At 43.9% G+C, this 117,170-nt stretch overlaps 7 protein-coding genes across 13 annotated transcripts; 3 read left to right on the top strand and 4 right to left on the bottom strand.

Annotated features, from left to right (window-relative positions):
- Positions 1-6,475: 6,475 nt before the first annotated feature.
- On the bottom strand, positions 6,476-8,122 carry hoxa13a (homeobox A13a). The gene is made up of 2 exons (XM_084032133.1): positions 7,363-8,122; positions 6,476-6,831 (listed from the first exon to the last, which is right to left on the bottom strand). The coding sequence occupies exons 1-2, from the start codon at positions 8,018-8,020 to the stop codon at positions 6,584-6,586; spliced, it is 906 nt and encodes a 301-aa protein (XP_083888259.1). The 5' UTR covers positions 8,021-8,122; the 3' UTR covers positions 6,476-6,583.
- Positions 8,123-16,678: 8,556 nt separating this feature from the next.
- Positions 16,679-19,109, top strand: evx1 (even-skipped homeobox 1; the record flags this gene model as incomplete). Its single annotated transcript, XM_084031978.1, has 3 exons — positions 16,679-17,039; positions 17,946-18,181; positions 18,577-19,109. The coding sequence occupies 3 exons, from the start codon at positions 16,679-16,681 to the stop codon at positions 19,102-19,104; spliced, it is 1,125 nt and encodes a 374-aa protein (XP_083888104.1). The 3' UTR covers positions 19,105-19,109.
- Positions 19,110-38,476: 19,367 nt separating this feature from the next.
- hibadha (3-hydroxyisobutyrate dehydrogenase a) lies at positions 38,477-59,486 on the bottom strand. The gene is made up of 8 exons (XM_084032736.1): positions 59,365-59,486; positions 57,380-57,534; positions 56,965-57,074; positions 56,640-56,761; positions 46,288-46,421; positions 45,413-45,489; positions 40,624-40,780; positions 38,477-39,927 (listed from the first exon to the last, which is right to left on the bottom strand). The coding sequence occupies exons 1-8, from the start codon at positions 59,432-59,434 to the stop codon at positions 39,769-39,771; spliced, it is 984 nt and encodes a 327-aa protein (XP_083888862.1). The 5' UTR covers positions 59,435-59,486; the 3' UTR covers positions 38,477-39,768.
- A 440-nt stretch (positions 59,487-59,926) lies between these two features.
- Positions 59,927-78,782, top strand: tax1bp1a (Tax1 (human T-cell leukemia virus type I) binding protein 1a). Of its 2 annotated transcripts, none has more exons than XM_084031883.1 (17): positions 59,927-60,081; positions 61,478-61,692; positions 64,689-64,791; positions 65,465-65,655; positions 66,089-66,244; positions 69,157-69,305; positions 69,630-69,720; positions 69,818-70,003; positions 70,092-70,343; positions 70,460-70,651; positions 70,755-70,827; positions 71,608-72,122; positions 74,571-74,657; positions 75,640-75,826; positions 75,927-76,135; positions 76,841-76,923; positions 77,178-78,782. In XM_084031883.1, exons 2-17 carry the CDS (start codon positions 61,504-61,506, stop codon positions 77,380-77,382), a joined length of 2,868 nt encoding a protein of 955 aa, XP_083888009.1. In that variant the 5' UTR covers positions 59,927-60,081; positions 61,478-61,503; the 3' UTR covers positions 77,383-78,782. The 2 variants fall into 2 exon arrangements, with proteins under 2 accessions (XP_083888009.1, XP_083888008.1); XM_084031882.1 differs by having other exon boundaries at positions 77,175-78,782.
- A 1,590-nt stretch (positions 78,783-80,372) lies between these two features.
- LOC311027693 (juxtaposed with another zinc finger protein 1-like) lies at positions 80,373-92,679 on the bottom strand. The gene is made up of 5 exons (XM_084031827.1): positions 92,405-92,679; positions 85,157-85,229; positions 83,731-83,927; positions 82,333-82,502; positions 80,373-81,688 (listed from the first exon to the last, which is right to left on the bottom strand). The coding sequence occupies exons 1-5, from the start codon at positions 92,517-92,519 to the stop codon at positions 81,512-81,514; spliced, it is 732 nt and encodes a 243-aa protein (XP_083887953.1). The 5' UTR covers positions 92,520-92,679; the 3' UTR covers positions 80,373-81,511.
- Positions 92,680-96,942: 4,263 nt separating this feature from the next.
- On the top strand, positions 96,943-111,203 carry LOC311028013 (cyclic AMP-responsive element-binding protein 5-like). 6 transcript variants are annotated; one of them, XM_084032276.1, is made up of 11 exons: positions 96,943-96,992; positions 99,468-99,534; positions 99,806-100,050; positions 101,532-101,641; positions 102,099-102,331; positions 105,311-105,437; positions 105,727-105,798; positions 108,918-109,232; positions 109,341-109,604; positions 109,734-109,842; positions 111,002-111,203. In XM_084032276.1, the coding sequence occupies exons 3-11, from the start codon at positions 99,948-99,950 to the stop codon at positions 111,136-111,138; spliced, it is 1,470 nt and encodes a 489-aa protein (XP_083888402.1). In that variant the 5' UTR covers positions 96,943-96,992; positions 99,468-99,534; positions 99,806-99,947; the 3' UTR covers positions 111,139-111,203. The 6 variants fall into 6 exon arrangements, with proteins under 6 accessions (XP_083888402.1, XP_083888399.1, XP_083888404.1 ...); XM_084032273.1 differs by having other exon boundaries at positions 96,952-96,992; positions 99,957-100,050; XM_084032275.1 differs by having other exon boundaries at positions 96,965-96,988; positions 99,957-100,050.
- Positions 111,204-112,912: 1,709 nt separating this feature from the next.
- Positions 112,913-116,159, bottom strand: tril (TLR4 interactor with leucine-rich repeats). The gene has a single exon (XM_084032008.1). The coding sequence runs from the start codon at positions 115,912-115,914 to the stop codon at positions 113,416-113,418; it is 2,499 nt and encodes an 832-aa protein (XP_083888134.1). The 5' UTR covers positions 115,915-116,159; the 3' UTR covers positions 112,913-113,415.
- Positions 116,160-117,170: the final 1,011 nt, after the last annotated feature.

The raw sequence follows: 117,170 nt of genomic DNA, 5'->3' as shown, positions 1-117,170 counted from the left end.
GCTTTAGTACAGGCTGGTTTTTGTTTTCGTTTTATGGTGGAAAAAAAAAAGGCCACCACACCTGCGACTCAAAGCATCCATTCACTATATTCTTTATCTCAAAATGAGCACCGTGTTTAGCGCTGAGCAGGAGGCCGAAAGGATACACAGGCAGGTCTGACTATACATGAAGGAGACGGGGATCAACCGTGACCTTCTTGATGCGCACACTCTGATAAATACATTCAAAGATCACAAAATACAACGAGACGTGGCTGTTTAGAACGCGCGCACGCTGCAGTGAGCGCGCGTCCAAAGCTATAGCTCATTCATAAATGTACAAATTAAGACAAAACATCCATTAAAAATCTAAATTGGCGTGTTAACGTTGGTTCTTGTTTTTTTTTCCACATTATGAGATTGAAGTAAATTGAGAAAATCGTTTTTGAACTTGAATGGTGTCTTTGTTCGGCTATCATGAAGCGACATTGATACAAGTATGTCCATGCGGGGATTACACAATAATCGGATTAAAAATAAATAAATAACCGGAGCACTTCGTTGCGTACAAATGGACGAGCAGGGATGTGTGTGTATCGGTACATTTGAACCTGATTCGGGGAACAACTGTTGATTTATCTACAGGTGACAGAAATGGGGGCCGACAGCGATGGCAACGACATAGGGCCCAGGCGGACCACACAGGGGCCATGCAGGCAAACTGACCAACTCCACGGTCAACGGGAGCGGCTCTACTCACCAGTGGAGACTCAATGCTGGACTCGCCTGTAGAGGGTATCCTGGGAAACAGGGCGTCAGCAGGAACGGGCCTGTGTGGACAAAAGAACAGAAAATGCATTTCAGTGGGGGGGGGGGGGGGGGTCCATGCAATTTTACCAAAACAGAATAGGTAGAAATAAATAGAAAGACAGAAAGCTGAGTGGAGTGATAGGGTTTCAAGTTAATGTGGGAAAAGAAAGCCACAATTAAACAAACATTAGGCTATTTCTTCAGAAAACACTCGTCTCGTTTGCACATGAATCGATGGCAGAAATAAATATTTAGTCAAAGTTTCTGAAATCAATCTCCAGTCGAATCGTCTCCGCGTATTCAAAAGTAATTTAGGTTAAGTAAAGTAGGACCGTGATCTTCAAACCGAAGCCTAATGAAAAGTAGTCACTAATTTTATGCTTTGATTAAAAAAAATAATAATAAAAAAATAAATAAATACTAAAACAGTCCACAATAGATGACTAGAAGTTTGATTTTCACCTGTGAAATTCCAATATACCGTAATATGAAATATATTATAAAGTATTTAATAATAGCTAACGTGAGATTTTAAATATGTTTAAGTCAAACCAAGGCAATGCTTGCACTCTTTTTCCGTAGGGAATTTTTTTTTTAATTTAAATGATATTTTGGGGGTTTTAAGTAGTATTAATATTATTTATTCTAACTCATGGTAACCAAGGTTACGCAATTCAACGACAAACTAACGAAAACGTCGCCGCTGAATTGGATTTCAAGTTTCTGCTCTATATTTATTATGAACAGCAGAATAATTTTATAATCACTTTCGTTATTTCGTTTTCATTCATAGATCTGAACTGATCCAGGATCACCTGGGGTGTTCTCCAAATCGCCATACAATAACTTTTCTTACAAACTAAAAATATAATTATAGACCATTCATCTATTTTACTCAGAAAACAAACAAGCATGTGAAATGATTGACTTCAGCCCTTAAATCCATTTGCTTTGTGTTTAAAAAAGTAACTATTGTCGTTAAGAACACGAATGTGACGCATCTGCATCGTTTTAAAAACGTTTTCAAAAGACAAATCCGCTTCACAGAGTCGCTGTTTGCAAACACGCATCGATAGAGAATCAAATATTCAATAAAACATGCTCTCTGCTGCACAAAGAGGCCTTATTTTATCTTCTGCAAGTTTATATTTATTATTTGCCTCCACTGTAATCCACGCTGTGCACACACACACACACACACACACACACACACACACACACACACACACACACACACACACACACACACACACACACACACACGCCGTGTGCATCTTTCCCCTCAAACACATGCCTCGTCTGTACACCCTTCATAAACATACACAGTAAATTATTTGGCATTTATATTTGAAACCATGAGGAGGACAGGAAACCCCCCTCAGAGGAGGAACAAGGCGCCGACTCAGGCTTTCGACATAATCTCGGTCAAGTGCTTCTATTTGACCGCTGTCACGGTTTTTAGATGAATGCGTGTCTCATCGGGCCTTTGTGGTGTATTACGAGATTATCTTCCAAACTCGTGCTGTCAAGCTTGACCGGAGCGATATTGTTGAGTGGCTGAAGGTCGCGGGCAGAGCCACCATTACGCAGAGACAGACAGCGAAGGTCAATGTAAAGCGCAATGCTGGCCTTTGGTCTGCGTTCAACCAGGTGAGACACACCGGCCTGCTAATAAGACAGGTGCTCCATTTGACACATTCACTGATCCCAGAACAGCACCAGGTATCAACGTCTTCGAGAATAGAGCGTTTCTGCCCAGATTACCGTATATGCAGGCTGAGGGTGGCCGATACGTCCTTTCAATGTACTTCATAGAAACCGTGACCTGACTTATTCTTTATTATTATTATTATTATTATTATTATTATTATTATTATTATTATTATTATTATTATTTAAAGATGCCACTTTCGCCGTTATGTTGAACACGAGATTGAATAATAAAATATGCTTTAAAACGGGCCCGTTTGTGGTCTGAAAGCACGCCCAACACTCGACCCGCCGACTTCACTTACTTCTGTTTGAACAAATAGCACATGGAACTCAGTATATCGCCATTTTAAAGTAAATCATGACTTAATTGAATTCTTCTGAGAACCTGAAATTAACTGCAATTCACCCATTTTGCCTTAGTGTGGCAGCAGAACCCAAGTTTTGCGCAGGGATCCAGCCGCGCGTTTCCTGCCACAGCACCGGGGGGCTGTCCCGTGAGAGCCGCGAGGAGGAGGAGGGAGAGGAGGAAGGGGAGGAGTCATAGGCGGGACATCGTGCGAATGCGTCAGCGCGGAGGTGGGACATAGCCTTGTTTTGGTTCTCAGCAAGACGCCGAAAGGCTGCTGTTGCTTCCTCTCAGCCAATCAACTGCCTCGCCGTTTACGTCACTAAACTTCCGCTCTAAAGCTTCGGCTCTTCCGCTCTATTGTGTTCTGGGGACTACAGGACGCACCGAGCAGACGGTTCTCCCATCTCCGAGTTGGTTGTGCAACACGCGCGCGCCCCGCCGTGTTGACGTCAGAGGACGAGATAGCCCTCCGTGCCCGCGGACGTACGCGTCTGTCTCCCATTTCTGTGGCGTTTCTCTCGGCCAGCCAGCTCGCCATGAGCACCATCAGAAATGCAGCTATTAGGAAAAGGCCTTTAGACTACACCGTGTGGGCTAAATAATAATAATAATAATCAATGTTTGTTTCCTGAATGTAGAACCTGAATAGTGAATGCAACTCCCATATTAAGTACTATGTTATAAATGGGATTTGAACCGTTTTGAAAAACACCCATTATGATGAGATATAAGACGACACAGAAACGTGTACCCAATGGCTTCAACTAACATTATAAATCATCACTACAACCGCGACTAATACAATACCAACAATAGGCCACATAAAAAATAATAATAGACTATGAAATTAGCACCCAGTACCCAGATAAGTATTTATAGAAATTAAATAAATAAATGTATTTGAGTGAGAACGCAGACGTGTCTTCTGGGCTGGATCTTTTAGTAAAATATCCATTTAGATTAAGGGTTTGAGCAATACATATATATATATAAATGAAATACAATTATGAGACGTTTAGGGGGGGGGGTTAAGTTAAGTCTTATGTACGGAATATGTGCTTGAAAGAGCTATTCCATTTAGCAAAATGGGCTAAAACGGTTTTATTGCAAAGTAAATCAGCCTAACAGGTGTGAAAGCCGGCTAGAGGAGCTGCGGCTCTGAATAAGGAGGGATTTGGTTTCATGCCTGACATTTGACTGCCAGTAAGACTGAATCATATTCACTAATGGGGCCAAAACAAGCATGGTGGGAAGTTGCGTTTTTGGCTGCAGTTGCGTTACAACTGCACTTCGTCAATCAAGAGTGAAACATCTTTTCGAAGAAGCACTGCCCACTAGGTTATTTTCGACAGGGAAGGAGTGACGTGTGGACGTAGCAGCACAAATACGGTTGTTATAGGCTACAAGTAACATTTGGGGGTTTTTCAGCGCCACAAAAATGTAGAAAATTCAGATTAAATTATTTTAAATTAAATGCGCAATTCACCTCATTTTAATACGGAATCAATTTCCATGCATTTCCACGAATCAGCCAGAAAAGGCACCAAATTAATCAGAATGATCAGAATACATTTAAAATGCAAAAAAACATGGCTGTTACAATGTAATTATACGGCTGGTTAAATATATATTTGTTTTATTACGGGAGCATACGGGATTAATACAATAATCGTGGAAAATCTACTTAAATGTGAAAATAGATTACTTAAAATTATTCCTATATCTTCATCAATCCGACACGTGTTTAAGAAAGGAGACGAACACACAACGCGGTTGGACGCTCGAACAGAAATAGCAGGCTAATGTGTAGTTGTACAAAACGGATCGACACCCGGCCGCCTGCGCCGTTTGAAACCGGCCACCAACGGGTCGTTAAATGGACTCAAAATGCAGGGCTTCAAGCAGACATATCAATTTGTCTTTTTCCTTGATCAGTATTTAGATACAAACACAGCAACGCTCGACGTGAACGTGAAATAGCCTCATCTCAGAAAACGCAACATATTTAGACAAGGTATAGGCCTATACATCTGAGCGATTTATTATAAAAGGGACTGGTATCTGTTACCATTTAAACACCGGGACTGCATTGTTTTTATGTTTGTTTATTTTTTACCTTTACCGTGTCTTTAGGAATAAAACAAATTACTGAGAAATACATTTGGAGCGAAAAATACACAAGTTCACCTTCAAGATGAAGTCCTTCCAATCATTTAAATGTTCGTACGATTATTTATAATAGTCACATTTAGGATGAGTAAGGGAATATTTTGTGTCATTATAGGCCTATATGTTAATAATTAAAATAAAAGCTTTCCTGCAATTCTCACCGAGTCTGTTTATTACGACTGCTGCCTCAGACAAAGCCAAAACTATTTAGGTAATTACAAAATTAAATGAAATCGTTATTCTGACTATCATAATTTCTTATTTTGTATCATCGTGATTTAATGTATTGTTTCTATTATTATATTGTGTAAACTGATATACCCAAGTGGATTATCAGTGGTCAAATATCCCTACACAAAGTTGCCGCTAGATGGCAATGTCAGCCCATTTTTCAACAGACCAGCCTCAACTGACTTATTTCCCCTTTTCCCCCAGAGCCACATAGAACTCTACCACACATTGCAAATATTGGATTTTAAAAATAAAAATAAAATGCAGGAAGTATTTTCGGATTAAGAAAGCTGCTCCAAACCCAGCAGGGACGCGACAAGATGCCTTCAATGAAACCACGTTTGTCCCATTGAGTATGGACCTTAAAAGAGTAGCAATGGAAGAGATATTCCTTCCAAATAAATAAGTCAAACTATAAACCGAGCTATGATCATGCCATGCCATGAAAGGGAGCCAAGTTCAACATAACTAGATACAATTCAACCAAGTCCATATTTTATTGGGACGGACTTTAACACCGACATACTAGACTCACACACAAATAACCTGGATATCATGCCGGAATTTACTTTATGTACAACCACATGAATACGCACACATTATAAAATAAAATAAAAAAGCTATGATTGATATGAACACATATCCCGAACGATTATCTAAGCATTATAATAAGAATTGCACCATGGATTGGATATGAATGAGAGCACGGGTTCATATGATAAGACTAAACTTCATAAAAAGCTAAGTATGTGAGATAGGTTAAAAAAAAAAAAAAAAAAGAAGAAAAATAAGATAGTCAGGAGGGATTAATATTTAACATTCCCAAGGTCCAGATCCGTAAAACAAATCACTTCCTGTGACTCTTCGCATTTGTTATCGCCGTCGATAAAGTTGCAGATAAAGGCGTAGCGCGGTGGCGCACAACCTTTCTGAATGGGGTCACTTTTCCTGTGTGTGAGCAAGTCCAAAAAAGAAAAGAAAAAAGAGGGGGAAAAAATCACAAATACTGCAGCTATATAATTCTCTTTTTTTCCCACCCCAACTCGAGTCCTTACACAATACGCTGTTTAACAACAAGTGGCAGAAAACGGAGGGTCCAGCATTCAGAGGCCTCAGAAAATGTGATCCAGAAGCTCCGGGAAATCATTTGGCAACATACAAGTAAATCATTTTCAGTCAGGAATGAGTTGCGTTCTTCCAACCCAGGAGTCCAAACGTGTGTGTGTGTGTGTGTGTGTGTGTGTGTGTGTGTGTGTGTGTGTGTGTGTGTGTGTGTGTGTGTGTGTGTGTGTATTGTCCGTAATAAAAAAAAAAAAATAAGAAATTAAAAAACTAGCTTATGGGTTTCAATTTGTTGACAACTTTCTTCTCCTTCACGCGTCTGTTCTGAAACCATATCGTGACTTGTCTCTCGGACAGGTTGGTCTGGGCCGATATCCTCCTCCTTTTGTCCTTCGTGATAAATTTATTGGCGGCGTACTCGCGCTCGAGTTCCTTCAGTTGCACCTTGGTGTATGGCACGCGCTTCTTCCTTCCACGTCGATAAGAGCCGGACTCTCCTCCGCTGTGGGACACGGCGTCTGAGGCATGAAGACAAAAGAAGCTGTCATGAGTTGCTTCCCAACAAGTGGTCGAGTTTCACATTCAACTGGAAATACTTTCCTATCAATAAACGGAAATAGTTTCTATGCCAAACATTTACACTTTCAAATAAAATGAAATATTTCAACATTTGCTATGTTATATCCTCCAAACAAGGACATATAAGGTTGACTACTCGATGATAATGACAGATGATTAATTTATGTAAGTATTATTTAAGTACTAGTAGTAAAAAGTAATATTTTTTTTATGGATAGGAAAATTAAAATAAGTGAATAAATAATCTAAAAAGCGCATAGTGGTTATTGTAAGTAAACATTTCCCTCTCAGCATACATTATTTCAGTAATTTAGCTGTGGCCATACTATCTGCAGTTTGTTCTACAGGTTGACACAGCAACATTTCAAACACTCCATTCTATACAGTGTTCATGCTGATTGCTGTTAACAAACTCACGTGTCAAACAGCTCTATAGGTAAAAAGGCAGGAGCCCGAGGGATGTAGCCTACCTGGTATGGAGGATTTCCACATGTGTCCAGGCTGCGGCTGCTCCTTGGCGCAGTAAACCTGGCCGTTCCAGCCGTTGGCGGCGAGAGTCCACGGTTGGTAGCTCTCCATGGGCAGCAGGGACTCGTGCCTGGCCTCTGACTGACCGAGAGTTGGCACCACGGGGACGTCCAGGTAACTGGGGACAGGTTGGTATGGGCCTGAAGAGTAGGTCGGGTAAAACGCGAATTCCTTTGCGCGAGAGGTGAAGTCGTCGCCCGAGGCGGACGTGTCCATGTATTTCTCTCCATACGCGGAGGGGGGCTGCGCTCCGCATGACTTTATGCTGCTGTGATGCGACATTCTGCACGGGTAGTAGCCGCTGCCGAAGTACCCATAAGGCAAGGAAGCGCTGGAGGAATTCTGAGCTGCAGAGCACGGGCTGCACTGTTTCACAGGCTCGCCCATACCGGAGGTGGGTACATCGCCGGACGAGTAAGCCGTGCTGGGTGCCAGGGACGCGGGGTGCGCCATCAGATTCCTACACTGGGTCGCAGCAAAGTTGCCTCCAGCAAAACCCTCCATGTTCTTGGTCACCTCATCGGAACCGCCGCCGTTGTCGTAGAGGAACATCACCGAGGGGTCGACCCAGCGAGGACGGAGGAGCAGTGACGTTGTCATAGCACGGCATCCAACATTGAAGCTTCTGGCTCTTTTTTAAAAAGCCCAGAGACTGAGAAAAGGAGATACTCGTTCCCGGAGAGTAATGCCACTCTGACGCGCACAAGAGCGCAGAGGTTGCGCCGTCATTGGCCCAGGCGTGGTCACGTGAGCAGGCTATGCAAAGAGGACGGTAAACATCACCCAGTACAGATAATTAAATGGAGAAAAATGCGGCGAAGTAAGGTGACGGTACCTATGAGGGAATTCAGCTTTCGACGTGTCTGATTCCATTCAGATGGATGTCCCTTCTTTGTTCTTCAAAGTAAGATGTGCTTAAGAGGAGCACACTTTTTTTTTAATTCACACGAGGTTATATTTCAGGAGCAAAAAATATTAAATTGGGACACAAATGGCTTCTAATGGTTATTTTTGTATGTCTGACGTTCAAATAAGAGTCGATTATTGAAAAGAGGGCAATAATTAAAAAAACAGCTATGACGCATACGAGTATCCTTATGGCCTTAACGCACGTACACTGACCAGCCTTTGTCTGCGTCGCTACACGAAGTGAGCATCATCACTCAGCCATTTACCTGTATTTATCTTCAATTCATGGGGCACACGATCCGTATCGATCCATAAGGAATTAAACACGTTTTCCCCGCACTAAGGCATCAGACACGTAGTCTGTTGTCCGTCCGTACTGTGTACAATATAACAGTGCACTCAGTATGGGATATAGTAACGTTATAGACGCGTATGCACACGCATCGACATCGACATATGTCAAGCAATTAAATGTAATCACAATGCTTCTACAAACAGACAGACCTAGACACACATACCAATTTGAGGTTAAAAAAAAAAATCCGATTCAAGTCGTGTATGGTTTGAGGTGAATGTTTCTGAAACTAGACATGTTTACAATATGCAAAGGAGTGAAAACAGCCTTGTTGGCAGTGCGTGCGCGTTTTGACATAGGAGGTAGACGCGGCTGGAGGCCAAGGTCAAGTTGAAAGTTGCAGTCTAGCCATCCAGCCTGTCGGGCTATTCAGGCTTTGAAGGGACCGTCTGAGCCTTGAAAAGAGCGGAAGAGGGGTGAGAATTCCTGTCCCAATGAAAGCTATTGGAGGACATTAACTTTTACTATCATTTTGTTTTCTCCTCCATTTATTCTCACGAACTAGTCTGTACCCGCTTCACTTGGGTGGCGCGTACTTTTGTATCCCATGGTTGGGGATTTAAAAAGGAATGCTGCAGATGTTTTATTTGTAGATCTTTGGAGGCGTTATCGCCAGGTAGGTGTGAAAATGATCTTGATCTCTCTCCAAAAAAAAAAGAAGGGGAAAAAAAAAAGAAAGAAGGGGGACAGGATAGGGGGTGTTGTGTTCGCGCGTGCGTGCGTGCATGCGTTTGTGTGTGCGTGTGTGTCTGGTCTGCTGGTTTGTGTTTACGACCAGTCGCTCCAAGTCTATTCTGGAGGAAATGGACCTGGTGGAGTGGAGCCTTCACTGGATTCGTGCACGGTTTCAACATCCAGCATGCATTTTGGCCCATCTGTGCGTAAAACAGCGACGCAGACACTTTGATTCCAACCCAAAGAAGTTAAATCTTTAGATAAATTAATGAAACGCTTCTCTGGTTTCCTCTTCTACCTTTGATAAGTCAAAAGCTAAACGTTAACGCATTAGACATTTCAACAGAAACCCCCAAATAAAACAACTAATTTGTAATTATGCAGAAAGTGAACAAAATGTGTAAATGTACATTTTTTCATAATCTACACGAATCCAAAGCCCCGCAGTATTCACGGTTTGATTCAGGAATGTTCTGGAGCATTTAGGGTTTCGTGCTGTGGCCTCCTGGCACTGAAACAGCTCGACTAGTAAACTGTAGTGAAGCAGTGCTGAACAGAAGAAGCGATGATGAACTAAAATTGTGTTGCTCAGCAAGAACCAAGATCGGAAGGGGCGTGTTGTGGTGTTGAAATGTCGGCTACATAATGTTTTGTATGAGGAGGAGGTGCACGTAATAATATATTTTATATATATATTTTATTCATATTCTGTGGAACTTCAGTATTTGATTATTTTGGTATTTAAAGTAATTCACTTTAAGCATGCTGTGTTTGATTCAACAAATAGATAAAAAATAATACAAGTATATAGTATAACAGTCACTAAACACAGCCTTGTGCAGCTTATTAAACCCACTTTATTACAATATTTGAGAGTGTTAATCGTACAAAATCCATGATTGGAAAACACATACGAAACATGGTGCTTACTGCATCTGAACTCGTTCATAAAGCATTCTCTATTCAAGGTATTGAATACACGTACACGCGCCATTTCTCTAGTTTACAATCAATCATAGAACGTGTGGTTAAGTGCAGCAGGCTATTAATAAATTAAGTGGGACTATCTGGGTCGCCTTTCCTCGAGGAGAAACTCTTACAAAGTGTGATTCAAAGCGTGATTTCCAACACTGTCCTGGCGTTATCATACAAGAGAGCCTCGCGAAAGCATCCCGCAACAACAACGAGTCATTGAGGAGCTACACAAGGCCTCGCCTGTTGCTGCCCCGTTGCTCGTCCTCGATCTCGGCAAATCAAGCGCCAAATTAATCAATGTTGTGTTAATCATTAAGCGTCTCTTACTGATGGCGGTGGTCAAGTGATGTGTACCATCTCTCCGTAGCCATCGTGCCTGTTTATATATGTTGCAGGGAGGAGATTAAAAAAATAAATAAATGTGTATTATCCATGTATAGATCATTTCATTCTGTAAACAACAGGCCTACAGTCACCCTGCCATCGCCAAGGTGGCCGCCGGCGCGCACATGTGGTCAGTCCAACATGAGACATCCCGAAGCACAATGAACACAGACGCTTCACTGGAGCGGCGCGCTAAGCGGCGCCAAATCATTTCACCAGGAAGATGCACTTATTACAGACTCGCGCAGACACTTGTTGGTTTGTCATTATTGATAGTCAGGAATATGTGGAAGACACATGGCAACATGATGACAGTATTTTCGTGCCAGTGCAATGTCCAATGGTGATAACTAAATAATAATGGGTGGATATAATTCCTTATATGGTGTGTACACATCCCCTTATCTGAATGATGCCTGGAGGTTTAGGACTCCACTTTGGGTCTTGGCAACGCAGCCCGGAGGGTTTTCTCCGAGGTCATTTTCAAGGTTCAACCCCCCTGTTTGTACTGGCATCCAAATTACGCAGCGCGCGCGCAAGAGAGAGAGAGAGAGAGAGAAAGGCCACATTTATTCCGCGGCCTCAGCGCCTCAAGCCTGGGCAAATGGGGGGAAACGTCTATATAAAGTTATGCTCTGCCATAAATTTTTGTCATTAATAGCATAAATTATGTTATAAAAAAGGACTGCTTAGAAGACCTACGTGCAGTCAAAATTTCAGGCTCGTTGGCGACACGTGTTTAAAGCAGGGCTGTCAAAAAGTTGTCAAAACGTAACAACCAATATGTTTTTGTGGTCAGAGCAGTGAACCACAGGGCGGTCACACACTTGACTTTTCCATATTTTCTGGACGGTCGCCTGCAGTGCGATTATGAAGTATTGCATAAAAAAAAAATATGAAAAAAAAACTGACCCACTTCATTCTCGTACAACACGCGCACACACATCTAAAAAGGGCTACCGTTAACTGTAGCTTACGTTACCAAGGTGTTCTTGACGTGCTTTTGACTGACACGCGCGTATACGTTTCAATTCCTCCAGCAAAAGTCTTAAACGTTGCGTTAACTGCCTGCTAAAGCTATAGCAGCAGACCGCGAGCTGCATGTGAAATCATTTATTGGCATGCAGGAATCACGCCAGATAGGAAAAAGGTCTGCAGTGTGTTTCATTCGCCGCTGCGTGGATGGAGACTATGAGGGAGGTAATGAAATAGTAGCTACTATTTTTTTAAATGTCATCATTCTGGCAGCAGACTTTGCGCCATTCACGTCCTGCCTATGCGCACATTCATATACAGCCGACACATTTGTAATAGCCTCTTTTTTTTCTATGGAGAACGATGGAGGCACTTTAACTCGTTATTGTGATTATCATTATCTGTATTATATGCAGCCCATTATTATTCATCTCATCATAATCGGGGCTGCTGCCGCTTCCAGTTGGTAATTGTACCTTCATCATGATCAGGATACGATGCGATATGAGCATCTGCCATTTTGGCCTTTTACTTCGCGCAGTCAGCACAAAAGAGAACATTTGTGTGTGCAGATTTTTGCACCACAAATAGAAGCTGCAATTATGGTTTATTAAAAGGGAAATGTAAAAGCTCTATTGAAAAAGATAACGCCCTATCATCTATATTTCAGATCTTTTTGTTTTCTTATTGGGGGAAGAGACGCACGTACAGAAATGTCACGGCGCCGCTGTACATATGAAGACGCTCTAGTGAGTTTAATTTAGCTTTCTTTTGAGACCTTTTCAGAGAACCAGTCAAAACAAAACGAAAATACTCGCAAAAGTTAATTAGCAGCTGGCCTGCCTTCAGAGATCGGCCAATAAAAAAAGACAAATCAGTGTAAACTATTTCGCTGGAACATGTGTTATTATTTTTCAAATTGTCTGTTGACGATTTTCAAGGAGGAATATGACAATGCATCCATTTTAAATATTGCCTGAACGTCAAGGCGTTGTGTGACTTGTTTAATTGAATTAATGATGCGTCAAAACATGGGCCACTTTTCTGGAAATGTAGCTGATCGTTTTCATAAGTTCCAAATACATATGTTTCGTGATTGATAATTTTAATAAGAATGTTGATTATTGGATTAATTAAATAAACGTGTCCATTCATTGTGTAACTGATTACAAGCCACGAAGAAGTGCTCAAGATGGAAACTTAATCGTAGACTAGTCCAAAAATAGTGTTATTTTCTCGTCTCGATTCGTGGCATGAAAATTCTAGTCGATGTGAAGGATCGAAAAGCCATGATTGCGAACCACGGAGCTCAGTCTGGGCCATCTCTCTGCAACACTTCTAATCACATGCAAATCAGCTCGACGTCGCTCTAAATGCTCCACGGCACAAACACGTCTCATCGCAAAACGCCTGCAATTACACAAGAACGCACAGACATGTCTAAATCCGGCTCTGGACTATAAGATCCATTATTAGCCGCGAAAGATCAACACACCAAACACCGGTGCACACACATATTTCCAGAAGACAGCAGCGCTAAAAATAAAAACTAATTTGCAACCAGCCCGACTTGTAAATATCGCCTTTCCCCAAAGATGCCAAACGCGCACTCTTACGCGCACTCTCGTGAAACATCAGGGCTTTGCACCTGGTGCGTTGCCTTGCTACTGCTGAACTGATGGTAAGCCATGCCCATGATGTTTTCTCCTTTTTAATGGGGTAATAGAGGGCTGATCTCAGTGGCTCGCTAAGCCCCTACGTCTAATAGCTCGGGGTTTGCAGGATGGGGCAGGGAAGAGCGACGTGAGCGGCTCTCGCAGCGTAAAGATTTCCAGCTGTATAGTCATCAAGACGCGTTTTTCGCTCCAAGGTCAGGGAGTTAACGCGCTGCGAGCTGCGTCATCCCGTTTCAAGGCCAAGTTGAAGCAAACGGAGACGGGAGGGGCCGCGATAATGAAGGAGAGGGGAGATGGTAGTTTCTCTTCCAGGTTCTGACTCCTCGTGTGAAACGCGGGTGCGCACCTCCGCCAGAGGCGCACTGGACATCCAGCAAGCTCATTCTTGCGCTATTCTCTCACCCGCCGCAACACTTCGGTGCCGAGAAGCAAACATTCTGGCAGCTCTGCGGTGCCAGGGACATGGATTGGATTACATGCGTACTGCGCAGGCTCCATGGTCAAGTTCAAGTTGGGCTGGCTAGTAAAAGTGAGGGGGCGCATTCTGCTGTGTCTGCCGCATGGGGCGCTCCCCCTCTTTGATCTCCCCGTGCAGAAGTAGAGACGCTGAAGCAGAGCCATGAGTGCAGTCTGGTTCTCCGCTCTTCTGCCACCGAGAGTGTGCAGGATTTGGGTCATTTGGAAAGATAACGGAGCCCATTATACATTATACAGTGGCCAATCGTCTGTGTCAATAAAAGGGGGAAACTCTCCAAACCCAAGCGGTGTCCTTCACTATCTAAAACACACACAATATAAGTGACACTACTGTAAACCCGCAAGGTCGTTCATGTGTTGCGCAAAGCCCTTTCTAAGTGTTATCTCCGGATGATCACAAGATCCCATCTGCCCCTGCCATGACACATTGCATAACTCCTGGTAAGTAGCAACAACAATGAGACCTTTGCCATCCGTGCAGCGCTTCACTTGAAGACGGGCCTTCATCCTGATCCACCTTTATTATTTTGAAATATACACATGCACACACCGATGTGATCTGCATCCATTCAATATCCTGTTTCCACATACAAACAGCACCAAATCAAAGTTGCACACTTTGATATGGAAGAAAATGCCACAAATATAACCATATTGTTTCAATGCATGTACTTATTAATGCATGTACTCCAATTAAATGTGCATTTTTTCCTTCCTTCTGACTCATGCATATATTAACGTTTGGACTGAGAAGTTCCTCCAGTGCATTTCCATTAGTTTGTGGTTCTTCATTAACAACTTGCAGTAGATCTTTAACTACTGTGTAATGGTGCTCTTGGTTCCGTCTCCCAAAACCAATCGTATAACACCGGGGGACTTACTTACGTCACTAAAACACAATTACAATAAACAAGTAAAACGAGTACCAGATAACAGAGATACTGATAGAGGAGGGGACTTCCTAGAGTTGCAAAAGCAGACGCTGCTGTTTAGATTTCTCAAACGCACAAAGGCAGCGACATCGAATCGTCAGAGAGTGAGAGGAAGAGAGGGGTTTACTTTTTTCTCTGCTGGCCAGATGAAAGAGTCGGGGTAGAAAGCCAAAGGAATTTCCCTCGACTCCTCAGCGGGCGCGGTGGGGGAGGGGGAGGCCGCAGCCGCCGAGGTCTCTTCCCTCTTTCGGACAGGCGAGGGCGCACAAGGACAGCGGAGGCTGCTGGAGCTCCACAGTCCGTCTCCCCCTCTCTCTCTCTCTCTCCTCTCTTTGAGACCACATGACTCCACCTCGCTAGGCAACATCATGGCCGTGCAAGTCCACCGCCGAGCCCCGCATCTTCAGATGTCGAGCCCGTTCAAAACTCGGCAAAAAAGGGGCCGTCGAGTATGGATAGGATCTCATGTGATCATTTTCCATCACAACTTGAATCTGCTTAAAACACATTGCCTTTCTAAGGACGGACTCTACGGAGCATGTGTTGTTTATAAGGCATATGCTAAGGTAAGTTAACAGGTGCACTTCAAAATATTAAGTGGTGACGCATGCGGGATCAAAGCTGGAGTCACTTGAATATGCATCACGTGGTGCTTATTATCTTTAAAAGTCGGAGCAAAGAGAGGGGAGACTTGGTCACAGTCACATAAGTACAACCGTATTCAATTTACATCGGGCCTGGGGGAGTATGTATCTGTTCATCATCCCTGGCCAGCTCAAAGGAAACACGAGTACAGTAACTTCTTCTACTGAAATAATTCACGTTTTACGCGAAGACACTGAAATAATGCAGACATGTCATTCACCACTGTTCTTTGTCGCAGCAGATCACCACGGTGTTATCATATTAGTATGGTTTCACTATGTGTGGGTGAGTGACACATTTCTGATGTCTTGCAAATATTAATAGAACAAAAAAAAAATAGTCCCTACATTCAAACATATGGTAGTAATAGGCTTTAAAAATGATTTAAGAGGGGCATAACTGGGCTTTCTGCCTGGATGACGTTCTGGTCCTTGAATTAAGACTTCATTTCAAATAGCCTCTTATCTAAAGTCTGAGCACAGGACTTGACCTTTGAGGACTTTACTTGACCCCACTTTAGGTGGACTAAAGGAGAGAGAGAAGGGAGGGTGAGCTGGGGGTATAAATATATATGTGCGTGTGTATATATATATATATATATATATATATATATATATATATATATATATATATATATATATATATATATATATATATTTTTTTTTTTTTTTTTTAATATTTTTATATATATTTTTTTTAATTATTATTATTATTATTAGTAACAATAATGCCCTGCAATAGTTCACAGTGGGTAGAATGTAACGTTCATATAAAATTGTGAACCTGAAATATGCGGTTAGATAGATATGAAGACAAATAGAGGGTATAATAAGCAGCTATGAAGAATCTGTCTTACACCCCAACATCCCAGCTCAATTTCGATGCTGCCGTTGCTCCGTCTGTTTACCCATATCAAATCAATGCGTGTCGTCATCGAGGAGGGGGGGGGGGGGGGGGGGGGGGATCATGACGAGTGGCCTATTAAGAATGACAGCTCTGGAGAAAGAGAGAGAGAGGGTAAATGGTGATCCCTCCCAGAGCTCCCTCTGCGCACTCTGGAGCGCTCTTCTGTCAGGGTCAGACCGGATTGCATCCCCTCTTTTCCAGAAGCCTCTCCTTCTCCTCGGGACTCAACCCCCCCACCCCTGTTTGTCACCACACACACACCCCTCCAATCTGAAAACAGCATCGCCTTTGGTTTGGACGGCTTGCACACTCCCGCGAAGTCGAGGTTTTTGCAAGTCGCGCTTGTGTGATGGAAAGCAGAGAGGAGATGGTGATGCTGGCGGAGGGAGGTCAGCTTGGCAAGAGCGGCTCCAATTTGTCGGGAGGCATCGGGAGCCCCGCGCGAGAACCACAGGGGAAGCCGGGCCACAGGAGCTGCCTGAGCCCCGGCTCGGCGCCCTACTCCCGCAGAGCGGAGGTGGGGATGGAGGAGAGCGCGCCGAGGAATATATGCGCCGATATGAGGCCAGTCGGTACGTCGTCCTCCGGAGAGAGACGCCGGAGCGATCACCCCCACAAAGACGGCAGCAGCTCAGACACCGAGTCGGACTTCTACGAGGAAATTGATGTCAGCTGCACGCCGGAAAGCATGGACTACCCGACAGCGAAAGGTAGGCTGGGAGGTGCATGCATGCCACTGCGGGTTTTCTGTGTTGTGCTAATGAAGTTGATCGCATGCCAGTGAGGACTGTGTCAAAAAGATGTCCGTATACACTCAAGGGTTACGCGTGCATTCATCACAATAGCAGAATAAATAAACATGTTTTCTCGCTGAAATGCGCCGTAGCCTCAATACCAGCAGGACAACTGCAGTCGGTGCTGCACAGCTGTTCTGTCAAGTGACCAGTGTGGCTGGAAACACGCGGAGGTGACACCCACAATCTCACCAGGCATTTTCCCCCTCAGAGTTTAACAACGAGGCACTCGTTCAAAGCAAATCAGCCGATATGTATAATATGCATGTATACTTGGTGCATAATTAAGAATGCAGGATTTTGTGTACAAGCAAAAACGTGCAGGGGAGCCCAGTATAGAGATTTGTGGGGGTCTAGTTGGCATTTTCTGAGGTGCAAAGACTTACGACTATTTGCCGCAAATGTGTTGCATCCTGCATCGAATTTATTTGAAGACATATTCGTATTAATATATTGATATTTTAGGTTTTTTGCGTCAAACCAAACGGATGACAAGGTGACAAACGAATGACAAAAAATACAACCAGATTAATCGTCATTTTAATCTAATAAAATTATGGCTCAATATCAAAATACTCCGCAAAAAAATAATAATAAACACCGAGTTATGAGTCAGGAAGGCCCTTAATATAAGTATACAAGTCACACACAGTGCAGTTAAAACAACGACATTGGCATAATAGGCTACACAGAAAATTGTCTCATTAAATATGAAACGAAATAAACGTTGTAATGCGTTTTTCTCCCGTTTAAATCATTCTGCGTTTTAAATTCTATGCTAATTATATCTAATTCATTCTTTTTTTTTGCATCCTGATTCAGGTCGAAATGGGGATTCTCCGGGTCACCCGAGTGAGACGGGTGTTGACCCCGGTAACATTGTTCAGGGCCCGGGCTCTCTGTCCTACGCTGCGGATCAGATTCGCCGGTACCGGACCGCGTTCACGCGGGAGCAGATCGGCCGATTGGAGAAGGAATTTTACCGGGAGAACTACGTGTCCAGGCCGCGGAGATGCGAACTGGCGGCCGCCTTGAATCTACCTGAAACCACCATCAAGGTACGACTCCTTCGACTAATCAGTCTCTCGTTTGTGATGGTGTTTTGAGAAATATTAGCGTTCTGCAACATTACTATCGAAATAAATCATTCTCAGAAAGGAAGATAAATAGTTCGTAACAAAAGAAATACGAAAAGCCCGTCAGTTTACTGGAACAGAGGCCTGGAATTAAATCAATCCAAAGGTCTATATGATTTTCTACTGACAATACGATGACATGACATGTCATCAGAAAACTAGATGTTTTTTAGATTTTAAATCGCAGTAACTGAAATTCAAATCCGTGCGTAAAAGCGGAACTACTGCAGCAGCAGCGCGTCTGCTCGTGTTATTGTTGTTTGGTCTGGTTAGTGGGGGTGGTGGTTAATATTTGACTCTGCGCGTCTCTGTCCTAGGTGTGGTTTCAGAATCGCAGGATGAAAGACAAGCGCCAGCGTCTGGCTATGACTTGGCCTCACCCCGCTGACCCGGCCTTCTACACCTACATGATGAGCCACGCCGCGGCCACGGGGAACCTGCCCTACCCTTTCCCAAGCCACCTGCCGCTCCCCTACTACTCCCACCTGGGTGTCGGAGCCGGCTCAGCTCCGGCCGCCACCCCTTTCGCCAACCCCCTGCGCTCCCTCGACAGTTTCCGGATGCTGTCTCACCCCTACCAGAGGCCGGAGCTCCTGTGCGCCTTCAGACACCCGTCTCTGTACCCGGGCCCGCCCCACGGCCTCGGTCCCGGGGGGAGCCCCTGCTCCTGCCTGGCCTGTCACTCAAGTCAAACCAACGGCATCGCAACCAGGCCCTCCGGTTCGGACTTCGCTTGCTCCCCAACCAGCAGGACTGACGCCTTTGTCACATTCACGCCTTCAGTGCTCAGCAAATCCTCACCTGTGACATTAGACCAGAGGGAAGAAGTGCCTCTGACCAGATAAAACCAAAACAAGCCAGCTCTTATTCTATATAAGCCTTTACCATAAGCTTTTTAACCTAACATATTCTATGATCAGGACTGAAACAGCATGAAGAGGTGTAGCCTGTAAGCAGCGAAAGCCATCTTAAACTTGGGGCAAGATAATTAGCCAGATCTTCAGCTGACGCACAAGGAATCTCAACGTTAGCCTACTGAATAATAATAATCCCATTGCAGAGATAGATGAAATATCACGGCATGGACACGAGAGCATATTTGATTTTTAGAAGATTAATTTGATGTGTGGGAGTCTAGAGAAACGTTTAAATCTGCGTGATGGATTGCGTTCAGGTTTTTTAGGATTTACTTGTCGACTCTTTACGCGTCCTATACATCTATTGTTAGTTATGCGAGAATGATGCTTTCCATCTCTCTCCCTCTCTCTCTCTCTCGTTTTTAACAAGGGGATTTGTTAACAGACTGCGGCCGTCTCATTATAAAGCAGCTTCTCCACATCGGGGCCCTCCGCGGCGGCCCCGGACCGAAATGTGCAGATGCCAGTGAAATTAGTAAGTGATGTATATGTACGACCCGGTGAATTTTGAGTGTTGAATTAATGATAATACCAGGAAGGATCGTTACTGCCAAAAGGTAACAAGGCGCCGGGGGAACGGATTACAACAGACCGCCCGGTTTGACGAGGGGGGAAAGATGGAGAAGGACCCCAGAGGAAGATGGAGAGAGACGGAGAGAGGACAATCAGAAATTAAACTAAAGTAGACCTTTTAAGCCCAGCAAACACTTTCAAATCCCCCCTTCAACGACATAAGCCACTTCTTATATCTGATGAAAAATGTGATTAATATATGACTATAGGCCTCTTTTTTAAATATGTTTCTTGCCTTGCACTGCTACAGTGGCGCCAGTTTAGTGGCATTTTGTGGAGGAAGCGGACTAACAAGTGACTGATTATGTTTTTTGTTTTTTTTGTTTGTTTGAATGTTTTGTTTTTTGACTGGATTGTCCAAAACGTCTAATTTGCAATAAACACTGTCAAAGAATCAATAGCGCAAATTAATGATTGTCTTCTAAACGCCATTATGATTTATTTAAATAACAAAGAGCCTGAATGCAGAGCGAAGAAAATGAGAATATATATATATATATATATAAAAAAATCTTCATAAATGTTACTTTAATCCAAAACAACAGAATAAAATATGATTCAAACACAACGTCCTCATGCAGGTCATTTTATTTCGTTTGAGGCTTTTAAGGATTTTCTATAGTCACAATTGGTCGACCACCCCATCCAATAATAACACTAATTTTCTTCTCAAGTGGTCGGTGTCAAAACACCGGAGCGTGGCCCCCGTAGCTCCTGGTGGGACCGCGAGATTGAACGTGACAGTTAAGTGGTCCCCGGGCTCCGTTAAAGCCACTCATATTTCCTCTCCGAACACCTAATAGACACGACAGAATTACTTGTCTGAAGATATTGGAAATGTACAGAGATCGATGATTCGAGAGAGAGGCCCGCCACCGATCAGCGGGATCTTAATTGGCCGCGTTTGACCGGCGGGGCTCGGGGTGCGCAAATTAAAAGACTTAAGGGGATTGGCGAGGCGATGCAGAGAGAGAGAGATGGGAGAGATCGGGAGTTATTGCAGTAACGTTCGGTGAGATGGCTGGCATTTAACGCGGGCTTTAAAGTTCACCTGGCAATAATATTGGGAAGGTTGCGTATCGTAATTGTATAGCTAAAAAAAAAAAAATCATGATTAGATGACGCACGTCATCCAGCCTTTATACGAACAAATAAACCATCCTTCCCTCCACGAACACGGATTCTGCGACCATTATAAAGCAGATAGCGAACGTGTCGTACAAAGTCGCTTGATTTCCATCCTCCTCTGAGGTAAAAGGTTCATCCTAATCAGACAGCGCTGCACCCACGAGCGCCGCTCCGCCCCCCCCCCCCCCCCCCCAGCACGCGCGTTTGATTGATGGCCTTATTAACTGGAGTTCTTGTAAGTGTGACCGAGCTGATTAAAATGCATATGTTTGGAATAATACACCGTTTAAGGCGCGCGGGTCGGGGCGAAAACGCGAGGCAGATTTATGTAAACTATCAGCCGGTGTCTTTAAGCCTGATAGGGACACGGGTCGTGCAGGGAAATGGCTTTGGTTCGTGCATAATAAAACGGTGTCATAAAAGAAAGATGAACGGATCAGGGTGGCTGAATATTGGAAAAAAAAAAAGAAGAAAAAAGGGTGCAGTCTATCCAAACTTCAGGTTTCATATCAGGGTTGTTTTTGAAAGCTGGGAACTCATTTTTTATCCTGTTACACGGGAGCAGCAGCTCTATACGATCACCCTCTAAACCCGCGACGCGCTGTGCCAGAATGACGCATTAAAGTGAGGCAAATTACAACCACATTTACCCGGCCAGGCATATGGATCTCCATGTCTCCTCACTGCGTAAACTACGCGGCCGAATCCTCGGCGGCCTAATCCAGCATCAACATGCCATTTAATCGCTGAAAGATTGCGTGTGACTGCGCTTCGAGATATGATGGGCTCGCAGATTGCGCACAAAACACCATTTACATCAGCCGTATAAGATCCTATTAGGGAGAATTGGCTGAGGCCTCCCAGGCTCCCACATCTAGCACAAAGCATTTTGATAGGGGCGGTGCAGTGCAGCTGTCCACCGATAGCAAATTAAAAAAAAAAAAAGAAAAAAAAAAACACCAAATGGATCTGTGGCTGCTGCTACGCTGTTTAAATTGGATTACATCCTAATTTACAGGCCCTTGTCGTAACGGAAGGGGCTGGCAAGAGGCGTGGACGGACCAATCACACAGTAATGATGATGAATGGGAGATTAATGCGCATACAAGCAAGACAATTTAAGCCTTCATCTGTTTAAATAGGCTTCCAATATCATTTGGAAACAGGGGTCACGTTAAATCAATCGGGGGGACGCGTGAAAGTCGTTTTCGGCGGCGTCTTTATCAACCTTATTTACGGTGCACCGGAGACAGCCGTGCAGCTGGAAAATGGGCCGGCTGCTCCGCGCGTATGTATAGAGCAACAACAACAACAACAGCTGAATGGATTCATATAAACTATCCTCTGGTTTATTCGGGGGAAGCCGATGAGGTTTCTCGGCGATTCTGTGCACATTCGTGCTAAAATGCACCTCCTGGGATTCAAATATAGGCTACTTATTTAATCCAAACAAACTGAGAATGTCGGGTTACAAAACACATTCAAAAGCACATTCAAAATTATATGCATACGAGTCTCCAAATCCAGCAATTATGGGTAATTTGCTTGGGGGAATATAATAATTCATATTCATATAGGCCTACGTCACCAAAGTTCCTCCTGCACACACATTAGGCCTATAGGATTTGACATTACTTTAGCAAGTTAATTATCACAATTCACTGCCTCCCCAAAACCATAAACATCCATCACATAATCAGCTTAATGCACACTTTAAGACTAGGGCAAGTGATAGGCCTAGGCCTATGCGCAAAAACCTCACGCGCGCCATAACCACATTTTGGCGCGGATGAGCAATTAAACCTTACACAGGGCGAACTTTCCTCAATATGTCGGTGTGAAGTAGGAAAGAAAACAAAGAGGATTTTTAGAATCACATTGCTTACACATGCAGATGGCGTTGGATGGACCATATGTGACGTCGTCAACCGGTGGCATTTTTATTGTCGCATGTGACGTAGTATCAGTCGCAAACCGAGTGACAAAACTAGCTGTGTTTTATAGGTCCCCCCCTCTGCAGGTAAACCTGGGAAAAACCATGTGGGCGGGACTTAAACTCAAAGAGAATAATATATTTACCCCCCAAAACATCATGAAATATACTGTTTAAATTTAAATAAATGTTTGCATGAATGGTTAATCACAAAGGTGATGGAATAACATGTAGTAACCGATATAATAACGCAAATCGCGATGTCTCTGTAATAAACTCCCCTCCCTATTAACGTGGTCTGCTCCTGGAGCTTATAAGCAGGTGTGAAGGCTCCTTGGACGGCTTTTGCCTCTGCGCCTTTCTACAGTCATCACGGAAGAGGTGAGTATTATTTGGCGCGCGTTCCTCTCAATGGTTCCTGTTTTTCAGTTGTACACTTCATTTTCCGTTTTCAAATGAAAAATCACCAGCAGCAACCTCCCAAACAGTTACACAGCGAATGAAAAATGGTATGGTTAAAAAAAAAGAACGAACATGTGTGTACAGGTTATACTCTGTGCCTGCAATAAGCTAGGCTTGGCAATGCAATCAATTGGCTATCAATGATCAATCTAAGGTAATAGAGTCCACAGACTCCAGGATCAATAAATCCAGCCACATGGTATGCACTCATAGTTTATTTCATAGTAACGTGTACAATGGAGAATTTAATCTGCTGTTTCAATGAGGCCCACACAGCTACAGCCATTTACATCCATTTTAAGCTTAAGATACTGTAACAAACAATCTCTTGGCCTTTTGGCTTCAAATCATTTGTCTGCACGAGCAAGACATAACATTATTTCTCTTTCTACCATTTGCTCACAATTTATTTAGTGACTGAGTTATTTTACTTTACAAATGTAGTCTTGGGTTCTCACTAACGTGTGTATATTGATCATAACACCTTTTTAATAGTTACCGTTTCTAATTCAGGACAAGGCCGAGTCGTTTGGATTGAAGCCATGCACCTTGAATTCACACTGATTTTATGGATTTAAAAGTCTGCTTCTGCTTTTAAGCAGAAATAGAGCGTTGAGCGGTACATCCCAAAATTACTGTTAAGACTCGGAGCCCTACAGTAGTGTAATGAGTACAGGAATATATTCCTAATGCTGAGAAGTATCAAATAGATAAGGACAAGTAACACATAATATACTAACACGTTTGATTGTTCATTGATTCTATTGAAATGAAGGGGCTCGGGTAGAGTGTCACTGCTTGTAAAACAGCTGTTGGGATGATGTGTGGTGACCCAGAACCGTCTCCTGGGAGAATCTCATTTGGATCGAAGAGTCGATCCCTCCTCATTTTCTCATTCTGCCATCATTAGTTCTTGGACTAAGAGCCAGTTGAGACGTGTGGATACAAGGATTTGATCAGTGATTTTAAATGATGCACAAAGATCGTTGTTCTTCAGTTACAACAGAGAGGGGGAGAGAGAGAGAGAGAGAGAGAGAGAGAGAGAGAGAGAGAGAGAGAGAGAGAGAGAGAGAGAGAGAGAGAGAGAGAGAGAGAGAGAGAGAGAGCGCCTAATCTGAAAGGACTTCAGTGTACTTTTCTGTTCTGTGTGTTTTGACTCGCTGGTGTTTGGGAATCTCTGTTAGAAGAGGCACTACGCTCAACATTCCTGTGATTTTGCAGTCAAATTCATATTCATTTTGCAGTTAAATATATATATATATATAACCCTGCCTTCGCCCAATGACAGCTGGGTTCGGCTCCAGCCCCCCCCCCCCCCCCCGCGACCCTAAATACAGGATAAGCGGTAGAAAATGGATGGATGGATATATATATATATATATATATATATATATATATATATATATATATATATATATATATATAAATGACAATGGGGACATTTTTCCAAAATGTTGGAAAAGCTGGAGATTAGCTGGTTGTGGAGTACACATGACAGGATAATGACCTGAAGTAGCCTGCACCTCATTCGAAAACAGCGTTAGCATTGTACAGTAGCAAAGAGCATGCAGGTGTTTTGCATCCTGCTTTATAAATTAGGAGCCTTAAGCAAAACATTGATTTTCAGACTGGGTGTGAGCCAGCATTTGATTTTTTATACCCCAGTTTTGACAAATTGTTGATATCCGTAGTTCAGTATTCTCTCCTTGATTGATGGAGCGAGGATGCTCAGACCATTTGACACTGATGTGGTTTGTTACTCTGATCATTCACAATGAAATGCTCAGGTGAGGAATCCTCTCCTCATGTCTGGATACAAGAGGACACAATGACCAATGGTGGTGATTTCAGAATGATAATTCCAGCTGCATCCCAACCTAACGTCCTAATGTCATCTTACTTGCTGCCTCTGTTTGACCTTCATTTGTAATTGCGATCCATTCTTTTATGATAACAACCTCTCTAGGGAAGCAGCATGGAAGTAATCTGAAGATCAGCAGCTCTTATTCCTTTCTTGGTAGCGATTTGACTGCTTGTTTGAGTCGCTTGGTCCTGGGTCATTCACGTAACTAATACAACACATGATCTTTATCAAAACAAAGACCGTGGAATTGTTTGATATACTGTTGGTGGTCAGAAACATGATTTTCCTGTAATTCCATTGTGCAAGGTCAACTGCTGTTTTGTCATGTAAAGTAAAGTGCAACCCATGCTTTATTTCTTCCTGAGCGGCGTGACTCTACATCCTGTCATTAACTGTACCGATGCACAAATTCATACGGAGCCTCCTGTCAGAGTTACACTCCTTTGTCAGCCCTCCATGGCTGCAGAAATCTGTTCACTGCAGCACCCAGCAAGTGTGAAGCAGTGTGTGTGTGTGTGTGTGTGTGTGTGTGTGTGTGTGTGTGTGTGTGTGTGAGCACATGCCCACGAGTTCACCAGCCTAGTCATTATTTTGGGTTGAAATTCCCAAATTTCATATGCTGCTAGGCCTCCACACGTGTGTAGACATGCATGACCTTGTGCATTGTTGTGTATGTTGCCACCACCACACAGAGAACACTAACAGGGGGCTGCACTCCCCTGCTCCTCTGATGTCCAGTTGTCAGTTAAAGTCCAAGTAATGGCCACATAATGGCCAAGTGTCACTTTATTGATAGTGCTGGGATGATCTCAGTCACCGAGGCCTCCCAAAAGTCTTACTCAGCGTTTTGACGATGATCAACTTATTAAATTTCATTTGATTGTTCAGCTGCTTTCCCCATGAGATCTTTTTTTTTTTTTTGGTGCGTTGTTTGTGGAACGGCTCACGGAGCACACCGCATTGCGCGATATTGTTTAAAAATGATTTAATAAGCACTCTGTTTTACGACGGAGTGTTATTATTTTACGACCCCCGCCGCATGGCTTTGCAGATCGGTCCAATTCTCTCCACACCTCATTTTATTTTACTGCACGCTAGCCGCTTTACTGCTCAGCAATGGCGGTGGGTGAGGGCGACAGGGAAAGTTGTGCCCCTTCTTTCCCAGAGAATTATCAACTAGACTCCAGAGCAGAGTGTAAGGCGAAGCCTGTTCCCACAGTCACACTGAGCTGGCACCTTGACTTTTACAGTGGAAATTGGGCTGAGATTACGGCTCCTTTGACGTCCCCTGCCATGATCAGCAGTGTTTGAGGATAATTTGACGTCTGTGTGGGCCTTTGGTGATGCGGGTGCACAGTCGGAGTGTGCCTGCTTGTGTTTGCCGGCATGTGTGTGTGTGTTTGCCTGTGATAGAGCACCTCATTGCTGCAGTGATGCATCCTCATTATGCCCACGTCCCCATGACTGTCACACACAGCCTACTGGTCCTCTCTTGGGGGGATTGGGGTATCTGGGCTTTCCCTCTCTGTTCCTCCATCTCTCACCCCTCCCCAACCTGCACCCAGGGTGAAGTGCTGAGTCGTCCTGCTGACCTCTGACTGCTGCTTCTTGGTGAAATGAACGTGAAGAGCTTACATTTGGAAAGTACTGAACAGCTGAAGGACCAGGTACTGACTTCATAATAAAGATGATACTATATTTAAAGAGCTTGGATGTGGCCGATCTGCTGTAATTTACAATTTTGCAATGAGGCAGATTAAGTGAGTATCTGTACGTTCCCAATAACATTAAATATGCCTCGAGTCTGCAGTCCTCGGCTTCTGTGAGCTTCCCCTTCCGTGTTCAGGCCGATGTTCCGGTTGCCAGTCATGGAGGCTAAAAAAAGAGGTAAAGTCACGTAGTCATATCATTGGGGTACAACACATACGTAGCAAAATCTGGTCTGTGCTTGCCAAAAGACTCTAGTTGGTGCACAATCCTAGATCATGGGGATGATTGATTTGTTTCAATGAGGTGTCTGCGCGGGTAAAGTGTGAATAATAGCTTACTTTATGGGTGAAAATGCAATTCTGCGATGAAAGACCACAAACAAATACTTTGAAAACGTCCTATTGTAGGTTGGCTGCCATCCGTTCGAGAGCTGTCCACCTTCAACATCGCAGCGGTCCGGTTATTTTGCAAATGTGTGATACGCCATTATAGCTTCCATGCAGTCTAAGACTATGTCCCAGCCGTCATTTTATAGCCTTGCTCTCCGTGCTGTTGGCGTGCAGAAGCGGCAGACTCTCTGAGATTGCCGTTGAGTACAGCGATAATCCCGGCTGTTTCGCTATTTGATGGAGTTTAAGGACAGACGAGACTCTAATTGCACTGCGGTCTTGGTTTGTCTCATCTTGCCAGTCTTTAGTGTTTTTATTTATAGTTGGCTAGGGCTGCTTGAGCTAGCTGTTCTGCTCAGTTTGTTAGGTCAGCTGTTGATTAAGCTAGTTGCACCACTTAAATTCTTTCTTTTTAAAAAAAATACTCTTTACAATATTACTTCACAAAGTTGTTTTGCCCTGCAGGAACCCAACTGCATTGGGTTGGCTAACTGGCTGCATGCACCAACCATAACATGACAAACGTAGTCTCCTCGAAGCTTATGACAAACTACCAAACCCGAGAAGCTGCAGCAGCAAAACCTGGTTTTCCTCAGGCTTAAACCACGAGAAATGAGAAGTCATGGCTGCAGCGATGGAGACAAAGAACAAATATGAACGAGAAAGCAGCTGTGGTTGAGCCGCCCTTAAATCAGCTGAAGGCTACTGTATTTGAAAAGTCAATAAAGTTCAGTATGAGCAAAGCTGTCTGTTTCATTGTGCTTTATGCATGTCATAAATGTACGGTACAAATGCCAATTAGATGTTTATGTGATACACTGTTGGGCTAACGTTAGCAGCCCTGTCAGGGTCTTTATGGTACAATACAAGATAAATGCTTTATAATCGTAACCCAACTGGTCTTATCTCTAAATTGTGAGAAGAATGAATTTGAACATAAATGAACGTTCCAGACCATTACTGCCATTTCCAACTTGGATAGGTAAACCAACAATTTCCAAGAGATACACGTGTTATTAATCACAACTTCATTGTATGCATATTATTGAAAACATACATAAATGAGTCCAAATAAATAAGTTTGGGTTCCAGTAAACAGGCTCTTTTTCATCAGGATAACAAACAGAATGTACACTAGCATTTCATTTTAAATTTTATGTAATAATCAGCCAAAACGTATGAACAAAATATGAACATGCAGGCTTCCTCGTGTGGCCCAAAGGTGTACTGCTGTGGAAGAAATTCTGTAAATTGATTTGGCGACCCAAATTCTCAACCAACTGCAGAACGATAGCGATAGCTTGATAGTTAGCTAGCTACAGATAAATTCTGATTCTGATAAACATATTTATCAGCTGTATATATATGTATAAATGGAAAACCACACAAGTAAAAGTCTTAAGAAAAGGCTTGTTTTGTCTAGCTCTGTCTGGAATCAAGGACCCATTATTTAAAAAATAACTAAGAAGTTGTGCAGTAAATCTATGAAAGATGTGCATCTTGATACAAGGAAGTCTGTGTGTGTGTGTGTGTGTGTGTGTGTGTGTGTGTGTGTGTGTGTGTGTGTGTGTGTGTGTGTGTGTGTGTGTGTGTGTGAGAGAGAGAGAGAGAGAGAGAGAGAGAGAGAGAGAGAGAGAGATAACTTTGGGAGGTAAGGTTACACCATGGGAAAGGGATCAGAAGAGATAGTGGTACCAGATAGCGAGAGCATCTGAAGGGGAGCTAAGAGCCTGTGCTTAGTGCTTTAATGGATGATTTCAAAGAACACTCACACTGTTTGGCTGGGAGCTTACCTCCCCAAAACTATAAAACTGTTGTGATTGACAAGGTAGAGGGTCAGCAGTGTGTGTGTGTGTGTGTGTGTGTGTGTGTCTTTCTCAATTCAGTGTTCAAAATATCTCGACAAACAAGCTCGCCAGGATTGTTTCAGAAAAGATGATTCATCAGAAAAACATTTATCTGCAGGATTAAAGTATCTGTTAAAGGTAAATACTATGACATGCATGCAGGATTTGGGTTTAGATGGTGATCCTGATTCCTGATTATTCATCTTGATGGTCATATCCAACCGCAGCTGTTTAATGCTAGAACGTTATATGAATAGCAGCTCACTTGTCTGTCAATGACAGCAGATGGAACCCATTATATTCAGTGATGTTTTGGTAATTATGACTTGCCTCAAATTAAACTGTGAGATGGACTTTAAAGTTTTGCTTCTTGTTATTTTTAATATTTGCTTGTATTAATTTCTATCTGTGTGATGGTTTTGAGTTATTCCTGATCTTGTAAATATGTAATTTGTTCTCATGTCTCTTTCAAAAAGAGATTTTTGAATTAATGAGACCAAAAAATCTGGATCTGAAGTGTTAAAAGTAATACTAAAATGCGTTTTATATTTATATAAAAAAGCTGCACATTTAACTCACATTTAAGAATTACTGATTGATATAAAACCATTACGTCTCAGCTCATACCCTGTCCAGATCTCTCCTGGCAAATAGGAAGTGATGCATTTGTTTTCTGGCAGAGGCCACAATGCTGGAAATCAATCAAAGTAGAGCTGCTTCGTTGGCATATTGCAACAGTGGAAGCACTGAAAGTGCAAAAAAAAAAGAGTGGATTTACAGTCTATCAGTGCAGAGATGAGCAGAGCCAATGCTGAGCTCGTTACCAAAGATGGCAACACGATTAAAACAATGCAAATCTCCGATTACCAAATGTCTGCACACAGAAATGTTTCTTCAAAGCTGTCACATCAACCTGAAAGCAGTTAGTGGATATAGGAGTGGATGAATGGCTGGTTTAATAAGACAGACAGACTGACGCTGACAGACCCGTGGCGTCTTCAGGTTGTGACTCACAGACCAGGAACCCAGATTAAGAGGATGTAAGGAGGGAGTCCTGTTTTGGTCATATGGGTGGGTGGGGGTAGTCCTTGTTTTATAGATCTGTATTTGTGATTTGTCCTTGTCCACTAGAATAGAAAGGAAGAAATGAGTAAAATATAAAAAAAAAGGGAAAATGAGAGGCTGGATGAAGGAGAATAACACACACACACACAGAGACTGTGGGAGCGAGGGCTGTGAGATCAAGAGAAAGATGGAGGAAAGGAAGGAGAAGACGGTTTATGGTGATGCTCTGTTTGTGACGGCTGTCTGCTGGATGAAAACAGGGCCTCTTTAACTCCTCGTGGGTTAATGGAACTTTTATGAGTTTGTCCTGCAATCATGTAACCCCTGGCGTCGTCCTCCCTCTCCGTCCTTCTTACTCATTCCCTCACTGTCTTCTTCTTATTCCCTATCGCGGGGCAGATCAGAGGTGAGCCGCTTCTGTGTTTCTGTAAACACTGCTCTCTCTCTGCACCGGGTTTATGGGGGACATGGACCAGTTAGGAGGAGGCCGACGATGATGGCTGACTCACCGGTCTGGCTTGGTTTACATAAGGTAAAGACTTGTTTGGGCAGTGGTTAGTAGAGTCAGGTGGGGAGTATGGACAGCAGCAGTGTGACGCCTGCCCAGAAGTCTCTGCCAGTGTGAAAAATAATTAGTCCCAAGTTCCAGAGAGTAGCAATGGGTGTTTTAATTTAAAAATAAAATAGTGGCAGCTCATTTGGTTTATTACAACAACCACATTCGCAACGCTAGACACAAAGACTTCTGACACTCCTCGCCCAAACCCCACAAGTAAAAACTGTCCCGCCACTTGAATGAAAGCGGTTAGATATTTGACGACACAAAGGTGCATTAAGTCCAGGGGGAGGTGGGGGCCGTCTGTAGGTGTGGTGGATTGATGGAGATTGGCGCGGAAAGGCGACGGGGAAGCCAACCAGGTCTCCCCATCATAAAGCACGGCTGAGCGATGAGCGACTGCAGGCCCAGACGCAACTTTTAATGCTCGTCCATGACTCACGCTGACTGTCTGTAATGAGTTTTATTCACTTCCATCATTTGTGTGTCGATTGCGATCATGAGGCTATCTGAGAGGCATGATTGACGGGATGGAGTCGGGTAAAGCAGGAAAGAAGGGAGCTGGATCCTGATGCGGATGTGTTGGTGATGGGGTTGGGTTGCAGCGGTAAATGATGAGCAATGCAGAAAGAAAATACTAAAATGTAGCGATTCAGGGCTTCGTTTATGAACTAGAAAATTCATCTTACATTTCCTCCAATATCCATATCTTATCACCTCCTGAACATCTTCTTTCTATTTAATTTCTCCTGCTCCATTTGTACTTTGAATCTCAAAACCCCCCAAATGAACCCAAAACAAAAGTCATCACAGCCTTATAGTTTTTTCCCCAAACCTCAATATCTTTACGGAATAACAGCTCCCGAAGCACATGGCCAAAAGCTGGCAGTTTTAAAGATGATAATCAATATTGATCCCAGTTCTAGAGTGAGTGTGGGGCGATGTGAGGGGGAGAGGGGCGTCCTTACTCTGTCTGGATGTGGATAGGATCAATGCGCTTTAGAGGATCGAGGATGGATGGTTCCTTGTGTGTAGGCTCAATGCTGGTGACAAGGCCAGAGAGATTACACAACCTGAGCTCCATATTTCATCGCATCATCTCTCTATTTCTACCCCCCTCCCCTCCATTTGCAAAAAACCTTTTCACATGTGAAGACTATAAAGGACATGCGTGTGAAAATGCATGCATTACTAGTGTCTGCAGATGCTGAGGAGACTTGAGATGAAATGAGCCTTATTTTTTCTCCCACTCAACGGTATTGATTTGGAGGCAATAAGGCGGTAATCTGCTGGGCAGTTACATTAGGAGGACATGACATACACACACCTTCTCCTTTTTTATAGACCAAGAACATTAGTAATGAATTAAAGAGGGTGCACACACAAACACCCAAGTGCACACCGCATCCCAGAAACCTCCGTTTCAAATTGAAAAAAGGAGGAAAAGTGGCATTTTGTTCTTTTAGGATTGGTTCCGAAAAAAGTCGCAACGCAGAAGTATGGCGGCTTCTCGGAATAGCTGAGGAGCACTGTTGGATTCCGGCCGCGGAGGTAAAGATCCATCCCAATCGGTCATGCTTACTTGTGACAGTAACAGAGCCGTTTCTATTCTAATAAAGCCTGTCCTCGCTATATTTACCTCCTTAGCACAGTCCAGTGCTCTGGGGCCACAGTGACCTGTCTGTCCCCTTCCCCTGTGTGTGTGTGAGTGTGTGTGTGTGTGTGTGTGTGTGTGGGAGAGACATAATGGTGACTTAGCACCTGGACACGTCAACAATATGTAGATTCAGCGATGTTGATACAGCATCTGAATTGGCAGTGAATGCAAATGCATTTGTGTGTGTGTGTGTGTGTGTGTGTGTGTGTGTGGGGTGATGTAGTGCATGAGGCATGAGAGAGAGAGAGAGAGAGATGAAGATTCAGTTGTGTAGGTGAGAGTGTTGGATTAGAGATGACAGCCAAGACCGAGGAATCCCATCATTCCACGTCCAGGGAGCGCTCCATTTAGCATTTGACACGGTCCTCTGGGGTGGGGCAGGAGGAGGGGGGGTGCCAGTGACTCCTTGTCAGCGGGTCTTATGACCTGATGGATATGGTGCTACGGGACGAAGGGAACACCCTGAATGTCGCCTCCGGCACACACTGTCGTCTAAGAACAGAGATGGGCTCACTGACACTAGTGCTGCAGGACACGCCCCCTTAAAGATAATCTGCCTAATCTCAAAGCTAATTTTCTTATCATGTCCACTATTGTTATTGTGTGTTCCAGGACATAGACAGAACCGGACAAAGGCATAAAGAGGCACGCACGCACTTTTGCAGGATCCCGTAAGACAGTGCTGACCAGCTCTCCACAACTATCACTGAATTGCAAAGCCCTAAAGTTGCATCTTCTTTTATTAGAATGGCATAATAACTATCCATCAACTCAACCAGCCAACCGTATCCCCCCCCACCAACACCGACAGCCAATCAGCAGCCTCGATATTTGAGAGCTAATTTGTCACAGTCAGCGGTGTCCCTCCCATTTCTTCCTCTCCCTGAAGTGAGCGTTATTGTCATCCCAAGTCTCCGAGGATGGGTTTATCATTCCTGCTTAGTACAGCACTGGGACATGTGACACACACACACACACACACACACTCACACACACACACACACACACACACACACACACACACACACACACACACACACACACACACACACACACACACACACACACACACTCATGGGCATCTTTCCACCCGCACCAACCACTCTGCAAGCGTGTGATGGCTTTTTACGAGCATTTAATTTTGCTCCTCTTTTCTCTCCATATATATATTCCTCACACACATGCAGACAATGATTGCTGTGTGTGTGCGCCGCTTCCCTCCACTCCGCACTAAACGAACCAATTATGGGTGTTTATGTAGCTTTAATGCGTGTAAGTGTCAGGAGAGAAACATTGCACCGCTCACCACCTAATCAATGAGGCCTTGCATGCTACACCACCCCTCGCTTCTCTCCTCTCTCTCGTCCTCTATCACATCGTTCCTTCCTCCTCGGTCCCCCTCGTTTTCTCCTTCTCTCCCTCCTTCCTTTGCTGTTCAATTAGCGAGAGAGACAGTAGTGAGCTATCAGGTCAATTGGCCATGAAGAGCTCTAAACGGAGCAAAATGGAGGCCGTCACAGAGTTGCTATGCTCAGGACAAGAGGCTGGTCTATTTGGGGTGAGTTTTGATATTTTTTAGTCAGCATTTTAAACGGCGCTGCAGTCGAGTTTCAAAGGATTATTGCAAAGGAAGTTGTACCTGCACTCCAGGATGTGGAGCATCCCTCACTGTAAATGCAGCCTGGTGATATTCCATATTTGTCTAATTGTCAACTTTATTCCCATGAAAAGACCAACAAAAAGCCGATACAGCTGGTTCCTCTGTGCTGTAGGTCTGCACGTTGTTCTCCAAAAACTATTAAAAACACATCAATCAGCCACTTTGATGGGCACTGTATTTTATTTTAAGTCCCACTAAAAACTACATTGCCAAGCTGCTTTGGGAAAGCATTTAGCCTTATTTAGATTTACGCTTTGAGAAAATTGGCTTGGAACTGAGAGCCGCGCACGGTCCAAGGAATTCACAAAGTATTTAGATGCATAAATTTAGTTTTGTTTTTGATATTTTCATGTGCTTTGTTGACGACAGCAAAAATATAAATTGCAGTTAATCCTTTAAAATGCCCATGATTCCACACCCTTTAGCAAAGACCAGTCTTCAATCTATCCAGTAATGTCATTTTGTTCAATTAGATTTTTTTTCCGCTACAGTATGGAGGGGGGGAGGGGGGGAGCTTCAATCAAGACATTTTGTCCTTTATTTCATGTTATTTTTCTACTTTACAGACAATACAAACTGCTGAGTAACTGCAAGGTATCGAACGTACACAATAAATGCTCACAGTCTGGGATCGTTTCTTGGGGATCTTTCCAACCGTAGCCACTAAGAGATTTCCCATTTTCCCCGAAACTGAACCGATGCCCCAGATCTTATTAAGCATGATGACCTATAGTTTCTTCATCTATGTCATAGCAATCTGGGATTCTGCTATCATTGACTGCTGGTTTTTAGTACCACTCTGGCCTCTGGTCACCTTCATCCAAAATGATTCCATGCTGTGTGGTCAGATTTTAAATTCTGGAAGAAGAGAGCACTTTGATCAGTACTTCTTATCAACAGCTACTACTACTACTACTTTCCCTCATGGTGTATACATTTGTTGGGGCTCCACATCTCATTTTTCATGAAACCATCATTACCACACACGGATAAATCCAGGGATACTTTTTCTTGTTGTAAAAACGAATCTGCTATTCCCTTCTGACCGTCATGCCTTTACTCTGCTCTCACCCATCGCAGGTCTGAAACAGCACCAGCTACCGTCTTCCTCAGCTGGTGGCAGAGACGAATGTGGCTCAGCGGGAGCTGCGCCCCCGTGGGTGTTTCGGGCCACCCCGGTGTATCCGAGGGGAACGATGGGGCAGGAACCCCGGTACGGACACGGGTGATAATTTACCGGGCCCAGGTCTCTGTGGGAACCAAGCTGTGATGGATTTTGACGTGGCTGATGATCACTCTTCCAATGAGCGTAATTAATATAATGAAGAGCTACTGAGCATGTGCAGGAGCGTGTGATATATAGAGTGTGCGTGTTGTCATTACTCACAGGTGACAGAGGAGTGTGTGGGGGCTAATGTGAAGAGGGAAGTGTAAGAGAAAGCCAGATATAGGAAAGTGTGAATGAATCAACATAATATTGGAGGATAGCAGGGCTTCTGACGTCTTAGAAATCAAGGGGACACATTGATTAAACTATTTGCACGCCCTTGAACACCACATGTCCAGCTTGGGGCGAGTTACAAAGGCAGGAAGAGTGAGTGAAAACAAGCATGACAAGACAAGCAGGGGCAGATTGAACGGGGTCCTTTCTCCCTCTGATCCTCACTTATATTGTTGACACGCAACCTTTAAACCAGGTAGCGGCTCCATGTTTCACAAACAGCTCACCAAACCCCTACAGAGAGTCTAATGAGGACTTCTTAGTTAGAATTAGCTGCCGGTGTGCGCCGCGCTGTCGTCGTGACATGTTACGTGCTGACCTAGTGTCTGAATTATCTTCACTAACGAACCTAAGTGTAGTCAATGACTCAGGGTGGGGGAATGTTGTCTAAATAACAGGAAGACGACTCGCGTGGGTGTTGTGCTGATGTGCAGACGCTGTGGGTGTGGATACGGCTAAATGGAATGACTATTATTGGAGGGTTCATGTAAAAGAAATCTCACATTACTACTCGGTGAGACGGCTCGTTACGCACTGCTGGGCGAGCTATACCTATATATGAGAATCCAGCCACTAATTTAGCCACACGCCGTTTCACGTGGGTTTGATATGAATCATGCTTCGAGGAGCCCTGCTGCCCCCCCCCTGCACTGTGACCCCACAGCTCTTACTTCCCTAAAGAGCGAGTCGTTAAACAGCCCAGAGGATCCACCAGCATTTGTAATGGAGAAATAATGAACGCTTTGCCGTGGGTATTTTTCACAGCGGCCAGGCTGTTTTATTCTCTAAATGGCAAAGACGGGGGGGGGGGGGGGGGGGGCTTACCAGGAGGGTGAATACCTTCAAAGTCTGAGGATACCAGAAGAAAGAGTAACTTCATCATCATCACTCATAATCATAAACAAACTTAATTTCAGGACTAGTTGGGCTCAGTTTCATGTGGGTGTCCCAATAGTTTCCAGTTCAGTCCACATTTATTTCAGACATATGGGTCCATATAAAAAAAATGGAAAATGAATAAAATTATATTCAATCAGGATTATAATTATTATGATGATCAGGATAAAGGTTGAAGGATGCTTGGAAAAAGTAATAATGCCATATACGTATCTCTCTCAGCTCAGTGTGGCGGACACAAACACAAGTCTCGCATCAAACCGTGAACTCCTGCTGACACACCAGACTGATGTCGTATCCTGGTGTGGACACAATTCAGTGTGGTGTGTCTGGTGTCCCGCCACTGGCTGCCTGGCTGAGTGGGTGAGGCCCTCCGGCTCAGACCGGTTGGCTCGGGACTCGGTCGGCCCTTCGGTCGCTCGCGTCCCCTTCAGACGTCAGCGCAGGCCGGTTTCACCAAGGCTCCTTTACAACCTGCTTTCATGTGTCCTTTAATGAGGAAACCGCCGGCTCAGCAGCCTGCTATAAAACACAGGCAAATTAAAACACCCAAATATGAATCAGCTACGCTGCCTAATTCAGCAGGCCAGGGCAGAGGCGTAGCTCGGCTTCAGCTAGACCTCACGAAGACCAGAGTCTACTGTCTGCAAAGACCACGATGGTGTTGGAGGCGGAAAGATACCAAATCCTGCCTCAAAGTGACCCCCGTCATAGCAAGACGGCTTCTCAATCTGAACCTACTTCTCTTTCTAACCAGATGAAGATCATCTTCAAAGCACAAAGCTAAGGCAAGTGCATACTACCAAAGGAAGAATAATAGTGAGTCACAAGCCCACGACACAACCCCTGCCACCGACGGCCCACCGCAGTCTGCTACAACTGTGGCTGCCACTTAGACGACAGCAGCTCCATAAAATGTCGCAAAGAAACATCAGCCCTCAGGGAAAAAAAAAAGAGCGTAAAATAAAACAAAACCGCATTTGTTTTTTTCCCCTCATTTCATTGTAATGATGGAAATAAGGGCATCATTCTGAGATTAGTGCTGCTATTTCTCCCCGACTGACGTTAAGCGTTATATGAGCGCCTGCTGAAGAGCTTTGGAGAAACAATGGAAGAGTCCACGTTAAATGAATCGGTTAGAACAGCTTCTGAAACATGGATCACCAGATGAGCAGAGGATGACACGGTGTTTAGTTTTATTTTTCTGCTGGTCACCTTACCTGTTGGTATATTTAGATTTCTAATACATACATGGTGAAAGTTAAAAATCAGCTGTAAATAAATTCAGATTTTTGTCACCCCTCATGTTGGAACATGATTGTCTAATCACCATCAGATATGTGTGACTGGGGTGTGGCTTACACAACAAATCAGTGACTGTCTTATCATTGTTGAGCTTGACGAAGGCCTGAGGGACAAAATGTCATCACAAAAAAAAGAGATGCATGTGGAGCCGGAGTGCGCGCCACGTGTTTTGCTGCTCTCCAGTCTGCTTCCAGTGATCAGCGACTCATGGGTTACTTTTGGAGTATTTAACGCCACGCTTATGTTAGCATTTAGCTGAAAGCACCGCTGTGCAGAACCCCTATTTAGTTGTTATTTAGTCTTAGGCTGAAGAAATGACTTCTAGGTCGTGAATACAGTGTGAGCATGAACATGCATTTCATCCTCTGGGTTCATTCTTAAATAAACATGGCTATACAACTCGGATGTTTACTTCCTGTCAGCTGTCATTCACATGCACGGCAACAAGGCAAGGAAATAAACTGGGACACATTGAGAATGTGTGCAACTGAAACTGGTCCATAGAAAGATGGTGATCAATTTTGGTGTGCGTGTTCTCATCACTTAACACTGAGCCACCCTCTTTTTTACTGAACCTAAGTTATCGCTGACAAATATATGTAAGCTCCATTTTCACAATGTGTCAATAACATCAACACTGAAAGATAATTACACAAGCTATAATGAATTATACCAACATATATAACGACAAATGCAACATCTTCAGCAACAAACTGCGGGCTACTTATCTTACAAAACCAGACAAACACCAAATACACAGAACATCTTTTATTTTAGGCTACAGTGTGACTGACGATCTGCTTCACAGAGCAAAGACAAACTGTAAACACTATGAATGAATTTTACTACAAAATGTGACATTCCATTACGATTCCTCTTCAACACTATGCAACAATATGAAATATACACTATGTACATTTGCTCAGAGCAGGGAGGAACCGTCACTTAAACAGATGTCGTACGAGAGAGAGAGAGAGAGAGAAATATGTGAGGACCGACTTTAATTAAAGTCAAAATGGGCAAGAGAAAGTGCAGGACAATGAGAACAACATTGTGTAGTGAACAGTATAAAATTCAAACAGTCTTGGTCACGAAAATAATACTCCGGTGGCTCAATAAGCAGATGTAGACGGTAGAGAAGACAGGTAGGTTCAAAGAGGTTCTGTAACTGTATCAAAATGGCTCGGCACATCGCGCTGCGATGCACACGATGCAAAAGTATACCGATATATATATCACAGTATTTAAATTAGCTCCAGTGGTCGATCCAGTGAGTGAATCTTATCCATGATGGTGACTGAATGACACAAATTCCCTAAAACAGACAAATGTAACAGAACGAGTGAACTCTGATTCCATGGTGTGGCTATCTTACATGTAGTGCTGCGATTATGGGATTTTTTTTATCTCCAGCAGAAAAAGGGGTAACCTAAACTCTCTTGCATTGTCTCTTTCATGAATTTCCCACCACTATGTGAAACTGTACTGTAGTTTTCTTTTCTGTCCTCTTCCATATATCAGGGACAGGCCCAAGTCATTTGGGTAACAGGCAACAAGCACAAACCCAACAAAGCATAAGTCAACTTTTAACCATCATGCAATTATTACTTATCAATCATCTCGAAGAAAAAAAAAAAAAACACATTATCTGCATTGGTACGTATAAACCTGCAGTGCCTCAGCCTAACTCTCATTTTCCTGGCCTCTCAGCCCCAACTGGGAACAGAGTTGCTTTGTCTCTAGATACTGATCTAAGGTCAGTTTTAGCATTTCCCCCCATGTAGAGGGAGGGCCGTGAATTGAAAATATGATTCAGCGAATGCTATGAGGGTACATGTGCCGACATACAGTATGGTAATTGGATCGCAGAGCTGTGCCTGAGGGCAAGGCCTTCGTCTCTCCTGAGCATAGAGGGATAAGGGGCACTGGGGTGTGGGCGTGTGGTTGTGTGTGTGTGCGCGTGTGTGTGTGTGTGTGTGTGTGTGTGTGTGTGGTTGTGTGGTTGTGTGTGTGTGTGTGTTCATGTATGGTAACATCCACTCCATTCACTGTCCTTCCTCCTCGCGTAGGAACTGGAAGACGGATGAGAAGTCCTTGTTAGCGTAGCCACGGGAGCACATGACTCTGAAGATCTGGTGGGCGAGGGAGCCAAGAGGGACGGGCGTCTTCGTGTTGGTGGCAGTGCTTTGAGCCAAACCAAGATCCTGGAAACACATAGAGCGAGAGGGGCAGGGTGTCAGACAGTTGGCCTTACATAATCATCTATTTTTGTTGTTCTAAAGGCTGATATAAGTGACCGTAAGAAAGGAAGTGTGTGAAAGAACCGCCCAGGCTCATGTATGTGGAGCACACAAAGTACACAGATGCAGACTGACCCACACAGAAGAACTAATGCAGTGACAGCTCAATGAAGTGGCACACAATAAGTCACAGATGGGATGTGAAGAGGAGAGCGGGAGTGTCACACAGAGACAAAAGAGCAGTTAAAAGTGCCACTAAGTAAACTATGGGGTTGACAAACTGACAAAAAGAGAGACTAAAAGAAAGAGTGGTACTATCGGAAATTATTACTCAATCAGTAGGAAATGATCAAACAACTTTGATTCATAATTAATCAGGTAATTTATCAAACACCAAACATGCTGCATCCAGCTTCTCAAATGTGATGATTTGCTGCATTTCTGTTTTATCTCATTGTGAATATATATTTTGGATTGTTGGATGGGCTGAACAAGTGATTTGACATCAGCTTGGGCTCTGGGAAATTGCATGCATATTGCATATGCATATTTTTCTGTATTTTATAGACTAAATTGAAAAAAATAAACAAGCAAGACATTTAAAAAAACAACAAAAAACACTAATTTAAAAGTGACACAAATACAGGGAGCAGGTTGTACCTTGGCCATTAGCGTTGTTCCAAAACCACCCTGGTAGTTGTTGGCAGAGGGGACTCCCTCCATGACACCAGGAACTGGATTGTACGTGTCGCTGGACCAGCAACGACCTGAGGACATGTTGAGGATCTTTGCCAGCAGCTTGGGATCCAAACCCAGTCTGGGAAAAGGAGGAGAAGACAGAGGTCAGTATCACCTTCCGACTTGGTAACAGGTTCATTCATGGGTCAATCGTTGGGGTAAAAAATGTTCAAAGTGTACATGTCTGAAGGATGATTTTTACCGATGACTCAGTATGAGGTGGTGAAAACTGCTGGTAACGAGGAAGGAGGAATTATGTTGAAGTTAAGGAGTAAGGAAATTGGACAGACGGGATATAGGAGTGACGATTATGGAATTCATTTTTTTGAAAAAGCAGAGCAATAAGAGGAACGTGGAAAAAAGATGGGTGTGGGGCGGCCGGTGATCGTAGTGACCCCCATTGAACCTTTTGCGTGGCTGTGACCATTCCTCAGTGTTAATGGCTGAAGGCTTTGTAATACTGGCTAATGCAGTATTGATGTTTACCAGCACATCTATCCTTCATCATCCCCTCTTTCATGAAAAAAGAAAGTAGAGGAGGAGGAGGAGAAGTGGTTAAGCACCACAGGGGAGCCATAAACCTTGCTGTCACGTATAGAAGTACGCTCTTACTTCTGCTGCCCCATTTTGCAACAACCCACTTTCATATGCAAGAGGACAAATCCCCTGGCTATGATAAGAAGAAGCAAAAAAAGACAGACAGAAGCAGGGGAGTGAAACAAAGTGCCAAACATTACAGTGGAGAGGGTGTAACTGTAGCGTCTGTGTTGGTTTGTGTAGTGCAGATTTTGTATATTAATGGTTTAAGGGCCAGTGTAAAGTGGACCACATCAAGCCCTGGTTGCCTCAGTTCACTGTTACTTACAGGCCTGTAACTCTATTCTGCTCTCAATATGACTATTAAACCATCATAGGTCCTTAAGGCCAGCAGCCTCCCTCCCTCCCTCCACCTGGCTCTCATTCTGCCATTACTACCGCAGTTTTTATTAGCTGTCTACTAACTAATTAAGAATGGGGATTGCGTTTAAACTCTCTCCATGTCTCACCCTCCTCCCTTACCCATCGTCTCTTTTGTGTACGCACTTGTGTGTGTTTTTTTTTAACAAACTGGTTTGGAAATGTGGCATAAGTGGCGCTGTGAGTGCGTGCGTGCGCTTGCGTGTAAACATGTGTTTTAGCTCGCAACATTTTAGTGGCAGTCTTGCTCATGATGGCTTTTTTAGTTTACGTCTGGAAGCATCCCTCGCCATCCTGCTTCCCTTCCCCTCTGCCTCCTCTCCTCTTCCTCCCCCTCGTCTTCCCCGCTGACACCTCCCTGTCTGAGGACTCAAGGGGACATATGTTTGACATCGCGCACGCACACACCCCCCCCCTCCATCTCTCTGCACACACTCACGCGCGATGCAGCCCCTCCCTGCGTTCTGGGTCAGCAGCTGAAAAGGTTACTGGCTGAGCTACAATAAAGTGCGTCCGAGCGCGCAGATCGTTTGTTATAGCGACCAGAGACGCTGACGGGGAGCTGTTGTCCTCTGTTAACGATAAATCAATGAAGTTCCCCTCCTGCTCCCATCACACACACACACAGACACGCACAACCACTCGTGAGCATTGCCGTGGTTATTAGCTGACGCAGTGGTGTTGTTCCTCGCCCGAGGTAATTTGCGTGGAGAAGAGGACATGTCACGCTTTAACAAGATTGACACGGACAAACACGCAAAGATACAAAACGCGTTGCTGAGCGATGCCGCTTCGCATTAAAGAAACGGGAGAGGGATGGAGATGGGGATAAGAGAGGGTGTTTATGAGCTGGCGCTCTAGCAGGTGGAGTTCATTTTTAAGCGCTAATATCAACGGTGTGTTTCATTGTGATTAGCTTCTCATCCTCGTCTGATGCCACAGGAGAGGAGGCGCAAACCTATCCCATTTATTATTACATTAAAGAGCTAACGAGCACACACACACACACTGCCACAGACACATACACACACACACAGCATTTACTGTCTCATTTATAGCGGCAACAAGCGCGTTTATCACCCAACTTCAATCTTCATCGGAACATATGCTCACAATTTATTTAAAGAGAAGATGTGTGTGTGTGTGTGTGTGTGTGTGTGTGAGTTCATGGGTGTTGTGGCAAACCCATTTCCAACACAAAGGGTTGTGTCTGGTTATGCCCTTCGATTTGCCTGTTGTTCTACTCATAAAACGAATAAATGAGCAAATATGTGTGTTCCCACTTGAGACTGCATGTTTGTGTGCATGAACGAGTGCAGGTACACAGGCCTGCAAGGTGAGCTGTAAAAGCCTCATATCCTTTCCCGGGCCGGTCGCCTTGCTTCTCTTCTTCCCCTCCTTTCATCTTCATGTGCATCATTAAAATCACTGCCGCCTCTCTCCGCTACTCTCTGTGGCTTCTCATCTCCCTCTTCCACTGACTGGTTGGCTGCATGCAGAAATTACGGCAGGGTGAGGAGAGATGAAGGGATTAAGAGGAAAAAAAAATTAAATGAGGAGGTACAGCAAATAGGGAAGAGGAAAGAGAGAGAAAGAAAGGACGGCAGACAGGCAGGGTGTGCACATGGGTTGGGGAGTGTGTGTGTGTGTGTGCTCATAATTGTCATGCGTGGCCATTCCTTGCACTAAGAGAACGTTACGCTCTGTTGGAGACGGCCCGAGCTTCCATCTCAGATCAACAAATTAGCTCCACGAACAGACCTGCGTCTGCGTCTCTGTTCTGGTGTGTGCGTCTGTACATATAGGTAGGTAAAAAAATAACAACACACACACACACACACACTCGCTTGAAGAAAGGGCAGCTCTATCAGTCCCAAGTCCAGCATGATAAAATGTTATTGCCGTTTTCCTGCAAATTGGCTGTGAGTGTTCAGTCTCCTTTGTGTCGGACTGTGTCGTGCATGTGTGTGTCTGTATACGAGAGCGCCCTCTCTGCATAAGAGGCTGGGCCGCAATGCAGCATGGGAGATTTACGGGTGTGAGCTCTCTCTAAACGATGACAGTCTTTGTCAAACCCCATAATAAAGCCCCAGAGATTGGTTAGTAAGAAAGGGGGGGAAACATCAACCACACACACACACACACACACACACGCGCACCATGCATGTATGTACACACACACAACACACACACACACACACACACACACACACACACACACACACACACACACACACACACACAATCAAGCTGAATAAGGGGTCAGTTTTGCATGAAAAAAAGAATCATTCACATTCAAAGTGAAGGGATGCAGTAGTTAGTATTCTTCTCCTTTTTTCATAGGCATATGTTATAATGATGTGCACAGTGAGTAGAAGCTGTTGTAGTTTGGGAGAAAACTGCTGTCTTCAGTGTCTGTCGCTGTGTGTGTGTGCATTTCAGAGACAGTGTGGCAATGTGTAAATCTGTGTTGCTCCCTTAATGCCTCCATATTTCAGAGGCCTAGTGGGGGGATTTATGTGCAACTGCTCATGCCAATTTTCCTCCTCTGTCTCAGCACAGATAAATCAGCTGCACTAACACAGCTGCACTGTGAGAAGAGCAATTCGCTTACACGCTCGCACTCAGACACACACCCAACTGGGTGCTTAGACCATTTAAGTTGCAAATCCCATAAAAACACATAATACAATCACGGGGAACAGAGGAAACAGTCTATTATTGACAGGGAAATACATAAATAAAGGAGATAACAAATCCACAATTCTAAAGGTGAAATACTAATGTGATGGCGCATGTAAAATCTTTCATGTGACGACTAACTGATATGAAGGCCTAATTTACTCACCTCAGCCGCAAAAAGGGGAGATTCTGACTCTGCACTGCAACGAGACTTGAATGCTAAGATGCTTGTTTCACGACCGTTCTTTGAATCCTGAGGTGAGTCTGATATTTCAAGTCATATCAAAATGTTTTGGTCGGAGACAAAAGACTCCATATCCCATCATTCTCAGCCTTTGTGCCATGATGAATGTTGGCATTTCTAGGCAGTGTTCGGGTTGACAGGGTTATGACAGGATACTGGTGAGAGCTCAATCAACAGATGTAAATCAGAGTCTGTGGCTCCACCCCCTCATCCATCTCTCTCCAGCAGAGACTCTGGGCAGGGCTGACCCCTTTGTGCTACCATAAACCACACACACACACACACACACACGCTTTCATTTCCAAACCTGTATTGAAGTACTAAATTACTGCCACAGTAACAGCCATATCACTGGTATAGTAATTGTTTTTATAGTGACGGCTATATCTAAGGGCTAGGTCAAAGCTAAATTCATACACAGCAAAAATGTGGAAGCCTCAAACATGCCACCTTTAAATTAATGGGGATTATAACCAAGTGTCTTCATTTTGTTCACTCAGGAGGAAAAGCCTGCTGCTGCACATCCCTCAACAAGAAAAAGGAACTGAAGAAACTTCACATATAATTACACCTCACTGTGCTACATCTTCATGGTAAAAATATATAATAATTAGATGATATTCCATTTAAATAGTTGGTATACGTTTTAAGTTTGGGATATCTCCTTTTAATAGCCCACACAGGTTTCCGTGGATCAGACCGTCTGCGCTCTAGCACGAGCTGTTACAGCTTCATTAACCTTTCCAATGCACATTAGTGTTTCAGCCTTGCTTTTACCTCCAGGATAACAGGCATGAAGCAGCTTAGCGCAGCACTCGCTGATAGTACCTGATGCCAAGGTTCATGGTCTCTGCGGTCCCAATCATCCCGATGGCCAGGAGCATGTTGTTGCAGATCTTAGCTGCCTAGAGATGATTGACCAAAAAGAAAAAAAGCATGTAAGAATGTTTAGTGTGTGCATATGAGGAGGTTTGCAAGACAACATGTAATACAGAATGTAAATACATTTAAAGGTTTATAATAAATCATAATCATATGATGATCCAGCTTTGAAACAGACTTGAATATGCCTCAACAGTGGCTCCCTGGGGAGATCTTTATCTGGGACATTTTGTATGAACATTCCTGGATTAGTTTGGTGAAATCTTTATTTTAAAAAGTTATATTTGAATATTCAAGACGCTTAGGACAAATTGTTCCCTTATGCTTGAGGAAAGATGGTCTGTCGCTCTGTGTAACAAATCTAAATGATCAACATAATTTTTCATGAAGAACAACTGTAATGTGGAGCCTAATGTGAAGCAGAATTTAAAGTCAAAGATCTCTGTATGTTGAGGTTCCTTACCATTAGCTATAGAAGACTGTGGCTTTAATGGTCTCCTTGAAGACAAAACACTTTGTTTTTGTGCGACTCAGATGAGACTGAAGGCAATTTGGTGTTTTCATACTTTCTAGTAAAATGTCCTTCATGTCTGATGACTTCCTCCAGATGGATAATTACAAAACAAAACTTGTGTTTTTCTTTTAAAGAAAGCCACAAATTATGAATGTTCATATGAGTACGTGTTTTATACTGTATTTTGGGGGTATGTATATATTTGAGTTACTAAAATCAGAGTGAAAGTTTGTATATGTGAGCGAAGAAGCCGTTTATGGCGTGTTTCTCATGATGCGTGAGTGTGTTTGCATGCATGGGTCTTTACCTGTCCGGTGCCAACCTGTCCACAGTAGATAACATTGGCTCCCATGCAGGTGAGCAGCTCCTGCGCAGCGTTGTATTCCTCCTCCACTCCACCGACCATGAAGGTCAGTTTGGCCATACTGGCAGCCCCAACACCTAAACACAAAACACGTGTGTTAAAGTTAACTGAACACACACTGTGCTTGATAGTACACACACACACACACACACACACACACACTCAACATATCCACCCATAGTCCAACCCAAACTCATGGGCCTGCAACCCACTGCGTTGAAGAATGAGTTAAATCTATGACACTAAAAAGTGCAGAGGGATCATATTGTGATCAAGCACAAGTAAACAGGTATAACGAGAATCTATGGATTTGCCACACAAAAGCACATCATATATCAACCACTTGACTGTTTCAACACTACCAACTGTGTCTCAAAGGTCAGCTGTGCACTTTGCCGAGTGTGTATTTGTGTGCGTTGGACTCATGGTGGGACAGGCGTGTTAAGTAGTGGTGCACCAGAGGGACAGAGGTATCTTTAAAAGCCGATTGTTGCCATCATCTTCTGCACAACCCTCGTGGGAGCCCTTGCCTTTTGTCCTGTCACCCTTACTCTCTCTCTGTCTCACACACATACGCATACACACCAACAGCTGTGCCTGAGGCCAGCCCCCCTCATGGGGGTATCAGTGACAGGCGTGAGGGGTAATTAACTTTACACTTTATCATGTTCAATTAGGCGTCCCTCCCCATGCCTGATGGCTTAAGGAGCGTGCCATGTTGTGGGAGGCAACCTCACCCCCCCCTCCCCCTTGCCCACTCCACAGGGTCTTTAATGCAGAAATAACCCATTTTCAGACTTGGTTGGTCCCAGCCGGCCTCTGTAATGGCTGTGTCCCTTAAATGCTTCATTGAAACATTAACACACGGGAAAAAAATCTGCTATTCACACACTCACACACGCATGCATGCATGCGCACGTGCACACACACACACACACACACACGGAGAGAAAACAAAATATTTCTCCTCTGAAAAGAAGACTGGTCTCTGTTATTTTCTACCAGTTCTTCATTACGTTGATCTGTTGTATTTAAAAGCCTCTCACACAAAGACTCGATGGCCGTCTCTGATCTTTCACTTGTTCATTTATAAAGCCATTCTGGGTAAACTCCCATTGTACATTTGCACTTTGATTGCACAGAAGTCTGACTCAATCCCCGATTGAGATCACAAGATATGTTCACAGTGGTCGGACTGAAATGTGAAAGAAAGCTTTTATGTGCTCCGTCCCCTCATTCGGGATAGCCTTCAAAAGACTCAAATTAAGATAATTGGTTTCTCTGCTTGATTTTAAAGCTCTTTTAAGCATGATGGTGAACCAATCGGTTAATACATGTCACTATATTTTAATATTTTCACACGCGAATATATTATATTTATTTATTTTTTATTTGTTTTCTTGTGGTTGTTGTTGTCTGTACATGTTAATGTAGCTGTCTTGGCTAGGTCACTCTTGTATAAGAGTCTTAATGGGTCCTACCTGGCTAAATATTGGATAAATAAATAAAAAAAATAGAATGCTGACTTCACACACACAATACTTAAGAAGTACTGTAGCAGTCAAAAGGCTGTGATCATGCATGCAAATTAAAAGACGTTTCAGTCCTCTGAAAAACAGAAAGGATTAAAGAGAAGAGGGGGAGAGAGACAGAGAGTGAGTTCAAATGTCTCTTTAGGGTGTCGTCTGGCTCTAATGAAAGGCCACTTAATAGTGAAAGCCTAATAATGTTGGTGTTAATAATTAAAAGGGAATTACTGCAAAACAGCTGAAATCTCAATACAAGTCTTCACTGCGGAGGAGAGGGAAGGGAGGAGACGTACTGTATATTTCTATGACCCATAAATATACATCTCTTTTCCCCCTCCCCCTTATTTAATTGGCTGTTCTGTTGTCAAGTGTATGATGATGCCACTATACTGTGTGTGTGTGTGTGTGTGTGTGTGTCAGTGCTGAGCTGTCAGCAGGTCATTAGGGCCACATAATGAAGCCCAGAGCCCTCACTGCGGCAGCTGCCTATGGACCACGGCAAACACACGCTCAACATAAGGACGCCAAACACACCAATCATACACACATATGGTTCACAGACATGGGACATGATGGATTCAGCTCCTTTATTGACACTTACATATTATCTCTTTAAATCTCATGTTTACTTCTGACTTTATCTATTTGAAGTTTTAATTTTAGTTTAATATTGTTAAGATTGTTGGACACCATTGTCATCATACACCAATGTACTATACAATACACAGAGCTTAAGATGTCATAGAACTGTTCTCGACAATGCTATCATTAGAATTTTGAAGAATAGATCTATAATAACTCACCTAGAGTTTTGTTGAATTCTAGTTGTAAAAGTCAAATTCATTGTATCACTTTGCCACGACTTTAGATTTCATTTACTAGTTTGTAAGCTTCAGGCTGAGCTTCCCCTATGTCACACACAAATACAAACACACACACACACACACACACACACACACACACACAGAAAGAGCAGGGGCACAACTGTGCTGGTTCATTAGTGGAGATCACTATTCGCGGACGACTAAAGAGGTAGATTATTGATAACACAGTCAACGTGCTGATCAATATATCTCACCGAGGAGAGAAGGGAGGAGAGCAAGACAAAAGAGAGCGAGAGAGAGCGAGAAAGAGAGAGAGAGCAAGAAAGAGGGAGGGAGAGAGATACAGAGACGACAGCAGTGAAAGAAAACGATCTTTCTCTTCCTACCTCCCAGCATCCCCCCATCTCTCCCTCCCTCAAATTAACTAATCACCCATAATAAGCTCTTATGATCTGTAGTGGATTTCTATAGGCAGTGACACCGGGATGATGGAAGATTCTTGTTGGTGGAAGAATAACACATCATTAGCATAACAATGTGCGTGTGTGTGTGTGTGTGTGTGTGTGTTAGGGGTGTCAGTGAGTCTGTTTTTGCATGGGCAAAAATGCGTGTGTGTATGTGTGTGTAATTCTATCATAGCGTCTATGTGTGTGTGTGTGTGTGTGTGTGTGTATGTGTGTGTAATTCTATCATAGCGTCTATGTAGTGTGTACACTTCTATCGTGTGTGTGTGTGTGTGTGTGTGTGTGTGTGTGTGTGTGTGTGTGGGGACATCCCGTTGTCGGACTGGTCCTGTCAGAGACGGATTAAAGAGGAATCCTAATGAGGCTTCCTGAGCGCCGGGCCGGCCGGCTCATCCATCCCAGCGGGAGTGACAGTCCTGGATCGTTAGCACTGCACAACTACACAACGCCCTCTGGGGGGGGACAAGGTGTGTGAATGTGTGTGTGTGTGTGTAAGGGGTTGGGGGCACCTACTGTATGATAGAAGATACAGGGTTGAGCGAGGGAGAGGAAAGAGTAGAAGTGAGATGTAAATCCTAAAAGGGCATTCACAGGGGATGAAGTTATGTATAAAATGCCACAGCAAACACTACATTATATATATTTATACCTCCAGTATAAAGAAAAAAGTTGAATGTCTAGCAGGCAAACCTTTCTTAGGGAATAATTCCCTTGGGAAAGAAACACCTCTCTCCTCGGTTAGATTCTCTCATACAGGTCCCCAGTTTTGGTTGGCTGAGTTGTGGGTGCCCACCTCCTCACCCCCAAATCACCCAATGAAAATATTCTCAGAGCATGCAGAAGCTGGCTGGGCTATTAATGAGCCACTCTGTGGCTTCTACTGTGTATAGTGAAAGGGTTAGGAGAATGAAAGTGGCTCCTATAATATGCTGTATGGTGGAAGGAGATGCAGTGCATATCAGTGTCTGTGAGTGTGCATCTGTAGTTGTGTGTGGCCCGTGCAAGTTCACTTCCATTTAATTAAAGACACATATAGACATCTCCTTCATCTGATCTCCTCTATTAACAAAATTCAAGTTAATTAGCAGGCAATCAAGCGCCATTAGGACAGATGCTCGGCAGCAGGCTACGACGGCAGGCATCAACCATGAACATGAGAGGCAGAGACTGGTGGCGTGAAGGCAAAGGAAGATCAGAGAAACGACTTTGGTTTGGCCTGTTTGTAGTGAACACTCAATTCATTAGCACTTCTTTCATTACACACAAAAGAATCAACCAGAGCAATTCATGACATCCTTACAACCTTTTAAACCGGGGCTCTTTTGAAGTGGTGCATATATGTACAAAGTAAGTGAGAATGTCTGTGTACATGTGCATGCAGTATCACTGTGTGGGTTCCTGTGTACACCAGGGACAGGTGCAGATCCCAGAGCCAGGCCGCCAATAAGACGTCAGTCGGAGCTTCTGAGGCCATGTCCCAGAGTTACGAGCCCCATGTAAACCAGTAGGCACTTTTTATTGGTGGTGGGTTTAAATTAAACTACATTTGTGAATATGAGGCTACGCAAACAACACAAACAGTCACAGACACACACACACACACAGAAAAAAAGGGATGTTCCCAGAGTTTGGTAATGAATGACGCATTTGACAACGAGCCACAACCAAGCTTTTTTTCTTCCTCCCAGAGAGAATGCCGAAAAAACACTTTGTGCAGAAAACCTCTTATATCTTTAGAGCTCTTCCAAACACCTCGTTTCCTAAAATGATAATGTTAGTGTTTTTACTTGTCACATCTCCAAGTATAGATCTCATTGGTGCAAACAAACTCTGGTTTTGGCAGTACACTACATTGTTTGCTACCAAGTTCTTAACGATATGCACATGTAAAGTTTTGGCTCGACTGACAGTCAGCTATACTTCAGACTGAAAAGAGCCTTTACACTTAATAGTGTAACAGCCTCAAGTCAATGGGAGTTGACTGCTTGCAGGGAAAGCCAGAGGGGGTAGGATGTTTACAGGCCAACAACGCAGCCTCATGTGGTCCACCATTATAATTACACCCCAGGGTAGATCTTTTTCTCAAACAAATTAAAAACCCAAACAGTCCCCGTAAAAAGCATAACGGATATCGGGTAAATATGTGAAACGGTACGCGTTTTACTCAATTCGCTCACACACACTTGAAATCAGAACTTTCAACAGTTTATCTGCCAACTTTGCTAATGCTGCTCCGCTATGTTAAAAACAGACTCTTTATCGGCATCAGTTAACGAGCGCAGAGCCATGAGAACTGACTCCTGCACAAAAAAACGCTCCATGAGAACCTCAACTGGAGAAATTTGGGGGTTTTGGAAAAACTTCTTCCGGAACTTTAGAAGAGTTAATTCAGTTTGGAGAATCAACATAGTTCCTTGTAAGTAAATGTTACTACAGCCTTAAGGGTTTAGTTTGCAATGCCTGTCCATTGACCACCAGGCCAGCCCTCATCATCATCATTATCATCATCATCATCATCATCAGTAACTGCTCTATCCCGTAGGGGAGATGCTGGTCAATGGCAGGTGACACAGGATGGAGGGAGCGGGAAAGGTCCACAATCAATCCACTCTCTGGCCCAATGAGACTCATCTAGGAAGAAGTGAGTTAATAATGATTCCCAATGAGGCTGTTATAAGGCAGGGACACAGACAAACACATGGGCATACATTACACACACTCACATGGTCGCGGTGCAGAAACTGACCTACATACAGACAGAATGCTAATTCGCTTTTAGGCGAGTGACACTCAATGTGACGTTCAGGCTACATTGGACAGACTTTTTGTCTGCTCACTATTTGTACACACACACGCACACGCGCACGCACGCACACGCACACGCACACACACACACACACACACACACACACACACACACACACACACACACACACACACACACACACACAGCAGATGACATACGGGCAGAGATGTGAGAGCCAGTCCCCAGCTGCTGTGGGTCTACCCCCATCTGGAGCCCAGGCTAGAGCCCCCCGTCACCACCCCTCCATCATCTCTGGTCACTTTACCTCCCTACACTCTCCCTCCCACTGACCCCTCCCACTCCCCCTATGTCACCAGAGCCCGTCAGTGAGTGGCTTGTTATGCTAATCTAGTCTTTGGACCACTGACGCGTTTCTAGTACGGGTAGGCCATCAACTTGACAGACTGCGACAGCACCACCCCCTGCCCATCCAACCTGATTCCTTAACTCAGTGTCAGAGAATCATCACTAAACTGCCTTCAGGGCCGAGTGCTCTTCTGCTCCTTTCTCTCACCAGACAAACCAGTGGCAGGTTTTGCAAAGACAAGTTAGACTGCTATTTGGATTTGTTACTAAGTCCACTAAAAAGAAAGAAGTATCCATAGCATGTACTCTACTTTTTGCTAAAATGACCTGTGACACCACACCTGTCAGTGATGGGACAAAATGCCAATAATTCAGAACTTTCAAAATCTCTGCTCCTTTTCAAAATCTCTGCTCAATAGAGAGTTAAAAAAATATTAAGGTTGCTTAAGTAGGGACAGTAAAAGAAACACAAAAACAGTTAATACAAATACTAGTTGCAACTATTAGTTCATCAATCGATTATAAATGATTTGGCAACATCAACTCAGACTAAAGGAAATTGTGACATGTTTTTACTCTTTTCAGACTTTTTAATAAAAATAATAATACATAGGTTTTATATAGCATTTTTCTAGGTGCTCAAAGATAGCAGTCGTAGTTAATACTTGATGATTCCAAAATAATTCCTTGGAAAGAGAGTTCCTGTAATAATCTTAGGGTTTTTCAGTTAAATAAGTGTCTGTGACTATAGCCAAATTATGTAACACAATGGTGATTTAGCCTATGGCCCATTGACAGTGTATTGCAATATTAACATGTGTGCAGTATTACAAACTGGTTGTCTGTGGCAACATTGGCCGGAAAAAAATATACTGTTAAGTTACTGTTAATGCTAATGTGAAACACGGCTTCAATGTGTCTCCAGAACAAGACAGTTGTAATTTTCAAAACTTTTTGACAGCAGATCATGTTGAAATATTGTAGGGAGTAATGGAAGCAGAATGATAATGTGAGCTACAGGTGTCAGGCTGCACAACTCCAACTTCTCAGCAAGGTAAGCTACCTTCCCTTTCATTGTTTACAAACTCTTGCTGTATGCAAAATTAAATGTTAAACTAAACAGCTTTGGGGGACCAGTGAACTGAAAACTAAGGACTTTCTGAATGTATTGTAAGTCTGACTAAACAATAGTCAAAGTTGATTTTTGTGGAAGAAGCCCCAGGTCCTGTGTGCCTGGAGGGAACCGCAGAGTCTATATTAGTCAGCAAAGAAGTGGACTGGCAGCATTGATTGATGAACAAACTGGTGCCAGCATTGGTTTGAACAAGCTCCTACAGGCTGGAGGATGACGTTCAATCTGTCGGCAAATGACACACTGCAACACTCGGGCTTCAGTTGATGTGGTATGGATATGATTAGAGTGGTGTTGAGACTCAGCCTAAAGAGGTAGTTAGCTGAGGATTATAAGACCTCGCAAACAAGCAACATCAGCTCGAGTGCCTATGGTCCCACAACGGCTAGGCTCCTTTTCTGCTTTCATTTGCACCGATAGCTGACTTTCCCAGCGCTGGGAAAACACAATGAAAGGTTTTTTAGGGCCTTTTTAAAGCCATCGTCCGTTAGCAATGTGGCAGCCCACCATGGGCACACAGACACAAACGCAGGCATTCTGGGTAATTACTGCTAATGACCCCGCCGCTTGTTCGCCAGACCTCCTATTTTTGCCATCACTGTGCCAACACCCTGGGCCTGTGACATCAGAGCTTGTTTTGTTGTGGGTCAACTTTGCATGCGGACGCTTTTAATGACACCAGACAGTGGTAGAAGTGTGTGTGCAAGCAAATGTTAGCATGCCTGACGGACCAATGTCTAAGTTAATATAACTATGTCTGTGCAGGAAAGTATTTGCACAGAGATTACCACTCTGGATGGAAGTACGTGTGTGTGTGTGTGTGTTTGTGTGTGGGGAAGGGGGGGGGTTAAAGCCAAGACACTGGTCATGTGCAAGAATGAAAGCCAGCCCATGAGAAGAAAGTGAAAGGTTTTTTTTCTGATTGCCCAAAAAAGGGTTATGACTCCGCTATTCAGATCCCACGGTTGGCTGCCAAACCTCTAGTGACGCACACAACATACATACACACATTTCTGTGTTGAATACGCCACCTCACACACACACACACACCACACGTATAAGAAAGGATTCATTTTATCTCAAACGAAAATCCGAACTTAAAAACAAACGCAGAAAACCACAAGCACTGTGTCTGCGTAAGTTAAAGACTGAGGGGAGATCATCGTGTGTGTGTATTCTTATCCTTAGTGAGCAAAATACATTTGACAACGCCTTCAATATTCTCAGTTAAAATCCAACGCATCCAATAAACATAATCATTATATTGGTAAAATATAATATAACCATTTTGCCATATTATTTGGTGTCTCTTGATTCTGAGATAGGTGTTTCTTAAAACTGAAATCACATGATGAAGTATTTTTTATTTACCATTATGTGATATCCTGTTCCATTTGTGGACATACAGTATTAATACTAGAACTATTGAGAGCACTATCGTCACAGAGCTGAGCTGCTGTCACCCTTACTCTTGCTGTGCACACATAAAAACACACAAACCTCATGAGGATGACAATGCCCTATTTGGGTAGGGTGCCATCTCCTGGTTGGAACGGAGCATGTAACCCACATCCCACCCAGACATGTGGAAACTTGGAGGGGGGGGGGTTGCCACATGCTGAAACGCTTTTTCATGACCTGTATGTCTCCATAGGTTTAGCCTGGCTTATCAGGGTCACACCATCACCACCAACTACCATTCCCTCTAGCTGAGAGTGGGGCTGGATGTCCAACTGTTTGCACTGTAGAGCAGCAACTAAGCATTTATTTTATTATCAATCATTTCATTCTTTTTTTATATTAATAAAAATGAATAATAAACTACTGAAAATGTCCCATAATTCCTATGTGACATCCTTAAATTAAGCGTTTTGTCAGAACAACACTCCAAACCCCAAAGATGTTCTATTTACAATAATATAAAACAGAACATCCTTACATTTCAGATGCTGGAGCTGTTGAATGTTTGGTACTTTTGCTTCATAAATGAGTTGATTATCAGAATTATAACTGATTCTTGAAATCAATTTCATCTATTGTGAACTAAACTAGCTGTATGCACTTAAAGATATGACTAATGGACGTCTCGAGGTGACACACGTGGGCGGGTGCTTGCAGCATATGTGCATGTGTGTGTGAAAGACGAGTGCAGAGCTAGTTGCAGAGACCAGAGGTAGGTAAATCATTGGTCATCTCAGGCTAGTAAAATAGGCTTAGTTAAGTGACAGGAGAGGAAGAACCTTCACAGAGGACTGCACACACAAACTGTGCACTGTCTATAGTATGTAAACAGCGTGTGTGTTAAGGGAGAGTTACAGGCTTAACGCTCTGATCTCGGTTCTGCAGACGCCAGCTGGTAAACATGCCAGTATGGGCCAAGTCTGTGTTTGCATGGGCGAGGGCGAAACTGCACTGTGCATTGTGGATGAATTGAAGATTGCCTAATAAAAAGCAAATGATGTATTATCAGAGTTAGTAGTCAGATGTGCAGGAGTGTGAGGATGTTGCTTCATACCTGAATGAAAAGAATTTTGTGTGAGCGAGAAAGAGAGAGAGATGGACAGTTTTACTGCGATGTGTCTCCTTCATGTCTTATCTCCCTCCTCTCCTCTCCTGCACTCTGTGAGGGCAGATTCTCTCCTCTTTATGACTCTTTATCTGACATGAAAGGCACTAACATGGGATACCCGCCATTATGGCTCCATCAACATGAAAAGCTCTGACACAGGATTCTCCACTGCGTCTCAGCCCATTAAGGAAGACTGGTGATCCTGTGCTCTGTCAAGGAGCCGTCACAAGCAGACAGCACCAACATAATGAGGACTTAAAACCTTAACCTTGCCTTTAAGACCCCTGGTCGAAAGCAGCAATAAAACCTCAAGAGGGCACCTACTGGCTGGCCCGCTCAGTAATTACAACCCATGTCCTAGCGCTAACCCAAAAGGTCCCATAGTTTAGATATACAAAAGAGTGTAAGATAGTTAAGAAGTAAGGCTGAGGGGTCAGAGGCCTAACAAAATGATTGGTATCCTCAAATGAACAAACTAGCAGTCCGATTCTGATTTTAAAATTCTGCCACCTCCAACTACTCTCTGCCTGAACAATGGTAATCGTCTTAAAGATGGAAAAAAAAGACAGCTTGAAGCAGAAAAAATATTATATTACAATGTTCGAGCTATAGAATCACAAAATCTACAGAGATGCACATCCTTAATAATTTGGGTGACACATTACCTCCCGACACCGGGGCATCCATGAACACTGCACCCATCTTCTCTGCAGCGACTGCCATCTCTCTTGAAACAGCAGGGTCGATGGTGGAAGAGTCAATCAACAGTGTTCCCTTCTTCACTTTCCTGAAGATGGCAAGACAAGGAGCATGAAAACTTTGTGTACATTGCATAAAATAATCTTTGTCCAACAAAGACTTGCTCTTTTTTTTTTTTTTTACATTAAACACGCTGCAATTGTGGGGTTTCTTTCTTATAATATATAAAGAAGTAGGGGCAGGGTTGCAAGAGAGTCACACATGGAGTCTGAGGTAGTAAAGTTTGCTTACTTAAGGATGCCATTTGGGCCTGTGTAGACTTCAATGACATTGGGACTGGAGGGTAGCATTGTGAGGATGCGGTCTGCTTTCTCCGCCACATCTGCTGGAGAATCTACTACCTGGATATTGGACATCATCACAAAATATTATCCCATTATCAGCACAAAATAAACATCATCATGGACAAATTGGAAGTTATAGCTTGTTATTTTTGACAACCTGTCATCTCGGAAGCTCATTTATTGGCCGAAAGTGCAGTGAGTTTCACTATGAATAGGTGATAAAAGCTTGCAAATACTTGTCAATAAGGAGTGCGTTCTTGGCTGACTTGGCCTATTAAATGTCCAATTTTATTCGCTATGTATTTGCTACATTCTATTAAATGTCCAAACATGTCCATGTGTGATGTGTTACTGAGTGTTACCTGGGCACCGATGTCCTGCAGCTCCTTGCAAGACCCAGGGAAGACATCAGTGGCAATAACGGGATAACCGTTTTTTAACAGGTTTTTGGCCATAGGACTGCCCATGTTTCCCAGACCAACAAACCCAACTGGTGTTTTTGAGGCCATCGATCGCACTATGGGAGAACAACAAAGATGCCATCAATTCAATCTTATTTATAGTGTCATATCACAATAAAAGTTATCTCAGGACACTTTAAAGATAGAGCAGGACTCGAGCACGCTCATCATTAGAGGTGTGAGGAAAAAATGTGAGAATTGTTTTTTTAAGTCCTGAGCAATAAAACACATTACAATCATGAATTTCTTGACCAACGGAGGGGCTTCACATAGTTTCTACCTGTAAAAACATAATTTCACTTCTGATTGTGGTGTTGTAGTAAATTTGATTATACTTAGTGAATAAAGGGAAGGTACTTTATTTGTATAAATCATTTTAAACATATAGGGAATTCAAAGTTCTTTACATATAATGAGGTCAACTTTCCACCATGAGTAGTGTTGTGAAAAACAAGTCGGGTCAAATGGCAGTGAAAAGCAACGGAAAGAACTGCTATCGTAATATTTTCCAAGAAGGAATTGCTGTTATCAGAATCAGTAACAACAGAGTGAATCTTTCTGCTGCGACTTACGACGTCTGGCCAGGCAATTAAACACTGCTGGCTCAGCCAAGGTCCAGCCAGGTTAACAGATACTGTGGTGACTCTGGAAGTGAACCAGCCAGACTACAACAACAGGATTAGGCCTGGACCGTGAAGCCCAAACAGAAAGCCCTGTCTATAATTCAACCAATCCTTCAACATGTACTGAAGATACCACATTACTAATAACCTTGTTACAATGCTTTTGACAATTCCTTCAAGAGAATACAGCAACACTGAAATTACCATAGAAATTACCACTGTTATGATCTATGAAATAAAAACAATAATTGAATATATGCTTCTTCTAGATGAAGCCTTGGTGCTCTGTGTGTCTTGCAACATTGCAGCCAATAGTTTTTATAACACCAGTCTTCCCTAAACTGAGTTGAAGAAGGAAATCATCCATTTTGTTTATTTATTATCTGTCTATGAATATATGTTTATGTTGATATACTAATAATATAGCTGACTATGTTCACACAAGTAGGTCAACCCATTTGAAGTGGTTCCTGGCATAACTTCACGATGGACTTTGAAACTGGCGGTACAGGACTGGGACAAGACCACGTACTTTGTAAAGGCAGTACCACGGGGGGAAAGGGAAAGCATTGTATGTGGGCCTTTTGGACCTTCACAGGAATTATTGTAGTAGTCAAATTCAACAATAACAATGCCAGTATATGTAAAAGTAAAACATACTAACACAACTATTTGAACACCAGAGAGTTACACGGAGTGAAGAAAGGACCAGTTTAACTATAATATCGTGTCAGTGTTCCCTAGATTGCAAGTAGCATCTTAACTAGGATCATTCAAATATTCCCTGTTGCTGACTCAGACAAACATAGTTGTATTGCTGGAGGGACAGAGAGGAGAAACTATGATAATATTACAACCCTAGGCTAATTCATGAATGTGTGAAATGAAGAATAAATGGCTGTGTTGAGTTACAACACCTAAAGCAGACATGACCAGAACCCATCTTATCTTCCCATTTTACCCCATCATCCCGAACTCTATAAAGAGGGCAGTGTCAATTCAAATTAGCTAGCCATTGCTACAAATGTCATGAAGCACGTTGACCAACATGATGCTTGACTGAACCCCACACAGCAGGTGGCCAGCTCAGGGGACACAGTGTCCGGACTGTCACACTTAACTAACGCGAGTAGTTAAGTGTTCATACTTTCTTCAGATGGCTAACAAGCTAGCTAACGAGCTGGAGCAGAGAATGCTCCGCTTGTCTTTTCCTCTGAACACAGGGGGGGGACGGCAAAATGACAAGATAAGCATATACGTTACCCGAAGCAAGGTCGACATGCTTATTCCACCTTAACAATACATTTCGCGACCCTCTAAACAACGCAGCCATGCTTCTTTCCCCTTGACCTCGGCGTACGGTGACAGCTGTCAAGCCAGGAAAGCCCAACTGAACAGTTTATGACGGACTGTGATGTCGGCCAATCGCAATGCTCGCTGAGCTTCCTCAGCCAATGGGAACGAGGCAAAGGCGGGATATCCGGTGCTGTTACCTCATGCCCTTTAGCCGCGTCTGTGAGTGTAGTTTCCACTCCAAATGAACAAAAACCTATAACTTATAGATTTATCAGCTTTAAATTAGCTATATGGTGTGTATTTTGCCTTGCAATGAACGGTAACGTTACATAGTTTGCGCGCACTAGTGGATAATAATTAGCAGAGGATCTCCCCAGTAGTCCGGTGTTGTTTTAAACCGAAAGGGATATAAATATATGAAGCGAGGGGAGAGAAATGGTCAACTGATTTGTGCAACTTGTGTATTTATTAGAAGTTTCTCCAGTCGGACATCTCACCCCCTTCCCCACCTTCGCATCCTCAGCATACTGCTCAGCATCCCGGAAGTTGAGCATCGTTTGCTCTTTCAGGAAGAGACGCATCATCGTCAGAGCTTTGTCAACAACTGGGATAGTGGCAAAAACATCGGCCTGCCCGGCAGAATTTCCCTCATTTTTTTTTCAAGTGGAATTCATATGAAAAAGGGTACTCTTTCGATTTCAAGTTAAATTGACGCATGTACTGTTCGTGTCTTGTGTCAGCGAGCTAGCTGACCGACGAGGATCATATCCAGTTAGCTAGTGACTTGACACGACATGGCCTGTTCACGAGCTAACGTTAGCCGTCTCGCCACCGCAAATGAGATTATCCTCCGAGTAGCCGAGGTAGCTAATTGTACGCAGCATAGCTGTACGTGAGCTGTTTCGCTACATAAAGTGTTTGTCACCGTGGCCGTTATGGTGCGTTAGCCGGTTAGCTGAAGTGAGCATATGTTGTGACTTGGTCAGTTTTTTACTGCGTGCTGGTTTGAATGGAAATGTAGGACAGGGAGAGGTTTGTTGTTATTAGCTTTATTCTCACCCAGCTACACATCCACACCTGCTCCTCCTCGACTACCACCACTAGAAGCTCAGTTTGGGCAGTTAAAAGTCAAGTGTAAGGCAATTAGTCACAGGTGGATATGCTGTGTATATTGTGTGGCTTCCAATACCCTTTATTACATCAGCGAGGTATTCAATTTGGTGAAAGAAGTAACATTTACCGAGAGGGATGCTATCATTTCTAATCTATTTTATTTTAAAAACTGGTCAAAATTGATGCCGCAGAGATTTTCAATCATGTGTGTCAGGCTCCAAACACCCCGGATGCTATAAGTCCTCTAATTCAATGTTCACATCACACATTCACAGCCCAAGGCTCTGACTCGCCACCCATCACCACCTTTGACCTGACTAAGCTTCTCCAGAGCAACAGAGGACACATTATACTTCTACTCAATTGACTTTGATGAAGAAAATCCCTCTTAAGTGAAAGTACATCATCACACTGTAATATCCCACACTAAAATTCTCCATTGGAGGTAAAACTTTAATTAAAATATCGTACATTTACTCGTCTGTTTCAAACCGCTTTACAAAGCTCTTGAGTTAAGGTTTTTCCCTAAGATAGCGCCTCTTCGCAGGCTCTGTGTCATTTTAGGACACTGTTGCATGTGTGATGGCACTAAAAATGAAACAAAAGTGTTCTTTGTGCAGCAAATGTCATAGATAACATGAAATATTGTAACACGATTGGCTGGTTTTGCTCTTTAAGACGGAGACTAAGGTCCTGTGGTTATTTTAAGTTAAGTCAGATCAATTATGCCGCCCAAAATCACAAAGTGCCTCAAAGGGCTTTATTATCTGTTCGGCACATGACACCCTCTACCCTTAGACCCTTGTGTTTAAATAGGAATATAGTAAATACCCCTGCCAGAATTGGGTATGGTTTGTCGGAACCCATTCTAGAGATATTGTCATCGAAAGCACCTCAGTGTGGGTGTGTTTCCTTCACTCTACTTTGATACTCAATGATTACTGTACTCTGCTCTTTTGTCTTGCAGGCAAATGAAGTGACCAACAGGATACAATGTCATCGTTCCAGGTGGTGGACTCGTCGCCGGGCAGCAGCGTCAGCGTCATGGAAACGTCCAACTTTGCCCACGTCATCTTCCAGAACGTGGGGAAGAGTTTCCTGCCCCAGGCGCCCCTAGAGTGTTGCTACACCCTGACCTCTTACATCACTCCCCACCCCAAAGACTGGGTGGGCATCTTCAAGGTACATCACACACCCCACATGCTTCAAAGACATTGTCAAACATAATCAATTAAGGAGCAGGCTTTTTTTGATGAATCTGAATCATTTATAAATTGGAAGTGTTCCCGGCCCATTACATAAGTGTTTATTCGATGGATTATGTGTTAGGGTTTTATTAATTGGCCATAGGTTTGCAGCTGGCACGTTAACACATACATCCGCTTTGGCACTAATGGTTCATGTCTTCGCTTCATGCCTCAATCTCTGAACACAAGCTTTGGTGTGGTTGTTCTGCATGCGGAAAGAGGAAGAGTGTACATGGTGGGCTGGTTGCAGTAGGTCTCCCTGGGGGGCAAACATTTGGTGCTCTTTATGGACCATTCTGATTCTTGTTAGGACCTACAGCCCCCCCCCCCCCCCCCCCCCCCCCCCCACTTCACTTGTTCACTCCACTCGGTCTTTCCATCAGTCTTCTCTCTGCTTCCTGCTAACCAACCTCCCACTCCGCTCTTTTATCAAGGCCATCAAATCTCACACATAATTAACAGGAAATGTGAACTAGGAAACTTAATGTCTCGTAAAGTCAAAAGACAAACATTTTATTGTTGTTTAAGAACTGACTTCAAATCCACCAGCTCAATTAAAAAGGAATAAAGATGCTGTGTTTATATGGAAAAAAGTCAATTGGAAAATTTAATTGTTGTAATCCCCGCTAATGAAACCTGTTTGATGGTGCCTCATGTCAGAGAACAAGCAGACCGCGCTTCTTTAATCCTTTTGACGTACATGTCTGTCTTTTTGTGAGTTCATAGATATTTATCTATTTCATTCTACAACAACTTGTCCGTGTCTATTCATCTATCTATAATTGTATTTATCATTTCCTCTTTTTGACAGTGAGCTATGTATCAAGAGATCACTATTTCTGTGTGCGAATAAATCTTACGTTTTGGCTTGCAGCTTGTCAGGATGTTTGGGAAGTGTAATGCAAAATCAACTGGTTGGTGGATGGTGAAAAATTGATTGATTACTTTTGGCTTTCCCACTGAGCGCTGACGATCAGCATTGATGACATTCTTTCATGTGAGCCTTTCGCCTCCCAGAGGCAATACCTTTGTGCAGGAATGACTCAGGGAGAGAGCATTTTCTTGCTCATCTATAGGCGTTACCTGTTTCACAGAGAGAGAGAGACTGAGCAAGAAAGCTGACTCTCTATGAGGATGACTCAGGCTGCACAGAAAGGCACTGTTCATTTGAGTTGTGCACAGACACCCCCTAGTGGCTGAAAGTGTTTGCAGTACAATAATAAAGATCCTGGTACAACAGAACTTGCTTCTAGACGTTGGTGTACTCAAACAGTACTCATGTGCAGTGTATCCACTGTAAACACCAACAGTGTACACTCTCATCAAACTAGGGCAATTTTGTTTTGTTTTCCAGCATGCTGATTAAATCTTCCACTGATGATAAATTGAACGTATTTGTTTCCCAGTTAAAGCTCTGTTTAGTATAGTTTGAGATTTTGAAACGCATGCACACACAAACACGACTCCCTGAAAAGCCCTGTGGAGGATTTTGGTTGTGGCATGTTTGTTGGGTCGGCAGGGAGAAACCCGTTGTGTGAGTGTATAATTTAAGTGTCATCGTGCTGTTCCCTCACACCTTTGCTGAGTGATTGATCGCTGCTTTGCCTGTGATTATTTTATAACATCACTCCCGTGTTGGAATGCCACACCATACCTAACGAAATGTCAGTCAAATCTTCACTCTGCAATTAGCAAAATTATTTATGTTCTTTCTTAAGCAAACACACGTGAGCTCACAAGCAAAACTTGGCAGGTGTCCGTCGCAGCCTAACCTCTCACTGAGATACTGTTGGATGTGGAAAAGAATGTTCTTGGCCTGGGTTTCCGTGCTAACAATTACCATTTGTTTGCAATAGCATTATACTGAAAGTAATGGTTTGATAAGGCACACACTGCAATTATGTATTATGCAATGGCATTAATGTACCAAACATTTTGACAAATGTTTTGAATAGGTCTGTTGATTTATTGTTGCCATTAACATTTCTCTCTGCTTTCTCTGTATTGGGCTATTTTTATTTCTCTTTGTTTTGTTACTGAAATTAACGGATGCATTGTTGTACGTTTAAGTAATTACCTGCAGAAATATTTGAACCTGGTAAAAAAAAAAAAATGGAATCCCTCCCAGTTTTCTGCGCATCATATAATTTACAGTTTGCCATTGTCAACCAACTGCCTACACAAAATTATATGATTGCTATGTGGCAGCTGTCCAAAGTAGACTAAACTTTCTCTTGCGCCACTTTGTCCGCATTGCTAAAATGTAAAAAAAACGTCCCATAGAGCCACAGGTGGTTGTGTTACCCGCAGCTGAAGTGCAGTTATGTAATGTCGCAAACATGTATCGCATATGTGAGTTGAAACGAGGTGTGTGTGTGTGCGTGAGCGGCCCAGACGGGGAGAGTGTGCGGTCGTGCACGACAGATTTACGACGCAGGACCTGAGTTATGATGTTCACAACTTCCTTTCATCATCTGTCACCTCACAACACATGAAATCCACGGAATTACATCTCCCTTGCCATTTTGTGTAAAATTTTCACCTCCCCCCCCTCCTTCTCATTTCCACGTGGGTTGTTCCCTGCCGTCTCATGAGTCTGCGCATGTGTGTACATGCACGCAAAGCTACATACACCCCTGCCTTTCTGCCCCATTCTCACACCTTCACTGCCTCTTTTTTTGTGAGCCCAAATGGGGAAGGAGAGAAGAGGGAGGAGGAGGTGTGTGGGAGAATGAGGGGGCATGGTTTTAAATGTTTCCATTCTTGCATTGAACCTTGTCTGTAATTCCCCATCATTTCTTCATTCAGTGCATTTTTGAAAATCTAATGATGGTAAATTTTGGATTTTTTCCCAACATAGTATACATTTACACTCTCCAGTTGGCACTATTTTTTGTTGTAGATCAACATTTTTGTTGTTTACATCCTTAGGTGGGTTGGAGCACTGCCAGAGATTACTACACCTTCCTTTGGTCTCCTATGCCCGAAGACTACGAACCAGGAAGTACTGTGCATAGGACTGTGGTGTTTCAAGGTACACACACACACACACACACACACACACTATGCAAACCACTATAGAGACCAAGGATATACAGACCTAGGATATTCCAAAGTAACTCCTCCATTTTACGGCACATATAAAAACCAGCACTTTGATTTAATAAGGGAACACAACCGCAAACGGCGGCCCGGGACCTGAGCACCACTCAAACCACACACACACACACACGCACACACACACACACAGGTTGAGGACCTGCAAACTGGTTTTACTGGGCCTGGAACGGTCAGATATTACACAGTGAAAATATGAGAGCGTGCTGTGGTGTGTCAGAAGTCAGTTAAACCGGTTGGCTGCCGGATGTTCTGTACTTGCTCCTCCGTCCCAGAGAACCAGGCCGAATATGTGAATGATGCCTCCAGTGAGCTCTCAGTGTAGCAATGCTGGGCTTGAAACATAAACAAATATAAATGATGTATCGCTTGTGGAAATATTGGATGTTTTTGGATAAATTTGCCTGCTGCCGGGCTGTGTGAAAGCGACAGTGTAATATCTTGACTCCATTTTGAGGCAGAACAGTTGTAGATAGTGTAGAAATGTTTTGACCAGATGTACTTTAAATACTACCTGACTAGATGAAATAACTGAATATTAAGACAAATGAAAAACAAAACGAGACACACACTCTCTTATGTCTTTGTAGGTTATTATGTTCCTAAATCTGATGGAGAGTTCTACCAGTTTTGTTATGTCACACATGTTGGTGACATCAGAGGAGCCAGTACACCCTTCCAGTTCAGGTCAGCCACACCCACAGAAGAACTTCTGACTGTTACCGAGGACGACAGCAACTCAGACATACTGGTCGTCACCACTAAGACTGGCCTTCTAGAGGTATGCTACACGAGATAAAAATGTTTATTCTTCTGTCCTCCATCTTTTCGGCCCCCATTAAAGGGTCCTACAGGAAGGTGCTAGATCATTACCAGATCCAGAGATTCTGTTCTGTACCTGATTGTGACCTCTGACCTCAATGTGTTGAGTGAATCCTCCTTTTGGATAATTAAACCATTAAGTTAATGTCCTTCTAGACGGCTATAATAGATACATCACATCACAATACAACACAAATAGAATTTTATATCAAACTCTGATAACATTTTTTTGGTGATTTCAAAATTACACTAACTTTCCCAAACATGGGGCATTAAAAATACAAGTGTCTTGAACACCAACATCTTCAATAATAATAATAAATGGAATTTATATAGTGGGTACCATTCTCACCTTCTTTGTCTTTACCCTTAACTTGCCTCGGGCCTGGCAGCATGTTGAGGAGGCCCAGCAGGAGCGCAGGGAGCTGCTGAAGGCCATGCGTCTCCTTCAGGAGGAGAAGCAGCAGCTGCAGGAGGAGCAGAAACGACTGGCCAGGGAGAGGGAGCAGGAGAGGGAGACGTGCTGCCTGCTGCGCACGCACAACCAGGTTAGAGAGAGCGATGGCAGAAAGTCACACACAACGCACCCTAACCCTAACCCTAACCCTATATATGCAGCAGATATAGTTGTGCAGTGCATTCATTTCATTAAAGGTTTGATATTACGAATCATAATATACCTTTGCAACAACTCTAGTAGCCTGTTATTTTACAAGTCGTATAAACTTGCATGTGACACAAACACGGCAGTGTAATCTGAGGTCAAAGATTTTTATTTCTATATGCCTGTTCAAATAAATTCTGTTCCACCACTCCTTAAAAAGCAGGTGATCATCAGCATCTAGTTAACAGAAATAGATCCGAAAAGTAGCGCTCGAAAAAACTAAATTGATATTGATTTGTGAGTTAAAAGAATAAAAAAAAACACATTATTTCAATAAGTGTGTTTGCACATGTGTGTAGGTGTGTAGGAGGTGTGTACATAGAGGGACAGGCTCTATTTGCACATGTGTGCGGAGCCGGTTCCTCACCAGTGATCACAGGTCTGCAAACTTCAAAGGTCCGAATTTATGAATAATCTGTGACCATGTTTGAGAGACACACAAAGAGTGTGTGTGTGTGTGTGTGTGTGTGTGTGTGTGTGTGTGTGTGTGTGTGTGTGTGTGCGCGCCAGTCTTTCTCTCCCTCTTTAACGACCTGACTCAGTGGGCCAGAACGGAATTGGGACGCTGTTTTCTTGGGCATCTGGCGTCAGGGACGATGCCATCGCAACCACAGAGTGAACAAACATGACGTCAAACACACAAACACACACACACACATACACGCTCATACGCATGCACAAAGTGCCCCCCCCCCTCCCCCCCTTGCTCTCACACTCACATTCAGGTTCCATACCACAGGGCCCCTCTAATGTGCATTCACACAAGCGCACACACGCACACACACAAACACAAACACACTCATTATGCCACCCGCTTGCAAACCCTTTTAGTCTGTGTGTGGAATGAGAGGAGGGTAGTCCGCAAAACCGCCTGCCTGAAAAAAGAGCCCTGCCCAGCCTCAGGGACAAACACCACTCAGTCACGCGATTCAGTGGCCACTGCTTTCTCACTGTCTATTTTCTCCGTGTCTGACTGTCTGTTCTTGTCTTTCTTTCTTCCAATTTTCAATAGTCTTCATTTTGGAGTTGGTTTCCTGGCATTAATAAATAGGAATTATTTCTGCTCAAGCAACAAAAACACATTTGGGAACATGAATCAGAAGTTCAACACATCTTTTTTCAAGTCTTACCTCGATTTCATTCTATCTTTATATCATTTCTTCCTCTGTTCATTCACTCGCCGGGATGAGTCAGATTTCAGTCTATTTTATGAGTTGCTTATTTGATAAGCAGTATCTTGGCGCACGCACCTAAAAACCGTCAACCCAAAGGAAACTAAATGAGAGCAGAGAGGGGGTGGCAGAAGGAGGGAGAGGTGAAACACTGAACTTTGCCAAGAGATTTGGGAGTCTGAATCTAGTCTCTTATCGCCCCCTAGTGCTGCTCCTCAGTCTCGGCTCAGAGTGAGAGCAGGCTGCTTTGAGTTAGTCCGCTGCTCTTTTTTACGAAGGACAAAATCGCCATAAATTACGTGGTAATACACACACGCACACACTGTTATTACCGTGCTGCTTTCCATTCAACAGGCATGTCCATCTGTAGATATACGACTTGTGTGAGTAGGTGTGTGTCTCTTTTGTAGAGCTTTTTACAGTAGGTGCGTTAGCTCATGCCACGCTGATGAAAATATCTCCAGTTTAACATGAAAACATAAGTACATATTTTGTGGCTGCTAATTTTACGAGTACACTTTTTATAAGGTCTTTATGCACTGCTAAAGTGCTTCCCAAACGCCAGCCGTAAAAATCATACAGTAATCTACGCAGAGCCAAGCCCGGAGGCAGACAGGCCTGAGAATGCATTGGTGTGTGCATGTGCACACTGTCTGTTTTGGATTGATGGCTGTGCTATCAGTCTGTCTCCGTATGCCCTTCAATGCGAGGCTTTGTGTCCGTCTTTCTGTTACTGTGTTGTGTGTGTGTGTGTGTGTGTGTGTGTGTGTGTGTGTGTGTGTGTGTGTGTGTGTGTGTGTGTGTGTTCGCACAACATACAGAAAGGAAGGTGTGTGCAGAGGAATGTTGTTCTGTCACAACCAATATTAGCTATGGATGATTTAACGTCCTTCCCTGCTGATTAGAAGCAAGTTCAAACAAGGCATTTCCACAGCGGTAACGCCAAATGGACAAAACAAAACATGTATGATCTGTTGTGCTCCACCAGGAATTCATTTTTTAAGATAGTCACCGATAGTAGACCGGTTGTCCCGCCTGCTCTCGCCACATACTGTTATCGTTCAAGAATGACGAGTGTGTGTGTTCTGTGTCCATCAAAAGGCTCATGTCAGTCATAATTTGTAACTGGTGATTTGTGCTAAGATAAGACTTTACTGATCCCCCGAGGGGAAATTCAAATGTCAGAGCTGTACTAGAAAAAGGCTTTAGACCCGGGGAACAGAAGGGGAACTATTTAAAATGCAGAAGTACATTTTAAAAACCTGATTGAAACAAAACTTAAAAGCTGATATATGCATTATTAGATATATACATTTTGTCAAATATAAATGTGCAAAAAATATTGTCCAGTAGCGCAAATCTAAAGCACTTTAAATAAAAGCTGAACATTATAACCTTCATGAGGGCAGGACTTACATATAACAAGCATACAACATATTCAACAAACTATAAATGCAACATGACGGTCCATCTCTGTACATCTCTTCAAAAAATTTAAGTTCTGCCTAAATTCCTAACTTTGCTCAGCATTGATTCGCACCTGCCAAGGTCAGCCTGCTGATCCTGCTGCTGTGATTGGCTGGAGCGCCTGTCGCTGATCCCCAGCTGCCTCTGTGTCCCTTAGGATCTGCTGCGGTCATCGCAGGGCCTGTCAGAGGAGAGGGAGGATGTGAGGAGGAGGCTGTCGGAGGCCACAGACCGGGTCCGCCAGCTGGAGGAGGACCTGCTGGGAGTCACCCAGAGAGGCCTGCAGAAGGAGACGGAGCTCGATTGGTGAGTGGAGGATGTTAACACATGACCATCAATCATCCAAACCTATCCATTTCTTGTGAGCTCGTGAAGTTGAATTAACTGTGAAGATTTCCTCGCATGCTTTCTGCTTCCTCAGCATCTTAAAAAAAAACTCAAAAATAATGATCAAATTGAATCACCTGTGTACATATAGTACCTTTAGAAAGGTCTTTGTTGTCCACTTGGTTACAAAACAGTTGCATGAATGGCACTGAAGGGAGAATTAGAGCAATACTATGCTGTTGGTGGATTCGTTTTGGAGTGTGAAAGCTGCACAAAACTTATTTTCATAATTTGATGTCACAGTCTGCGTGACCGTCTGAAGAAGCTGGCGGCAGAGAGAGACGGTCTGGAGAGCCAGCTGAAGAACGAGAAGGATGAAAGGGACCTTTACAAGGTGTGAGAACACTCTTCTGGCTAAATGTAAAGGCGCACCCTGGCTATCAAAGCCTGTGTAGTTCTGTCTTTATTCTCATTTTTTCTCTCATGCGTAGGCCCACCTGCGCAGCACCGAGCTGGAGAACACTAAGCTGAGCGCAGAGCTGCAGATGCTGAAGGCAGTGGAGCTGAACCGGGAGGTGACCATCGCCCAGTTCCAAGAGGAGCTGGACAGGCTTAGGCTCTGCGTTGCCCAACGGGACAGCCTGGAGAAAGAGCTGCTGGCACACAAGGCTGACAAGGTAGCAGTGGTTGTACCTGTGTGTGTGTGTCTGTATCTAAAATCAATGAATCTATATAAACGTATGAGTTCCCTTTACGTGTCTTTAGGCAGATCTGGCCCGTGTGCGTGAGCAGCTCCGCCAGGCAGAAGAGCAGCTCCAGGCATCCCGGCAGCAGGCCTCCCTGCTGGCCTCGGAGCTCCGCGACTCAGCCAGCGCCCGTGACCACACCATGACCGAGCTGTACCGCGCACGCCTGGAAGCCGACAAGCTCCGTGCCAGTCTAGCCGACGCTCAGGCCGAGTGCCAACGCATGGAGAGCCAGCTAGACCGCATGAGGAGCACCGCACAGAAGGAAGTGGTCAGTGTCCGACTGCTGTATCGTTATCTTTCGCTTTCCATGTTGCGATAGGCCAGGACTGAGGGAGTGCTGAAGCGAGTTTTTCAGAACGTCCACTTTATTTCCTTCTGTCCCAGGGCGTCGGGACCTGTGGAGAGGTGACACCCAGCATGATGGTGGTGTCGGAAGCGGAAGCCGAACTGCAGAGAGAGGTGGAGGAGCTGAAGCTGCGCCTCCACATGGCTGCCGAGCACTACAAGGAGAAGTACCGGGAGTGTCAGCGCCTCCGCAGGCAGGTGGCCAAACTGAACACAACTGAGTCACAGGGAGTGAGTACTGTACGGTCAAACTCTCACAAGTCAGGTTATGCCTCAAGCAGCAGCAATTATATGTTGTTGATACATTGTTGGTGTTGTGTGTGTATTTTTGCAGGAGCCAAAGAGAAATGCATCCACTGAGACAACACAGGAGCCGCTGACCCCGAGTCCAGAGTCGGCGACAGCAGGTACGCACGCGTTCAAGTGCAACAGCATATGCATGTTGTTATATTCTTTACAATAATGGGAAAACAAGTGTGCAAAATATATGAATCCAGAAACAAAACTAGTTTAGAACAGTCTCTATAGATGATTTCATTACTCCATACTTGACTTCGTCTCATGGATAACTGCCCAAACATGCACAGGTTGACACCATGCCAACGGAATATACATATTTGTATGTTTGACCAAGAGCTTCAACTTGATGTGCATCAATGTTTAAATATCCTGAGAGAAATTAATTGACTTTGACTTTTATTTGTTCTTTGTTTTTTTTTCTTTTTGTCTTTAGAAATAATGAAAAGGTAGAAATACAAGACTAACAGAATCTCAAACCAACAGTAAAGCATTGCAATCGCATGGCATGAAGAAAAGCTAGTCCGTGGTGTGACTCACTCTTGCTTGACTGGACAAAACCTTTTCTCTGACTATGCTATTACCATCTCTCTCTTCACATAGGCAAACTGCAATCTTAAAATTACAAGTCGATGCAGATTCTCTGGAAATTTTCTGAAAATCTTTCTTTGAAATGTAGGAAGTACGTAAATGTAGATGAGCCTGGGTGGCGGATAGTGATTACACCGAAAAATGTTAATTACAGTGTTTTTTCCAATAAAAAGAAAAAAATGATTGTAGTGACATATCCACAATTATCACTCATAGTTGAGCATTAATTCCCAAATCATAGACTGTCCTCCTGACGTTGTATCCCCTTTGTTCTGCTCTTACTTTGTGTGCTTTTACAGTGAATATAGCGACTGCAATCCTACAAGAAGCCACACAAATGACAATCACTGCAGAACTTAGTAACAGGGACTCCACACACGCCGATGCATACCTTAGCACAGAAAGGGAAGAAATGCAGAAAGAGGAAATGCTAAAGGAGACCTCTGTGGTGGAGGCTGAGGAAGAAGCAGACCAAGGGGAGGACGGAGAGAAAGAAGAAGAAAAAGAGGAGGAGAAGGAGAGCCTGCCAGAGGAGAGCCTGAGGATGACGAGCTGGGTGGAGGTGGAGAACGAGAGACAGAGCGCTGAAGAGAACAGCGAGGCAGAAACGGCAGGGAAGGCCGAGGAAGGGAGGGATGTCGCGGAGCACGAGGTGCTCCTGGAGGTGGAGGGGAGGAGCATTTGGGAGGCGGAGAAGGCGCAGACGCGCTCGGTGGAGGAGGAGCTGGCGATGATGGAGGAGAAGTGGAAGCAGCAGTGTGCCATCAACGAGACGCTCAAACAGCGGCTGGCCAACGAGGAGGAAAGATTCAGAGTAAGACACGCAGACGCATGTATGTGGGACCGGTACACTACCAAAGGTCAGAGGTCATGTACAAGCCCTTAAGAAAGGCAGTCCATGGAGATGGGCAATTGTGAAAGTCATTATCGTCATTGCTCACACACAGTGACACTGTTTTTAATGCACTAGAGTGATCTATAATCCTCTCACAAGTCAGTATCTCAGTCCATTTACTTTCAAACAATCATCATCAAGTTGACTGTTACCCAACTTATTATTACATAGTTAATTTGTCCTGTATTTAACTTTAATCTTTGACATATTTCTGACTCATTTTATATAGATTTTTTTTATGTAAACAAAAAAACAATAGTGATGAATGCAGTGTTCTGAGTGTCCTTTTTGTTGGCACTTTGGGACTTACTTATAGTATTTTCATGATTGATTAACCAACAATTATTTTATTTAAACGTAGTCCATTTAGTCCATACAATGTCACAGAATAGGTATTACAATTTACAACAATTTAAAAAGCATCTCACATTTAAGATGCTGGAACAAGCTTCTTTTTTTTGGCATAATTTTGTAAATCACTTGAACAATTAATTATTAATATCTTTCTATTTGCATAGATGAAAGTGATAGTTCCAACACTGTACAGTATATTCTAATAAAGCATAAAAACTAAGAGAGAAATCCTTTAAAAATATCCCACTGCCGACTCGAGGAGAGGATATAGCTGGTGGCACTTGGATCGATGAATTAATTGTTGTGTTAACCGACTTATAAATAGCAACAATTACACTTGTTCACAGAGAAGCAATTGTTCATAACAGTTTAAATTTGCGTGCAACAGTAACCGGACCAACCGGGTTACTCCATGCCACACATGAACAAATGTGTGTGTGCGTGTGTGTGTTTTAATACGAGCACTCGGGCTTGTTGCGTCTTTGAGAGCCTGTTGCATTTTGCGTGCGAATGTCTTGCCAAAGTACCTACTGGCATTTAATCTCTTTGAGTGAGTGTGTGTTTATCGACGCTGTAAATAAGGCTCTCCTCTGTCTTTGATAGAGTCTCCTGTCTGAGGCGAGTGCCCCGGGGCCCCGAGCCGCTCTTAATGGCCCCGGAGACTGACAAGAGAGGCAGCCGCAGAGCGCCATGCTTTACGGCTGTTTACATCAGCCACCCAGAGGATGGACCAAGGGAGAGGAATAGAGGGGGGGGCAAAGGGAGGGAGGCGGCACAGAAATACGCGGCTGCAGAATCCCTTCACCTAAACTTAACCTTTTAATGCCGCGCAGTAAATTCATGAAAGAGGAGGAGAGCGAGAGAGGACAAAAGGAGATGAAAGGGAATGACGAGGGGAAAGCCGAAAGAAGCAAACAGAATTTAAGAGTGAGAAAAAAAAACCTGACTGACATGGAGCAGAAAGAGAAACTGCGGGAGAGGAGGGGATTTGGAAAATTTGTGATGGGAAGGGAAGAAAGAAGAGGAGGCAACTGGCCATGTAAACTATCCCACAGGGTCAGTCCTCTCAGAAAGTGAGGGATTTACTACGATCCCCCGGTCTGCTCGCGTCTGTCCTGCATACAGCCCGTGGTTCTGTGGCTTTAACTGTGTATTTTACAGTAAGCACCACATATTTGACTCCGCTCCAGGTTAAATAAAACTCAACGGACCAAATATTTTGTCCACTTGCTTGCCTGTGTGTGAAGGGAAACGGGACGTGTCAGTGATATTAAAGTGAAGATGCGTCCTTTCCATTAACTCACCATTTATGCCGGTTTGGTATTTTTGGAGCTCAATCGGTCAATGTACAAATACTTAATACAACAGAATTACAAACGCTCCTTAGTTCCAGTTATTCAATTGTGAATATTTACTGCACTTCTTTGTCTTGTGTGTTTAAGACTGTTGGCCAGAAACAAGATATTTGAAGATGTTGCCTTGGGCTCTGGGACATTTTATAGACTTAACAATTAAGAATGAATTAGTCTATAAAATAATGGAGGGATTATAACTTATGAAAGTAATTCTTTGTTGCTGCCTTAGTTATATAAGTATTCCACCTCGGCCCCACCTGTCTATTATGAGCAGGAAGGAGTTTCAATAATTGCCCGTGTGCCTTTCTATGGCATGCATATAAAACGACACAAGGTTATATCTTCTGTTACAATGTTCTTTCTTTTTCACTAATCAGACAGTTTTATTATGCTTGGGGGGCATTTATGCCTTCATTAGATAGTTGACTGGTGAGAGAGAGATGGGGAATGATGCAACAAAGTTCATAGGCCTCAGGCGAGTGGTTGGTGCCTTGAAGACGCATTGAAATGTGTCAATGGTTCATTCATATAAAAAGTCAAAATGTTGATAATTCTGACATTTTTTGTTGTTAAATCATTCTGTGCTGCTTTTTTTATGAACTCTAGTCTGATGTTACTATGGTTTTTATTTTTATTTTATTTTTTATTTCGTCTGTAGGTGCACATGGCAGAGCGAGCCAGCGAGGTGACAGAGCTGAAGCGAAACCTGGCCCAGGCCCTCAGAGACAAGGAGCAACTCCAGGAGGTAAAGCAGCAACACCAAGTACACACTACACAGGGGTTCAATTCAGACTTAAAGATGTCCACTTTCTAAAATATCCCCTACGTCTATCGAATTAAATTAGCAGCACACGTCCTGATTATACCTATTTTAGTTCTAAACAACATTTTGACTCAGCTCTATGAACAAGTATCTGCACATGAATGCAGGTTATTTAAAAATGTAAAAATTCAGAGAATGCATTTCAACCGATGCGATCCACGTCTCTTTGCTCTCGACACGGATTGTTTACCTGCATGTAACCAAAGCCCGCTCAACGTGATTGGTCAATACACCTCAGACAACGCACAAAAACTAGAATGCTTTCATATGGAGCTATCTGTTTAAAGAGATTATTGCCGTTTTAAGTGGACGCGGTTCTGAACTCACTTCTGTAGCTTTCCTTTCCCTTCTCCATCCTTTCCACTATTCTCTAATTAATACATCTATACTCTTCTCTCGCCCATCGCTACAGTGCCATTAGACAGTGCAAATGCCACCTGACGTGTCTGTTTCACCTTCCCAACCCTGGTTTAAATGTTAAACCTGATAGCGGTGCACTAATGAAGTCATCAACAGAGGAGGTCGGCGGGGGAATAGCGAGAGGAGGGAGGGGAAGTAAAAGCGGGAGAGGGCGAGTGCCTCTCTCTGCAAAGCCAGAGCAGAGGGAGCCAGAGTCTGACACCCATTACAGTAATGAGTAGGATACTAATGCTCTTGCTTCAGATATAATCACAAAGGGCAGAAACAATGTAGAAGGGAAACTTAACTCTGAGCTGGAAATCCTTCCTCTCAGTGTGCTTCCAACAGTGGAACAGTGACTGGATTACTTTCTTCTCTGCTGTCTCTTCAAACAGATCATGTTGTGTTTACACATTCAGCAACAAGAAATCAAAAAAATATAGCAGGAATACAGGAGAGAAAAAATGCTCAGTATGAAAAGGTAAAGTGTCTGTTTGCCCCCCAGGAGCTGCAGCGGTTCGTGTCCAGGCAGAGGGAGCAGGAAGCTGGTGTTCAGGGTGCCGAGATCAGGCAGCCCATGATGCTGCGCTACCCCCTGCCATACCCACAGGACCCTTCTCCTCCTCCCCTGGTTCCACACAGGCCTGCTGAGTTGCAGTACGGCAACCCCTACTCCACCGACACCACAAGAGGTTGGAGGAGGTCCAACTTTGATGAATCTTTCATGTTCTCTTTCACTCCTCCAGTCATATTTTGATGGTATTTGGTCTCCACGTGTTGTTGTTTTTCTAGACCGGGTGGATGTCTCGCTGTCTCCAGAGCACATGTTGCGTCCTCCGCCCGAAGCCCCACCCTGCGCCCCTCCCTGCGCACCCCCAATCACACCCCCGAGTCCAGGCCCCGATGCACCGGGCTGGGAGCAAGAGGTGGTCTGCATACAGCCGTCCCGCAGCACGAGCCCCCCTGAGAGCCTGGAGCCTCCGACAGAGGAGCCACGGAATGTAAGTGCACACAAACAGGCATACGGGATGGAAACTCGCTTTTCTCGTTTTCTGTCTGCGCTCTGCGAAAATAGAATTCACAATTACGAATTTTGTATGCAAGTTACAGTACCATAATTCATCTCAGCATAATGTGATCTCACTATAGTGGTAGGTCCTTGTATGGAAATGTACATATTTTACAAGTCCCCAGCCTTTGCCTTCCTGCCCTCACGTTGTGTTTTCAGCATCCAAAGAATTGCCGTCACTGTCTCTCTTTATGTCTCTGGAGCGCTCCTCCTCACTCAATGAAGGGAATAGTAGCTTGCTCTTAAAAGATGAAGCTATGAACTCATTTGCATAGCGCTCTAATTAGCGTCACTCCTTCAGCGCTCAAGAGAGACGAAGATAACAAGGGCTTGGAGAGTAATTAGGTTTGTGTGTGTGTGTGTGTGTGTGGGGGGGGGGGGTATAATCCGACAAACACAGTTGCTTAACATTATATCTTTTTGTTGTTTGGAAGCAAACTGAATGGAGGCTTGTGAGAAAGACTTGCTCTTTAATTAGTTACATAACAGCACATATTGTGGTTTAGTTATTTGATAGCTCTTCCCATTTTCTCCTATTTTTTTTTTTTTTTTTTGTATTATTTTAGTAAGTATCTTCGAAGGTCGCTTTGCGAAAGGATGACCTTCATTTTCCATTCTTTTTTGTCGTATATCATAGGCTGCTGACGGGGCTCAGCCATCCTGTGAGCATCAGTCCAGTAGACATAGAGAAGCCAGGGGCAGCTTCTGCTTTGACTCCAGGTAGTGTGCCTACCCACACACATAAAAAATACACACACACACATATATATATATATATACCGGTATATATATCTAGCTAGCTGTTGCAAAAGTGAGCATTCATTTGGAGTGAGGGCTGAAACTGTCATTGAAGAATTTTCTATTTAAGGATTGTAGGATATAAAAGTCATAGTCTGATTTTTACCGAATTAGAGAATAAGTCGGTGTACACTAGAAGAACCAAACCGACACCTCTCCTTTTCTTCCTCCAGTAGCGTTCACAAGCGCTGCCCGTTATGCGAGGTGATCTTCCCGCCCCACTTCGAGCAGCGCAGCTTCGAGCAGCACGTGGAGAGCCACTGGAAGGTCTGCCCCGTCTGCTCGGAGCAGTTTCCTCTCAACTGTCAGCAGCAGCTCTTCGAGAGGCACGTCCTCACGCACTTTGACGGCCACGTGCTCAACTTCGACCAGATCGAATGATGGGTGTAAAGGGCGTAACCAGAATTCTGACATACCGTATGGGTAAATGTGTGTCGTCAGCTATTAGTTCATTTTGATTGGGTCAAGTTGTCTTGTTAATATACAATCATTAGCACTTTTTTTTTTGCAATATTAACGAAGGTAAGAAAGAATGTAGTCCAGGAAACAGAGGTTGTCCTGCGGCGGGTATTCCACCGAGGTGTTTTATTAAGTAGGGTAGCTTTCACCTTAATACACCATGGGTAAGAGGATCATTAACACTCGGAATAAGTGCCATGGTCCTTTACTTTTGTTTCATTTTATGCTCATCTTTCTGCTTTGAGGGACTAAAGCAGCATTGGTAGTGCATGCATTTATTCTGTGTTCAAAAGTACAAAAATACAGCAGTTCAAGCTAAAAGGATGAATTGTAACATGAGCTTGAACCAGGGCTTTGAAGAGAAAGCATTTTAGTCCGTCGCTGTCCCGTTCGTTCACTACCCGAAATATTACTTACAAAGAGTAGGATCCTCGTGTGATAAAGCAGCCAAGAGATCTTCATCTTTAATTGTCCACGTGATTCAAAGCTCGGAAAGGAAGACGGGATATTACATTTTTGTGTGTGTAAATGCAGAGTGAGATCTGAGTATGTGATGTCTTCAAAAGTCATCTGAGTGTGTATATTTAATTGAAGAGCGGTGTGGTGGAGAATGTTTTTTTTTTTTTTACTTTAACGGGAAGCGATCTATGATTTCTCCCAAAACGACAGTACTACTGTACGTGTAAAACATCAGATGGTTTAAACAAAAACAGCACTACGTTCTCATGTATCTGCACTAAATAAGGCTTTATTCTGAATGTACTGTACATATGAAAATAAGTATAAGTTGTGGAGAGACCTGTGAATTACCTTTGTCACCCTGCCTCCCCTCATTGTTACTTACTTCATGTTTTAGTGATGAAAGAATGGCGGACCGTTTTCCTTTGGTCGGTTGATAAGACTGGGCTGGTCTCTTTGTTTTATTGGAGATACTGTCACATTTTAGGCAAACGGACTGCAGGACACAAAGTTAGACACTTTTATTGTAATATACTTCCACGTTTTAAAGTTGGTACTGTGAAGAAAAAACAAGTCATTGCTTTGTGTGCAGGTCTAAATTATGAGTGAGTGTCATTTATATGTGTCTCGACATCGCCGCTTGTCTATTTTCTGTCATTACGAAGTGACCCCTGACAGTGTTGTATTCAGGCTTTAAAAATTGCACATGCCCAGTAATCACAAGGCAAATGTGTGTGTACATGTCATGTGTCCGACGTGGCCCCTTTTCACGTGAGAATGTCAGGACGGCGGTTTAGGTGGTGCCAAGATCTTTATGAATAAAGTAAGCTTGTCATAATGCATTTAACTGGAATGTTGTCTTCGTTCTTTTTGGGCTGGACGTGGGAAGAAATAACCACCAGATCACTCCGGGCTACAGAGCTTTTTTTTAACTTTATTTTTACAGTTTTTTTTTTTCAGTCATTTCCTGTTTACATTTAAGCAGCCTCACTTTTATATAGAAAGACAGTTTGACATCATTTACAAGTCACTCTGCTCAGAACCTGTTGTCCCCCATACAAAAAGGAAACATTGGTCTCCACGTTACATACGAAAATATAATTTAAAAGCACTTAACAACAGACACGTTACAATACATTCACTGTACACAGTATACTGAAACCCCCTCCCTCCTCTCCTCCTTTTGCACACAGCCTCCGCTCCTCCTCTCCCATATGTGTAATACTGCAATTGGACCCCGTGTTAAGTTGAGACTATTGCCATGGTGACTGCAGTGCCCGTGAAACGCGGATGGTTTTACGAGTGTTTGACAGAGCTCCAAAGGGAGACTCTCAGTCTGCGTTCATCTCGGCCCGTCTCTGCTCCGATAGCCACGGAAACTCTCCCCCTGCACCGAAAGGCAGGGATAAAGCTTTTCTATTGCACGCAAACCATTATCTCAGGGTTACTTTCAGGGTAGTAAGTCCACGCATGTAATATGAAACGGATACCAAAGATTTTACAGATCTTGGTTGACTTATTGGTGCTTCGGAATAGACGCAGATGCCTTTCAGGCACACATTTGTGCTCATTTGTTCGGTAGCACACTAGATAAAGGCATTGCAAGTTGTGTAAAAATCAGGGAAATAAATTAACTAAAAAAAAAAAAAAAAAAACATCTATCATCCTCATACGGACAATGTGGAAAAGGAAGTATCAAAAGGTCTCTCTGCCACGCTAACCCAGTGGTTTCTACGGCAACAGTAGCTCGGAGGACAGGAGGGTGTGTGCATGTCGGAGGTCACTGTACCCTTCAAAAGAACGAAAGAGGAAAAGAAGCTCGTGCTTTGAGCGTTCTGCAGTTTAGAAAAAACGTTGTGCATGATGAGGGAAATGTCATGAGTCAATGTGTCTTGGCACGCGGCGGTTGCACTGCACCGCTCTTGTTTTTCTTCGAGGCAATGAATGATGAGTGCTCAGTCAGGGGCAACACGTTGGCCACCGCTACACTACATAGACACAACACCGCCAGCCCTCCTGCTCCACAGGAGTCCAAACAGCGGCCTGGCACGCACACACACACACGACATATCCGAGCACTGAAACAAATGGAATACAATAACACTCTATAGGCTGATGACTTGGATACTGCTGAAAAACACACACACACACACGGTGCCCACACACACACGGTGCCCACACACACACACGCACACAAAGAACTGGAATGCTCTTGTCGACAACACACAGAAATGGCAGGTTGTAGATGGTAATCTCTTTCAAATACAAAAATCTTCATGAGAACATTCCGTCGATGTACATCCATCCATCCGCACATTTTGGAGGCGCAGTGAAGAAGATAATCATTGCCACGCGTTTGGCGACCTCCGGGGTGAAACCGTTACAACTCCCACCCCCCTTACCCACCCAGACCCTCCCTTGCCCCCCCCCCCCCCCCCCCTCCCCTCCCCTCATCAGGCACATGGTATGGTCAACGCTTGGCAGTGGAGAGCTGTTGGCAACATCATGGAGAAGAAAAGAAAAAACAATACAACAACGATCTTGGCAACTGGAATACAGTACGACACTTAACCTACTCTCACAGCTAAGTCTCTTGAACACAGCTCGGGCACTCTGAATGAGGAAACACTGGAGATATGAAATACATGGATGGCTATCCGTGGGGGATGAAATGCTGAAGATATGAAACAGATATTCTAATGTGTTCAGCGCTGAGCACCAACACGTGGCACATGATTCTGAGAGTCAAACCGAAAGGCGTTTTTGGCTCCTTATCTCTCTGTTGTGGTGAGAGAACGAACCTACAGTCAGCCAGCTGTTTGACCTTGACCTCTGAGGTGACAAAACTGGCCGTCTCAGCAAATGAGAGGAATGAAAGGAACACTTACTGATACATAGAAAGAAAAAGAAAAGAAAAAACACTGACAAAAATATAAAAAAATATATAAAATAAAGCTTGAAAATAAATTGTAACTATTTATGTATATGCTCATGAATACTTTTATATATTTTTATGTACACATACATATCTGTCTATTGTTTATATATCAATATATCTATTTAAAGTTTAACTTAACTCTCGCACTGAAACCCCCCAGAAGTTCCCGCGAAGGCACAGATCTAAGCTCAGTGAACTCTGCAGTTAACGGAAAGGGGCCGAGACAGCTACTGAACTCAGATCAGCACTAACGTCAACTTCATCCCACTCAAAGACAAGCGGGGAAAGGGGCAGGGCTTGGTTGCACTTCCTGTTTCACATCTTTTACTTTTGTTTTTGTGTCTTTTCTTTCTGTTTTTTACATTTAGCACCTTATGTAAGTCAAACGATAGAGGAAAAAAAATAACATGATAGCATATACGAATGTGCAAATGTACAACGATAAAAAACACTACAAAGATACTTTTTTTTTTTCAAAAATACAATTGATATAACATGGATAGAAAAAAAAATGTAACACATTAACAGAAAGATGAAAAAAGTAAATTAAAGCACGCACTTGATCCTTTAGTGTGTGGGATGGGAATAAAAAGATCAGGTAAGTAAGTCCGGATAGGGCTTTGTTTGGGGTAGTGATTGGTGTGAGCGGAGGCTCTAGCCTTGAATCTTGCGCAGGATCTCAGTGGAGACGGGCGGGTGGAAGTTGATGGTGTGGTGTCTCAGGCCCTGTGAGGTCTTGTAGCTCTTGCCACAGCGACACTTAAAGGGTTTTCTCACGCGGATCTGCGTGCGGTGGCCGTTCTTGGCGTGGTACTTGATACCGTTCACATTCTGAAGAGACGGGAAAGAGAAATCACATTATGAACATTTACACGCAATATTGACCAATTTATGTCCATTCCTAGTCGCTCAGTGGTGCATGAAGTCACAAACGTTTGACTTACGATTAGAACATTACCCAGATTTTCTGCATCGGTTAGGTCTGCAGACCTGGACTTGCAATATGGTTTACTTTACTTTGATTACTGATAACTGAATTATAATTCTACAGTTATGTTCAAAGTTAAGTTATTACAGAAACCCCTCTTTACCATGTTATATCATAGCTGAACAATGTCCGACCTGCACAAAGCATTGGTCACATACTGGGTGGCGACGGCAGGTCGGAGACCACACGTCCAACCATTCAGATCAATAGCAAATGTGACTTTATCACAAGCCACTGATTTAGCCTGAAAAGGTACAAGCTGAATGAGGTTTTTGTTATCAGCTCCACCGAACTTCAACCAAGGCAAATATACCATGACGTATTTATCGCCGCTTTCAATCATGCATTCTGGATGTATAATGAGCTTTTTCAAATATTATGTGTGGACATGTGATACTCATACAAAAGCACCAGTGTGAACTCCATCTGAAACAACTTAAGGCAGCGTGGCGAGGGTTGACTTCTCAGTCTTCTGTTCCGGCCTTACCTTGTATCTCTTCTTACAGCCGGGGACGGGGCAGGCGAACGGCTTTTCCTCCCCTCCATTCATGCACATGGAGCTGAGGATGGACTCGGAGCTGATGGCGCTTTCTGTGGTCCACGACTCATCACTATCAGACTCCTCGTAGTCTACCTCCTCCTCATCATATTCACTGCCTGGAGGCACAATGGAGACAGGCGGAACAAAAAAACGCTAGTCATCCCAAATGAAATGGATCGTGACGGGGACGTGCCCCCATAATACATCATGTCTTGGGAATTTAACAGGGATCATTTGGGACGCTTTATTAATGCTTCTCTCTATATTCTGCTGCTATTTGAATGCATTAGCAGCCCACATGCCACTGAAAGTACTGTTCAGACTACAGCAGTGGTGTGTGTGTGTGTGTGTGTGTGTGTGTGTGTGTGTGTGTGTGTGTGTGTGTGTGTGTGTGTGTGTGTGTGTGTGTGTGTGTGTGTGCTTCTGTGTATGCCTGTGAGTCAAAACGTAGGGGTTGGCACTGAGAAAGAGATCATTAAGTGGGAGTGATCCCCATTGCTCAGCCTGGAAAAAGTGCTTTGCTAAGAGCAGAACATTTTCCACTCACATGCACACACACACACATGCACACACACACACATGTGCGCACGCACACACACACACACACAGGCCCACTGACCCCCACCATCTCACAGGAAATGCTGCACCTCAGCATGAGGAAATGGATGGCACCCTGGCACATGTCGAAAGAGGGTGTGTGTGTGTGTGTGTGTGTGTGTGTGTGTGTGTGTGTGTGTGTAGCCGTGCTGGTGTATAAGCCCAGACCTAACACTGCGTTTGGAACCATTTGGGCTGGAATTGGACATCTGCTTCTGGGCTGTGCAACACACGGCCCCATGCGAACACACAGCGTGACAGCTGCTATGTAATTAGCAGAGTGTTGACTGGTCTGCTCACTGCAGGAGCCACCGAACACAACACACAAACAACACACACAGCAGTAGACAGTGGTTGGGGTCTTGGCCCCTTAATAGTTTTCATTTTCTCCCATGATTAAAAGATTTGAGGAAATATTGGCATGTAAACATCCTCATATCAACAAAAGGAGTAAACCAGGAGCTGGCTTGTGCTCATTTGGCAGATATTTGAAAGTTTTCTGCGGTAACCAGGTATGGAATTAGCTGCATTCCATTCACGTTACAAATATCTGCATTTGCTTATCACTACCCTGTCGAATTTGATGAATGGGCTCCTGGTGGCGCAACCGTAACTGTAAGCTTTTTCTGTGACTGCCAGTAGGGTTAATTTGTATTAGCCCATTTCAACACCTCCATTCACTCCACAAGTACAAGCAATCCCTCTTTCTTTGACTCACACAGACATTTCAACACACACCTGTCGTACCTGTGGGTGTGCTGCTGCGGAAGGAGGAAGAGGGGGTGATGGGGGGCGTGACGGGAGGAGTCAGGTTACCGCTGGTGTGTCGAGGGGGCGTGGCCGTGCTGTTCCTGGACACTCCACCAGTGATGGACAGGGACAGCTTGGGTGTGGCCTTCTTCTTCATGGTCTCCTGCTCCCGGCGCGCTGCATCCGTCATGAACCTGTTGGCAAGCATCGGGGGCGGCGAATAAATAATCATTTACCATCTGACAAATACTCTTCATTCAAAGGACATATACATATATAACATGTATTATCATTTATAACTTATTATTCTGGTTTATTACAACCTGGGACATAATTACAATGGCAATCATTTCTGTCAGTTATGAGAGAAATGATCAAAGTAATTGCTGAGCTCTTGGAACACACATTGTTTGTTTACTGCCCAGTATGACTGTAGCAGTGAGACCAACTGACATTTAAACATGGCAGCAAGCCACACTTTTTGAGGTAAAACCAAAAGCGATTGTACTTAAAATGTCAGGATGCACGTACAACTACGGCAAGTGCAATAGTGGCAAACTGAACCGTGCACGCGCACTTGAAGCTAGGGTGGGCTTTTTTAATAGACCCCTTGGGCAATAATCCTACAAATCACCTTCCTCCCAAATAAATTAAAGTCTGATCGACTGACTGCTGGTGTTCGCTGCCTCATCTACCCTCTTTTTAGCAACGGTGAAAAGTTCCTACATTTGAGCAATTTCCTTGGTGAGTATAATAATGGTCAAAACTATGAAGTTGTGAATATTCTTTATATTCTACTTTTTTTGTGCTTTGGAACCTTCTCTTGTATTGTGTGTTATTACAATAGGAGCATTCAAGGTTAATTATGGTTCTGCACACAACTGCTATGAGGGGGACGTCGAAGATTTGACGAGACATAATTGGGCTGCCGAATGAGCAGCCCCTTTAAATACACAGTCATCACAACACTGTACAGTAAATACCGTTGACATTTACAACCTCGCCACTTGTACAATTACCACAGAGAAACCGGCCCAGCTCTCCCCATGCTTTACCGTTATCTTTCTGAACGTTGCGTCTCGGAGTGATTTAACGGTGCATGAAGTGGGACGTGACACATCGGTTCACCACACGAAAACACACACATGTAGTAATCCTGAAAGGCCGCCTTTGGCTCTGCCGTTTACAGCACAGAGATTTAGGAGTGATTGTCTTGTGTGGTTTCTGTGCTGGTCTGTGGATGAGTCACCGCTGTGTCTATGGGAAGACATCAGTCATTTAGGCTGCTCTCCGCAAGCCACATGTACGCACACTCGCACACACATAAACACTGACTCTCACTGGTGGAGCAATGCTGCCCTCTATAGACGGACACCTTTGGCTCTGTGTGTGTGTGTGTGTGTGTGCGTGTGTGTGTGTATACCTGTTGATGTAGCTTAAGGCCAGATAAGTGGGCTGCTGTTGCTCCTGCTTCTCCAGGACCCGTGGATCTGTGTCTGAGGGAGAGAGAGAGCGAGAGAGGGAGACATTCAGATTAATCACTGCTCTCTCTGGAGGGCAAATGTTGCGTGAATACTCTTAGTATGTCGCTGACTCAGACATCTATTCTTCCTGCCAGACTGGCTGATATATTACAGGATGTTTCTCACACTGCATTCTCTGTATCAGTGCATAATATGTGAGAGCCTACAGATACATTTCAGATACTTTCATAAGTGGCACATTATTATGCCAAGCCGTCTGTAATTTACCACGAATGCCATTCCCCAAAGTGACCAACGACTGATTAATCACCGACGGGAGTCTGAATGTGGCAAAGAAGAAATTTGTCTGAGAGTTAAAAAGCGACTTGGAGGGCTGTGATGAATGTACACAGTGTATTACCCGAAACACACACACACACACACACACGCTTTTTCCAGTTGACTTGCTAGGTCAGTAACACCACAGTAGGCAACTTCCACTGCCTGAGGGAAGCAGTGTTAACTTCAAAGCTCCACCTCCCACCCCCTGGAAAACAGGAGCAAGTGTGCATGAAAACACTGCGGGTGGGTGCATCTGTAAAGTACCAGTGCCATCAAGTGTTCAACGGGGGAACATTCAGAGGGATCCTCAAAAAAAAAAAAGCCAAGCAGATTTAAGCCATGGCGTGCATGAGTATGCCTGTGTGTGTGTGTGTGTGTGTAGGCATAATTGCAGCTTTATATGTAATGGCTTGCAGATGTATTGCAATTCAGATCCAAGAACTGGATCATCTCTGTGCAACAATTAACAACACACTCCTGGACGCGCCTTCCAACTAATCCCATGTGCGTGTGTTTGCGTGTTGGCCTTCTTACTTAGCCCTTTAGTTTTCAGGCTTTCACACCTCATAATTAAAAAAGAATGCAGACTTCCCACAGTGAGGGAGAACACCAAGGAGACCAGCAAACACGAAAACAACCTAGAGGGAAAAAAAATGCACACTGCTGCTGCTGCTGCTGCTGCTGCTGCTGCGTACAACGGAGTCTAATACAGGATTATATGCAAAATAATGGAGGGGCTGGGTGAGGGAAAAAAAGATAGCAGGGGCCTGCATTCATAAACACACACACACACACACACACACACACAGACACACACACACACACACACACACACACACAGACATACACACACACACACATCTGAGGTGGTCCACAGAGGTGGTCTTTGACAGTCTTTTATAGCTGAGCCTTAATAATCCTACCTGCTGCTCAGATGTAGAGACCAGAGCTCTCTGTGCATGCATAAGCATTTGCACGCACACCAACACACCAACACACCAACACACCAACACACCAACACACCTCGACCTACAACACTGACAAGGCTGAGTCACGAAACATGGCAATTACAGCCCACAGTATCTACGTCTGACCTCCTTAAGTACTGAGTTTCACTATTTTTTTGTAGGTCACCCAATTTGTTTTCTCTATTATTATATATTGATATAATGCGACAATATAATAGGGATGAAAAAGCACTCTGAGGATATTAAATGGGTGCATTGTGACCCAATAGTTACGGGCCTTCATTGGTTAATCAACTCAACTGACACTAAGAGTCCAGAAATGTATGAACAGGAAACCAAACCACAAAAAAAAAGATTTCCCAGAGCCCAAAGTGGCATTTTCCCACCGCTCATTTAGTCTGACTAATAGTCCATATTCCAAAGATATTTCATTTATAATCACATCAATCTATGTGATCTATATGCATCATAAATAACAATCATCCACCTGTGATGATGAACCAGGAGTCCGACTTCTACCTGGTAGGATGTATTCAAAGAAGCCTGAACAATGTAACACTGACAGGCGGCTTAATGCCAAGAGTACCAGAAAACCAAATGCCAGAGTTAATAACTTGGGATGTACAAGGAGCTCAGGTCTTTTAAGATGAGGTAAGTGTGTTCATGTGTGTGTGTAGAGGAGAGGGGGGGGGGGGGGGGGGCAGGGTGTTGGTGGAAATGGAGTAAGCCAGGTGCAGAGAGGGCGAGAGAGAGAGAGAGAGAGAGAGAGAGAGAGAGAGAGAGAGAGAGAGAGAGAGAGAGAGAGCTGCAATAAATGTTCACTAGCTTTATGACTTCCGCTCACCTAGCAGGACAGGAAGCTAACACACTGCTGCTGATCCTGCTGCTGTAGCAGGAGGGGACCTGCACACATGTACACACACACACACACATGTACACACACACACACACATGTATGTACACACACACACACACACACGCAGCAAACTGCAGGAATATAAATGTCCTCAAATTGAATTTGCAAGTTGAACATTAGACGTATACAGTGCGTTGCCACCAGCCTACTCTGTGTTTTCCATCTGCATGTGTGCATGTTTCAGCGCATGGACTAGACATTTCAGAGTCTGGGGGGTCTATAAATATCTCCTTAATTAGCATTCCTGTCATTAAAGGCAGCAACCAATCAGCTGCTGCTCCACTCACTTCAACGCAGACATCCATCTCTCACCGGCGGTGCACTGCTGCCCCCTGCTGAATACACACCGTGCACATTTGTCCACATGTATGTGCACATGTGCATGGGCCCGTGCGTGCGTCTTTACATGTGTGTATGTGTTCAAACCAGGCCAAGAATGCACGGCTTGTTTTGCAGACTGCTAATTAAGCCACAGAGAGCATTTTAACGTGTTTCTAGAGCAGCAGGCAACCGGATGGAGGGAGAGGAGAGGAGGAGGAGGAGAAGGAGCAGGGGGGATATGGGTGGGGGGAAAGGCAAACTTCTCTGTAATTACACTTCCCAGTACTTGGTGGGGCACTCAGGCCCTGCGACTTCCGAAAGGCAATCTGTGTGACTGTGTATATGCGGATGTATGTGTAGCGTGAAAAGAGAGGGCCTGCAGTTTCCAGTTTGGGATGCCGGTCCACTAATTGCTCCGCTACACCCTGACAGGTCATTTAGGAAGTACGGTGAACACGCACCCTCACATGCACAAACACACTCCCCCTTTCCGTCTCACACCTCTGAAAGTAGGATGGGAAACAATCTGGCAACTAGGCCTGGGTTTTACGGCTTACATCATTATCATGATATCAATAAGGGTATTTTCAGATACGGATTCATATCACACAATATGGCAAATGCATGAAATATCAAATCAAGCATATTCAGATAGATTTATCATTTCAGCTTCTCGATTGTGATGATTCACAGCTGATCTAAATTAATCCAACACCAGATCAATAATCAAGAATTTCGCTCATGCAGCCCACATATAAAATAATCAAATTCAGAACGATAAACTCTGCTCCACTTAAATGAGACCAAACTCTCCTTATGTGAAAGACAAAAACCTCAGTTATTCATATTTAAATTTGGCTTGTAAAAGAAAATGTTTCTTGGTTAATCACCATTTCTCAAAGGTCAAAGGTCACAGCTTCAGATGTTTGGTCTGTCACAATAACGCATTTTGCTGGACGATATTTTGTCCCAGGAATAATAAAAGTCCAATTTTATGCCACTAATACAGTGATATTAAAGTAGTATAATAACACAAGTGCATTATTTAAAAGAGCAAAGAACTCCCATTCTTAAAACCAAATCAATGATTGAAAAGGACTCTCAGGCTCTGTTAACAAAAATGTGCAATGTCAGTGCAAGTCTGATAATGGTGTTTTTTCTGGTATCATGCTGGCTCAAATTGTTGGTGATGTAAACAAACATACATGTAAATAAAACAAAAACATGAAAATGTTGTGCAATAAGTCAATACAGTATTTTAGTGACAGGCCTACTATAATGTTAGATAAAGAAAAGCAGCAAATCTGAGAAGCTGAAACCGGTGGAGCAACAACTGAACTGATTATCAAAATAGTTGCAGATACATTTTCTGTCAATTACTTTATAAATATACTAGTCATTTCAGCTTGAAGATCATATCACCACAAAGGGCATTTCACCTGAAAGTCAATTATTGCTCAGACTTACTGGAAACATCAACTAAACTATAATGCAAAGACGTATTCTGGTCATTCACATTATAACTCAATAGCCAAGACACTTTAAGTGTGTTGATTAAAAAAACTAACAACTGGAGGAAACTGCTTCACCATAATGTGTTTGCATTTGTCTTTTCACTGAGCCAAACCACATAAAGAAACCTGGCCACCTGAGTGATTACAAGTTAGTAGGTTAATTGTCTGCATGCTTCAGCAAAGACTGCATTATTTCAACACAAGGCTGACATGATTCCTCTAGTCAAGTCACACTTCAGCCTTCCATTCTAGCTACAAAAATTAATCCAAAATTAACAAAAAAAAGTCAATTCTATCTAAATAGAGCAGGCAATGCCCTGTTCTCACCCCTCTCTTAAGCTTATCTTTCAAATCTCTTTCCCCACTTTTAATCTCTTTGGGCCTCCCTCCCCCTCCCTCCCTCCCTCCCTCCCTCCCAGCTCCTCTTTGTTGAGGGAAGAGGCAGGTATGTGCTTGCACAGGTGAGAACACAGCACAGAACTGCACAGAGGCAGTTCTGACATCATTACATTCCTCAGACCTTACCTAGAGAAACCGCACAAAGCCTTTGACAACAACCAAACACCACACTAAACACAGCTCACCTCACCCATTTCCTCTTGCAATCAGCTGTAATCTAAACAGTGCGCGTATGTTATTGGGAGGCTGCTGTCCTTTCTTCTAGGGATGAAGTCAGCGCTGAAGACCTGCACATTACCTCATTTTCTCACGGAACGGATCGTGACAAACTTATGTGGTTTGTTTGCTGCCGGCTGTGTGGCGTGTCAGAGGAGGCAGGAGTCCAAATAAGACACAAGTTGAGCTCATTGACTTACACAGGGGGGCCAAACCAGAGGCAGAACTAAAGTTAAACTTCTTGGCTATGAGGCACATAGGATGTCCTACCACAAGAGGGCGGCACAGTCCTCCACAAATGACCGAGTGTTGGGAGCATAGGCATTCACTCATTTCTGCATGCTGACTTGAGACCTACTGACTCACGTTTACAGCTGTTGGTCTGACGGCACAGGCCTGTTGACACCTGTGGATTACCTGACTCATTGGTAACACCTGCTTTTTCCATAATCTGTTTGTACACAGCAGGGTTGACCACAATCAAGGCGATCTGTTATTTGCACAGCATCAAACAACTCATCTTATGTCTCACTTGAAGGAGGATCAAATTATCTTATCTTTTGATTGACTTTTCATGCACACACACACACACACACACACACACACACACACACACACACACACACACAAGTCAAAGCTAAATGCCACTACGCCCTGCCTTCTCTCCTCCACTCTCGCCTCAATCCCCTCCATCTGTCACACTTCTCCCTGTGGTAGCTGATCTGCGAGTGGTATTGATTAGACCGCACGTGACCTTGAAACGGCTGATGACCAGCGAGCAGAGGGGGAACTCATTAATCCAAGCAATTTTGACTGGTAAACTGCCATTCTGCTCAGCTGACGGCTAGGGTCAAAGGTGAAGCTGAGAGCCAGATGGGGCATATATCAGTGTGGGGTTTTGATTGGGTGACTGAAAGGACAATACCTGCTCTTGCATTTCTGTCAAAATATCCTTTCACTTGTTTACTGATGGATTTTGGTATTTGTCAGAAGATATAATGTAAAAAATAAAAATAAATAGTCATTCACACAGCGTTAATTTCACTCCTCTGGTTAATTTGCAAATGATCCATGGAACATATGGTTGGATGAAGAGCGGACCAAAACACCACCACCTTAACCACGTCGCTTTCTCTTCACAGTTACACAAAACTTGACCCCCTTTCGTAAACATCAGCACACCAGTCCCGACCGACATGTGATGTGACAACACCACGCGTCGGGTCTCCTCACCACAGCTGGGTGCTCGGGAGCGCTCTTTGTTAGTGAGAGGGCAGGTGTACAATAACTCAGCCAATATACTGCCCCCAACCCCTTTGGAGACGACCGGTTGCTATGGAGACTGGCTCAATGAAGCATCCATTCTTCCCCCTCACCCCACTGCCTAACCCGCTTCAAACACCAGAGGATGGATACACACCATAAATAATGATTAGCCCACATCAACTTGGTTACAGATAATTGTGTGTTCGCTGGTTCACAAAACCACTAGATTATTCGACACTGTAATTTGTTATGGTGGATCAGAGGTAAACCCCTTTGTATTAAAGCGGAAGTGTTTGAACTGTTGTTCTAAAAAGTGTGAAATGGCGTTACATTGCAGGTACTTATTAGATTACATATGAATGCTGTTAATGTCAACAGCAAAGGAGCACACCATCATCAGAAAAGGTAGTTATTAGTTAACAGAGCAATTAAAACATTTATATTTTGTTTTTTCTGGCATTGATTGCGAAAATAGTTCATAGATGTATCAATTACCACCAAATCACAAAAATATTATTTTTACCAAAGCACTTCCTATGTCTTTATTACCTGGAAGTAAGTTCAACATGCATTGGTTCATACTATTCCACACTGCGGTGTTTACCCTTTAAATGTGTGTGTCTTATGTCAGACTGTGGGTCAATTGATTGTGAGTCTACACATGCGAGGTGACAGTGATCGGAGGGTTTACATCACATAACGATCTAATAAGCCGTGCAACAAGTTGAAGCGTGTGCAGATGGAAGAAGATGGATGCAAATTCATTGCGCGTCTGCCGTAATATACTTCAATAGGTACGCGATCAACGGTGATCAATTGACACCAACGTTATCCGAAACGCATCGCAGAAGGTGATGCCTCGATGCGTCGAGACACCGGAGGTGACAAAAGCAGCCCAATACACAAGTGTCGTGAGACCGCATCGGGCCTGGCAACGTAAACACAGACTCGGTGTTAGCTGGGAACCGCTGCCTGGTCGGAATGCTAGTTACACCTATGAGACCTACGCGGCCCTCGAAGTCCGAGGTACCGCTGCGAAAGGTAACTATCGTGGAGAATGCAAAAGCAACACAACGAGCCGCTGGCTTATTTCGCAGAGAAGCGATGTTCCTCAGAGGGATTTAAGTCTCTTGTCGCGGTGTGACTCGGACTGCGAGCGGCAGGAATAGCGGAATGCTCGCCTATTTGCGCTCGGCTAGCTAGCTAGGCGGCTAGCTGGTGCGAGCTAGCCTCCTAGCTCCGTCTCCCCCCTCTGGCCCGACTCACCGATGTGATTGTCCTCGATGTGGACGATGAGCTCGGCGAGGGACTCGAACTGGAGACCGCAGCCCCCGAACCTGCAGGAATTGGAGAAGAAAGAAGCGGCGGCGATGCCCGTCATGTTTACGGGACTGGTGCATTCACCGGGTGGAACCGGGGGGGGCGGGGGTCCCGGAGCCGGGGAGGTGAACGAGGAGGTTGAGTTTTCGGGTTCGGGGTGGGAGCGCCGCAGAGCGCGGAGCAGACACCGGTCGGCCAGACAGGACAGCGGCGAGCGCAACTGGGAGGCAGGAGGGACGGTGCCGGGGTGGGGGTGGGGATGAGGATGAAGGGGGGCTGGCTGGTGGCTGCCCACGTCACGACCTGCCTACCTGTTGGGATCCGTGGAGCCACTGTCACATCACACCAGTCGCTGTAATCAAAGTCACTGTCACATTACAATCAAACACACTAAAATATGATATGAATATGACTGAAATAAATCAAAAGTCTTAGCACAGTTGCCTTATATAGACACCAAACACATCTATCACACTGTTGTGCACATATTTACCTCCTATTGTTATATGTTTGGAAAATATCTCTTATTTGAATTAACTGTTTCAATTAGGGTATATGTAAGGAATGGATATTAATGAATTATTATTTACATAACACATTATAGGTCTACACAGGGAAATTAAGTCATCGTCCAAAAATTCTATGGGAGAGTAGTGAATAGAATAGGATTTCAATAAAGTATAAGGAATCAGTATCAGAAAAATCATAATTCTCTCTAACATTATTTAAAGATAATTTACAGTACATTTGTCCTCAATGCTTGCTTAACTTGAGCAACACCCTGTAATAAAACATTTTTAAAAAACAGTCCCATTAGGATGCAATGAATCAACCCGAACAGTCATCCAGATATTGGCTGGATATGAACTCTCGGTGACCAAAGTCATCCTGCAGCAGCATCACAGTCCCAGAATAACGATTGCTTGTGATGCATTCTTATCCTTATCGTGATAAATAACTGCGGGATTAGACGAACATTCAAAACAAATGTATTCTACTGCCTAAGGTTATCACTTTGAGTTGCTTATGTGTTTGAAATGTGCAATATTAATACTTTTTGACTTGCTTTTTTGTGTTTTAATGGAATTGATTCAGTTATTTCCAAGTTAATGGGCTGCAGCCAATATGTTACATGTTTATAAAACATATCAGTGCTTTCCAACTGCTTCAAAAGAGACAAAAATTTAAAAAATAAATCTTTGTTTGTAGCATTTTAAATTATCATTGTTTAATTTCCATCACTGTCGCACAGATGGATAACTCTGTGTTACAGTACAACTGCAAATTTAGGTGTGTGTCTGTGTGTGTGTGTGTGCGCGTGTCAATATTTAAGATATAGCTTACATAACCCATTGACAACAGCATCTATCACATCCATAAACTTTATGGATTAATGTTGCCCCTGTAATGGCTCAGTCCTGAGGAGAGATATGTGTAATGTGTGTGTGGCTCCCAGAGAGAGGAGAATGTCCTTAAATCACTGGGGTTGGCTAACCAGAGCCGGCTGGCCTGTGTTGGACCTGTTAATCGAGCGTTAAAATGGCCTATCATAAACCACTGGCCAGTGACTTCAGCAAACAACCTTAAGACCTGGAAACACACTCACTCTTTTTTTTTGTTCTGACTGCCCTCTACCCTCCTACCCAACCATTTCAAACACACACCATACATACAAATACATGAAATAAGCTCAGGATCACAGCTGCAAGTAAGTATAACCATTGCAGACACATACATTGGCACCAACCACATGACATCACCTGGCGTCCACACATTTCACGAGGCAGACTTCCTCAGCCAAACACAGATGTTCTCTCTTACACGCAAACATGTAGATACACATAAGCACACTCATTACACACACACACACACACACACACACACACACACATGTATCAGCGCTGTGACAGTGACGCAGATCCCAACACCATTACGTCAATTAGAAGTGGTAGCATGTGTTGTGAAACGCAAGGGAGAAAGGGAGAGACTCAGAGCTAGTTTATGGTGCATGACATCATCTGATCTGAGGTCTGTGGGTGGCGCACAATGTAACAGTTTGGGATGGATTTCCAACTAGCATGGATTTTCTGATTATCTGCGTCTTTGTTTTTCACTGAAGACAGAAGCAGCCTGATGACCAACACACAACTCCAGTGTCCATGTGCTGTGCAATGTGGACCAAACTAAATCGTAACAGCACACACCCACACGCACACTTTCATACCGACACACACACACACACACACACACACACACACACACACACACACACACACACACACACAGTGGCCTGCACTTGAGTGGATTTGCATGTGAGGGCAGAGTTGGATGTAAATTTAACTCCAACCATCACATTACATAATCAGATGACTGTAACTCACATACTTGTATCTGTTTCCAGTTACTTTTTTTAAGTCCCCACATTACTCTGCATTTCACTCATCGAAAATAGTCCGAAACCACCATGTATCAAATCAAAACTCTTTGGGAGACGTGTGTGATGTGGCTACGGGGATGTTAATGCTACATGGGGATTGAAGTCAGAGAGTTTGTTTGACGTTTGACCTTAAACGCCATATTTTCACAGGCAAGTTGACACCAGGCTCTGAGCAGGCAGCTCTCTAAAGCTCCCAGTCTGGCTGTTAAGAGCCATGCTGAGGTGAAGATGCCAGATGGTAATGGCTGGTATAGCCACTGAGTTATGGAGGTAGATGTAATCTCCGTGGCATTGTCTGCTCCAGGGCACCAGCCAGAGACTTTCTGGCTGCCGTCATATACTCTTAATATGTGCATACTCGCGGGCACGCACACGTGCCGTAAAGAGTCTCGTATCTTCACTAAAAACAAAGCTCAGTGATTCACGTCCACATGGGGGAAGAGCTCAAAACACAGTGACATCATCACGACTTCCTGTTTCTTCTTGTTGCCATGGCTGCCGGAATTTGCATACTTTAGGCGATTGGTGGAAGATGAGTCATTGGGGTTTGGTCCCATTTTTTGCTTCAACCACAACAAAACGCTATCCCTCTGTTCAGCTCGGCCCGGCTGCAGCACCGGAAAGCCTGACCAAACATGGTGGAGATGTTGCTCTACTGCTTAGCTCAGTGGAGGGGTGAATGACCAAAGTCCCCCCTCTGTTATGTGGACATATGACCAGTGGAATTACATGGCGTCACACATCAATTATTTTGATCAAATGACATAACAGTGGGCATTTATTTATTTTTGGAAACAATAAATTAATCAGTGTAACTTAAGTGAAAAACATTTTAAAGAATTCATAACTCTGAATACTTCCAGTGTCAAAATGGGGCGTGACTCTTTGCCCTGTTCATGACTTATGACATCATATTAAACATACAATGGCTACCAGTGTGTACTGACTGTGGATGTAGTGATGGTGACAACAGAAACATTCCATCACAATGTGCTGCTAAAACTTGTGAACTATCTTATATCTCTCTTCTCATTTAAATATTTTCGTCACTATGCCATACTGTATGATCCAATAATAACTTACTGTAGCAATCCAACGTGGTTACAATAACTTCATATAGGCCTAGCACTTCTTAAATAGAATGAACTGGAAACAACATTGAAGAGAGATTCTTTCATTACCCTGAGAGAAGAATGATACTGTGTTTCATACGATTGTAATAAAATGTCTATATATATATATATATATATGTGTGTGTTTATTATTAATTATAATTTTAATATTTTGTTTGTTGCTTTATCGTTGGTTGATTAAGATAATGTAATATGCATCATTGTCTGATTATGCATTTATTTATTATTATTCTGAGGTATTATTGGGGTTAAAGAGGCAGTACGACATTTTGGGTCATCAAGAGGGAGCCACTGGACCAATTTATTATTATACATCTAAAATACATATCAATTCATATTATTATTGTTATGATTATTTATTTTGTATTACTATGATAGCATTAGTGGAGCCTATTAGCAGTGTTATTAAGACTAATATACTAATCATATTCTTATCGGGATCATTCCGGGACAAAGCATTCATTTCTGTCTCCTCCCCTCAAGCCTGTTTATGTTTCATAATAATAATTTTATTCTAAAAGTGTGTCGGAAAAGTGTGTTTTTTTTCACTTTGGGCTATTGCTAAATTTGAAGCATGCTGCAGACGCCGGGACGTCCCGTTTCAGACAGGCAGTCTGAAACTGGGGGAGAGAGAGAGAGAAACTGGGTCTCGTCCGCCCACCCGGTCTGCCCCGTGTCCCGTCACGTTGCCGTTGGTGTGTCTGACGTGGGTATGTCTGCCGGGCCAGGTCCGCCACCACGCTGCCTTCCCGTCCGTCCCCCTACCGGCCGGTGTCGTAACCCCGCCCCCCATCCCCTCAATCCCTCTCTCCGTACGGGACCGCAATGATTTAGAAGTTCAGGAATCCCACGTGACGTCACCGGGATGGTGATGTAATGCTTCTGTAAATAGAACGTATTGTAATCTCGCTCCAGTCCAACGTGGTTCCTCTCTGGAGCGCCGCTTGTCCCTCTCTACTTGTAGGTAAGCCTCCGCAATTTACTTTCATTCACAAAACTTTTAAACTCAACGGCGAGCTCTCGCCTGACGCTGACGCAGACTGCTGGGTTTATCTTTACATGTTCATTTTTTTTTTTTTTCGTTTTGTTTTGTTTTACGCTACTGGAAAGTTGAGGGTGGGAAGTTTTTGGCTAGCTGTCCCGGTGAAGTCTCATCACCAGGCAGACGGGTTGAGCGCGAGTGTCTATTTGGGGGGTGTGACAGCACTCTCCATACAGCTGTGCCGGGCTCGTTGAGGAGTCGAACAGGTTGCTTATGCGGAGCGGTAGGAAAAGCAAACACACCGGCATGTTCTCCACACACGTACGGGCAGTGACCGCCCGGCGGCCGGACGAGTCGCCGGTCAGAACCGCCGCCCAATGTGGGTCTGAATGAGCTCCACGCTCCGGTTCGATGTTTTTGACGTTCTTCCGTCAAACATGGCAACTTTGAAAAGAAGTAAGTACGTAAAGCTGGCTCCTCTTAAACGCTGGGTTTTGCAGATATTTCCATCCGCGCAGGTGTTTGTTTGTTTGTTTTTAAGTTTTTTAGTGCATCGTTTAACCCGTCATAAGCTTAGACCGAGACGAGGAAGCGGGAAAAAGAGTCAACACGGAGACATTAATCCGTTTAAATTTCTCAACATGTTGCCTGGTCTGTTGTTGGATTTATGTATTAAGAATGACGTCATTCCGCATTGATGTAACTGCTCTGACAGAAGGTTTTGCTGAGAACGTGCTGAGTCTGCTGCTTGTACAAGTGCTGCTGAAGGCAGGACAAAGAAGTAAAAAAAAAAACTGTTGTCTAGGCTATTTATGCATTTATCCCTGAAATATTACATTATGTAGCCTAATAGCATAACTCCAAGAAAGGCTACACGGTATAAAGTGCAGCTACATAAAAAAACTAAAACCTGTCCTACTTAACTGACTTTTGTAAATGATCTATCCATCTCTATCTATCTATTAAATGCGGTGTTGTGGACACTTGCCTGCTCATTCCATGTTGTAATACACACACACACACACACACACACACACACACACACACACAAACACATGCACACACACCTATGAAGTCACCTCTACTCAGGGTTGGGGGGGGGGGGGGGGGGTTGGAAAATGGGGCTGAGGCAGGTTCAAACCTGTCAGGAGTAGGCCTACAGTGCAGCCCTCTTTCTGCCACCACCCACCCTCATTCCTTCTCTCTTCCATTCATTGTGTCCTCCTCCTTCTCTCTCTTTCTCTCGCTCTCTCTCTCTCTCTCTCTCACTGCCATTTGTCCTTTCCATTTCTCTCTCCATCCCCCTAATGTCACTCTCCAACCCGTCAAGCCCCCCCCTCCCCTCCACACACACACACAGACACACACTTTCCATTTCTTATGGAAGCATGTACTTTTGCCCTCTCTCTCTCTGTCTCTTTCCTCTTTTTAGCTCTCACTATTTCCCATAACATCAGGACCCACTTTCTTGTCTTCTCAGCACTTTCTGCCCGCGCATACCCAAAGTTTGCTTGAGGGGAAAGCATGTGTGTACCTGCGAGTAAGTGTCCCACGCACTTCGTTCTCATCGCCCACCATCGGCACCTTTAGCCTTTTCTCGATCGCTTTCCCCCCCACCCGCAGTTATCAGTAAACGCGTACTATAGGAGGATGAAAAGTCAAGCGGGGGTCACCCTGTTGACCTGTCCAGAAGTGTGTGAATCGTGTCTCTCGGCTCAGAGGAATGCCAGAGGCCAGGGAGTCTTCCTTTGCTGCTCAATGGAAAATCAAGGGTCAGCGGCAGTAGCGCTTCAATTAAGTCAAAATGACCCCCCATCACTGTCTTAATATCTCCACCAGAAAAGAGTGGCTCAACCCTGGCTTCTTGTGGCTTTATCATTGTGCTCTATTTGGTGTTTGAATGCAGTTTTTCCATATGACGACTTTATTTTTTTGTCATGCACGGCAAGCATGTATCCTTTCATCATGCTTGTATTATTAACTGATGCCATGATGAAAGCTTAATTGCACGACGCTAAGCTCTTTGCTACATAATAACCATAAAAAAGTAAAGATCCTGATGCCGCAAGGCTTTGATTCCCTTGTTCTTACATGTTATTAGTGATGTTTAATGAATGGTTAGGAAAAACACAAACAGGTTGTATCTATTACAACACTTGTCCTAATAAAAATGACTACCTGTGGTATACGGCGAGGCCTTTGCTCTCATGTTGTGTCTCCGGGTGAAACAACCGTCATCTGCGGCATCTAGCTCATTACACACCGCTTCCACAATAACAACGTGATAATGGGAGGACAGCTGAAGCACACAAGCTCAGTGTGGGATTTATCTCAAATGTAGAACGACAAGCCTGCTGAATAAAATCATCACTGTGAACTGTGAGAGATACAGCGGCTCCCTATGTACAATAGTGATGAATGTAGGTTTATATGTTGTTCTTGCTTCTTCTGTTTCAGGCTTGTGTATGACATGAATGACAAACAGGACAGGCCTTATGTGTGCGGCGCCCCAGGCTGCTCTCAGGTCAGTCAGATATGTCGGTGTTACACCTGCACCGTCACAAATGCAATCACTCTTGTTTTGCAAGAAAATATATGATCGTTATCATCAAAATATATAATTAATCCTGACAGAATAAAATCATTTATTGTAGGTGAAATAAGAGAAATCATTATTATATGATTGTTAATGATGTGTATCCATCTTTATAGTAAGAGGATTTTCAAGATTGAAGATTAAAGATTTTATTTGCAAGGTGGAATAAATTATTGTCTGGATTGATAATTATCCTCAGATACTGAGCTGACTTCAGACCATTACGACTAATCGGCCAACTATAAGAGGCGTCAGCTGATTTAACGGAACATCCCATCCCATGTACAGTATCATGTCACGCAGCCGCACGCATCTCTTCATATCTTTCTCACTCTGTTGGTATGCTGCAGCGCTTCCCTTTAGAGGAGCATCTGATCATCCACAGACGCAAGCATGAGATGTCTCTCAAGTTCTCCTCCATCAAGGCGGATTCGGCATTTACAGGTGAGAGAGCACACAAGAAACCAGGCTAAGAAAATGAAACATTTTCAACAACAAGTGCTAATGAGTTCGTGTATCCTTGTATCTCGCCTTAACCGTAAATAATCTTCCTCATTTTTTTCACTAATTAGACACGCTGAATGTCATTGAATTCAGTTGTTGTCTGGCTGTGTGCGTGTGTGTGTGTGTGTGTGTGTGTGTGTGTGTGTGTGTGTGTGTGTGGTGACCTTTTTTCGGTATCGGTGCTTGATGAAAAAATGATGACGCTACATTATACAGTATGAAATCAGATAAGCTGGATACAGGCGTCTTCCCCTCAGATAGTCTGCACTGTGAAACAGAGCTGCTCATGTTGCAACATGTACAGTGAACTCTATCAGATCAGACCAAACTCACTGATAGGCAACAGTGAAGACCAACTTTGATTTAAAAACACAGGGCAGACATGTGCAGGGGTCAAACCTTCTTAAATATTTGTACTATGTATTTGGACATTGGGCAAAGCAAAGACGACAGGAGAAAATCTTGTGGGAGAACACTCAGTTTAACACTATGTTTATTTGCAGATTTTTCTGCAAAAATATTTACCAATATCAGATGGACAGTGTGTGTAATTTATTACTATAGCATTGGCTTATGTACTGTAAACATAACACACTGGAGCCAATTATCTTTATTGATTAATCACATTATAGTTGTGTATATTTGTATGTTTTTCCTCAAGAAAAAAAAAGTAAATCACAAATTTCCAGCGCACAATGTGATTTCTTCATATAGTCTTTTTTTTCCCAACTTACAGTACAAAACCCAAATATATGAAGTTTACTATAAGAAAATACAGAGAAAATCAGCAAATACCTGCATTTGACAAGCTGGAACCAAAGAATGTTTTTCATTTTTGCTTGAAAAATGTCCAAAAAATTAATTGATGAGCAGATTTAATTTAGTAAATTCCTCATCTTCTTCCTCTTCTTTCACTGACATGTATTTTTCTTCAATATACTACTCCAGTCGTTCATCACCAGCTTTAAACAACCCGACAATGGTATTTTTTTCGATTGCAGCACCACGATCCAGACTCATAATCAGAACACTGTCATGTGACAATGTCTGTTACCATAGAAACGGCTGTCCATCTGGACATAAACACGAGCATGGCATCTAACCTCTGCAGTCTCTCTCTCCGTCCTGCAGCCTGTCACGCCTCCTGCAGGAAATCTCATGTCAAAACAAAGAGCCCAGCTGACCTTTGACCCCTGCATGTTTAGACGGCTCAAAGAGACAGACTGATGTTATCACGGAGAGAGACAGAGAGCACAGCTGACAGGAGACTTGTTTCCCCTTCTTGGCATCACAGCTTTGATGCAAATAAGCTAAAATAGGAGAGACTATTATGACAAACGTGTACGATACATGAAAGTCTGAACATCGACTGGCTTTTAAACCTGTCTCTCCTTTTTCCTTTTTCTCTGTCATGCTTCCAGACCAGACTCCAACGCCAACCCGATTTTTGCAGAACTGTGAAGAGGTTGGTCTGTTCAAGGAGATAGAGGAAGAGTTTCTTCAAGCACAAGAAGAAGAAAAGAGCAAACTGGTACAATTTACACAAAAAATTCAAATATTTTGGCTATTTCTGGCCGAGGTTCACCTGAATACACACAGCTGAATTGTGCCGTATTGCTGACGTTGGCTTGTGAGTTTGCATGCATTTTGAGTGACACTTGAGTGTGAGGGAGATAAAAGCAGTCGGACCCAATTAGTCGACTGCAGATATCTGACCTGCTGAGAGGAAACACACACCAGGCGATCACATTCTCCCCTGTAAATTTAAACAGCTAGACATCAAACGCACAAGTACATGCAGACACACAACTAAACAAATGTAAGCATGCACACACACACACACACACACACACACACACACACACACACACACACACACACACACACACATCAAAATAACCTCAGATCACAAACACGCACCGACCCAAAGTAGATACTGCAAGTTCAAAACGGTCCCAGCTGATTGTCGCTCCCGCTTCTCCCCACAGACGCTTTCTCATAATGGGCCGTCCTGTATGAACCAGCAGCAGCTCAAACCCCAGCTTCAGCACCCACAACCGCAGCCACCACTGCACCATCCCCAGACCCATGCCCTGCAGCACCCTCACTCCCATGGCCCCATGATGGGCCCCAGTTGCAGCCTGGCTGCCCAGCAAGCTCTGTCTGCCTCGCAGTCTGGATCAGTCATCACCCAGGCTCCTTCCACCCTCACACACTCGGGGTGAGTAGGACTGCACGCACCTGAAAGGCACCCACACTCTACAGATTTTACTATTCATCAACGCGGTAACACACACATGTACACACACACACAATTTCCTTTTAATGTTGCCTTTTCTCTCTTTCTTCCTCTCCTTTACTCTGTCTCGCCCATCCTGTTTTGGACGTATTATAACTCATTCTGTCTGGCACAGACTGGCATTTCCCCCTGCATAATTTATCACTGCACTAATGAACTGAGAGAACGGAGGGAAAAAATATCAAACATCAATTTACGGAGAGAACAAAGTCATAGCACGAGAGATGGAGAACCGCTGCACAACACCCACTCAAACCCACTGACACTACCCACCCTGCCACCCAACTACAGCCTCTGTTATGTCTGTTAAGACTCAGAACCAGACTGGAGTCTCTCAGCGCCCGTGCAGCATACATGGCTCCCTGGTTATCACCCAGTTCAGGAGACAGATTAGAGGAGTTCCTGTCTTTCATCTGGCCGGCTCCACGCAGCTGCTTTCACTCTTCCTGACGTTTTACCTTTGGATTTGGATTTATGTCTCACATACTGTATACTGGGGGTTTTAATGAAAAACGTCACTTCAATTTTACATTTTGCATATTGTTTGATGTGAAAAATAGTATTGTTATATTTTAGGTGTCTATTTACATTTTTTTTTCAATTATTCACTGGTTTAAATGACTTACGTTGTGATTAATAATATAAGCAGCTCTTTAACTGTTAAAATGAACATCAATGATTTAGTGTGGATTTCTTTTGCAACATTATACATTCCAGTTTTACTATAACACTATAACACACACACACACACACACACACACACACACACACACACACACACACACATATATATATATATATATATATATATATATATATATATATATATATATATATATATATATATATATATATATATATATATATATATAGTATGTATGTTATTTTTATTTTTAGATTTAAAAAATTGAATAATATAGAATAAAAAAAAACACAAACCAAAAAAACCCCAACAGTTTCAAATGTATCAACTGCAAATTTTCAGCTGCAAGTGCTCATTTTTCATTTTTTTCAGAATAGTTAGTCTTTTTTTATTATATACTAGTCATAGTTATCAACATTGTTACATTTGTGACACTTGTGGGCAAATGTTTAATGAACATCTAATGTCTTCGTTGGATAGCAGAAATAAAAACAGGAAAGAAGGGGAGAGATAGAGAGAATGAAATGCAACTAGGTGGATTCAAACATTGTATTACACGGTCAGTGTCGCAACTGGTACAGTAGATAAACAAAGCCTCTGTCACATCCCTGCAGTTGATTCGATGAAGCAAGCTACCAAAAGTAAGACAATGACATAATAATAAGCTCCAAACATCTGCCAGGACCAAACAGGACTGGACAGGAGAGCGGGGAGTGAGCTGACAGTTGATCAGGGCACATAAATCAGTGCCATCTGAATCCAGACAGCATGTTAGTCAGTAAAACCAACTAAATGTTGCTAAGTCAACCATGGATCATGTGTCTGACTGTTTCCCCTCGTGTTTACGACCGGTTTCCATAGTGACCTGGTCTCTGAGTGTCTGGCTGTTGGCCCGGTAGAACTGTTGTGGTTACGTTAGGAAATGCTGTTTTGGTTGTCTGTACTTTGTTGTATGTTAAACGCGCCGCATACCCCAGATTCAGTGATGACGTCATTGCCGATGACTTCATCACAGCCACGGAGGCCCACGCTGTCCTATTGGCTGAGAGCCAGAGCGGTTAGGTCAGCACATGGCACCCCGGGTGTCTACATCCCCCGCTGAGAACCTTGAGCTTCTCTCCTCCCTCTCAAGCTGTCACTTTTTTCCCCCCATATCTCTGTTTTCTTTCACTTTTTTCACCTCATAATAGTTTCCATTGTCGTCGTTTCTTATTACGCCTTTTGCTCACACTTTGTTTTTCATTCAGCAGATGCTTTTGTTCAGATTTTAAGTGTTGGTTCACCCAAAATCACGAGTCAGCACATTTTCTTGTTTACGTCCTAACCTAAAACCATCTTACTCTCCCCCTTTTTTTCTCCAGTGGAGTGTTATTTTGCAGATGAAAGTTACCTGTATTCCACATTGTTGAATAAAATAAACAACAGGGAACACTTAATCTCAGATCCTCCATGTTAAATATAGGCTTAGAGTATGAGTGCAAGAATAATAATTAAGCATTCATTATACATGAATGAGAAAATATATCCTTTTAAAACTATATATATTACATTAAACCGATATACCGGTAACAGATATGAACAGATGGAACTGATTTTACAGGGCTTTTCACAGAGGTATGAAGGAATAATCATTTTAATTGGGAAAATTACCAGATTCAGTTTGTCCAAATGTCAGTAAAAGTACCCCAATTTATTACAAACTGCTCCATTTTGACTTACCCAATCAACTAAAATGAGCCAATTTGGAAGGAAGACAAGCCCATCTGGGTTGAGAATACAGTGGATGTGAAAAATTACTTTTTAAAAAGTATTATTATTTTTTCATCAGGAAGTAGTTCCAATAACAACTGTTCACATTGAGGTCTTTGGATTATTTAGACTTACTGGGCCATTGTATCTGAAAAGACACAGGACGTCAAATATAAATGTTCCAATGTTTTGAGCACCACAAAATAAAATTCCAATCACTTCCATTATTCAATGGCTCTCAGAGTAAATGTGTTTTTTTTTAACAGATCAGGTGACTTAGTTTTAGTAGATTTCATCCCTTCTCTATCATCTTCTGATTAATGTCCATTTATCCATCAGTTTACACGTTGACCTGTTTTGACCATCTATCTCAGCCTCACCTCCACCGGCCACTAAAGCTATAAATGTTTAAACTTGCAGCTCTCTCTGAACTGGATTAGTGAAACTTTAGCTGTGGATCGCACCCTGGCATGACTCGTCTCTCTCTGTCTCTCTGTGGCTGACCACAGGCCAGTTCCCGGGTCGCTGTCCTCCCTCCTCCACATGCGGAACAGACACAGACAACCGCTGCCAGCCTCCTTACCTGGCACCCTGCCAGACCCCGCCATGCAAGGGGCATCTGCTCAGCACATGCCCGTAAGTATGGGAGACTTGCTTTCTCACACGTTTGCATTCAGACACGCGTGCATTATGATTTATAAATGCAGGCATAATGGCCAGAGTGGTCAAGATCCGTGAGTTAGTAATATTCATGGCCGACAGTAAAACTCACTTCACTCTTGTGTATGAATTAATCAAAAGTGTCAAACTCCAAATGGATGTGACCTTGTGGGGAACTCTTTATACTCGAGGTTATGTATGCGCTGTAGCTTCTCTTTGTCACGGTTGAATGGTTATTTTTATGTCAATTTCATTCCCTCTTCAGATAGAGAAGCAAATGTCGTGTATAATGGGTATACCAGGTCCTGTACACAACCCCTCCTGTGCCTCGCCCCAGGTACTCTACACTCACATACTACTCCTTACTGACTATTCCTTTCTCCTCTGGTAATAACATTATGCTTTATCAAAGACTGCCTGCATGAGCACACCATATATAACAATTTATGAGTGCTGCTGGACCACTAGTGACTTTTTGAAAACCGATGCCAGCACCATTGTTTATGAACTAAAGCTGAAAGCCATTCGTTAGTTGCGGTATTAAAGGAATCGCTTGACATTTTGGCAAACACAATTATTCACTTTCTGTCGAGAGTGTACATTTATATTAATCTCATGCGTCTACGCATGAAGACAGTTTGCATCTGCTAGCGTCTGTCCAATAGAAGCAAAGCCCGCCTACCAGCACCTGAAGCTCACTAATCTACATGTTATATTTCATTTCATGTAATCTATACAAGAACTGAAGTGTAAAAACGACAATTCACCCAAAACCCAACTTCCTGGCTTCGCAACTGCTCAGAGCCAATAAATGGTAAAACACTGAATTATCGTTTCTACACTTCCATTTTTGTACAGATGACACTAATGTTGCTGAATTCCTCTTAAATTAAAGACACAAACCACACTCTGTTTCACATTCTGCATTTGGCTTACTTCTTTCTAATCAGGATAGACGAGAAACAGAGTGTAATTCTGCATTTAACACACACACACACACACACACACACACACACACACACACACACACACACACACACACCACAGGCACTCACGATCTACATGCTCTCCCTGGCTTTCCTGGTTGTTCTATTTTCCTTGTGTCAACATGCTCTCAATCTATCTCCTTGTAAATTTTACATTTCCTCTTTCTAGGTGCATGTAGTATGAATTGTTAAAGATATGTGTGCTATCAAAAGCAACTTGAAAGAGAAAACTGTGAAATCACCCCGCATCCACACACACACACACACACACACACACACACACACACACACACACACACACACCAACAGCCTGCATCCATGCACGCACCTACGGGTGATGACTTCATGTGCAGAGCTTGTATATAGTGTGGCAAATGAAAAGTGGTTTCAGGTTTCGGAGTTGCTCGGGTCGCAGGTTCAAATCTGAAGCTCTCTTCTTTGAGCACGCATACGCAGACAGGCACTTCTTCTGCAGACCAATTTCATTTGATTCTATTGTAATTTACTCTTGTCAGGTGTTCATTTCCAAGGTGTGAAAAAGGACTCTGCATCTGTAAAAAAAAAAAAAAAAAAAAAAAAAAACCACAGCGGGCGTTATTAGCATGCCTCCATTGTACAGTAACTCCACACTCAGCTGGAGTGGGAAAGTAAACGTTCAGTGTTTCATGTACAGTTCCGCGTCTTCATTCACTGATCCCTCCAGACAGAAATATCAACGTGGTGTGTCATCCAGGCCAAGGAGACCCATGATGTAATCACAGGCCCCAGTGTCAGGGTGTTTCTATGTAGTAAACAGAGCTGAAATGCTCGTGTCCCGTCCCGCTCAGTGTGTACGGCTGTGCGTGTGTGTTTGACTTGCAGCCTGGCTGGCTGGCAAAGCTGGCACAGACAGCTCGGTGACCTCATCCTTGGCACCCGTTAAATGTGCTCCCTTTTTTTCGACATTGAATGGTTGAAAGGGGGGGGTGGGATCTGCTTCTTCTCTTAAAGAAATATTGTGTAACAGGGAACAGATAGCAATATTGCCAGGGAGTAGGGGTTGGGATGGGGGGGGGGGGGGGGGGGGTGATGTCATGCTCTAAACATGACCTCTCCTTCCCTCTCAGTCTCCTCTGGCGAGGGTAGGAGAAAGGTGAGATGAGGTTTAATTTAGCTCTTACAGTCTGTTTAGTCAGATGATATGTGGGTATGATAAAGTGTGAAGGTATCAAGCTGCAGACTGCAGCATTTATTGGAACACGTTATCCCTCTTATCTACAGTTGTTTTCACAGTTGCTGGATAATTAGGAGGAAAGGCGATGATGGGATGAATGGAATATCGTGGCCGAGAGCAGTTATAGTTTTCATCTTGAGACGTTTCGCTGTGTAGGTAGCGTACCAGGGCTTGTTTGACCTGAGGCGGCCTGTACTGTATGTTAGGTAGATTATCTGCTGTTACCAAATTAGTCTTGGGGATCAAACACGCCACGCCCAGTATGAGCCGGTTGGAAAATGTTGTATATATATGTATATCCACAAGCTGTTCATATACAGCGTTAGTTCAGCACATATCAACTAAAAGGTGGTTTTATAACCCTAACATAGTATTTAGACTTACTGTATGTGGACATGTATGTTTATTTTGTGTATTTTACAATTTCATATAAAGATGCTTGTTTTTTTCTCAGTTTAGCTTTTTTATAGTATTTGGAAGTTATGCGTATTAATGTGCTGAACTTTACCAAAGCCTGCTTAAATATGTAATATGTTCCTGTATTATGTGGCAGGGAATCTATGAAGTTTGTCCAAAAATAAATGTTGCAATTATCCTTATTATTATTAAGGATGAGTCAATTCTATACATGCGTTGGCCTTATTTCCGTTCTAATGACATAATGGTCATGTCAGAGGCCCGTCAAGCTCAGAATACAAATTAGAAGGATCTATGGCATCGATGCTCTTGAGGAATTTGTCCGTAGAGTCCTTAATTATTGTCAAATTGGTGCTAAAGTGTCCTATAGAACTTAAACCCAAATGCATGTAGGCCCAGAAATAAATCGAAAGACGAAACACTTTCAAAAATCTTTAGCAACTAAACTTCCCTTTCCATAAATAATAGTCAAGACATTACAAGTAATAACTGGCTCTTATCCAGTGTCACTCGGGGCAGGTTTGGCCCTACATGTCCCAGCATGCATCGATTCACCGGCCTGGTGAGAAATGGTTGTCTGTAAGATTCCTAGAGGCCATAATAAACTCAGAAGGAATGTGCAGTTTAAGTAAAAGGACTTGAAAATATACACGTTATAATGAGAGTGTCAATTACCGAGTCTCCACTGTGTTTATCTTTCATAGAGAAATGACATGTGCAACTCTTTGTCTCTGTGGGTTGAGAGCTGCCTCACACGTCACATACGTTGACCTACTTTTCAATTGTGGAGGGAAAAAAAACCTAAAACATATGTATATATGTGATCTTTTTCTTCCTCAGAGATCCAAACAGTCACTGGGCCATCATTTCCAACAGCATCACCCAGCAATGGTGGCCATCAACAACTCCGTGACACCCATGGGTCACATGATGGAGATGATGTCGCAGCGTCATCAGGCGCCTCCGCTACAACACCACCATCATCCTCATCATCCACAGCTCCAGGCTCCACCCATCGCCTTCCAGCAGCGGTGCCATGCTCCACCTCCCCAGCATCTGGGAAGCACCCACAGCCACCATGCTCAGGCTCACCAAGCAGGGCCGGCCCATCTGCACCAGGGCTCGCCTCCTGCACCCCAGCTCGCCCCAGCACAAGTACGGATGCCTTGCATTCCCTCATCAGCTCAGTGACAATACACGTGGCTTCATATTTCTGCATTCAGGTCATTTTTAAGATGTTTGTTTTATGTTTTGTGCTTGCAGTTATCACCAGTTGCACAGCAGATGCAGCCTTCCCATCCATCCCACTCCCAGCATGCAGATGGGAGCTACAGTGGCGGAGGAGGGGGAGGAGGAGGCGGACACCGTCGCAGGAGGACCGCAGAGCAGGACCCTGACGAGCGCAGGCAGAAGTTTCTGGAGCGAAACCGGGCTGCGGCCACCCGCTGCCGACAGAAGAGGAAGGTGTGGGTGTCGTCACTGGAGAAGAAGGCTGAAGAGTTGACGCACACAAACCTGCAGCTACAGGTGCGACACGCTCCACACACACACACACACACACACACACACACACACACACACACACACACACTCACACACACGAGTACACACAACCGGCACTTCAAGGATACTTAGTGCTTCTCTCTGTGTTCCCAGAACGAGGTGACGTCATTGAGGTCTGAGGTGGGTCAACTGAAGCAGATTCTGCTCACCCACAAGGACTGTCCTGTCACCGCCCGGCAGAGAGAGACACAGGGGTACCCCAGTGAGTAAAACCCCCTACCCTGCACTCCCTCTCTAGACATCTCACCAGCTTTTCCAGACGCCTGACACAGATCATCTCCATCCACCACTGAGGGTCAAATTCAGATCCCTCATACCTTGTATGTGCACATAAAGGAATGCTTGTTTCGTTGTGACGAGCCACCCCCCAGCACACAAAGAGACCTTAAACTGTATTAGTGCAACTAAACAGCACTTAAGACTCTGCTTGTAACCCCACTGTCTCCAAATATGGGTACATGCACTTTTATTCCTATGGAGAGCCAATCAGGGGAAAGCACCGCACTCTTAACTCTCCATTGAAATAAATACATTTTTCATTTCCATTTTCATGCTCATTTAATGAACCAGACCTTGACGGTATTTAAAATTCTCTAGAGCAGTGGTTTTCAACCTGGGGGACTGGACCCCCCATTGGGGTCGCAAGGTAAGTTCCAGGGCCCACCAGATGGCTGTGGAGCAAAAACAATAACATATTAAAAAATAAAATAACATATTGTAGACTGAGGAAGGGTTTTTACATTTCATCACATGATTTGCCTCGGAAGAAAGGAGTCAAATTGAGCGTGCACTTGAGATCCTGATGGTGGATTTCCAGCAGATTAGGGGGGAGAGAAAAAAATCACAGAGCACATGGGAAATCCACAGTGCCCGGAGCACATTGGACAATGCCAGGGGCGATCGCATCTCAAGGAGGTTGAGAACCAGTGCTCTAGAGTGCAATACAATATTCTTGCAGTTTGCCTTGCATGAAGCTAGCTTTGAACAAAATGCAGACCATGCCCATCTTGCACTCCAGGCAGGCTAAAGTTAATGTTCAACAATAATTGAACCTGTACAGTATATGACCTTAAAGGAAAGAAAAGAATACTGCACCTTGTGGCTTAAATGAAAGCAGCCAATTATTAAGTGTTAAGCTTCAGAGAACAAAGATGGATGCAATATTGGCATGTTACTTTCGTATATTTCTATTGTTGTCTTTTTACCTGTATGTACAGTATTCATTTGTTAAAATAAAAGAGATATTTTCCTTTAATCTGAGCTGTAGTGGGTTTTCATTCATTTTGCATGCATATGCTCACAAACCCGGGCAAATCCACGCAGGATCTGTGACTTTGATTGACAGCTGTCTCTGTGTTCAGCTGCAGGGGTGAGCCCAGGGGGAAGTCCCACCCCTGTAGGTCCTGGGCCTCATCTGCAGGCCGTCCAACACAACAGCGTCTCCACCTCCTCGACAGCTGGAGGCGACACAAGGCACGACCCCCGGCCTGGACGTTAGCCCTCGCCACGTAGAGGATGGCTGAAATATCTTTCTGTCGTAACGACACGGAAGTCTCACTCAGCTGAGGATCCACGTGTCTTGACATTGTAGAAGAAATACTGGATCGGTGGATTTATAAATCCACGTGAACGCTGAAGTTTGGTTGGAGAGGAGACCAGAACCACAAACCCATACATTTCCATAACGGGTGTAAAATGACCTTTTCTGAAAGCCTTGTTAAAAACTGTGATGGTTACATGGCAACTAGATCCTGTGTTTCTGTTCACAGCAATCTAACCGTTGCCTGCTTACCCACTGACTATGCACATACACAGTCATACACATCTTTTAAGTATCCTTTGCTCTTTTATCTTGCACTAATATTTTTTTTAAACAGCCCTTATATTAGTTTTATATCTCTAACTGAGCACCTTTTAGGGCACACATTATGCCTTCTCTTTGAGGCAGAAGCAACTCTGTATTTTTCTACAGATGATTCATACCGAGACATAAAAAAAAATGTGATTTTGAAATTTCAAATCAAACCCACATCTGTCTTGGAAAGCCATGATTGTAGTTCCCTTCAAGCACCTTTTTAAAACTGCCCAAAGACACTAAATAACATTTAAAATGCACATCATGTCTCAATCCCTGTCAGTTAATAAAAAAGCTCTTATTCTGGTATTTCTTTGTGCTTTTGTAAATCATTTTAAAATGTGTTCTATGATATGAAGCCTGTCAGATTTTTGGCACAGTAAACCTATGGTTGTGAGCAATGAGATTACAGTTATCAGTTTGTTTTTGTGCATACAGTATGGTCTAGTCTGCCATCTAGTGACTGCTTTTGTTAGTGGTAGTTGATCACAATAACCGCAATGGTCAGCAAAGTACATCATAGCCTGTTTTATGTTTGGCCATTACAAAGACATGAGCATTTCTTAATACACAAAGAAACATTTGAAAATAGTTATTTGTCTTTTATTTAACTATTTAAATCATCTGACTTTATTTACCATATGTACATTTAAGTTAAACTTAAGGGGTTAATTTAGCCACCAGGTACCAGTTTGGGGTTTTCCTTTTTAACATCTTGAGTGTCTGTGTGGTGATATGAATATACTTTGCATGCATTGTGCATCCATATGAGTGTGTACATGTGTCTCTGTGCATGTGTGCCTGATTTGGATGAAGTGTGGGAGGCACTCCACCCTGTCTACTCAGACAAAGGGACTGCTTAACTATTGCCAGACCTCATCTTGACACGCATGCAAAAGCACAGATGCAACATGCTCACACACTTACTCCTCGGTTATATTATTACTAATATCTTTCCCACCCTGATATGTTGTAAACATCAGTTGCAGAGGAAAGTCTCATTACAAGAAATACATTATGTTGCCATTTCTTTTACTTAATAAGTGACCAGGTTAGATAAAAAAAATGTATAGTAGCACTCAGATGATGGTATTTCTGAGCAGCTTGATAACAATAATAATAATAATAATAATAATAATAGTATCTGGCCTGTTTGGTTGAGGCATATGACTCCATCATAGCAGTATATAACAAGCTTTAATGCTTTAATCTTTGTGTATTTTTATAAATGTATATTTAGAGTACTCTTTATATATCCCTCCTATCTCTAGGAATATTATCCCCTTGTTCTTAACATAATCCGTGGTTAACATCTTTGAAAGCAACAGGCAACATCGATTATAGAGGAAAATCATTCAAAAAGACTCAAATGACAACAATCACATTGTTGGGGATTTTACTTCTTTGTGTAATGCAGAATTATATAAAAAAAAAAGTATAAAACATGATATATGTGATACAAAACAAGTCCCCCCCCCCCCCCTGCCAACCAGCAGCCATCCTTACATTCTGTACAAATATGAGACAATATGATGTCTATCAACTTAACATTAGCACCATAGTTGAAATCAGTGAGGACTCGTTGATGCGTAAACACAGCAAATCAACAAATCACACATGTAGAAAACACTCGCAGGTGCGAGGAAATGACAGAGGAAAGGCACGAAGCAGGAAGAGGAAGTCAGAGGGATTGGCCTTCCTCTGGTGTCTGAAAAGGCACTGATGAGCTCAGCTGTTCTATTGTCACTTTAAAAGCGTTCATGTGGTCTAATGAGAACCCAAGACACAAAATGGTGGGATTGTTGACCCACACAAACTCACCAAGGTGTCATATGATACTATGGTGTGTCCAGATTGCAGCACAGGCCAGTTTGCATGTCTTCGTGCAGTAAAGTGTCAACATGTTTATGTTTTAAGGGTCTAGTCAGAGAATCTCTGCATGTCGCTGTCTCTACGAACACTGCCGTCCAGAAAGCGGTCACAAGGGAACTCGATGAGGTCCCCTTCCTCTAGCGGTGCAAGTCGTGCTGGCCGGCTGCTTTGGTACGTGGTGAAGTCGGCGGACACCGAGGCGCTCGCCGCAGGGGGACGGAACGGCCGCCGAGTGGAGTACATGTGGCGCACGTGCACCGCCGTCTTCCTCCTCTGGAGCCTCCTCTTCAGGCTCCGCCCCAGCCAGACCCCGCCGATGACGAGCAGCAGCACAGCGTTCCCGGCCAGCGTGGCCACCGTCACCAACTGGAGGTCAGAGGTCAGCAGGCCTCCGTGGCTGTACCCCTCAGGGAGAGTGACCAGACCCGCGCAGTGGTCGCGGGGCGCAACTTGACACACGGATCCTCCGACGACTCCTTCCACGCAGACCATGTAGGTCACGTCTGGGCTGAGCTCTCGGAGGGTGGCGGAGCGAGCGGTGCCACGGGCGTAGACGTAGCGGGGGAAACGATCCGGAGTGCCAAAGCGGTCAAACAGAATCCGGTAATGGACTTCATCTAGGCCCGGCCCAGCTCCCGGTGTGTAGCGGTGATGATCCTCGGTGGTCCAGTGGATGGTGACGCCGCTCGCGGTGACTTGATCCACTGAGACATTAGTGATGATATGGCGGTTGAACACACAAGGATCTGTGATTACAGGCTGTGACTCCGCCTGATTTGACCTCAGAAGATCAAACTTTTCTCCTGATTGTGCCGGAGAAGTGGTGGTGAGCCCTGGGTTCGGATCAGAGGAGTTTCTCTCCTGGATTCCAGCTGGACTTGATGAAGAAGTAGCTGGTGGATCGGTTCTGGAAATGGCATTTGACCTTCGTCTACCCTTGGCACGTTTCCCAGCAGCCTCTGCAGCAGGTCGTGACCTTGGGCTGAGTGACTCTTTCTTTGATTTCGTTGTTTCCAGTGAAGAAGAGGGTTCGGCCTCTTCTAGACCCCCTTGGTCTCCCTGGATTCCCACCTCCTCCTGTCCTTCTCTCTTCCTTTTCTCTCCCTCTTTCGTCGTTATGACCCCATCCCTGTTCCCCTGTCTCAAATCTACACCGTCTGTCACCGCCACCTGGACTTCCTCACTTATCTCCTCTTGCTTTACTGTATCCACTGTCTCTACCTCTTTCCCCTGCACCTTTACCATCACAACCCCTCCCCGGCTCTCCTCTGGCCCAACTTGGCTCGGGCACAAGTGGGACCAGTTCCCGAGGGGCTGCAGCTGGGAGCTGTTCACATAGTCCAGATACTTCCCCCTCAGAGTTGCTGGGTGATGACACTGCACAAAAACAGTCAGTAATTTGCCCTGAGAATGTGCAGCAGTCATCCATCTTTTCAGCTCATCCAGGCGACAGTCGCACGTCCAGTTGTTGCCATGGAGATCCAGGTCATAAAGCACGTTGTTGAGGGCAAACACGTCCCCGGACAGGCTGGCGAGCACGTTGTTCTTCAGCTTCAGCACTCGTAGGTGTTTGAGTTGCGAAAAAGCCAAAGAGTCCACGCTTGAGATCCGGTTGCGACTGAGGTCTAGCTCTTCGACGCGCTCCAGAGAGTCCAGGAGGCCGGCGGGGATTTCCTCCAGCTCGTTGCCGTCAATCAGAAGCTCTCTGAGGCTCGACAGCCCCTTCAGAGAGCCGGCGTCCAGGCGAGAGATTCTGTTGTTGCTGAGGGACAGTTTGGAGAGCTTTTTCAGGTTTTGGAAGACGTGGTTTCCGACGTGCTGGATTTGGTTTTCAGACAGCAGCAGAGTTGTCAGAGCTGTGAGGTGGGAGAACGTCAGGGCGTTACGCACGGCCGACTGCTTGTTGTGAGCCAAGTTTAGAAAGCGCAGGTTGGTGAGTTCAGAGAACGCGTTTCTGTGGATGTGCTGCAGCTCGTTGGATTCCAGATGGAGATAATGTAGGCCGGTCAAACTTTTAAAGACGGAGTCCTGCAGAACTTCTATGGAGTTGCCATCCAGACGCAATTTAACGAGACTATCCAGGTTGGCAAAGAGCTCCGGTGTGATTTTCTTGAGGTCGTTATTATTTCCACAGAGAATAGTTAATTTCTTCAGGGATTGTAGAGTCCCGGCGGGTATGTTTGATACAAGATTATGTCCCAAATACAGCTCCTCCAACTTGGAGAGTTTCTCAAACGCCTTTGGGTGAATAGTTTGTATTTGATTGTACTGCAAATTCAACCGCACGAGGTTACTGTACCGTGTGAAGTCGAAGGCGGAGACGTTGCCAATGAAGTTGCCCCCGAGGCTGAAGATCAGCACCTCCTCGGGCGCCCGCGCGGCGGGTTTGGGCACCGTGCGCAACCCGCGGTTCGTGCACATGAGGTGCTGCGGGTGCTGACAGTCACAGCGGTCGGGACAGAAACTCGTCGCCTGTGAGGAAGAGGCGAACCCGCTGAGCGACAGCAGGAAAAAAGACATCCCCGCCAGGAAGTTGCCGGTATCCATTCCCACGGCGCGGCCAGAGACTCGTGCGGCATTCGCGTTCAGGTGCAGTCGCCCCTCTCCTCTCTCGCGCCGGAGACCAACTCGTCCATTATGCACTTGTTGCTCCGAAAAGTGGACAGGGAGGCACTGTGGGCATCAAGCACGCGGCTCCATCACTTAGCAGCATCTTGCATGGAGCAAATTAACTTGTGCGGTGCGCTCTGACGCTGTCTGCGGGAGCGCCAATAAAGCCTCCGTCCCCCAAGTGGTCATCTGCTGCGAATTACAGAGTTCATGCGCAGAGTGCGCCCCCCCCCCCCCCCCCCTCCCTCCCTCTCTCTCTCTCTCTCTCTCTCTCTCTCTCTCTCTCTCTCTCTCTCTCTCTCTCTCACACACACACACACACACACGGTGAAAAAGCCCCTCCCCCGCATCTCCGCGACCCTGCCAAAACCAGATGTGCACAAGTCCTGATGCACGAGATCCGGAGCTTTTGCGCGTGCACGTAGCTAATCAAACACACAACAAACGAGCAGCCTAGAGAGAGAGGGGGGGGGGGGGGGGGGGAGAGAGAGAGAGAGAGAGAGAGGGAGGAACCCTTTGACCGAGTTTTCTGCGCGCCCCCGCAGCAACCGGGGGTCTGAGATCTGGATCGGATCCCGGGTATGGACAAAGCAGACGGGAAGATGTCCTTCCCACGGATTCCCGAGAGACTCCAGACGTCTTGGATTCCCTCGCAACAGGGGGGCAGACTCACTTATAAAACACGTCCAACAAAACGCTTGAATTCTCAGTTTTGCAAACTTATAATTGATAGTCCAGCTGTAGGCTGTGATGTCGGCCACTCTGCTCGCCGGAGGACAGAGATCGCCTACACAAAGTGTGCTATGCAATCAACACATCAACAGCCCCGCAGGCTGCACCCCGTAGCCCACAGAAGGAGCGCCATGTGTAACTGTAATTTACCATTCTCTCATTAACGCGCCTTGTGTTGCCACATGGAGCCCAGATGGTTCACATTTGCAGATGAGGAATTCGGGGACGCTAAGTGTGTGTTAAGACTGACGAGGAGAGGTGCCAAATCTGAGTTAAAGATCTGCACACTTGAAAGTGTAGGGGGGGGGGGGGGATTTTTTGTTCAGACGTTTTGCAGATGAAGGACGTTTCTTTCGCAGTGCAGCCTAGTCTACATGAAGGTTTATGTTCCAGTCCGGCCCCAGAAGCATGCAGCGTTACTGCCAAGCCATCTGCACATTTATGGCACATGAGGTTTAGTA

Source organism: Eutrigla gurnardus (assembly GCF_963514095.1).
Source record: "Eutrigla gurnardus genome assembly, chromosome: 17".
Taxonomy (NCBI): Eukaryota; Metazoa; Chordata; class Actinopteri; order Perciformes; family Triglidae; genus Eutrigla; species Eutrigla gurnardus.
Note: the sequence above shows the minus strand (reverse complement) of the source record. Positions and strands in the feature narration are given on the sequence as shown.

What these genes read in the sequence shown, in the direction of transcription:
- hibadha (XM_084032736.1), bottom strand. Translation starts at nt 59,434, where the DNA reads ATGGCTGCGTTGTTTAGAGGGTCGCGAAATGTATTGTTAAGGTGGAAT. An exon ending in GGCCCAAATGGCATCCTTAA is followed by an intron (nt 56,762 to 56,964) that starts GTAAGCAAACTT and finishes TGCCATCTTCAG; the next exon opens with GAAAGTGAAGAAGGGAACAC. An exon ending in GACAGGTTGGCACCGGACAG is followed by an intron (nt 45,490 to 46,287) that starts GTAAAGACCCAT and finishes AATCATCTCTAG; the next exon opens with GCAGCTAAGATCTGCAACAA.
- hoxa13a (XM_084032133.1), bottom strand. Translation starts at nt 8,020, where the DNA reads ATGACAACGTCACTGCTCCTCCGTCCTCGCTGGGTCGACCCCTCGGTG. An exon ending in GTGGAAATCCTCCATACCAG is followed by an intron (nt 6,832 to 7,362) that starts GTAGGCTACATC and finishes TTCATGCCTCAG; the next exon opens with ACGCCGTGTCCCACAGCGGA.
- LOC311028013 (XM_084032273.1), top strand. Translation starts at nt 99,481, where the DNA reads ATGAATGACAAACAGGACAGGCCTTATGTGTGCGGCGCCCCAGGCTGC. An exon ending in TCCACCCTCACACACTCGGG is followed by an intron (nt 102,332 to 105,310) that starts GTGAGTAGGACT and finishes GGCTGACCACAG; the next exon opens with GCCAGTTCCCGGGTCGCTGT. An exon ending in CCTCCTGTGCCTCGCCCCAG is followed by an intron (nt 105,799 to 108,917) that starts GTACTCTACACT and finishes TTTCTTCCTCAG; the next exon opens with AGATCCAAACAGTCACTGGG.
- LOC311027693 (XM_084031827.1), bottom strand. Translation starts at nt 92,519, where the DNA reads ATGACGGGCATCGCCGCCGCTTCTTTCTTCTCCAATTCCTGCAGGTTC. An exon ending in CATCGAGGACAATCACATCG is followed by an intron (nt 85,230 to 92,404) that starts GTGAGTCGGGCC and finishes TCTCTCCCTCAG; the next exon opens with ACACAGATCCACGGGTCCTG. An exon ending in CCGCAGCAGCACACCCACAG is followed by an intron (nt 82,503 to 83,730) that starts GTACGACAGGTG and finishes TTGTGCCTCCAG; the next exon opens with GCAGTGAATATGATGAGGAG.
- tril (XM_084032008.1), bottom strand. Translation starts at nt 115,914, where the DNA reads ATGGATACCGGCAACTTCCTGGCGGGGATGTCTTTTTTCCTGCTGTCG.
- tax1bp1a (XM_084031882.1), top strand. Translation starts at nt 61,504, where the DNA reads ATGTCATCGTTCCAGGTGGTGGACTCGTCGCCGGGCAGCAGCGTCAGC. An exon ending in ACTGGGTGGGCATCTTCAAG is followed by an intron (nt 61,693 to 64,688) that starts GTACATCACACA and finishes TTACATCCTTAG; the next exon opens with GTGGGTTGGAGCACTGCCAG. An exon ending in ATGAAAGGGACCTTTACAAG is followed by an intron (nt 69,721 to 69,817) that starts GTGTGAGAACAC and finishes TCTCATGCGTAG; the next exon opens with GCCCACCTGCGCAGCACCGA.